The sequence below is a fragment of the Choloepus didactylus genome, chromosome 22, assembly GCF_015220235.1.
Source record: "Choloepus didactylus isolate mChoDid1 chromosome 22, mChoDid1.pri, whole genome shotgun sequence".
Lineage (NCBI taxonomy): Eukaryota > Metazoa > Chordata > Mammalia > Pilosa > Megalonychidae > Choloepus > Choloepus didactylus.
Genome location: NC_051328.1, coordinates 5,995,879 through 6,135,263, shown reverse-complemented (window position 1 = coordinate 6,135,263; position 139,385 = coordinate 5,995,879). Strand labels below are relative to the sequence as shown.

The 139,385-nt window shown below is 52.1% G+C and overlaps 1 protein-coding gene and 1 long non-coding RNA gene across 2 annotated transcripts; one reads left to right on the top strand and one right to left on the bottom strand.

The window, feature by feature from the left end:
* Positions 1–22,537: 22,537 nt before the first annotated feature.
* Positions 22,538–112,810, bottom strand: NKD1 (NKD inhibitor of WNT signaling pathway 1). Its single transcript, XM_037816142.1, has 10 exons — positions 112,634–112,810; positions 112,476–112,508; positions 111,571–111,710; positions 56,898–56,964; positions 41,490–41,596; positions 35,054–35,149; positions 31,600–31,747; positions 31,004–31,088; positions 29,603–29,730; positions 22,538–28,858 (listed from the first exon to the last, which is right to left on the bottom strand). Exons 1-10 carry the CDS (start codon positions 112,656–112,658, stop codon positions 28,269–28,271), a joined length of 1,419 nt encoding a protein of 472 aa, XP_037672070.1. The 5' UTR covers positions 112,659–112,810; the 3' UTR covers positions 22,538–28,268.
* Positions 111,831–113,946, top strand: LOC119518784. Its single transcript, XR_005213845.1, has 3 exons — positions 111,831–111,913; positions 113,135–113,285; positions 113,581–113,946. It is a non-coding gene; the product is annotated as an uncharacterized LOC119518784 (long non-coding RNA).
* The last annotated feature ends 25,439 nt before the right edge of the window (positions 113,947–139,385 follow it).

Here is a 139,385-nt window from a genome sequence, read left to right as displayed (position 1 = left end):
TGACCCTGCCCTGGAGCAGAAAAACCAGTTCCAATTCTACCTGCTAGTGGGGATGGATGGGCACCCAACGTGTCCCCAGTGTGCTGAGTCTGGGAATCCTCCAGCTTGGTCACACACACTTCTGTTGGGGGGCCCAACGGTGCTGCCACCTAGTCTTGTCACCTCTTTGCCATTTTCCTTTAAGGGTCTCCTCTTGCTTATGAAGATTTATTTGACAGAGAAACTTCATATTACCACCCTAAATGGAAAATCTGAATCCCTTGCTCTAATTAGAAGGTGGCTGTAAAGACAAACACAAGGAAGCCTGGGCTGTTATTACACCCCTGCTAGACCTTCACCTGAGTCAGGCCGGAGTGTGAGCCTACAGATCGTTTGTTAAAAGAGAGAGAGGAAGAGGAACCAGTGTTAGAGACCTGTTAGCACCAAGCTGAGACTTCTCTTTGATTGACTTAAAAGGACTAGGCAATACTGCAAAAGGAAGTAAGTTTATGACCATGTGGTGGGGCATCCGATCATCATCCCAGACCCCTGCAGTCTCCCCCAAGCAGGCTGGAAACTTTGTTCCCTGCTACTTGTCGCCAGGACCCCCTCTCCTGGTGACCCCGAGCCCTCTACCTCAAGCCCTGCTCCCTCTCCAGCTCCTGAGCCACTGGCCTGGTGCAGCTTTAATGGACTATCATTGGCCGTCAACACCCCTTTTGGGTGACTTCACATCCTGATATCAGGCAAGAGACACAAATGGAGGGAGTGTTCTGGGTCGATCAAAACTGGAAACTGCACCATGTCCTCTGGTGGGTGCCTGGCCCTTTCATCTGTGCCCTCACAATAAGAGCAAGAAAATGCCCCTCCCCTGCAGCCGGCACCCAGAAGAGGCTTCTCACCAGCCTTATCCATCTATCTATGTGTGGACTCCTTTTCTCATTAAACAAAGATTGATGATGCTACTACTATGTCCCAGTGTGCTAGTTTGGAGCTATGTATCCCAGGAAAACATGTTCTTAAACTTAACCCATTCCTGGGGGTGTGGGCCCATTGTAAACAAGATCTCTTCAAGATGTTACTTCAGTTAAGGTGTGGCCCATATGAACCAGGTTGAGCTTTAATCCGAATTCCTGGGGTCCTTTATAAGCAGAGTGAAAGTCAGACAGAGAGAAGCCACAGGACACAGGCAGAAGCTGGAAGTCAACGGAACCTGGAAGAGCAGGGAGAAGCCAGGAGAGGCCACCAGGTGCATTGCCATGTGACAGGAAAGCGAAGGCCAAAGGATTGCTGGCAGCCAGCCCCAGAACGCCACAGTCTTTGGGAAGAAATCATCAGCTTGATGACATCTTGATTTTGGACTTCTCCTAACCTCAAGACTGTGAGCCAATAAATTCCTGTTGTTTGAGCCAATCCATTGCATGGTATTTGCTTTAGCAACAAGGAAACTAAAACACTCAGACCCTGTGAATGGCTGGGGATATATCAATGAACGGGACAGCCTTGACTCTTCCCTGGTAGAGATGATGTGCCAGATGGGAGTCACTCAGTCAAACTGGAGCTGGGACAGAAACATCTCCTCAGCCAGGTGGTCAGGGAGGGCTTCTCAGAGGAGGCACTGTTTAAAGGAGTCAAAGAGGATGCAAAGGAGCCAGCTGTGGGAGGATGAGAGGGGGAGCATTCCAAGCAGAGGGAAAGCAGGGGGCACAGTGTTGAGGCAGGAAGAAAGACTGACATTGCCTTTGACATAAAGCAGCCACCTCCTCTGTCCCTGGGACCCAGAAAGGGTCCAGGCCTAGGATGCCCCCTCCCTGATGTGCCATCCTGGCTGTGCCCTCTGAGAGGCAGGGCTCCAAGATGCTGACAGAAAGGTGCCTTGCAAACCATGTCTGTGCCATTGCCCAGTTCCAGTAGTGGGCTCATTGCAAAGTGGTTGAGCTGGTTACAAGTGACAGAAACCCAGGTTCAAGTGGCAAGGGAAAAACTCATAAACTGAAAAATTCAGCAAGAGACTAGCTTCAAGCAAAGTTGGATCCCGGGACCAAAACCTGTCACTTGGTTTCTCTTTCTCTTCCTCACTTTCACTTTCTCTATCCCTTAGTTCTCTTTTCCTCTGCTTTGCCTTCTCTCCTCATGGTGACAAGATAGCTGCAGCAGCTCCAGGCTCACACACTCTTCTCAGCCACTCTGGAGAATCCTCTCCCCGCTCCAGGGTTCTTGTGGGCAATTATGATCTGTAGAATATGTAAGAAACACACACATATCTGTTTCCTGAAGAGCCCATAGAGGGTGGCACCCCCCCCCCCACCTCGCTGAGGCAACCACAATTAATCCACCCATCAGGATAGCCTTCAACAGACATAGTTATTTAACATACTATTTTGTAATCTGCTCTGCAAATTTTAATTATATATCATGAGCATTTCCTTATGATATAAAATATTCTTCCACGACATTATTTTTAATGGTTTCATTGTATTCTGGTGTAAGTGCAATCATTTTGACAGACCCCGTAATGTTCCACCTTTCCCTATTATAGACAACAGTGCAACAAACATTTTGATCCTTGTGTCTTTTTATTTATCCACTCTAAAGGCAATTGCTAACAACGAGATTTCTGAATCAAAGGGTATGAACACTTTTAATGCTTTGATACATATTATTTACGTTTTCTCTCTCCAGCTAATAGGAGAGTTGTCCGTTTCCTCTAATCCTCCACAAAACGTATTATTTTTAAAACATTTTGCACTGTGATAGATGAAAAGTGGCGTCCATGGTTTAATGTGCATTTCCTTATAACTAGTGAGGATGAAGTTTTTTCATAGGCTTATTGACTATTTTTATTGTTCTTGAAGTTTCCCTTTCCCCCTCCGCAGGGCGGTCTCGCCTCACAGTGAAAACTGTGAGCACCGGGTGGCGCTGCCGCACTGGCGGCTCTGGAAGCTTCGCCGGCTTTGCAGAAGGAAACTGAGAATTTCTCCAATAGAAAAAAAAAACAGACTGAAAAAACGTTCGAAGGAGTTTGAAATAATTCTGGGCGGGGTTGGAGGAGAGCTTTGCTGGCAAAGCGCTGATGCTTCGCTGCTTAATTGCCCTTCCACGCCTGGGAGGGGTCGGGGGTCCCGGGGAGACCCTGACTTTGGGGTTCAGGACCTCACCCTTCCCTTCCTGCCCCCACCCCGCCGTCCTGTTCCCGCGGCCCAGAGGCCCCGCCAGGGCTGCAGGAGAGCCGCTCGCCGCAGCCGACGTCCCCTGCGCCTCCTCCGTGCACGTGCAACTGGGGGTTCTTAAAACAAAAAGACGCCCCAAAATAAACGGTGTCCCAAGCTGCAGGAACAGGAGAGGCCAGCGACTGCTCCGGTGTGGTCTGACGGTTCCTGGCGGCCTCCTGGGGGAGAAGGCTTGATTAAGCCTCCCTCAATCCGGGGGGCTGCGGGCACATGGCTTTCCGGGAGGGAGAGTTTGGGTGTCACCCTCCTCCCGCAGAACTCCCCTCCGACCTTCTGGGGGCTCAGTTGGTCCTGGGGGCTTCCCATCCACGTACCGACTGAATTGGGAGGGGCGGGGCAGAGTGGGGGGGGCGAGATTCCCGCGGACACACCCTGACTTCCTTTTGATTCACCATTGGATGCCCAGGATGAAGAAGTAAATGTACGGAAAGAAACCAGGGAGGAAGGTGGAGAAAAAAGAAAACGAAAATATCATATCCTGCTGTTAGAGTGTAAATTGGTATAACCACTTAGGAAAACTGCTAGGAACTGTCTGTGAAAGCTGAACATAATCTACCGTGGGAGGACCCAAGTCCACTCTTAGGAATAGACCCTGTGGATAGGCGAGCAGGGTCACGGAAAGACGTATTCTAGAATGCAGAGCAGGACTAGTCCTATCAGTGTGCCTTCACTGGAAACCACCCAGTGTCCATCATCAGTAAAATGGAGGGGTAACTTTGGTCAGCTCATTCGGTGGAATAGTATACAGTCATGAAAACAAACTCCACTTGGATACTAGTAGCTGATGAATCTCACAGGCAGAATGTTGAGTGGAAGAAGCTGGATGCAAAAGTGTACTTCCTCAAGGGTTCCGTGTAATGAAGCTCGAGAACAGGTGAAATGAAATGATAGTGTTTAAGGACTCTTATTTAGATGATAAAAATCTTTTTTAAAAAATAGAGACTTTTACCTTACAGAAGTCCAGGTAGTGGTTGTTACTTCTGGGGGAGTGATGAAGGGGGGCTGATTGGGAGGGGCCAGTGAGGCGTCTCCCAGGTAGGGATGACGGACGTTCCAGTTTTTAATCTGGGGTGATGGTTACAGGGGTAGTTTTTGGTAAGAATTTGTTAAGCTGTACATTTATATATTATGCACTTTTCTGCTGACGTTATATTTCAAAATAGAAATATTTTAATAAAAGAATGAGTGGATACAGCAAATATGAATTTAACATTTATTATGCACCAAGTACTACAGCACCCAGGGCCAGAATTCGAACCCGAGTCTTTTGCCTCAGGCTCTGCTGCCTTATGGTGCTGAACCAGTGGAAAGGGATTGCAGGGGTTGGGGGCAGGGTGTTAGGTGAACACCAGGGCTCAGACTAGTGACCTTATGCATTTACACTTGTGTTCTTGCGCACTGCCGTTGGCAGGAGAGGAACATGCCCGGGCTGTCCTGCTGGAGGGTGAGAGACCCCTGGAGCAGAACTAAGACTAGCTGAGATCATCTGACAGCCCATCAACCCCCAGACATGTGAGTGAGCTCAGTGGGACCAGCCAACCCTCAACTTGAGACTACTGAAGTATACACCCGTCCAGCTAGCATGGCGCTCTGACTCCAAATCCACGCTCCCCCTAACCTGCAGGAACAAACCACAGAAGGCGATTGCTCAGGAACACAATCAGCTCCTGGGGCAGGGAGATCCTTCATGAGCTCTAATAATAAATTATTGTTGTTGTAAAGCCACCGAATTCAGGGCTGTTTGTTATGCAGAAATAGCTAACTGTAACATAGTCCCCAGATAACTGTGGAGTCTGGAGGCTAGTTGGAAGGGTTCTGGAAAGGAGCTGCCTGATACCCCCACCTTCCCTGGATTCTCTTTGAGGCCCAAGTGGCATGACAGCTTAACAACCAAGGCTACCAACACCTGGTATGCAGACAGCACTCACACCAGCCCCTGGGTTCAGCACTGCACAAACCAGTCCCCCTTCATCCTTGCAAAGCCCTATGAAGTAGGCACTATTATTACCACTCCCATTTTACAGCTAAGGAGATGGAGGAGGGGAGGTGAGATGACCAGCCCATGGTCATGGCTTGGAAGAGGAAGAGCTGAATCTGACTTCAGAGCCAGTACTGTCCGCACTGTGCCATCCCACCTGCCCATCCCAGGCGTCCCCCTCGGAGCACCTTCCTTTAACCTCAGGACACCAAGTCTCTTGGGACAGTTACCCAGAGTGAAGCTCATTCTCAGTGGTAATAACATCCCAAAAGATGGGTGGTTCCTGTGGATAAACAAGACGCCAGTTTATGGAAACAATCAGAGGAAAGGATGCTTGGCGACGACTTCTAAATGGGATGAGATGTATTGGAGCAGTTTCACATTCTGATGGAGAATCCTGGAATGTTTGGTTTGGAGCAGACCACAGACTTAATCGAGTTCCAGACTTTTTTTTAAGCCATAGAGTCTTTTCTTCAAATGAAATTGGATAGAAAAACCCAACACATGAAAGAGACTAAAGCCAAGCTGTTCTGAATGGGAGGCCAGGAAACCCTACCTGAGCCCCTCCGTGGCACCTCAGAGTTCTGTAGGAACACTGTTTGAGAACCACTGTGGTGGTCCAGGCCTGTTGTGTTGCTGATGGGGAAAGAGTCTCAAGATTACAGAACACATGAGTGGAAGAGCCAAGGCTTGAACTCAAATCTTCTATGTTCTGTTCCCCCTCTCCCATCCCCTGGGCTCTTTCTTCTGTTCTAACTACTCAGGAGCAAAAACACTCACTCCAAAAGGGAGGCATAACCCATTTTGTTTTGTTTTGTTTAACATCCAATTTCTAAAATGGTGCTCTTAGCTTCTCATCTAGTTCCTTAGGATAGAATTGTCCAGTCATCAAATTTCAGGCCCCCTTTCAGGCCTTACCACTTTTAGCTTGGGGTCCACTAGGACCCTGTATCCTTTCTCCTGAGGTCATCTCCCTTGGTTCCTCCACTCTCACCTCACTGTGCAGCCTTCCCTCTCTCCCCTTGTGTAGCAAGCTCCCTGCAGAGCACCTAACCCTACAACAGCTTTTCCCCTGTCTTTTCCACCTCTTCCACCTCCTGCAGTGGTGGGCAGGCTGTGGTGTCTACAGATGTGATGAGATGCTCCATAGCTTTCCCTCCCCAGGGCAAGTAGGAACCAGAGTGGTGCCCAGGAGGAAGCACTGGACTGGGAGTTATGCTTTGAGTGTCTCTAGGTTTTGCCTGCCTGTTGCCTTCTAGAAATAGCACCCCTGCAATTCTCCTTTAGGGAATCTCACCTCCCTGCCTCTCAGTCCACGTAGTTTGGGTGAGACTGAAGCCCTGGCTGCCCTCAGGCCAGCCCCGCCACTTACTGGGCTTCGATTTCTCCCCTTGTAAGGGAAGGAGTTTTACTAGGTGATGTGCAAAGGTTCCTGCCCACCTGACATCCTGGAATTAGTGAAATAACTGCTGTTTCCCAGGACTGAACCCAGTAATAATTTATCTAGCTTCACCCACACTGGCTGAGCTCTTGCCCTATCCCAAGGGACCCCACGGCAGACTGTCTGGGCGGCTCTTACAATGCAGCTCCCTTTCTGCATCCTTTTCCACATCAGATGGCGTGATGGGTCTCCCTCCTCCTTACCTTGCCCTTGGCACATGGGTCCCCATCTGGGGGTGAGTGAGCAGACACCATGGCTAGATCCACCTGCAAATCCTTTTGGTTCTGCCCCGAGAACCACCTCTTCTTTCTGCCTCTTCAATCCCACCTGCTCCAAGCACATCAGCTTTCCCCCTGCAACTGTAACATCTCGTTCCCTTGTCTCCTGCTTCCAGCTTTTCTCCTTGAATCCCTTCACCACACAGCAGCCAGAGTGACCTTCCAAAACTATAAATGGGACCCTACCACTTCCCAGCTCAAAGTTCCCAGGGTTTTTTGTTTTTTTTTGTTTTTTTTTTTTTTTTTTTTTTGCTCACTCTTAGCATAAAACTCAAACTCCTGCCCTCTGTAGACATGGCCAGACTTGCTCAGGCCCCAGAGGATCCCCCTCCAGCAGCACGAGCTCCCTGATCCTCAGATCTCCCCAGCATCAGGGCCCGGCTCGCCTCACACTGCAACATCTGCTTGGAGCAGGCTTCCCATGGCCTGGCTCCTTCTCAACTCAAACATCTCCCCCTCGGGAGGCCCCCCTGAGCCCTCTCTATCTAGGGTGAAACCCCACTGTCTTTCTCCTCCTCCTGTTTATTTCTTAATAGCCCATATCACCATGAGAAGTGTCTTGGGGTCCGTTCCCTGCCTCTCCGCTCTCCAGGCTGAGTCCCTTTGGGGCATGGCCCATGACACACTGGTCCATAGCCTCATCCCCGGTGCCTGGAAGTGTGTCTGGCAGGGCCAGCTTCATGGCATGTTACCTGTGCAGACACACAAGACCCCGTGATCAGAAGGACACTGCTTTTGGTTTAATGCTGTGCTGTCACCATCCTGAAAGTCTTAATTTTTGAAGAAGGGGCCCCACATTTTCATTTTGCACTGGGCCTTGAAAATTATGTAGCCAGCCCCAGCACCTGGCAGATAGAAGGCACTCAGTAAATAATTATGGAGCGGTGTCAGCATTCTTTGGGGGAGGTAGACCCTCTGCCCTCCCCCCACCAAATCACCTCTGAGAGTTTGGACCAGGAACCCACTGAAGCCGAAGGAGAGAGGTTGCCAGGGTGGGGGTGAGGGAAAGGAAACCAGGCATGCCTCCGTCCCTGGGTCCCCGTAGACACCTCGGAAACAGGAGCAGAAGAATCCGGGGGCCAGGAGGGGCTGTGAGGCCCAAAGGGGGAACAGGCTGAGGTGGGAAGTTAGGCTGCAAGGAAACCTCCCTGCCAGCCTCCTCGCTCCAAACCTGCTCAGCAAGTGACGTGAGGAACCCACTCATTCTGCAGGGACACCTGGACGGCAGGTGCACTCCTGGACAGCCAGCAGCAGCAGGGCCCTGGCTCCCTTGGACACCCTCAGGCTTGCTAATCTCCATTTCCAGCAAAGAGAGAGCTGGTCTCTTCTGGCTACTTTTGGTGGGCAACAGTATCTAGTTAGTAACTGATCACATCGTGTTGCTCATCACTCTTTATTTGTACAGTTTATTTTTCTTATTATGGACCTGACCCTGTTTTTTTTTAAATTCAATTTTATTGAGATATATTCACATACCATACTAATCATCCATGGTGTACAATCAACTGTTCACAGTACCATCATATAACTGTGTATTCACCACCCCAATCTATTTTTGAACATTTTCCTTATACCAGAAAGAACTGAATAAGAATAATTTAAAAATAAAAAAGAATACCCAAATCATCCCTCCCATCCCACCCTATTTTTCATTGAGCTCTTCTCCCCATTTATCTACTCATCCATCCATACACTGGATAAAGGGAGTGTGATCCACAAGGTTTTCACAATCACACTGCCTGACCCTGTTTTTAATTTTTTTTAAACGGTGGTGACATAAATGTTCCCTTTTAAATTAAATGCATTTAAGTTAGGAAAAAGTCGTCTTTGTAAATAATAGCTGGGCCAGAAGTGGATGTGACAGATATTGTGAAGGGGATCCTGATGGAAGGAAAGGGGGGTGGGGCGGGGGGGTGGATTCTGAAATCTGGTCCAGAATTCTGAGGCTCGGAGAGGGGATGCCAGATGTCTGGGTCACACGTAGGGTCAGTGGAGAACCTCAGCTTTCTGGACTCCCAGCCCAGTGCTCTCTTCCAGCCCCCCACTCAGCCCTAAGGGCCCGATTCATGATCAATCAAAGGCTTGGCTGCTGCTTCCCTTCCCAAGTCCCTTGAGGAATCCACCTGCCCAACCTCAGGGTTCCTGGGCCTATTTAAAAGCCCAGGCTGCAGGCGAGTGTTCAGAGAACATCCTCCTAACAATTCTCAGACAGGCAAGCCGGCGACTGGAATCCTGTTTCTGCTTTGAAAGCTGCCACCGACTGCCTTTCCCACCTTCTGCTTAGCAAATCTTCACAGGCCGTGTTTTAAATACTCTTTCCCCTTTTGCTGTGATCAAAGGAATTTCTTGTTCCCCGATAGGTGACCAGAGATGTCAGAGAGACTAATGAGGATGCGGTGGCCGCCCCCTTCCATTCTCCTGCAGGAAGGAGACTCACAGGGCACCTTGGGCTGAGCGGCCCTTAGGATTTGGGGGTTGGCTGTCGAGATAAGGGCAAAGGCTGCAAGCGGGGGGCTGAGGAGGGTACCCCAGGCAAGCTGATAATTTGGCGCCTGCAACTGACACCAGTTAGGTGGGCCTCCCGGCAGGCACTTCCCTTTCTTATGGGTGGAGCGCCACGATTGTGCTTTAGGGTGTCCACCCTTCCGCCCTCCGGGGTCCACAGGGTTCAGGAGCTCTGGACTCAGTCCCTGGCCAGGGGGCGGTGGGCAAGACTCAAAGCTGGCCAATCGGAATCGTGTATGCTCCCGGCCACAGTGATTGGTTCAGAGACGGACATGTGACCCAATCAGAGCCAATGAGAAGCGATCGCCCCCCCCCCCCAGTAGACTGCGAGAAAGGAGGTGTCTTCCCGTCGGTCTTGGTGTGGCCGGGATGCAAGCCGAGAGCTGCCAGGGAGCTTGCTTAAGAGGGATTGAGGAGAAGGAGCCAAAACGTGGAGAGAGAAGTGGATGGAGGACGGCGTCCTGATGATCTTGGCTCCTGGATCAAGCCACATCTCCTCTTGGCCTCTCCCAGCCTCCTCCACCGAGGAGACCCCAGCCAGCAGCCAGCCCGGCCTGGCCTCTGGAGAGAAGGGGGTGACCTAGAGGATGGGAGTGCTGGGCAGGGGCTGACCGGGTGACCGTTAGCCTGACAAGCGAGGATTAGATGCCAGCCAGTTCCGTGACCCCAGGCCTACCCTTTCTCCCTAACCCCAGTTCCATCACTCTGCCTTGGGTTGGTCAGGATAGATTGGGTAGCATGGTGGTGACAGTCTGGCCTGAAAGCTCAGTGGCTTAACACAACCCAGACTGCTTTCTTGCTGTCACAAAGTCCAAAGCATGTTGGGTGACTCTTCAGGGCATTTGCCTTCCATGCAGCATCTCAAAAAAAACCAGGCTGCTTCTCTCTTACAGCTCTGCCACTTCAATGTGGGGCTTTGGGGGCAGAGGACTAGAAAGACATGTGCTGGCTCTTAAATCCACCTGCCAAGGTCACTTCCACTTGTAGCCTTGTGACCCGTGTAGCTGGGAGGAGCTGGGGCTTATGGGTAGCACATGGAGAGTTGGTGAGCTGTAGCAACCTCTGCTCTTACCTGTTGTTCCTTGGCTGTGGTCTCCTCTGCCACCTCCCACGGGATCACTTATTCCCTCACCAAATATCTACTGAGGGTTGACTCCGAGCCGGACACTGTCCTTGGTCTTGGGTCTACCACAATGAAGTGGACGGACCTGGTCCTGGCCTTTGAGGAGCTCATGGGATAGAGAGAATGACATAGATCAAGCAGATTCTCATCAGAGCCCCCCCAACCCCGCATTTCTGTGTCCCCCTTTTGTTTAACGGCACCATCATCCTTCCTGACTCACAGGCTAAGTTTAGTCAGCTCTCGGCCCTTAAATCAGCCTCAGTTTCCTCATCTGTACAATGGGGATAACAATAGGCTAACAGATTTTGTCTGATGTCTAATGAGAAAACTGAGTCTCCGATTGGTGAGGGGGCCAAGCCTCACAGCCAGTGCGTGGTGGAGCCAGAATTCCAGCCCTATCAGTCTGATTCATTGCTCAGGATTCTTCAGTGGCCCCACCCTCTTCCTCCCTGGGTGGAGGAATGGAGATGGCCCTGCAGAAGCCTTCTTCTAGAAGGAGGGCATCTGAGAGCCTGGCCTCCCACCTGCGGCCACGATTAGCTGGGCCTGGCCTCGAGCCAACTTGGTCTTCTGACAACTTGAGCCAGCCCCACCTGACCTCCGAGGCACCCCTGAAATTGGCTCCCAGTTCAGGTGGCTCCAGGAGGGCCCTAGCAGCTGTCCTGCTACGAGGGACTGGGACAGGGTCAGCTCCAAGCCCCTCTATCTCCCCCCAACCTTGCCCTGCCCTATCTCTCGACTTAGATGTGGTTGAAAAGCTTACCAAAGGACCAGCCGCCACCATTAGAAACCTGATCCTGAATCACTGATTAAAACCAGGAGGGGGTTTTAATCAGCTGGGGCCATATGCTATTTAACTGAAGATGAAAGAACAAATGATAAGCAACATCTCAGAAAGGAGGTCGTTAAAGGAAGAGCAGAACAGCAAGTGGCATCTTTTATCATTACAGCAGCCCCTCGCACAGCTCTCGTTAAGGGCTTTGAGGAACATCTGGGCCCCGTCTTTACTATGCAGTGCTCACGATGTCATTGTTTGACGACGGCTCCCGAGCCCATGCCATGCTAAACTTCTAAATACACAATTAATGTCTATTAATTATAGTTTTCAAACCAGCCAAATGATCCTTTCATTAACTTAACCACCTCTTCTACTTGATCAGGAAATTGTATTCTCTCCTGTCATAATCCCTGCATCTGAAGCTGCCCGTCGGCGGGTGGCGTGTGGCGCTCGTCAGGCTGTTTCTGGGAAGGGCTGCCTGTCCTCCAGCCATCTCACTCCTCCCCCCACTCCCCCTGCCCCCCGCCATCAGACAGGAAACCACTGAGGGGCTCCTGAGGCCTCAGTTGCTCCTTCCTGCGTGGGGTCGTCTGAGCAGGCGTGGCTCCAGGGATGGTGGGCAGAGAGGCTGGGGCAACTGCCCTCCACTCTACCTGGTCACACTGGACTCCACAGTGGTCCAGACTGGGTCTAGAATGTGGCCGTTGCCTCCCACGTCACCTCTCACCATGCCCAGCCCTCATCCTTGCTGTTGGCAGCCAGAGGCCTTGGAGGTCTCCCTCAGGCTCACAATAATTGATGGTATTTATTATTAACCGTGTCGCATAGATGAGGAAGCTAAGTCTTGAGAAGTGGAAATGACCCAAGGCCTTGGACTTGGCTCATCTGACTGGCCGAGAGTGGGCCTGACCCTGCATCACCCTGATAGCGGGCACTGCCGCTTAGCACATTTTCCCTTGCCATCCCCCATCCCTGCCCCCAGTCCTAGAGGATGTGTCCTGTCCTGGGGCCTTTGGGCTTGGCCAAGTGACTTGTTTCAGCTGATGGAATGGGAGCCCACCCCATCCCCTGCTTCTTGGATGTCCAGGAGATGCTCAGAGAAGGGATGGAGGGCAAGAGAGAGAAAGAGAGAGAGAATGAATGAATGAATGAATGAATGTGGCAAGGCAAGGCATGAGCTTTGGAAGCCAGTTGAGTCAAATGCCTTAGACAAGGTATTCAATTGCCTTGAGCCTTACTGTCCTCGTCTGTAAAGGGACATGCTAGAAAACCCACCTCATAAAGTTGCCATGAGGATTAAACAGGCAGTGCTTTGTCTAGAGGGTTCCTTGGCCAGTGGTGGAGTTTTGGCCCCATGGCATCTCACAGGGCCTGGAGCAAGGAAGCAGCTGCTTCCCGGGCCAGCGGCAGGGTCTACAAGCCTGCCTCGGCTCTGTTAAGGTCCTGTTACATCTCTCTATACATTGGAAGCATTTCTACAAGTTCTCTCCCTCCACTCCAACTTTGTTTCCATGGCTTATTCTAAGCCCTTTCACCCCATCACATTTACACCTTTAAGATTTTCACAGCCAAGCGGGGAAGACAGACAAGAAACTGTGATGTGGGCAAGTGCGGAGGTCCACGAGGGCACATGCCCTCACTGCAGGGGTCAGGGCAGGCTCCAGAGTGAGCCAGGTCTGGAAGGAAGAGTTGCCAGAACAGTCCCACAATCACAGACCCCCTCAGCCCTGCAGAAGCAGCAGGGCAGCATCATTCTTTAGTCCTGCAGGAGCCTGCTGAGAGCAGTGGACAGCCCAGGAGTGAGGGGACATGAGCACCCCAGCAGGCACACCTGAGACGCAGGCCAGAACCAGTGTCCTGCAGGCAGACACTCCAGGAGTGCTCTGTGCCTGTCCCAGGAGTCTGGGGGAACTGGTCCCCGCTGCCTCTGGTAGTGAATGGACTGTGGCACACCCTTGTGTTGGCCTGTGACCCTCTATCTCCCTCCCCTGTCCCGTCACTCATCTTCCTGGTATTGCTTTACCAAACAATGACCTTCCCCGAATCCTCATCTCAGGCTCTGTTCTGGGGAACCAAGGCTAAGACCAGGGGTATCTGGGGGAGGGGGTCCAAACAGGCCTTGCAGGGAGAAGGAGCAGCACATCCTGGGAAGGCAGGAAAAAGAGAGTCCTCCATTGTTCAAGGAACATCAACAATTGCTGGGCATTCTGTGTGAAACCAAAGGAAGAGATGTTTATTTGGTGCAAAATTTATGTTTTCTGTAGCACACTATTATTAATTTCTCTTGTATGGTCAGTTTATTCAAACACTATAATTACATGGAAACTTCAATAGGGAGTGAGATCATGTTGGTTTGTACAGGTTAGTGTGATGCCCCAATATATCCCAGAGTAATTTGGGCCAAGAATAAAAAAGTATTTGCATTTTTTGAGGGACTGGGGAAAAATGGGGAAATGTTAAACTTCCACACCTGGGGGATTCCTGATATTCTCACATGCATTGGGGACTACCAATTTAATAGGCCAAGCCCTCAATCTTGGGGCTTGCCCCTTTGAAACTTATTTCTGCAAAGGAGAATCTAAGCCAACTTATAATTATGCCTAAGAGTCACCCCCAGGCAACCTCTTTTGTTACTCAGATGTGGCCTCTCTCTCTAAGCCAACTCTGCAGGTAAACTCACTGCCCCCCACCCCACCCCCCCACTACGTGGGACATGACTCCCAGGGGTGTAAGTCTCCCTGGCAACATGGGACATGACTCCCGGGGATGAGCTTGGCCCTGGCATCATGGGATTGAGAAAGCCTTCTTGGACCAAAAGAGGGAAGAGAAATGAAACAAAATAGAGAGCAGTGGGGTGGGTTTTCAGCAGGGAAGTGGCCCGGTCCGATGGGTGTTTAAAAGTGCTTTCTGCCTGCAGTGTGGGAACCGAGGCAGGGGAGCAGGGCTGGAGAGGGGACACTCTCAACAAGCCAGGCAGAGCTGACCGGCTGCCTTCTAGGGGTGTAGCAGCAGGGGATGGGGGGTGGAGGGGGTGGAGGCAGCTATTTAGGATGTAGAACCAATAAGTCTTGGTAATTGACTTAGGGATGAAGGAGGAGAAGGAGTCAAGGACAGCTCCCTGGCTTCTGTCTTGGGCTCTTGGTGGACTGCCTTGCTATCTACTGAGCTGAAAACAAGTTTTGGGGTAAGCTGACCAGTTTGTTTAGGGGTGTGTGGCTGCAACTCCTTGTAGTCACTGGGGCATGGGGGTGGATGAGACCCCAGGAAGTGAGTCCGTGGAGGAGACAAGAGGTCCAGGACTGAAATCTGAGCAATGCCACCACAATTATAGAGCTACAGGAAGTTGCAAAGATAGTACAGAGAGGTCCCATGTATCCAGTTTCAGTTTCACCATTTTTAAAGGAAGATTAGACAGAGCAGACTGCTAAAAGTGGCCCAGAGATGCTGGAGAAAATCTAACAGGGTTTGATGTCAGGAATCCTAAGCATGAGTGGTTTAAGAAGAAAGACATTGATTTCTTCCTAATAGGATAGTCTAAAGGTAGGCACCCAGGCCTGGAATGGAGGCCCCATTCCTCTGAGTCTTTAGGGACACATGCTTCTTCCAGCTCTTCACCATCTCTAGTATGTTGTTCTTGTCCTCATGGCCCAAGATGGTGGCTAGAATTCCAGCCATCACATCTGCTTTCCAAGTAGCAGAATGGAAGAAGCATTGAAAAATTAACATGATGACAGGTATAAAGCTTCTGGGACTCTTCTGAATCTTTAAGGAAGATTCCCAGAAGCTGCCCCATGACACTTCCTAGGCTTAGTTTTTATTCTGAAACTCACAACCAGAGGATGTGAAAGAAAGGGAGAATGGATATAGAGGAGCAACTAGCAGCCTGTGCACTGAATCCAAGGGTGCAGGATGTTCTGGAAGGGAGGGTGGGGTCGGCAAGCAGTCAAGAAAGGTAGCTCTGAAAATGCCCACCAGATTTAGGGACAAAAAAGTCACTGGTGACTTGGTAGGGATAGTTATAATTGTTCGTCTGACCCCAGAGCCCTTGATCTTGGGCTCTCTACTTTTTCCAGAGTTGGCTTTTGTCATGTGGGTGGGACAGAAAAAGGAAATTGAGATGAGAGTGTTGAATAGAGCAGTGGAAATTCAGACCACGACTGCCCGAGAGTAAGCACATAACGGAGATGGGGAGTGAAAGGGAGGACGCCAGGGTGGGCAGAAAGCTGGCATGTCGGAAAGAACCAAGAGGGACTGCAAGAAGGACTAGAGTGAGGACAGTGCCGGTGACTTCTGGGGTGGGGGTGGGGGGCACTACTGGGTCCACAGTGGAGCCCAGCAGTAGATGTAAAGCAGACAGCAAAGGGGGGCTTGGGAAGAAGGTCATAAAATTGAGAGGCCAGGGTCCAGGCGGGTGCTGAAATCCCCCAGAATGCCAGCAGGGTGCCAGGTGGAGGCAGGCACTGAGCCTCCCGACAGTTTCCCAGGTGTATCTGCATACCTACTCCATCCCCTCCCAACACTCTGCTGCCAAAAGCACCTCTTTCAGGTTCTCATGGTCATTAAAACACCTGCTCTAAACCTTTCATGTTTCCTGGTTGCCTCCCAGCAAAACGTCCAAACCCCTGACCTTTCCCTTCAAGGCCCTCCACGATCACCTGGCAAGGATTAGGCTGCTTCCAGCTGCAAGCAATAGCCATGCCAAGTAGCACCTGCTGCCAGCCCCCTACCCTCTGTCCCCAGCGTGAATCACTTCTGCCTCTACCGGCCCAATTTCCAGCTGCCAGCGCCTGTGACTCTGCTGAAGGCTCTCTCTGGCCACCAGGGCTTATTCTGGCTATGAGCAGGAGCAGCCCTCAACAGTTGTGGCTGACACAGAGGGGAGGATAGATACCCCAGCTCTCTGCAGGGGTGTAACTCTGAGGGAGAGTTCCCCAGGAGGATTAACATCCAGCTGCCCACAGTTGCTATCCTCTGGGTCTCACTGCCCTACTCCACCAGTGTTTCCCAGGATCACCTCAAAATAAATGACTAGCATTCAAATCCTCATCTCGGGATCTTCTCCCAAGAGAAGCCAAACAACTGAAGAACAGAAACAGGGTGGTGGCCAGGTGCTGTCTGTGACATAACTCAGTGACTTCCACCAGGATCCGGTTCCCTCCAAGCCTGGGCTCTGCTTCTTGCAGTTTGGCTTCAACTTAGGCTGGTGGCAACATGGCTGCCACTGTACCAGACATCACACTAGGGTATAACAGCGCCTTGCAAGGGAACTTCTCCAAGAGGTCCCACAACAGACTTCCCTTAGGTCTCATTGGCCAGATTGGGGTCACATGCCCTTTCCTGAACCAATCACTGGTGAGGGCTTGGCTGCAATTGGCTTAGCCAATCACCTGGAGGCAGAAAGGATGCAGGGAGTCAACCATAGGTAGCCAAACACAGCCCATCTTCCCTTATGGCCTGAATCATCCACTTATATGATGTCTCCATGCCAACCAGCTGTCTTTTCACTATCTCACCTTTGTTCATTCATTCGTCCATTCAACAAGCACTGAGTGTTTACCATATCCCTGCCCTCAAAGAGCTCCTAGGCAAAGCCATATGGACCACACTCCCCTTTGTCTAGTGTGTGGATGGATGAGTAGAAAAATGGGGGCAAAAAAAAAAAAAAAAGCACCCAGTGTTGTTTTTTACTTTAATTGTTCTTTTTCACTTTAATTTTTATTCTTATTAGTTTTGTGTGTGTGGTAATGAAAATGTTCAAAAATTAATTTTGGTGATGAACGCACAACTATATAATGGTACTGTGAACAGCTGAATGTACGCTTCGTATGACTGCATGGTATGTGAATATATCTCAATAAAATTGAATTTAAAAAAAAAAAGAGCTCCCAGGCTAGCTGCTGGAGCAGGGTGGGGTGGGGTGGGAGTGGGCAGCAGGCACACAGCTCCAGAGATTCCCTAAACCAGCGGTTTCACCATCTGGAATGCTCCATCCTTCTCTCCTCAGATGACTGGGTCTCCGCTGCCCACACAGGCAGCCTCCATCGGGGAGCCTTTCCTGATTCCCCCAGGCCTGGGGGCTCCATCCTGCCTCAGAGCCTCTTGGGTAGCCCAGACCATGGCTGACACCTCTAGCTGATTCTGGAGTGCCCTTGTGTCTATTTGTCTTCTCTTCCCCATCATATGCCAGAGCTCCTTGAGGAAGGGGGCTGGGTCCTTGGGGTCCACCTGCCCAGGCCCCGGCCCCTGTCCGCCACACCACCCCACACACCTGCCTCCTCCTCCCCGGCATCTCTCCCATCAATTTCTTATTTCATAAAAATCAATTTCTGTCCCATTTTTGCCATGTACATTAAAGACTGTGGCATCAATTAGCCTGCGTTCTCTCTCTCCCCGTCTTTTTTTCCTTCCTTGTCTTTTTTGGAAACCTCTTTGTAGGGAGAATCTTGTATTTCAGCAATTTGCATTATCCACACACTCAGCTTTGAAGTTCTAAGTTATGGTAAGAAAAGGACCCACTTATCTGCCCATAAAAAATGTTCAAAGCTTATAAATTCCCTGAAACAGATGTACATTATCATTGGATTTGCCTTTCTTTTTGCTAGAGCATGCCTAATAGAGTTTCGGCCGTCCCCCCGCCTCCGTTAGCATCTTGTCTCCGCAGAAGTGCGCTCCCCACTGGGCCAGGCCGACTTCAAAGGTCCCAGGCTGTCTGCTAGAAGCAAAGCACAAAGTGGGAACAGAGGGGCCTTTTAAATCCCCCACGTTTAAGTCAATAGCGTGCCTGCCTCTCCCCTCTGCCGGCGGAGGGCGGAATCAGCCATTCCTTCTGCCTCCACGAGTGCCAATTCAGCAATTACCAGAGACAGGAAGTTGAGACCTGTTTCTCTTCTCTGTCTTTTACTTCTCCTTCTTTCCCACTTTACTCTTTGTTCCCTCCCCAGCTTCAGAAGATGTCAACAACAGCCCGGAAGGTATTGCTGATCCCAGGTGGAGACAAAATACGGGGCTTCGTGGCCCTTTTAGGGGGAAGGAAGTCATGAACAGCTTCCATCCATCAGGCCACCCTCGTGCTCCACCAGGAGAGCCCCCACTCGGGGCTGCTGTTTCCGATCCCCTTTCCACACAGATGCCAGAGGGTCAGATCCCCTCTCTCCCCTGCTCATCGTCCACCTGTCTGTTGTGTCTCTCAGGGGAAGGAGCAAACTGTCCAGCATGGACCCCAGGCCTGGCTGGTCTGTCCCTGTGTCGTCCCCCCCAACCCCACCCTTGTTATCTGTGCTCGGCCACACCAGCCTCCATCAGTTCAACCAGGGGTCTTCTCCCTCCCACCTCGGGGCCCTTGCACAAGCTGTCCCGTTTCGGTCTTCCCCTGGCTCACTGCTTCTCGTCCTTGAGGTTTCAGCTTAAGTAAGACTTCCTGCAGAGGCCCTCTCTGACTCCCAGTCTCAATTACGTCCCCCCTGTTACTCCCTCTCATGTCACCCCAGAAGTTGTCATACTTGGCAACAATGTAATTTTTGTGTGACAGCCGCCACGACGCTGAAAGCTCCATGAAGGTGGAGACTACATCTGAACACGGTTTCTGACACATGGTAGTTGATCACTAACTATTAGAAAGGATGGCTGGATAGAAGAATCCAGAGATGAAGGCGGGATGGGTGTGGTCCAGGGAAAGATCGCCGGGCCTGGGCAGAACCTCTCTGAGCCGGGAGTGCCAAGCTTGGCTCACCTTTTGCTCAGCCCAAATCTTGTCCAGAAACTCGATTTTGGGAGCCGTCTGCCACTTGGAGGTGATCAGATCCCAGAGACTGACTTCCAGTTACTAAATTGTGCAACTAGACTGAGTAAGATACGCAAATGCTGAATTCTTTCTCCCCCGGCAAGGGAAGGGAAGGGAAGGGAAGGGAGGAAAGAGACATGGACTAGGCCAAAATGTTCCGGCCAGGAATTTCTGAGCCAAATCACAGTCAGATGCTGCTTTTTGAGGACAGAGTCACAGGGAATGGAATCAAATGACTGTGGCTCTGATGGCCAGCGGAACGGAGCCACTCACAGTCACTCAGGGCCCCTGCGCCTGGAATGTGCTGGGAGCCCACAAGCCAAGTCCAGCGGCACTGTCCCTTTCCTCTGTGCCGCCTGAACATCCCCGCTGCTGCTGCCACACTTTGGAGGCAGAATCAACTTGCTAATGAACCTGAGGCCGGAGACCGTGAGAGGAGATGCTCCAGTGCCCATTCACATTTATGATCCAATCCACAAAGGTGTACTGAGTGCTGACAGCAGGCTGCCCACTAAGTTTGGCTTGGGGTGGGGTGGAGGGAGGCCAGGGATGTGCTGTCATTCAGTCATTCGACAAACATGGCAAGCACCTACCAGGTACCTTTGCTAGGCCTTTGGGAATACAAAATAATCTTTGATGAACAAAATAGTGCTTTGCCAGAAACAGATGTTAATGAAATAATCAAAGAAGCGTAACAAATATATAAGTAGAAACATGACCAGCACTATGAATGAAGGGAACCAGCAGGGCACCATGTGTGCTCGGGGCACCTGGGGCAGCCCGTCTCCCAGAGCTCAGCTTTGTTCACATGTCCCTGGATTTAGCTGGTCATGGGGTGGGGTGGGGGCAATGCCTGCAGGCTCCCAGGAAGGGAGGCGTTCCTTCCCAGCCGGCCCCATGGACAGGTGTCGCACTTGTGTCTAACCCCACCGTGTATTAGCAATGACCTTGGTAAGTCACTTAACTACTTAACTGAACTGTTCGGGGCTGTTCCAAGGACATCAGTGAGTGGAAGTCGAGCACACAGTGGGTGCTTCATAAATGGTAGATTGAGCCTCCTCAGCAATCCTGGGGCTCAGGGCTGGTCCCAGGAGCTGGGCCAGATTCCTCGAGGACAAGGACAGTCCCACATGTAGCCATAAGCTGTTCCGGAGCCCCACTTCCCATCCCCACCCCCAGGAAGGCACTGCTGGGCATGGCTTGTAAGCTGCCAGTCCCAATCCTTTTGGAGCACAGAGCTGCCACCTCAAGGCCCAACTTGTCAGAGCCAGACGTGATCTCATTATACAGAGGTGGATTTAAGACCCAGAGAGCAGTGGGGACTTACTGAGTTCACACTATGAGTCAGGTCTAGAAGGAATGGAGGCCCCATTGAACTTGGAACGAAAAAGCAGAAAGCCAGTTGGAGTGAGTGGTCCTCGAGTCAGCAGTGGCAGCTGCCCCAGGGGCATTCTGCAGCCAGAGAGGGGGCCAGGCACCCTTCATCGTTCGTGCACTTCCTTCCCCACTAGCCCTATGGGGTCAGATGCTCACAACCACAGCTGCCCTTGACCGAGGGCTACCCTGTACCCACCTCAAGGCTGAACACTTGACACCCATCAGATCACTTACTCTGATCCTATCAGCAGCCCGATGAGGTGGGTACCGGCTGGGAGCAGATTAGCCCCATGTTACAGAGAAGGAAACTGAGGCACAGAGAGATGGGGTCATTTGTCCAAGGTCACACAGCTGGGCAGTAGCAGAACCAGGACTTAACTCAGGTTGGCCTGACTCCAAAGTCCGTACCCTCAACAATGGGCCATTGTGCCCATCTCAGCTGAGCCCCCAGCCTGCAGCCTGTGGCCTGGCTGCTAGACCCTGTTGCCTTCACAAACTCCATCCAAGCCAGACGTGAAGGGCCCAGGGCATCAGGTCGAGAGACTTTGGAGCCCTGTCCTCCTTGACCTGCAGAAGGCAAAGGGCCAAGTCTCACCTAAACGGCGAGCTGCAGCTAGAGAGGTGGGAGTCACAGCCAGTGCTGGGGACAGGCAGCCCTGGGATGGCCCACGTGCCCTCCCTGTCCCTCCCAGATCAGCAGTCTTTTGTTCCCCCTCCAAGGCAGCTGGGCAGCATTCATTCAGGGAGATCGAGGGAGAAGAGCCTTCTCTGCTGTTTCTCACCTTGTTTTAATCTCCAGAGACCCTGGTGCTGAAGCAAAGCAGGTCTCCCTAAGCTCGCTTTTCAGGAAGGTAAACTGAGTCTGAGAGGGGAAGTCACTGGCTCAGTCAATGACTCCCAAGCAGCAGAGCCAAGCTAGTGTTTTGATTTGGGGGCTCTCTGCACCTTCCTTGACTCTTTAAGGAGTGTGGGGCAGGGTCTCACTCAGATGGGAACCCTTTGCCAGGGGCGTGCAACCAACCCTACATCACGTAATGGAGGAATGGGGACATGTCGTGCAGGGAGTGTCCCTAGGATGGCCCCCAAAGTCCTCCTCGTGAAAGTCTCCAATGCCTGAAATGCCCCCCATTAGCCACTCATCTATAGAAAACTCTGCCTTGAACAGGCGGTTTTGAATCAGCATGAGCTACCCCCAGAGGTTAGGTGCTTGAAGACAAACGGGCTGGAATGCCTTCAGGGACAGGATGAGAGGGGCGCTGGGAAACTGGAGAGCAGGCACCCCCTCTGAGGAGGGCACCTTACACAGCTCCAGCTGATTGCTGCCATGTGGGAAAATGGGCCTGGGGTGGTCAAATTTTCTCTCTCTCTCTAACAAGAAAAGCCCAAAATTCAGAATTTTAGGTGAAACCTTCAGATTTTAACTCAAAATTTCTGGAACCCTGAATGAGTGAAACGTAACATGTTGGCAGCCCTTGCTAGGTCTGGTCCCAGGGGTCAGAGGGTGGACCCAGCAGGGGAGGGAAGGGGAGGGGAATGGAGGGGAGGGAAGGGGAAAGACTGGAGGGGAGGGGAGGGGAGGGGATTGGGAGCTCCAGACCCACAGGAGGTGTGACTCTGAGCCAGTCACCCCCACCTCACCCCAACCTTCCCCAGCGACTGCAGAGCACACAGTCAGCAGCCTGCTGGACCCTTGTGGCAGGCCCGAGCCATCTGGCTGCAAGTGGCGCTGCCCACACAAGGAGATCACCACGGTGGCCCCGCTGCATCAATGGCTGGTAACCAAGACCGTGGAAAGTCCCCTCCCTGTAGGCCATAGGCTGCTGGCCTCGCTCTGTGCCCTTTGGCAGGTGGTCCATGCCACTGTGGCCACTGCCTGGAAAAGGGGCCCAGAAGCTGGTCTGGCCTTGGCTCCGGAAAGCAGTGCCAATCTCTGCTACGTGCCCCGCCTTGAGTGTTAGTTCTCCCATCTCTAAAATGGGCAGAGCATGTCCCGCCCTGACCTTCACAATTAGTTGTTCACAAGCACAGGAAACACTTGACCAAAATTTCAACAGAAAAGACAACACAGTGAGGGATTTTTCTTTTTAATTAAGGCTGAACTATGTCTTTCCTTTTTTTTTTTTTTTAAATACAAGACTATAGTTTTCCCTTTTGTGCTTTTAACATCCTTATTTAGTAAAAGTTGACAATGCTGTGGTGCTTTCCCAAACCTTTTTTTGAAATGACAGTTTAAAAAATTCTAAAGTCAAGGACCCACGGCAGGAGGGTATGATAAACAAACAGTAAAGGATGTGAACCACCTCCCCATCATCCCGCCACCTCCCTCCCTCCCTCCATCCCTCTCTCCCACTGAGGAGGCCCTACTGTGTGCCATGCCCTAAGGGAACGGCCATACCTAGGGGTGAAGCCCCTATTGGTAGGGAGATTCCAGTCTAGGATTCTGGTAACCTCTGCTGACTGACCCCTGCAGGGAAACCGGCCAAGGTGGCTCCAGGGGAGTGAAGCCTTGTTGGAAAAGATCAAGTAGAAAAGTTCAGCTTTGATGAACTTCTCCAGAATTTTGCAAGAATTTTGCAATCAGAAATATCTAGGAATGTTAATTTAATCAAGCAGGTGGTCGCTGAAGCAGGAGTATGGTGGGTACCCCTTTCAGGGCTTAGGGACCCTGAAGGCCTTGACCATGCTCTACTTGTCACCTCAAGATCTGGGTGAGGCCCAGGGGCCCAGGACGCACCCCTCCTCCGCTGTTCATTCTTGTTCTCGGACCCTGGACTTTGTCCTTCTTCTAAGCCTCTAACGCCCTGTCCTGCGTTAAAAAAATAATAATAAAATAAAAAAATAAAAACCTCTCTCCAGGTGATTCGGAAGTACTCAAGGAGGATGAGAATGATTGGTTTTTAGCATCTCTCTGTGTGTGCCATCTCCCCATCTCCTCACTCCCCTGCCAACAGGACAGCTGGCCTCTGCTGACCTACCTGTGGACCATCTTGCCTGTGCCAGGCTCATGGACTCCAAGGTACTTTGTGGGGAGAACGTGGAGCTGAGAGGAAACCCAGCGATCAGCCAGCTGAGATGGGGTGTCCATTCACTTCCTCCCCAGGGTTGCCCCCCCTTCCACACTAACGGACACCCTGGGTACCGAAAGCCCTTAGCAGGGAAATGCCCCCATCAGTAAAAGACTCAAGGGTGTGAGGCCCTGAGAAGACGATTCCGGGCTTGAGGGCAGCTGATATGAGAGGTGACGAGACCAAAAACCAGAGAAGAGCCCCAAAGAGTGTGATTGTGGAAAGTGACAGAGCTTTAACGGTGGAAGAAGGGTGCCCTTGGCACTGCTTTAGGAGTCAGTAAAGCGTTTGGCCGAACCATCTGTATTTGCTGAATAAAATACAGCACCGCTCACCGAGGGGAAGGGGAGTGCTGGGCTGCACCCAGCTGGCCTGAGGAAGCAGAGCAGCTGCTGGAGCTTGACCAGGTGGTGGTGAGGCTGCCTGGGGGTCTCAGTGGATGTGCAGTCACCAGGGGTTGCAGCTGTATCTCCAATGAGGAGGTGAGGCGGTGGGTGGGGGGCATATTTCAGGAGTCCCCTTTTCATTTCCATGAGCATTGACTTTCTGTCAGGCCTCCCAGAAGCTGGGTTATTAGTCCCGGCCTCTGACAGAAATGGCCCTGGAGGTGCAAGTGGCCTCAGCCTCCTGCTGAGTCTACTTCCTCCTGGCCTAGTAATGATTTGAGATCTAAATGCAAAAGAAACTTCTCCCAGCTGTTTCCTTTGCAAAAAGTGTAACTGGCATGGCTGGAAGCCCCCCCCAGGGACACACCCCACCCCACTCCATCCCCGCCACTGGTGCTTCCTGGGAGATGAGAGCAGGCCCTGGCACCTGGGAGCCCCACCACACGTGTCCCCCTTGAACACATGGGTGTCCCAGAGCCCAGTGACACATCAGCAGTTTATTCCGCCCTGATGGAAGTGAAGCATCCTCTCACAGACCAGCCGATGCATGCATGCAAGTGTGCATAAATGCGTGTATGTGTGCATGTGTAAGGCAGGCCAAGCCACACGTTCATTCTTCTCTACAACTTCCCAGGCCCCACAGGGACCTCAGAGCTCAGGGTCCTGGGGAAGCCAACAGCTACTCTGAAATGGGTGTGGAGAGATTTGCCACCAAGACAAAACTTCTTGCCCAAACCAGCCTGCAGGAAAACGTGCTCAAAGCCTCACCAAGGAAGCATGGCTGACCCTTTCTAGTTTTCTTTTCCTTATGTTCTCCCACACTCCTTCCTTCCTTCCTTCCTTCCGCCATCTCTTTCTTCCTCCCTCCATTTTTCTTTCTCTCTTCCTTCATTTTCTAATTATTTGGCACAACTTCTTTTAGAGGTCATTTACAATAGCATCAAAATTAAATCACACGCAAGCTCTAACTCAGCAGTTCCACATCCAGAACTTTCTGTAGCTAGTGCTTTTGCAAGTGGGCACCAAGACAAGCTGTGTGCAGCACAGCGTACTGTCTACAACAAACAGCACCCCCAGGATGAGAGATGACCTACACACCTGCCAGGAGGGGATGGGACAAATACAGTCCCCATGGGGACAGCACCTCCATGCAGAAGGCTGAGCAGCTGTTAGAGAGAAGGGGGCAGAGCTCTGTGACAAAGGGGAACAGATCTCCAAATACATCATATTGGAAAGAAAAAGGGCACTAGTATGTATACCAGGCCACTAAGCCTTGTGTAAAAATAAAAGGGTGGGGTGGGAAGGGGATTAAAGTGTTTTCTTTCTTAAAAGTAGACCTGAAAATAAACATTGCAAAATGTCAGCATTTTAAAACTCTGGGTAGCAAGTCCACACTTTCTGTTACACAACTTTGTTTCAAACTTTGAAATATTTAAAAAGTCAATTACAATTTAAATGGGGAAATACTTTTTAGAAATGCATTTAGGGTAAATAATGACAACTAATGTTTATAAGGGGACACGCACTGTTGTAACCCATCGAATTCTCACAACAGCCCTTTGAGGTAAGAAGGCCTATGAGCCCTCTTTATAAAAGGGAAACTGAGGCATCGAGAGATTAAAGTATTTCAACTGAAGCTCAGAGCTACTAAGAGAGGGAGTCAGAATTTGAACCTGGGCAGCCTGGCACCAAAGTTTGAGCTCACAATCACACTACACTGAAAGGGTCTGGAAAGCTGCTGTGAGGGAGGCTGAGGGATGCGGGAGGGAACCTTACTTTTTGCTATATACTTTGTTGTACCATTTGAAACTTTTATACGTGCATATGTTACTATTTTAAAAAATAATTTTTAAAAGTTAGGTAAATCCCAGCTACTAAGAAATAACAGAATCCTGACAGGCGAGGGGTTGGGAGAGACCGCAGAGACTAAGGAAAAGCTCTCAACCCGGCAGCCAGAGATGCCCCGGCGCCGACCGACTCCAGCGGTCTCCACGGTTGCTGCCGTCCTGGGAGGCGGCGCAGCTCCTCACGTCTGCTCCACTCCTCCTCCACCTTCTTCCGGTACAGACCCCGCCCCCGGCGGACATGTGACCCTAGGGGCCGCGACGATTGGTTCAAGGATGGGTACCTGATCTAAGCCCAGCCAATCAGAATCCTTTCCTGGGTTTCCCCTGACTGGACCTACTGGGAAAGCCTTGCTTTTCTGGTCCTGCCGCTGTTGGGATGTGAGCACCGAGTACTAGCGGCTTGGTCAGTGGCCAGTGACAAACAGTGGGCCGGGGGAGGCGGGAGAAGTACAAATGCAGTGAGAGGGAGGGACCATCTCAAAGCCAGCGCCATCCCAGCCGTGCCCTGTTTGGTTTGGTTGCATGAGCCAACAGACTCCCCAGTGAGGCCCCATCCTCTCTCCGTGGTGAGGGGTCTTGCAGAGGACTCAGACGAGAACCGCAGCTCTGCCACCTACTGTGTGGTCTCAAGCAAGTTACTTCACCTCTCTGAGCCTGGGATGCACGCCCTGAGCTTCCGGTGTCTGCTTCCCGGGGCTATGGTGAGGATGAACTGGCATAATCCAGTGACTAATAAATGTAATAATACGGTGACAACTCTTCCACTGTCTTCCAATGTAACTCCTGGCTGACCCCAGAAAACCCAGACTCGAGGCTCCGCGAGAGAGGACCCCAGCCGGGACGCAAAGGCAGCCGAAAGGAAGGCAGCTGGAGTTACTTTTTCTTTTCAAGTCCGTCCAGATTAAGTCTCCACTCTCCTCTCTGCCCTGAGAGGCTGCCCTCACAATCCCGTAAAACCTTGCCCTCTGGCTCCCAGTGGCTTAGCCAATGTGCCTCAGCAGGAGAGCGAAGCCAGGATATAAATTTGCCTGCCTGCCACCCTTGTAGAGGGTGAATCTCTCCCTCAGCTCCTTGGGCCAGGGTGGGGGTGATGCCCTGAGGTGCTAACCCCAGAATTCTGCCCTCTCCTGGAGGTTTTACCCACACTTTAAAAATATTCCTTTTATCAAGTACTCCTCAAATTAACCAACTTTTGTGCCCTCTTTTCTTTGCTGGGACCCTGACTGGTTGACAATGGTCCTTTTCTGGTCTTCCCAGGCCCTCGCCAGACAAAATCTGACTCTGCAGAAGACACTACTTCAGGGTCCAAATCTGACTATTGTCCTCTCCTCTCCCCCAAGCTTCTGTACCTCAGTCAGGTCTCTCCAAAACCTTCAGATTCCAACCCCTAGAAAAGACCTCGATAAGATGCAAATAATTATTTGCAGCTGATGGACAGCCAGCCCCCAACAGGAGGCAGCCAGCATCACATTTGGACTTAGGAAGTCTCCAGAGACACAAGCCAGTGATTTCTGCACACCAGAAAAGGTACCTGAGAGCGTATATTTATAGAAAGATACATAAAAACAGACAAGTGGCATCTATGTATAGATGCAGAAAGCTCTGTTCAGGAACCATGTAGGTACATATATATTTGCCAATTAAAACATAAGGTTTCCGCAGCCTTGGTCACAACCAACAATACACAACTGCCTGATCTTGGAAAACCACACTTGTGTATGTGGTTGGTTTCCTCTCCAGCAGTTTCCAAAAGGAGAAGGCTGGTTTCTGAGATAGTCTTTAAATGTGTGTATATGTATCTTTCCGAAGAAGACAAGTGAAGGAGGAAAAGGGGAAGGAGGAGAAGTGTATTTTCATGTTGTGCAGGGCAGAAAAGATGGGACTGGTTTTGGGTCAGGGCGTGTTTCCGTTGGAAAGACATGAAAGAGAACTGCCCAAAAGGACGGCGTAGGTTTCTGGGAACATAAACTGGTGGCTGCAGGAGGGTTGCACGTCTGCAGTCCGCTGAAATCCCTTGTAGCAAGTTACAATCAGTTAATGGCAAAATAAAATCAGAATAATACTAAGAGGTAGCAGCTGTTTATCTTCTCAGAGATCTCAAGGGTTTCTGGAAGCCAGGCCAGGTAAGGGTGTTCTCCTGGAAGAGAATGCATGGGGGCTGAGTTCTGGCCGAGGGCTCAGGTGGGGTCGGGAAGGGTTTGGGGCGATCCACATGAAAACCACAGCTCCCAAGCCTCAGAGCCTCTGCCATCTACAGGCCGCTTCCGAACCCCGAGTCTTGTCTGGAGTGAGTTACGCAGTCCCCACGACACATAAATAAGTTTAGTTCTTTGTTTCCTTACGTCTTCTACATGGAAGCTAGCTGAATATTAGTGGAGTAACAATAATTACTAATAACAATAACCATCATCATAACAATAATTAATAGATATTATGCTCAAGGCGTTGGGGGAGGGGCTCCTTCATCCATCGGGCTGGGGGGGGGGGCTCTGGGCTGGGCTCTATGTCTGGTAGAAGTGGTGGTAGTGGTGGTGGTGTTCGTGGTGGTGATGGTGCTCGTGTCTCTGCACGGCCTGGCTGGCGGGGCTCTCGTACACCACCACTGCAGGCAGCTCCCGCCCGTGCTCCCGCCCCACCCCGGGGCCGCCCGCGACCAGCGGAGGCTGCAGGCCCCGGCACCCCTGCTGGCTCTCCTTGGCTCGGTGCTTGTGCTTCTTGTGCCCGAGGGGTGCCAGGGCGGGGAGGAGGGCCGGGCCAGCGGCCAGGTGGGCGGACGGGGACACTGCAGGGCCAGTGGGCCCCAGGAGGGGTTTGCTCCTTGCCCCTCTGGTTGGGGGGCCCACACCCACACTCTTGCCCTGGGCCTTGGGGGACCTCACAAAGTGCTTGCTGCCGTCCTGGGTGCCCCGGAGCCGCTGCTGGAGCTCCGAGACCTTGGCGAGTGGGGTGTCGAGGAAGTGGCAGGAGCCCGGGTCCGCGCCTTGGGGTCTGCGGTGTGGGACGTGGATGACTTCCGGCTCGTGGGAGCGAGATCGGGTGGGGTTGGAAGTGTGGGGGGGCAGTTCTGACTTCTGGGCCACCGGAGGGGAGCCTAGGAACCAATTCAACAGGCATTTAGTGAGCACATACTATGTGCCGGCGCTGCACTGTTTCCCAGGAATCACCTCCCACACCAGTTCTCCAAGCCTTGGAAGAACCTCTCTGAAATGGGATTTTGGTTTGTCCATTTGCTAAGTGGGAAGAATTATTTCTTTGTTGGGTCTTCAAGAATACTAAATTCTCCTGAGAGAAAGACGAGTGAGAAAGAATGAGATAGAGACACAGATGACCATTTAAGATCATCGAAAAAAGAAAGAAACAAGAAATAAATTATATTACTTAGAATTTACAGAGGTCACCCACAGAGGAATCAAGCATAGTAGGAAGAAGGGGAGAAGGGAGTTGGGGGGGAGTGAAATTAAGTCAGCTACATCTTTCTCGACAGCTGAGAAAGACAGAGCAGCGTATTGCTTAGTGATACGGAGGTGAGCCCTCGCTGGAACAAACAGCAAAGAGGTCCAAGGGGTTCCCTTGGGGAACGGGGCTGAGGTGGGTTGGGATGGAGCAGGGAACTGTTGTTTTTCCTTATATTATAAGCCCTTGGATGCTGTTTGATTTTCTTCAAGATTGTGCAGGTATTACTTGAATTTTAAAAATGTTTTAGCATCACCTCCTCCAAGAAGACTCTGGCCTATTCATCAAAAGCTATGACCTCCCCTACCACAGTCCCGTCCCGCCTTGCCAGCCCAGCACGCCCTCCCCTAGCCCCGCTTTGTGGGGTGCCGGAACCCCTTACCAGGCCCAAACTGAGATGTGTAGTTTTCTATCCCAGCAAGATCAAGGTAGTGGTTTCTCCTCTCGATGTTCTCCTCTACGCAGTGGTGGTGGCAGCCAGCCTGCTCCACACCTTCCCCTCCCTGGAACCTGCGCAGGGGTAGCCAAGTGAGCAGGGAGGCCCTGGCTGCCTGGTGAGCTACTGGGAAGCCACCGGGACAAATCCTTCTGGACCCTTCTTAATTTCCTCCTGGGTCTTGGGAAGGGGGCGGGGGAAGGAGGAGTCGCCCTGGCTCTCCGTGCAGTGTCCTCCCCTGCCAGTGGATATAAAGGCCCCTGCCTGGCCTCCTTGGGGCTTCTGGGAGGAATGGGGAGGGACTTGGCATTGAACAGGCTCAAAGCAAATGTGAGGGGTGATTGGTCAAAACTTAAGAATGCCCCAAAGCCAGGCTTCACCCTGTGTGTGCCCACCCTGCTCCAGGCAGACAGCCTAAGCCCTGGCCAGGCCCTCCTGGGGGTATGGGGACAGGGGTGCTGCCTGGGGTCCCCTTTCTCCACTGCAGGACACTGGGCTCCCTGCCCTTCCCATTCAAGGTCCTCCTGACCACTCCCCACCCACCCCCTCCCCTGCACGTTCTCCCACGCACCCTCCCCATCACGCACCCCATCACGCACCCCAGCCAGCCTGGATGCCTCCGATCCTTGTCCCTTCCCCACAGCCCAAGCCTCCTGTATTCCGCCGTGGCCCCTGCTTGAACTGCCTTCTCTCTCCTCTATGCCGGTGCTCCTCCAACTCCTGTCATTTTCCTCACGATATGCTCAACTAATCCTCACCCTCCTGCATTACTGCCATTTATTCAACGTTTTTCCTTAAACAGTCTCTCTCTCTTTTCTTCCCCTCCTGCTCACCTCTACTCCTTCCTTCCTTCCAGTTCAAGAAATATCAACATGTGAAAGGTAATTGCAGCGTCACAATCCCTTATACACAATCCTGAAATCCAAAAAGCCTTGAAAACTAACTCATCTGAAAGCAAAGCCCACCCGAAATTGAGGTGAAGGCTCTTACAGTCTTTACCTCCCTGGTGGGAGTATTCACACACCTCCCTGCAGAAGTTTCCGGGTGTCCCGTCCTGAGGTCCTGCTCTGACCCCACATGGGAAACAGGCTGCAGCACCTTTCTAAAATCTAAATAATAATGAATTCCAAAACATTTCCAGCTCAAGGCATTTGGAGTAACGGCATGTGGACCTATATTTAGGTATTATTTTTTTTTAATATGAGTTGGATTTGTGAGTCTGTGACTCTGAAATTGTTGGCAGAGACTGGAGCCTCCTGCTCCAGCATCCCTCAGATACAGCACACACCTGGTGCTCCAAACTCGCTCACGTGCACTGGGCTGCCACGTCTGCCCGTGCTGCCATACCTGAGAGGGGCTCGTGGCTTCTTCTCCCAGCTTCGCAGCTCCTCGGCGGGCCTGGTCTCTGCTCTGGGCCTCGTGCTCTGCAGGTCTGAGCCCCACCCGAGAAGCAGAGTGAACCCCTGTGAGCAGGTGGCCCCCGTGCCCCCCTCGGCCAGCCTCCTGGCCTCTGCCTGGCAGGCAGCTCTTGAAAACCGGCCCACAGCAGCTTCACAATGGCTGTATGGGGAGGGTTCTCCAAGCCAGGACTAAATAGCGGGGCTCACAGCTACCAGTCCTGCTTACGTCCTCCCCCAAAGTCCTTCGCTGGCCTCAAGGCCTTGCCCACCCTTGCTCATCACCACCCAGACTATTGGGTGCTTACTGCACCCATTCCCTCCGCTGAGGCTTGGCCAGTGCAGGTTTTTCCATCGGGAACCCTTCCCTTCTCTTCCCTCTCCAAATCCTACTCCTTCAAGCACCGGCTCCAATCTCACCTCGCCCACACAGCAGCTCTCAGCTCCCAGGGGACTCCCTTCCACTCGCAGGTGGGGGTGGAGCCTCCCCGAGAGGTGGGAGCGGACTGTTTGCAGGCCTCGCCCCTGCAGCCCCCGGCCCCTCACCGGCATGATTGAGGAGGATGTGCTTCTGGCCCTGGCTCCCGTCGGGGGCCACAGTGAGCTTCACGCGCAGCGTCTTGCTCGCTGCCGGGGAGTGGTTGACAGAGGAGTCGACCACCTCGTAGATGGTGTGCAGCAGGCTGGTGATGTCCTGCATGGCAAGGGGAACAAAGACCCCCACGCAGCTTCAGTGTGATGCCTTTAAAACATGAGCCAGGGGGCCTGAAGTTTTGCCCAGAAGCCCAGGGGAGTGATCCTGGGAAGCAGGAGTGAGGGAGCAGGGAGAGGGGGATGGCCAAGGAGTTCAAGTCCAGGAAGAAGAATTGAGTGAGGGGTTAGTGCTGTGGGCAGCCGGGGCAGGGTTTGCATATCGCCAGTTAAGGGTTGCCCCAGGGGCATGTCACTCCCTGCACTTCCAGGCTGCTCTGCAAAGGCTGAGCGAGCTCATAGGCTCCAGAGAAAGCCTTTACAGAGGGCACTGCCCACCTCAACGACAGGCGGACCTGGAGGAGTTCACTAGAGTGTGGCGGGGGTGGGGGGGCATCAGGAGCATCTCCTTTGGGTCTGATGAGCACATTTTGCGTGAAAACTGAAAAAGTACAGATGTGTCCTTAAAAGAGAAACTCTTCTGTGAGAACTTGACCAAATCATACCTTCTCTTTGGGCCTCAGTTACCCCATCAGCTGGAACAGGGGTCTCCAAGCCATGCCCCGTGGAGGCTGGAGCTGCTCTGAGATGCCTCAAAGGCACCTGACTTGGGGAGGAGGTGTGGCTGGGGCTCCCCTCACCTGGCCACCCTTTGTCCTGGGCATCTGATAAAGTTGCCTGTAAGGACAGGCCTCCTGCTCTAGAGATGTTGGAAACCTCTGGAGATGATATTTTCCAAGTCTGCAGATCAGGCTCACAGATGTTCAAGCAGCTGCCCAGTGATTCTTTGTGAGCCCAGACAGACTCCCCTTTACCCACTGCCCTTCCAGGCAGGTAAATGTTTGGTGACCAGCAGGGGAGGACACTGGCCCCACCCCCAGGAGGCAGCCTCTGCTCGGCCCAGCTGACCTGCCCTGTGGCAATGTCGGCAAAGTCTTCCCAGAGATGACAGAAATCCAGAATCTTCTGTTAAATTTCAGAATCTAATATAATTTTTTTTTAACAAAACTCTCTGAGGGGTCAGATCAGAACATTCAGGGGCCAGATTGGGATTGTGGGGACCACCAGTTTGAGAGCATGGCCCTGGCTGCCCACCGGCTTCCTCGGAGATCCCAGCTCTCCGTGTAGACCTGCTGAGAACTCTGCTCCCTTCTTCTTCCCTTGAGCTTCTCGGGCAGCCACGCTTGCCACTCCCTCTCACGGCCTTGAGAAGCCCTTCAAGGAGGCGTCCCAATGTCCATTTTACAATGGATGGCACAATCCACCAAGACTCGTTCACCTTGGAAGGCCTGGGGTGCAATCCCAGCGGGCCCCGGCTGATCCCGGATCTAGGAAAGGCAGCTTGGGAAATCCCAGCTTGAACATCAACCCCACTGAGGCACGGGCCTGGCACACAGAGTAGGGAGGTGCCCATGCGATATGAGCTGCGTGGATGGATGCAGAGGAATGGAAAGGAGGCCCAGGCGCTGGCTTGGGGCTGCGGACACAGGGAGAGGTGCAGATCCCAGCGCACAGGGTTTGCCAGCAAAGCCAGAGAGCAGGGAGGGGAAAGTATTTATAGTCACATCTGGGGAGTGGCTCTGGAGCTAAAATTAGCCCAGGGGAAAATACCAGGCCGGGTCCTCCCTTGACTGGAAGCCAACCCCCTCCCTCCTCGGGAGCCCTGTCTCCTGGGCCAGGCTGGGCACCTCCTTGGAAACTCTTGCTTCCACGCGATTCCTCTCACTACTGAGGGGACCTCGGAGAACACGGACATGGACTCAGAAAGCAGAGTCAGCCCCAAGTTTCTGCAAGGTCCCCAGGTGGGGGGGCACAACTCTTTAATTATCAGTCTCTTCTAAACCAGAAAGTTATCTTCACGCCTACAAGAGGAAGAGAGGACCACTGCGCCCCCAGAAGCCCAGCCAGCCACCCCACTTCAGCTCAGTGACCCAGGCTTGAAGATAGTTATGACACAGATGCCATTTCCCAACCAGGCACGGGAGGAGCAGCAGCTCCTCACTCCCAGAATAACGAGCACCCTCTGGGCTTCAAGCACTCAAGGGGTGCAAGCCTCCATTAACAGATGTGAGCCTGAAGGGAGCTCCAGGAGGCCTGCTAGGGCCCAGCTTCTATGGCCCCATTTTACAGAGGGGGAAACTGAGGCCCGAGGGGGGAAGCACAGAGCCTGGCACCCAGGTGGGTGCTTGTTCAAAGCTGATCATGAATGTCTCAGACTTGCTGTCTGCCACTCACTGTCCATCTGCCACTCACTGTCCGCACCTGTCTGACCTGACCCCCTTAATCCCCGGCAGTGCTGGTGTTTTCTCAGTTCTGCAGCTGGAGGGAAGGTGGCAGTGTCACCTCAACCAACTGCGTGAGGTCCCAAATCAGGAAGGGTCTCCACAGCTTCCAAAGCGGCCCACTCTGCCTGCCCAGAATCCACTCCCCCTTCTTTGGATAACAGTTCCCCAATTTTATTTAGTAAGCTGCCCCCTGACTTTCAGTCTGTGTGATTCATGTGTCAAATAACTTTTTCTTTTCAGGTTCAGCCAACTCACGTATCACAAAGCCATAGTGATAAGGCCTGGGTCAGGGCCAGGCACCTGACTCAATCAGGGCCAATGAGGGCGGGTTCTGGAACTTTTGTTGACTCTCATTTGGGGGCATTGCTGAGACGGATATGGGTTAAAACTGTCAGCAGTCACCTTGCTACTGCTCAGGTGTTTTATCAGGCGTCTGATAACAAAGGTCAGGAGGACACAGAGCCTTGAAGACCTGGTCCCAAAACCACAGAGCCTCTGGATCCAGCCGTGCCTGAAGTCAGTGCCCCAGACCAAATTTCAGTTACATGAGCCAAAAGATGCTTTTTCTTTTTTCTTACAGAGGTTTGAGCTGAGATTCCATCCCTTATATCCTAGAGTCCTGAATGAGTAAAAGCCAGTCCACTTCCTCCCTCAACCAAACCTCAGGCTGAGGAGGAGGTGGCCTTTTGACCCAGGTCTCTCCTCTGGCAGCTTAAAGGCCAACTTGCTCCTGCACCATCCACAGAGAAGAAGATGCTCAGCCCTGATGGCATGAGGAGCCAAGGCAGTGCAGCCTCCGTGCCCATCCGAGAACACCCTGCTGTCCTCACACCCAGACAGGAGGTGGGTGGAGGGCCCAGGTCTCCCTGAAATCCCAGCAGCCTTGCTCCCCAATCTCCCCCTCATCCCCTACCCAGCAGCCACCCATCCTTCAGGGCAAGTGGCGGGGGCAGCAGTAGCGGGGGCACCAAGGCGTGTGAGGCGGGTCCCTGGTGAGGGGCAGGAGGCCGGGCAGGTGCACTCACCTCACGCGTGACCTTGCCATTGTTATCAAAGTCGTACAGGGTGAAGGTCCATTCCTGCCGGCTGTCCTCCTCCATGGACACGTCGCACTGCAGCTCCTGGGACAGAGAGACGGACAGGTGTGGCACTTGCTCCCAGCTGCAGACAGGTGACAGGCAGCCCCTCCCCTCTGCCCTCCCCAGACCCCGAGAAGGAGGAGCTCAGCAGGAAGGCTTGGCTTGAGGGATGCCCGCAGGGTGCCAGACAGCCTCTGGGGCTTTGTGGCCTCACCAAGGGCTAGAAGGTGCTGGAATCTTGGGCGGGGCTCCCAGGATGGGCCACAGGAGCTGGAGGGCATTAAGAGCTAAAGCTCTAAGTCAGCCCCAGGTGTCAGCCCCTGCTGGGCTCTCTACAGCCATGTGACACTGAGCATGTCACTGACCTTCTCTGTGCCTCAGTTTCCCTGATATAAATTATGGAAAATGACAGTGTCTCCCCGACAAGGTGGTCAGGAGGATTAAACGCTGTGCCCCGTGTCCCCTCGGCTCACTCCGGACTCTCCCTGCAGCTGTGCTGTTCGGTCCCCTACCCCCCACCTCCAGCTCCCTGCTTCTCTGTCCCAGGGTAGCCCCGAAGAGCTGGGGATATGGTGCCCCCAGAGGCAACTCAGAACAAATGAAAGACAGGAGTTGGTGGATCAATGCCTCAGCATCCTCATCCCTCCTGGGACAGTTCTGGAACGTTCTGTCTGGTTCCTTGGAGGGTTCCCAGGAGGACTGAGCTCCAGCTGCCCATGCAGTGACCCCCCAGCCCACCCTTTCCAGCTTTCCTCCTGTCCTGCTCCCTTGCTCCTGCTTCCTGGGATCACCTCCCCAATTCGCTCCTCCCACTCCCCCAGTCCTTGCCCCAGGTCTGCTGTGGGGGAACTGGAAACAAGAAGTATGAAAACAGCTTGGCAGGCTGTTAATAATAATAGCCCTTCTTGTCGTGGCTGTAATGAAGATTAATATAACCATAATTTTATTATCATTATCCATAGTAAACAGAGATGTTTAACCATCGAGAAGCTGGAAGTGATGACCTCCCCATCACTGGAGACTGGTTAAGTGTCAAACAGAAAGCTCTAGAAAGAATGGATGACTGTTTGGGGAAAGAGTTTCCACAAATGGCCTTTAAAATCCTAAAATTTTATAAAAACTAGAACAGGTGATCCCAGACCATTCTGTTGCACATCTTGCCCCTGTCTGCCTCCCCTTCTTCTAGCACCCGGCCGACCCAGCACGGGACAGGCACCCAGCCTCCGGCGCTGGCAGGAGCGAGCCTGGCCACGGTGTCCCTGCCCCTGGCGGCCACAGCTCCAAACCGATTCCCTCCAGCAGTTCTGAGGCCGACCCATATGGAGCTCAAAGCCGGCCTTCCCTCGGCTGTAACGTGCCTGTCTGATGCCTCCTGAATGCCCACTTTGCTCACTGAGGCAAGTTTCATGTGATGCAACACACACTATGCACACATGTGCCCACACACTCACACAATGACACACACCCACATAAACAGACACACTGTCACGTACACACTTATGCACTCACACCCACTGTCCCTCACACAGGTGTGCTTACCTGTTTCCCTCGCCCTGGCCCCTCCGCTTGGCTCCATGAGACAGCTCTGGCTTGAAGTTCAGAAATACTGAACTTCAACTTCAGCTGGGTAACTGCTCCCCACTTCTCCCCATCTCTGTCAGGCATGCGTCTTCCTGACCCCCACCTCACCTGGACTTCTCATGTGAATGCCCGGGGCGGGGCCTTGCCCTTCTGCAGCTGGGCTTGGCCTGCAGCTTTCCAAGCTCCCCAGCAGACCTGCAGGGACCTGGGTCTGCTCAGGCCGAGGGCGGGCAGCAGCAGGGGAGGGAAGGGGAGACTCCTGGAAGAAGCTGACAACCCTGGCTCCTGATCAGACGCTGCCTGTCCTGGGTCAGCATCTGCATTCAGGGCCCCCTGCTGACCTGCCTTGACCCTGCCATGGCGTCAGCTCCCCATGCCCCACTGTCCCCCTTGACCCCCATGTCACCTCCCCCACACCCCACCATCTCTCATGTGCCCCCTTCTGTGCCAGCCTCATAATGCAGCCATACAACACGTGCGCTGTCATGCCTCTGGACCTCTGCCCCTGCTGTCCCTTCTGCCTGAAGTACCCTCCTTACTCCTAAAGTTCCCCTGGGCACCCTCCTCTCCCGACTCCCACCCTCCAATGCTCAGCTCAGGTCCCCCCGCCCCACATCACTGGCAGCGGTGCTGCCTCCCCGGGTACTGCACAGAGTATCTGGGATGGCCACAGTGCCCATGCCCCCAGCCTGTCTCCGAGGGCACAGTTACTGCATCCATGCCCCTCACCTCACTGCATGCCCAGGTCCCTGCTGGATGCCCTGGCAGCCAGCAGGTGCCCAGCCAACCTGGCCAGGAAGAAGACTGAACGTGCTTCCTCCACTGGGCACCCTGCCAAGAACGGTAGGTGCACCACCCCGTAATTCTCCCAGCACCCTTATGGGTTAGACACGACCACTCTCCCCTCTGCACGGGGGAGTGGGGAAACTGACAAAATAGGGAACTTGTCCTGGACCCCCATGGCTACCAGGATTTGAACCTGGTCTGCTGGCTCGGGAGCTGTGCCCCATTGTCTCAGGAAGGAAAGCTGGGAGGGAGAGCAGGAGGGGACAGTGGAAGCTGGTGTGCTCCACACAGGCAGGCCTGGGGCTCTGTCTTGCGTCTCTCAGCGCCCAGCACTGGGCTTGGTGTTTAGAAGGAGCATGATTCACTGCTGGGGCTTGGGGAGGTGGGGGGGCAGGAGGGACAGACTGCCAGCTCTAGAAGGGCATGTCCTGGAGCAGACACACCCGGTACTCCAGGCCATCCCGTTCACAGACCATATGGGGAACCTGAGGCCCAGACAGGGTGGGGGAACTGCCCAGGCCTCATGATCATGCAGCCAGCCCCAGAGCCCCACGGGAGATGCAAGGGCAGATGTCACCTAAGAGGACCCTGAGGCCAGAGAGGAAGGCGATCACAGCACAGGGACAGTGGTGCCCGAGCCACAGTGGTGGCTCCCCTGGTCCACTCACATGCCCTTCCCAGCACCCTGGGCCACCACCTGCCGTGGAGAGGACAGGGGCCAGGCTGGGCCAGAGGCAGCAGTGCATCCTCGGAAGCCTGGGCCGAGCCGGCGGCGGCCCCAGATTTGGCAGGAGGAGCCTCCCGCAGAGGGCAGCTTTCGTGCAGGAGACGAGAGGCCCTCACCTCCGGACAGGTCACCTTCTGTCTTCTCAAAACACCCCTGAGAAGTGTGCTGGCTTGAATCTATTACGTACTCCCACAAAAGCCATGTTTTAATCCAGTCTTGTAGGTGCAGAATTATTGTGGGTAGGACATTTTGATTAGATTATTTCCATGGAGATGTGCCCCTTCCATTCAAGGTGGGTCTTAATTAGTTGACTGGCATCCTCTATGAGAGGATAAAAGGCAGAGACATTTTGAAGACAGTTCAGAGCTGACACAGACCCAGATACCTGGGGATGCTAAGCTAAGAGATGAAGCCCAGAGTTTGCCCCAGAGAAGCTAAGTGAGAACCCACAGATGCTTAAGGAGAAAGCCACTGGAATCAGAAGGTGAAAGCAATGCAACCTGGGAGCAAAGGACCAGCAGATGCCAGCCACGTGCCTTCCCAGCTGACAGGGGTGTTCTGGATGCCACTGGCCTTTTCTCAGACAAGGTATCTACCTTAATTTGGATATTTTCATAGCCTTAGAACTGTATATTTGTAACTAATAACTCCCCATTGTAAAAGCCAATCTACTTCTGGTGTAATGCATTACTGGCAGCTTTAGCAAACTGGAACAGATTTTGGTACCAGAAGAGTGGAGTGCCGCAAGATGCAAATAACAAATGCCAGAATGGCTTTTTAAATGGATAAGGGGAAGATTCTGGAAGAACTGTGAGAAGCTTGATAGAAAACGCCTGTATTGCTTTGAAGAGACTGTTGGTAGAAATATGGACTCTAAAGATACTTCTGATGAGGCCTTAGACAGAAATGTTGAATGTGCCATTGTGAACTGGAAGAAAGGTGATACTTGTTTTAAAGTAGCAGAGAATTTTGCAAAATTGAGTCCTGGTGTCACATGGAAGGCAGAATTTGAAAGCAACAAGCTGGAATACTTAGCTGAAGAGATCTCCAAACTAAATGTGGAAAATGCAGCCTGGCTTCTCCTTGCAGCATATAGTAAAATGTGAGAGGAAAGGGATAAGCTGAGAACTGAACTCTTTGGTACACAGAAAGCAGAAATTAATGGTCTGGAAAATTCTGGGCTTCCAGAATGTGAGACCCCAGAGGATACTGCCCTACATGAGGATTTAACAAAACCTGGAACCAGCCAGCCATTTCAGTACAAGCCAGGATTGGAGATGGAGTTATCCAGGAAGGATCTGTGGAAAGTCCTATTTTCTGACAGTGTACAGGCCAAACCAACAAATTTTTTTTGTGAGATCTGTATAAATGGAAACACTACCAGTCTGGACTTAAAGGAACAGAAAAGGGATAGATTGTAGGAAAAAATTCATCAAAGAGGCAGAACCAAGGTCTGGAGCTAATACCCTCAGCCAGGAGAGCAGACCCACCCATGCATGTGAGTTTGCCCTGGATTTCAAAGAGGGTGGAACACATTCTCTGGGGATTGGAGAGTGCTTGGCCACCACCCCACTGTCTGGAGAGGGGAGAGCCCGGGCCCCGGAGATGGCAGAGAGTCTGGTTGGCACCCTTGAGGAGGGTGGGACCAAGAACAAGGTGGTCTTCCCAATACTTGGAGATGTTGGAGCAATCACTCCCCATTTGGAGAGAGCAAGGTGGCTGAGCAAGCCTTTGGTAAGGGTGGGGCTGCTGTTCTCACAAGACCTGAGGATAAAACGTCATTCTATGAATGACTCAGACTTTGAAATTTCCAAAAAATTGGAGTTTGCCCTGCGGGTTTTAGGAACTGTTTTGGTCCCGTGACCCCTATTTTCCTTTCCATTTCTCTCTATGGCAATGGGAATGTTTATACTATGACTGTCCCTCCTTTGTATATTGGAAGCAGATAACTTGTTCCAAGTTTCAAAGATCCACAGCCAGAGGGGAATTTTGCCTTAGGACAGACCATGTCTGTAGCTGATTTTGATGAGATTTTGTACTATTTTTGACTTGGTATTATATTTGTATTGTTACTGAAATAATTTAAGGCTTTTGTGATATTGTGATGAAATGAATGTATTTTGCATATAGAAAGAACATGTCTTTTTGGGGTCTAGAGGGTGAAATGTTCCAGTTTGACTCTATTATGTACTCCCACAAAAGCCGTGTTTTAATCCGGTCTTGTGGGTGCAGAATTATTGTGGGTGGGACATTTTGATTAGATTATTTCCATGGAGATGTGGCCCTACCCATTAGAAGTGAGTCTTAATTAGTTCACTGGCATCCTCTATGAGAGGATAAAAGGCAGAGACATTTTGAAGACAGTTCAGAGCTAAAACAGACCCATACATTGGAAATGCTAAGCTAAGAGATAAAGCCCAGAGTTTGCCCTGGAGAAGCTAAGTGAGAACCCACAGACACTTAAGGAGAAAGTCACTGGAATCAGAAGCTGTAACAACGCAACCTGGGAGCAAAGGACCAGCAGATGCCAGCCACGTGCCTTCCCAGCTGACAGAGGTGTTCCGGATGCCATTGGCCTTTTCCTCAGAGAAGGTGTGCTGGTTTGAATGTATTGTGTCCCCCAAATGCCATTGTCTTTGTAGTCATGTGGGGCAGACGTTTGGTGCTGGTTAGATTTGCTTGGAATGTGCCCCACCCAGCTGTGGGTGATGATTCTGATGAGATGTTCCCATGGAGGCGTGGCCCCGCCCATTCGGGGTGGGCCTTGATCAGTGGAGCCATATAAATGAGCTGGCTCAAAGAGAGGAAAAGGAGTGCAGCTGGGAGTGATGTTTTGAAGAGGAGCAAGCTTGCTAGAGGGGAACGTCCTGGGAGAAAGCCGTTTTGAGGCCGGAGCTTTGGAGCAGACGCCGGCTACCTTCCTAGCTAGCAGAGGTTTTCTGGACGCCATTGGCCATCCTCCGGTGAAGGTACCCAATTGCTGAGGTGTTATCTTGGACGCTTTGTGGCCTTAAGACTGTAACTGTGTAGCGAAATAAACCCCCGTTTTATAAAAGCCTATCCATCTCTGGTGTTTTGCATTCTGCAGCATTAGCAAACTAGAACAGAAGGTATCTACCTCTTAATGCCTTAATTTGGACATTTTCATGGCCACAGAACTGTAAATTTGTGAACTAATAAACCCCCATTGTAAAGGCCAATCCGTTTCTGGTATATTGCATTTCCAGCTGCTTTAGCTAACAGGAACAGCCCGTCTCCCCGCGCCCAGCACCAGGAAAGCAAACTTACTTCGAATTTGAGCTGCTTCTTGGAGCCTGGGCAAGGCTCGCTGGCCTTCTCCATCTTCTTCTCATCACCACTGCCCAGCCCGTCAGTCTTCTCAGGTGGCAGGGCCACTGTGGAGAGGCAAGGGAGAGACTGTGAGGGGCAGGGTCCCCGCGCCTCACCCGTCCAGGCCTGGGCCGCTGGGCTGCTCCGCATGGTGGTAGCTTTGTCCCAGGGCCAGGGTGCTGAGGGTCTCTTGCCCCAGGGGAGACCACCCCCAGGGGCGTCCACACCAGCCACTAAGCGTCACACCCAGCGTGGTCCCCGGGCCTCTGCTCTCCACGCCCACTTGGCAGCCAAGGTGAGCAGACTCTGACGTGGCCCCACGCAAGGACACGCAGCCACCCAGGGCAGTGCTGGCCAAAGGGCAGGTGGATGAGGGTAGGGGGCTGGGGGCTACCAGAGCCGTGAGGGAAAGCTCCAGAACCATGGCCTGTGTTCTGCACAAGCTCGCTGCCCTCTGTGCTGACATTTTGGCCCATGGGTGGGTGGGGAGGAGGAGTCAGAGAAACAGAGTCCAATGTGAAGGGCACGTGCGTGTGTGCCCACAGGCAAACGTGTACCCACACATGTATATACACACCACACCCACATATACACATGCAGGCACATGTACCACATATACACACATTTGCATGCATGCACACATGTCCACATGGACCAAACACACAACATGCCTACACATACCAAAACACACACACTTACACACATGCACATACCACACATACTTATATGCATCACGCCACACATACACACCCATGCACTCAAAGCACATGTGTGCGCACACAACACATGCACACTGGTGTGCACACACAGAGACACACGTGCACACACACACAAGTGTCTTCGGGAAGCCACACGCCTTGTGCCAAAATAGGCCTTTCATTTGACCTCTGCTCACCCAGGGGGTCCTCTCCTCTGCCAAAGGTCATGGTCCTTTGTGTGACCTCCCAGGGGCAGTGGGAGAGTAAACCTGAGAGTCCATGACACCATTTTTCCCATGAACACCCAGAAAGGTCCCAGGAGGGTAGCTCAGGGTCATGCCCACCTGCCTGACCTAGGACCCCAGCCCACAGGGGTCCATTGAATCTGGAAATGCCCCACGAGACTCCTGTGGTCCCTTCTGCCAGCCTGTCTCTGCCTGATAGAGAGGACTCAGGTTTGCCAGGGACTTGCTTCTCCAGAACACATTCAGAGCTACTCTCTCATCAGTGGGTTTTGCTGCCCTGTTTCTCAGGTGAGCAAACTGATCCTGAATCCTCAAGGGACCACCCCACTCCGCCCGTGGGCAGGGAGGCTGCCAGGGGGTCACGTCGTATGCCGAGCAGCCTGGGCAGTCACCTGGGCCACAGACAGGACACACTGGGCCTTCTTGGGAAGCCAGGAGCTTGGAGAGCTGAGGCAACCAGGCCAAGAAACTAGGAGGGAGCTTTGCCCCTGCTGATCCCCACCCCTACCATGCTCACATCTGAGGGTGGCGCTGGGGCAGGCATGGCTGGGTTCTCCCGAGGGACTGGGCCCCTGCTGAGGCAGGCCCTGGGGCTCTCTCCCCAGCAGTCACCTGAAGCCCTCCAGTCACTCCCTTTGCTCCTTGGCGGCTCATGTGGTTAAAAATCAGGCGGTGGACTCACAGTGCCAGGCCCACTCGGCGCTGATGTGACACCCACTGGTCACCAACTCGCTTAGTCCTCACAGCCTGCAAGGCACTTACTATTGCTAACTCCATTTTCAAGAAGGGGAAACTGAGGCAGGGGGTGGCTGCGTGCTCTGCTCTAGGCGATGGGGCTGGGACATGAGCCTGAGAGGCCTGGCTCCAGAGGCCACACTCGCCACCACTCGGCAGGCTGCTGACCCCAGCTGCTGAGGCTAGTCGCCGCCTTGGTTCTAACCCTCCCTGCACTGTGACCCTGGGTGGGTCGTGTGACTTCTCTACGGGGCTCAGTCTCTCCAAGTGCAAGATGGGACGAAAACAGTCCCCTGCTCAGAAGACTCCTGTCACATGCAACCAGCTCAGACCCAGAAAGGCCGAGAACCCAGGCCCTGGCACACAGGGGACCCGGCACACGGGGACCCAGCACACAGGGGACCCGGCACGCAGGGGTACTGGCTAAGAGCAGGCCCTGGGGGAATGATGCCCCTTTCCTACTAGCTCTCTGTGAATCCAGGCAGTCGGTGGCTGCGTCTCCCCAAAGCTGAGTCTTTGGGAATACAGCCGGACACAGAAGCTTGTAGCAGATGCACACAGGCCAGGGTGGGAGTGCTCTGGGTCCCCAGTGCAGGCAGCTCAGGGGCAGGAAGACCCAGCGGCCAATGAGTGACCCAGCATGGCAGCTCTACCCACAGCTCCCACTCCCCAGCTGGGTTGGTGGTCTGGGGCACTGTATCTGGGTGCCCCCATCCTTGTCTTCACCATGAGAACACCCAGCAGGAAGTACGGTGTCTTGCCCTGCAACGGCTCCACAACAAGGTAATGACTCCCCAACACCGTCAGGAGATCAGATGGGGAGTTGGGAGAGATGGTTTGGCAGGAGAAGTTCAATGAGGAAAAACCCAAAACATTATCTGGCCTCTGAAAGACCTCAGGGGTGAGGGCAGCTGGGGTAGTTTTCTGGGGGATGGTCACTGACTGACTGCTTCTGGTATAATCGATGAAAACAAAGTCCCACCCTCCCTCAATGGCTAGGTATGTGTGTGGGGGGCGAGAGGTGGTTCCCACTCCAGTCCCTGAATCCCCCAAGCTAGTGGAGACAGGGGGACTTCACTAACCAGTGACCCCAGGACAGCCAAGCACACAGTCTGGGCCACCCTGCCTCCTCTATCCCAAATCTTCCAGGGCCCCGGTGGCCCAGGACTGCCACCATCATGGGGTGTCAGGGGGGTACAAGGCACGGTCACTTCTACCAAGGCTGGGTGCAGTGGGAACTAATGTCACCCCCATTTTAAAGATGATAAAAATAAGGCGAGAAGTTGGAAGGCTTGTCTGGGTGAATCGGGGAGCTAGGTGAAGTCCACGGCTCTGGAAGCTTCCAGAATGTTCTTCTCTTCTCTAGTGGGTGCAGCTGAACTTGGCAGGAGACGTGATGGATGAGAGGGCACATTTAGGTGCAAATGGCTGGGTCCGTGGCCTGCCTCTCCCCACCTGGGCTGCCCTGGGCAGGAGCTCGACCTCCCTGCATTCAGGTTCCTCGTCTGTAAAGTGGGGATGAAACGGTCTCCCCCTCACCAGAGGGTGCAGTGAGAAAAGTGGCCAGCATGCAGTGGGTGCTCAATAAATGCTGGCATTGCAAAGGATGTACATGAGCCAGGGTCCCCAGCTGACTGCTCAGACCCAAACAATCCCCCTCACCTCAAAATTGGCTCCACTCGAGAAGCCACAGTGATATCACGGATTGCAATATCCTCCATTCACTACCCCCACCCCCACCACCACCCCAAAAAATAAAAGAAAAAGAAGAAAGAAGAAACACAAAGTCCAGTTCCATCTTCAAAGCTGCTGCCTGCCCCAGCAGAGGTCCTGGCTGGAGATGCAAGCCGGCCAGGCTTATCGAAACCAAACTTCAAGTTCAAAGAGAAGTTATCAGAAAGCCACCTTCAGGTTCAATGTTGCCTTTCAAGTTCCACTTGATAAAACCCAAAGAAAGGAAACCTCTGTGGCTGCTTCTCCTTCTCTGAGCCTCTCTCTCCGTCCCCGGACACACAGAGTCTGTCCTCTCTCAGGTCCTCCCCTGCGTCCTTTCCTTTCTCACCCCCCTCGGCCCCTCGGCCTCCTCATAGGTTTCCTCCAAAGCCCTGTGTGGCCTGGATAGAGTCCCTCATCCCATCCTCTCTCTGCGGGTCCCCCAGAGGCCCCAACATGGGGCTGGGCCTGGGTGAGCTGTAGGATCAGATGCACGAGCACCCTCTCGGGGCCCACCAAAGGAGGCCCTTCGCCCTCCCACTGCCCCCAGCCCAATGGCCAGAGAAGGCGGCAGAGACCAGTCAGGAAGCCACACAGACCCGTGTCTACATCACACCTGAACACTCTGAAACCAAATGCAGGCCCTGCCACCTGCCCCAGCCACCCCTGGGCAGGACCAATCACCCCCCACCCATCCATCTTCCAGAAGAAAAACTCCCTGACAGGCGGGAGAAGGCTGAGTGGAGCCCGCTGCAGGCCACCCGGAGCAGCCCACCCAGGGGAGAGCGTTATTTGCGTCTTTGGCACCGGAGTTCCAGCCCATTCTCTGTCTCTCACTCCTGCTCAGCTGGGCAATGATTTTTCCAGTGATTAACTGAGGGGGCACAATTTCAGGAAGACTCTGGTCATTCTTGGACTGCAAAGGAAAAATCAGAGCTGCTGCTAACTTGAATGAAGAAAGGAAAGCAGGGGGAAAGCTGGGAGAAAAAGGAAGGGAAGTAACGGAGTAAGGAGGAAAGCAAAGCCTTTCACTCGCCCATGAGCACCTTTGGGTTGACTCAGCACACGAATTGACAAACAGTGGCACGAGGGTCAAATCCAGGCCCTAGCCTGTCTGTAAACAGGTTTTACTGGGACATAGCCACGTTCATTTGCTTACGTCTGGTCTCACTGCTTTTGCTCTGCAAGGGTAGAGTTGAAGAGTGGTGACGGAAACTAGATGGCCAACAAGGCCCTAAAATATACTCTATTGGCCCTTTGCAGAAAAATTGGCGGGTCACTGCTTTAGGTGATGCGGCCCCACCCCCACCAGGGTGCTGCTTGATGAGCAGGGCGCTGGCTGGAGTTCACCTGCCACTCCCCTGCTCAACTGGGAACCCTTGTGCAGTGCACAACCTGCCCAACCGTATGTGGTAGTGCTGAAGCAAGAAAACATCAACTCGGCTTTCAGCCCCCACAATTCTGGGGCAGTATGTGGAGCTCCTTCCCTTTGGAAGCTACTCCCGTCCAGTCCATCCCTCCTCCCGCTGCTGCTGCCACGAAGAGCCCGGGCGGGCTGTGTTTACCAGATGATGGCTCTCCCCCTCATTAGCCCCCAGCTGGGCATCTCTCCACCCCCAGCAACTGCCAGATTAAATGCATTACTTGACCATCTTCACCCGGCTCCCTTTGATGTTCCCTTCTCAAGCTTCAAAATACCTTTTGGAGGAAGATCAGACAGCATTAAACAGAATTACTAATTAATTAAGCAAAGTTAAATTTTAAACACTGTTTGTTGTGTTAGCCAAAAGCCTGAACAGAACAGACTTTTTTTCCTCCACTGAGATCAAAGACAGCCTCTTCCCTCTCCCCTCCCCCAGTTTAAAAAAAAAGGAGGGGAAGTGGGAAGAAATAGAGAAAGAAGAGTATGCCGGAGCCTCCACTGGGAGGAGTCAGGGCCTATGCACATGGGGGGCGACACTGATTATGCGTATGGCATCCCATCCCCGCGGTGGGCCCAATGGGGGGCATCGGTGGCTCATTTCGGACGTTGGGGCCACAGTCACTGTCTTGGGACTGTTTACCCTGGCAAATAGCAGTGACCCAGGGAGCAGGGTGGCAGAGCCCACCCAGCCCAAGCTGCTGACAGCTGCTGCCACCCAAAGTGCACAAGAAGGGCTGTGAAAGAAAGCAGATCCATCCCCTGCAGCCCCACCCTCCCAGCAGCCCACAGGGCAAGCACCTCGGGGCCCTTACCCCCTAGGCTCAGCATCTTGTGGGAGTCAGGGCCAGCTCAGAGAAGCAGGCCGTGTACTGCTCAACTCCAGGAAGATAGCAGATTTCATTATGGCTTCTGGCATTTTCCAGGCAGGTATCTTGAGGAAGGGCACCTTTCTGTAATTCACACAAATGCACTTTGGAGCTGACAGGGTGCTGTCTACCCCCACTCAGTCTAGCACTTCCCTCTGTCCAGTCTGGCCCGGGATCTTCGGTTGCTTCACACGAGCCTACCACATCTGCCCAGCCGGACTGCAAGCTTCTTGAGAGCTGGGGAGTGGCTGGCCTCTGCTTCTGGTTGCCCACCATGCCTGGCACGTGCCATACACACACAGAGCAGGCGCTGCCAAATGGTTTGCCAAACTGCACCAAATTCCACAGGGAGGCATAAGGCCGGCTGCATACCAAACTCCCCGTCAATTCTGGCTTGATTGAGACTGAGAGCCGGCATGGGAAAAGAGGGTGGTTGGAAAGGGGGAGGGAGGTCTACTCCTGAACCCCATCCTTATGCTAAATCCAAACTCTAAACCCTGGATGATATCAGTAAGTGCCAGCTTATCGTAGACACAGTCCAGAAAGGCCTGGTTGATATTAAACTTTGGAAGAAGAGATTGAAATGTGAAACACAAGTATGACTAAATCAGCCCCACTGAAGACCAGAAATCACTACTACTTCTGGTAACCCAGTTACCTACCAAAGTCTTCTCAGTAGATGCAATGTAAGACTTAACGCAAGCCAGGGCTTCCTTGCTGGGAGTCTGGATGCTCACCCTAACGTATCCACACTCATTTCTCAATTGTCCATGTACAGATTATCTGCAGCAAATACTTTAGTCTCAGCATAGCTAGCAGGATGTTGCTGAGCCCTTGGCCCACCAGCAGCAGCTGTCAGAGGGAATGCAGATGAATTTTAATATTAGCCCATGCCAAATATAATTAGGCGGGTAGATCTGCTGCCAATAAAAAGAGAAGGATATCATATGTGCATTCCAGGCCAACGGCTTCTTGCGTTTCTGAACTAGGCTCTCCATAGGGAGGGAGGATATCTGGAGAAGTGAGCAAACACACCAATCTGTGTGTGAATGCAGCCATCACACATCGTGGATGCTGGTGGAGTTAGCAATTGTTGTGGACATTTAGAGGGTGCCTGTTGCATTATGTCATTAAATCCATGCAGGGTGTGGGATTAGTCACATTTCACAAGAAAGGAATCTAAACTCCAAAAGTAAAATGGTTTGAGCCATTTCCTTGCTTAAAACCCTCCAGTGGCTTCCTTTCCCCGAGGATGAAAGCATTCCCAATGATCTCTTTATGGAACTTCATCCCATTTTTTGACCCTGCTGTGCTCTCATGTTGCTATCCTTGCCAAGAACACTCTTCCTTTCTCTCTCCAACTCCTGCTCCTCCTCCAGGTCTTCACGTTCTCCGAGAAGCACGCTGTTTGTGGTTTCCCCATGAAGCGTGCCCATGTTACACTGTGATGGATTGGATTGTGTACCCCAGTTTGGACATGTTCTTGGTCTTGGGCTGCATTCCTGTGGGTGTAGACCCATTATAAGTAGGATCTCTTCAAGATGTTACTTCGGTTAAGTGTGGCCCCACTGAATCGAGCTGGGCTTTAATCCAGATGATTGGAGTCCTTTAAAACCGAGTGAAAGTCAGATGGAGAGAAGCCATGGGGAGCAGCCAGACGCTGGAAGTAAACAGAACCCAGAAGAGAGAAGAGACGACACTGCCATGTGCCTTGCCACGTGACAGAAAAGCCAAGGACCAAGGATCGCTGGCAGCCAGCACCAGAATGCCACAGTCTTCAGGGATAAAAGATCGCCTTGCTGATGCCTAGATTTTTGGACTTCTCCTAGCCTCAAACACATAAGCCAATAGATTCCCGTTGGGTAAGCCAACCCACCGTACGGTATTTGTTTTAGCAGCTGGGGAAACTAAAACATGCACCATTATTATCATTACTCACTTAATCGTCTGAATCTTCCCCCCATGGCATCAATAAATAGCACAGTGCCTGCCATGCAATAGGTGCATAGCAATAAATTTTTTAAACGAAATATTCCTAAGTACCACAACCAGGATCTGAACTCGGGGGTGGAAACAGAAAAGACAAAAATCCCGGTTTCCTGACTCCCCAGCCCCACCCTCCCCACGCTGTCATACCACAGTAGTTGACAGCTGTTCCTGCCTGTCCAGCGGCCACAGCCCTCCTAATAACAGCCTCCCAGCTTTCCTCCGGCCAGCCGCCTGCCCCCCTCACACCGCATGGTTCCTGGAGGGCTGACTGAGCCTCAGGCAGAGCCAGTACCATCCCTGACCCAGCTAATCCCCTCCCCAGGGCCACTGTGGCTGGGCTTCTAGGTCAGAACTGGAGGAGAATCTGTCATGAAGCTAAGCTGCTCAGTCCCCTCGCTTCCAAGTGGGAAGGGGCCCTAGAAATGTGTTCACATGGTCATATGTTTTTATAAAATTTTCAAAGTTAGACATTTTGTCCTCAATCGGTTAAGACTGCTGTCTCTTTCCATTCTGACTTCCCCTTCCTTCTAATGGGTGGGGTTGGTGTAAACACAGACCTTTCAGGGACTGGGCTAAGCGGAAGTTGAGTTGCAAATATATTTATTTAGGTTAAGCAGGCAATATATATATATATATTTATATATGGTATTTGTTTAGCAGCCGGGAAAACTAAACATACACCATTATTATCATTACTCGTTTAATTGTCTGACTCTTCCCACTAGAGCCCCAATAAACAGTGCAATGCCTATTATGCAACAGGTGCACAGCAATAAATTTTTTTAACGAAACATTTCTAAGTACCTGAGATATATATATGGCTCACGGTCATAAAAGAATCTTTTCCCTAAAGAGCCCCCCACCCCAAATTGCATACACTTCAGGCCTCACAAAACCTGGATCCAATCTGGTCAGTAAAGTGAGAGTCAAACTTTTAGAAGAAATACACCAGACTTGGGAGCTCTCTTTCTCCTGAGATTGGTGAGCTCACAGGGTGAGAGAGCCTGGAGATGGGGGCAGCCATTTTTGCCACCATAGAGGGAGGCTAGCAGGGGGCCAAGAGAGAGATGATGATGGAGAGGGAAAGAGCAGGGAGGGAAGGAGAGAGTGAGTGTGTGTGTGTGCGCGTGTGTGGCAGTGTGTGTATGTGAATGTGAGAGTGTCTGCATGGGAGTGTGTGAATGTGAGAGTGCATGTGTGAGACAGACAGGGGTGTGTGTGTGCGTGTGTGTGTGTGTGTGTGTTGATGACATGGTTGAGCTCCTGGATCCAGTCGGGCCTTTTTAGGCAAAATCTGCCCCTAGGATTTTTCAGTTCCATGAGCTTACGTGAATTTGAGTAGAGTTTCCAAAAGAACCCAAAGAATCCTGATTTAACTAAACCATCACATTAAGCTCCTGCTTTTCAGCAACAGCAACAGCAAAAACAAAAAACAAACAGTAAAGACCCAGGGCAGGAGCCTCTAGGGGGTTCTGGCTGGTTCCACCAGCGGGTGCCCAGCCCTTCCTGGGACAGAAACGGGGCTGCCCGGGGTCTTTTCCTCCATGATCCCACTTCCCCAGGCCACACTCACTCTGCTAGATTTTACATCAGGACCAGTCGGGACTGAGGGGAAAGAGGAAGGACTGGTCCTGATGTAAAAGAGGAAGGGGTGGGGTAGAAAACATCTTCCCAACAAGTAGCATTCTGGCCTTTTTTTCTCATCAGAGCATGAGGTTGACGGCCACTCTGCTTTGAGGCTTGAATAGGACTGAGACGAAACATCTGTTCAGGGAGGGAGGGGAAAAAGCCAGGAGAGGGAGGGAAAAAAGCCTTCTTTGGGCTAAAAATATCATGTCCCTTCCACTCTCCCCCCTATCCCCACCCAAGTTAAAACATGTGGTGAAATTCAACTTTTAAAATCTAACCCTGAACTACTTGAAACTATTAAAGCCTCCTCAGTATCTGACACAAGTCAGTGTTTCCACTGTTCCAGCTGAGCTTTTATGAAGAACAGAACTTGAGAAGGACTGCCTAGGTAACAAAGCCTGCTTGTTCTCTGTCACCACACTGACACTCGGGCTTCCAGGGACTGCAGCGGAGTGGAGTCGGGGCCGACAGGCTCCTGGCAGGACAGGCTCTGAACCCACAGGAGAGCGGCCGGCGCGGTGCGGCCTGCTGCCCCTCTGCTGGGGGTCCCTGCTGCTCTCCAGCGAACTGCCCCCACTCTCAGACTGCCCGGCCTTGCCCAGGGGTCACGTCCCTGCAGCTACGGCGACCTCCTGAGGAGAATCTTCCTCTCTCCAGCCCGACGGACCCCTCATCTCCTGACTACATACCCAACTGCCTCCTCGGTGTCTCTACCTGGACAGCCAACAGGCATTTCGAACCTTACACGTCTCCCCAATAGAAGCCTTATTTGTCACCCTCCAAAATCTCCACCAGCAGGTTCCCGTGCATGTAGCAGGTGCTTGGTAAAAACTTACTGAATGAGTTGTTAGAGGCCTGGCTTTTGTTCCCAATTTACTGTGTGACCTCACACAGGTCCCTTTCCCTCTCTGGGCCTGTTTTCCGACTAACAGCCTCCCAAGGACTCCTCAGCTCTGTAAATGTGTTATGACATCTCAAACCAGGGGGTCTGGATGGCTGGTCTGGGACCCCGAGGGGCCAGAGGGAGGGGCCGCCTGACCCCAGTGGCCTCACGGTGCTGGCTCTCCTTCTCCCAGTGAGTATTTATTGAGCACTTACAGTGTGCCAGACCCTATGGCAGGCACTGGGAGTACGAGGGGACACTCGGGGGTTCCGATAGGATTGAAGAAGCTTTGAATACAGACCTACTTTGATTTGGACGAGGGGAAAGATTATACACATGGGTCACCCCTCTTCAAGGAAACGGGGCCTCTGAAACAAGAGTCAAGACAACCAGCAGGATCTGGGCATTTCCTCCGTCACTTACATAAACTGCCTCTCTGTCTGCACAATAACCCCAATGAGCAGGTGCGATGACTGCCCCCCCTTTACAGGCAAGGAAGCACAGAGAAGTCGAGTGAGTCACCCCAGGTCACACAGTGAGTCATACCATAGCCAGGTTGGACTTGGGTTCTGACTTTAAAAGCCCATGAAATTCTTTCCTCTAAGCCAATTCCCGTTAAGTCAGAACAAAGGGAGCAGGGTGCTTCTTGTGGACTGATGGAAGAGGCAAAGTTTGAAGGCAGATTTGGTGGGCCCGGAAGCTCACAGCGGGGCATCTCAGCACCCCAGGTCTCGGTCCCCACACAGCTGCCCTGTTTGGCACAGCCTGCTACCCTGGCACACCTACACTCCAGCTGGGGAGCAGAGAGATCCCACGGGCCCGGCCTGGCCACACCCAGGCAAGACCTGTCCAGCACAGCCCAGGCAGACTGGGCCCTAAAGGGAGTAGGACCAGCCTCAGCGGCCAGGGGAGGGTCACCTGATGTCCAAGGCTTTGAGACCCTCCTTTAGAAGCCTGGACGGGGTTCTGTGTAGTCTGCTTTCTACATGACACACCCAAGCAGGCTGTACTCTGACAGCTTCCACCCAAGCCAAGAGGTCAGAAGATGAGAAGGAAATACACACTTGGGGATGCCGAGATAGTGGGCAGAGGCCTAGGAGAGCCGCAGAGGTGAGGCGAGGGGCCAGTCAGGGGCAGGAGGCCAGCGAGAGGGGGCCCTACAACCATTCGCAGGCCCTCCGAAGGGCGAGTTGGGGAAGGGGCACAAGGAGTAGCTGCAGCCTGGACGAGCGCCGAGGACACCCTCAGACACAGCTTTACCTGGAGGTCATGCAGGGTGATGTGGGGGTGCCCAACTGGCCTGTCACCAATTTCCACCTGAAGGCACAAGCCACAGGCTGCCACCCCCTGGAGTCCTGCCCACCTGGGATGGCAGTGAGGGGGAAGCCAGGTGGGTGCTGGAGGTGAGTGTGGAGCCCCCACCTGTCCTTGGACCTCTGCTGGATCAGCAGAGGGAAGGTCCCTGATCCTTTCTCCCCCTACATGCCTCAGCTCCCCTGCCACACCCAGCAAGCGCTCAGAGCTGGGGACTTTTGATGTTCACATCACTCTTTCCACAGTTCAAAAGGAACTCTAGGGCCCCAGCCCTCTCACCGAGCCCAGCCTTAATCTCCCATCCCTCTGGCTCCCAGCTGGCCAGTTAAGGCGGTTAAGGCGGCTGGATTAGGGCCGGCTTTACATAACAACGCGGGAGCTAAAGCCATCCTCTCCTGGGATGGCTAAAAGACTTCTTTTTATCTTCACGCCTCAGATGGCCTTTTTTTCTCCCTTAAACAGCCCTCCAGCCCGCCAAGAGGCAATGAACTTGGCCAACAGGAAGACAAAGAGGAGATTCAGGATCCGGCTTGCTCTCCCTTGGCCCGTGTGCAGAGGGACGCCACCCACAGCCCCAGGCCCGGGGCAGGCAGGGGCTCGCCGTGGCCAGGACTCGGCTGCCATCTGCCCTCGCCAGGCCCTGCCTTGTGGGGACCTGAGAACCACAGCCACACCTCCAATCCCGGGGTGGCCAGCCTCCGACCACCGCTCTGAAGGCAGCCAGAGAACCACGGATGGGGCCACTGGGCCCAGGGTCCCTCCAGGGGATTTCAGGCAAGTCCAGGTCCCACATGGGTGCAAACCAGAGCAGCCCACCCTTGCCTGCTTTATTTGTTGTGTTTACCTTTTAATTCTGCCATTAATTTTACTCTCACAAGGAATATATGAATATACTATTCTTATAAAAATTAAAACATTAATTATAGATAATACTAAGTTCTCTTTGACCACCCTCTCCAATTTGGGTCTCCTTCTCCCACATCGGGAAGGAATCACTGCTGTTATCCATTTAGACCTCTATCTATACAGTAATTACGTACATATATGGTACTCCCCAAATATGGAGTATTGTCTGGTGCCTGTTTTTTACACTAAAAATACTATATTGTATGCATCTTTCTGCAAACTGGTTTTTTTTTTAAGCTACTTTACATCTTATGCTTCTGAGTAAGCTTTTGCGTGGAAAAAGGGACTGAAACGCTTGATCGCCAACAACCGTATCCAACTCCTCACTGGAAAACTGAGGCAGGCTAGTGGCTCCCAACCAGCTCACCCCATCAATGGTGGCACCGATACGCCTGGACACCATCAGCCACTGGCAGGGCTGCTAGGCTGGCTTCGGGGGGCCGTGGTGTCAGACCCAGAGCTCGCCAAACCCCCTTTTCCTGATGGGCACAAGGACCCTCAGGACATCTCATATTTATCCCCAACCCATCATCCAGTGTTTGGAAATGTCACCCTACACACTGGTTCTCCTTCCCTATCAGGTGCCCAGGGTCTCAGTTCCATGTCATTGCTCAGCATGGTGCAGAGAGCCAGGGGGAGGCCCAGAGAGGGAGGGCCTTGCCCAAGATCACACAGCAAGTCACTGCTAGGTCAGGCATGGGGCCAGGGTGACGGGCTCCCAGCCAATGTTCCTTCTTCACCAGAGCAGGGCGCGTGTGCTGAAGGCAGACATTAAGCAAAGTGACCCTCCTTTCTGAGGGATGTGGATTCCGTGGGCAGTCCATTTCACATCTATTTTCAGGTAAAGACATCTCATTTGCAAAAAATTACATGACTTCAGGCTTAGCATCAACAGAACAGAAATGTCCCTAGTTTTTGGCTCTAAATAGGGACCCAATAAATGAGAGATACGTGGAAAGACAGTTGTAGTGATAGACGATGAATGGAAGATGGCTAAATGGATTAAGGGATCAGTGCATGGATGATGAATAGAGGATGAGGGATGGAAGGTGGTAGTGGATTACAAGTGGGTGGGGAATAGGTGAGGGGTTGCTGGCTGATGGATGGTGACAGAAGAGAAGATAGATGAGTGAACAGGCAATGGATGGGAGGGTGGGTAGGTGATGGGTGGATGGAGAAGGTGTTAGACGTGGATGGGTCATGGATTAGTGGGTGGGTAGGTAGATAGTGGATAATGGGAGGTGACGGGTGGATGAGAGTGTTGGATGGATGGGACATGGATTAGTGGGTGGGTGGATGCATGGGTGAAGGATGGGTAGATGGATGGATGGATGGATGGATGGATGGATAGGTAGAAGAGTGGATGGGCAGGTGCTTGGATAGATAGTGAATGAGTGATGAGTGATGTAAGGAGTAGATGGAAAGATGGATGGAGAAGAGAATGAACTTGCCAATAAATTACCATGTGAATGGGCAAGTGAACAGATGCTTGAAATGAGTGCAGAAGCCCAGGTAATCAGTGTGTGAAGTCCCCTCGACTCCTAGGGTGCATCCTGCAGCCCTTAACCTGACTCCCCAGATCTTCCCTGGGCACCAAATCCTGGCGTCTCTCCATGGAGCCAAGGATGACAGTGTGGCCTGAGGAGCCCAGGAAGTGATGAGAATCAAAGCTACTGAGCAACCACCAGTTCAACAGGCAACCATGCTCTAGGAAACACCCCACATTGGACCAAGCTCTCTGCCCATGGGACTCCATCTCCTTGATTGGGTTGCCCATATCCAAGCAAAAATCAGTCTGCCTTGATAGCACGTTTGATGGATACCTGGATCAACAGCCTGTCTCCAACTTCTGGGCAACTGAGTGAATCTCTCAAAACATTACTTCTCAAACTGCAATGTGCACACAGATTGCCCGGGATGCTTATTAAAATGTAGGCTCTGATTCAGCAGGCCTGGGGTAGAGCTGGAGGGAATACATTTCTGACATCTCACTGGCCAGAGGTGGCCACAAGCCTCAGGCCTGGCCAGGCTCCTCTCCAGAACCTCTGGGCACATCAGCTCTTCTCTGGAGGCCCTACAGGACCCCAGGCTTAGATTCTCCACAGCAAGCCTTGGGCCTCGGCCTCCTGCTGCCTGCCCTCGCCTCAGCAGAGGTCCTTCCTGTCCCAGAGTTGCCCTGGTTTGGTGATTCTCTTCGATACTGAACAAAAACTGGAAATGCTATCCCATCCAGCAAACTCTTTCAACTTCATGATGTCATCTGCAACCTGCACCGACTTGGGAGTTAGGCAGAGAAAAGGCTCTCATTTCCATTCTACAAGATGCAGAAACTAAGGCTCAGAAGAGGTGATGTGGCTTGCCCAAATCAAATCAGCCAGCCAGTGGCCAGCCAGCCCTCTACTCTAGTGTCCTAATTCTTTCCATGATATGGTGCTTCTTCCTGAAGAAAGGAAGGCATAAAAGCTATAGAGGAGAAGTGAGGGGTGGCTGAGGTGACTGTGTGTGCATGCATGTGTGTGTGTGTATGCATGTGTGTGCATCACATGCTTATGCATCAGGTACGCGACATGATTGGAGAAATGGAGACAAAATATAGCCATCTTCTGTAGTGCTTGCTACCTGCCCAACACCATTTGAGGAGTTTCCCACACAGCCCTAGGAGCAGCTACTGCTATTATCGCTGGAGCGGGGAGCAGGGGTCGGACACCTTGTCCATGGTCCCACAGCGAATACAGAGCAGGGCCAGGATGTTCTGGCTCCACCTGGGCTTGGAACTACAATGAGCTCCCCTTCCTCTTTCTCCTCGCCCCATCTCACCCCAGCCCACCCCATTAAGAATCGCAGAGCTCTTGTCCTCGGTGTCATCTGCAGCCTTTCTGGAGAGTACGTGGGGCACTGGGCAGACCTGACACCCTCTGCCCCCACCCTGCTGCTGCCCCTGGGAGAGAACCACAGAGCCCAGTACCTTCTAGCCGGAAGTCCTCCTCCTCTTCCTCGCTGAGCGTTTCTCTGAAAACATCACCCACGAGCTCCTAGAGGAAGACAAAGCAGGGACATTAAGGAACTGCGGGGGTCAGGGAGGAACCCAGTTTTGGAATTTTCGACGCAGCATCACCGATATGTACCCGGCTGGTCGCAAGGAAGCAAGGACCCCGTTCTGATTCTTCTGGTGGCAACTTAGGTCAACCGACGTGCATATCCTACTGCACAGGAAAAGTTCATTATCACAACGCTTTTTAGGAAGTTAACTCATTCTCAGCCAACAGCCTCGTAAGGAACACTATACATATCCCTCAGATGGGAAGTTCTACCTTCCATGCAGAAACTGCAAAGACAAGCTCAGAAAATGTCCTTCCTCTATCACCTTGAGCCAACTTGTTTGACACAGGCCCAGGCCTAGAGCCCCCTCCGACGGACCCAAGAAGAGACCTCTGATGGATCCTGCCTTGAACAGTCACAGGTGTGTGATCGCGGAGGGGTTGCAAAAAAGCCAGGAGAGCCCCATGTGCCCAGTGATGGGGCCCCACTGCCCTTAATCTAAAACCCTAACTCCTTGGCACAGCATTCAGGAACCCATGGGTTCTGGCTCCTGCCTGTCACCTACATGCCCACCTTCCACCTGGTCCTTGCCCACCCCTCACCCAGCCCATGTGTGAGTCAGAGGCGTCTGAGTCCTCACCCCACATTTCAGGCCTCCATCCACGGCCTGCTCAAGCAGACGTTCGGGTGCCAGGGGGTTGGCTGGGGAAGACTGGTTGGTCCCCAGACCGGGAGATTCCTGGGAAGCTGACAGCCAAGGGTCCCGTCTCTCTGACCCTGCCCCAGCAGGACGACTCAAGGTACAGAAGAGGCTACACCAGGGCTTGGCAAACTCTGTTCCACATCTCCCAGCATCCTGCCGAAAAGAGCTCTGTGCTCAAAGATGACTGTTACACACAAAGCCAAGCAAGCTCCTTACTGCAGGACCTATCAGGGCTTTGTCTATGTTAACGAGCGCTCTGAATCTCCAAGGGCTCGTCTCCAAACCGATTTAGACTGGTGAGCTCTGATTTTCAAAAGCATCACAAGGGATTCGCTTGGGGAAACAGTGTTTTGGGAAGAGATGAGATTTGGTGGGGCGGGGGACGGGGTGGGGGTGGTGGCTGTACCACCCTGTCTCTCTGGAGAGCAGCAGGACTCTACAGCAGCACTTCCCAAGCTACACAACTACAAGCATGAGATGAACCCAAACAGCAGCCAGGACAAACATCTCTTCCTGAAAAGAAAATGAAAAGAAAAAAGAAAAAGCACCCTCTGCTTGGGAAAAAAATAAATCTTACGCCTCATATCCTTGAAGTATCAGTACTCATCTTGATTTAAAAATAAAAACGAGGCTTTGTATAGCTTATGTTATCAACCACACACCGATGAGGCAAGTCTCTTTTGTTTTGGGTTTGTTTTTTTTGTTTTTTAAAGAAAAATAGCTTCCATTTTACAAACCAGGGTTGCCCTTCTCTGTTGTCTTTCTTCTTTTAAATCGTTCTGGGGCATGACACACTATTTCTTGAAGGTCATTAAAATGTGGCCATCCAGACTCCTGCTGTCCCATTTACTTCAAAACCAGGAGTCGGGATGGTCCCTCTCTCCTCCTCCACCAATTATCATAATCACCAAACACTTCCTGGGCTTGTAAACTGGCTGTTTGTGTTCACAGAGCCGGAGCTGACAGGGGAGCAGGAGACGGTGACAGGCAAAGGACGCGCTTGGCTGGCATCGTTCGATGGCGGGGACGCCCCGGCAGCCAATTAAAGCCGCGCTTTCAAGCTGGAGGAAGACAGATGCCGCCTCCCCCCGACAGGCAGGCAGGCCGCGCCTCCCGCCAGGTGCAGGCGTTGAAGAGAATAAGCAACCGTCCTCACGCTGGGTCTTCCACAGGGGGACAGCGCAGTGCCACCCTCATCCGGCTGCCCTGGACGTGCCACAGTGCGGCCACGGGATCCATGAGGCGGGCACTTCCGAGCACTCACGGCTTTTCGCGGGCACACTTGGAGGGATTTAAAGACTCGAAACGTCACCCACAAGTCTGGGCCCCAGACCGATGTCTCTTGGTGTCTTCAACGCCTGCTTCGCTGTGCTCCGTGAAGAGCTGTCTGCTGAGGGGACCAAGCTCAGGCATGATTGCCAAACTGGACCCCGCTTCTGTGTAACGCCGTGGAAGTGGCATGGTCCGACGAGCTCTGGGCAGTGCCAGCGCTTGGCTACAGCAAAAATTCATCGCATCTAGAGAGCTCGTGGTCTCCGAGCTTGGACTTACGGGGCCAGAGCCAACATGGGAGGTCAAGCCAGACACAGGTCCAAGTCCTGGCTCCACTGCCCCCTCACCTGTGCCCCTGGGGCCGGCTGCTGCCTGCTCGGAGCCTCTGTCTACTCAGCCGTCAAATGGGCACAGTCGTAAATCACAGCAGGAATCCCGAAACAGCTGACACGTGTCGTGCATTTCCTATGTGCCAGGCCTGTCCTGGGCACTTTATATATATTAACTTATAACCATCACGGCAGCCTTCCTTTGGGAGATGCACCTTCCATCTCCCAAAGAATAAATGCTTGTAAAAAGGGATCTGCAAATTTTTGTAAAGAGAAAGGTATAATCATTTTCCTTTTTTTTTCTTTTCTATAAAGTGCTGCCAACCTCTGGACCACAGGACAGGAAAAGAATGCTACTGACAGTCACCCACATCCTTTACCGAGTGCTCACGGTGTGAAGCAGGGACCGATGGAATCCTCATAGGGCCCCTGGAGTTTTAAATGAGGAGGCTCCCGGGGTACAGGATCCGAGGCAGCTCTTCACAGGCCCAGACCCAAGCAGGGGTGGTCACTTCCATGCCAGGAACTGTGCTTGGGGACTCACAAGAAACACCCAGCAGCTCCGGTGGGCTCAGTGGCCAAGAACTCCTGCCTGTTCAGTGGCCCCGAAGGCCCCACGGCTCTTCCCCACCAGGTGGGGGATGTGGCCCTGCCCTCAAGCTGAGTCTGGGCTGGGCAGCCCCCGGTGCCAGGTCCAGGGGCTGAGCCCTCGGCGCCTTCCTACAGGAAGGTAAGTGCTGCCGAGAGCCGGGAACTCAGCCCCCGACAGCCACGAGCCCCTCTGGGAGCCCACGGGGCGGAGGAGCCCAGGGCACGGATCTGGAGTTGGTCAGACTTGGTTCCAGTCCCAGCTCAGCCTCTCGCGAGCTGTGACATCTGAGTGAAGGGACTTTTTCTCCAGAGCTCCTCCATCTCCCAATATGTCCCAGGGACGACAGCACCAATGACCTCACGGGTCTTTGTGAGGATGAAATGAGCTAAGGCATCAGAGGTGCTGAACGATACCACAACCGGGGTGCAATGTGTCAGCAGTTATTGTTTATTGCTTCTCCTCTTATTATTATTAAATGACTATCTGAACCCAAGTAGCTCTCACAGACACCTATAAAGACCCCTTCCCTCCTCCTGTCAGGGGCACTGTTTTTAGTATTTTCCATTTAATCCTCTTGGCAATCCCTTGAGGTAGTACCATTATTATCCCCATTTTACAGAGGAGAAAACGGAGGCACAGAGAGGTTAAGTGACTTTCCCATGGTCACACAGCTCATAAGTGCCAGAGTCAGGATTAAACGCCGGCTGTCCGGCTCGGCAGTCCTTGCGGAAGCCTGAGTGAGAGGCGTTCTCCTCACGTCCTTTGTTCTCTCAGCCTCGCTGTAGCCCTCAGGGCCCAGGCCCCCTCCCCTCTGGCCACCAGGACCGTTGGTCTCGCCCTCTGCTCCAAGTTCCGACTGAAGACCTTCCTGGATTCCCCAACCGCCCTGCCAGCCTTGGTGGCCCCTCAGGCCCCAGGCCCCAGACCTGCCCCCCTCCTGAGCCCCAGCGCTGCCCCCTCACAGGGTCCCGGGAGGAGAGGCCGGCTCCTAGGGGCGCAGAGGCTGCAGCCAACGCCAACCCAGGGCCCAGAAATGCAGGCACAAAGCCTTATAAGGCCTCGGGGTCAGGAAAACCACATCAAAGCCGGGCCTTGGGGGAGCGGCTGGAGTTTGGTTGGGGTTTTTCCCTTTTGTCTTTGAGACTCCTACTCCTGAATTTAATATCCTCCCCCACCCGCCTGCCCCGGCAGCTCTGTCAATCTTTCTGTTCTCTAAGAGCTAACAGATGTTGGTGCCACGGAGTTTCAAAGGAAACTCCCGGTGCCCACAGAACACGGCACAACTTACAGATTCCAAGAATGCACAGAGCTTGGACACGCCGGGGGAGAAGGGTGGGGGGCAGGACCCAGGCCCACCCCCGTCACCCTCAGATCCAAGCAGCCTGCCCCGGAGCCGCCCCAGGAAATTCCTAGCGCTCTCTCTCCCCAGCATGCTGTGCCCTGGCGCCACGGTGGGCTGGCCTGGCCTCGCCACCCCACTCGCGCCCTCCTCAGGGTGCCCCAAAGGCGGAGGCAGGGCGGGGAGACCCTTCTGTAAAACGGGGATTTCAACGTCAAAGGGCATCCACGAGAACGTGCAGACAAGGCACCCCGGATGGTGTCTGGTGCAAAGTAGGGGGACACTAAATACGAGTTTCTCTCCCCACTTCTGGAGCACCCTACCTCCAACCTGTGCTTGGGAATTCTTACATTTTATCCTCACAATAACCGAATTCCAGCAATTCTGCATGTCAGTGTCCACGCTCAGCCGACACCCACTCGGGGGCGCCAGGGGGCACGTTCAAGGTCAGTGATGTGGCGGGCAGCACCGCGTCCACTGGTCACAGTCAGGAGCGCCTTAGTGCCCAGGAAAGGAGCCTGGGCTGGGTCCGTACAGTGGGACACCGGGCCGGGGGCTAAAGAACCTGGTAGATCTGTAAACACGGGGGCACCAGCCTACAGGAGGGTGGACAGGCAGGTGCAGGAAGAGGACGATGCCACTGGCACACTTAAGAAAACACTCAACTTACACACGGACCATGGGCCGTCCACATGTCGGAAAACAAGTGAAGACAACCAGGGCTGCCCAGGAGGGCAGGGGATGGGGAATGTGCCATCAGCATTGCTCTGCTTCTTAAGAGAAGAGTTTCTCCAGGTATTACTTGGGTAATTAAAACCTAATTTAGCAAAGCCTCACACAACAACTCACTTTACAAAAGAGGAAACTGAGGCTCAGCAGGAAATCCTGACTTGCCTAAGGTCTCACCAAAGTAAGCAGCAGAGCTGCCTCTAGAAAGGGGCCCTTGGCTGAGATGACGCCGTTGGCCAAGGTGATCCCCCCAAGCCGGATGTTCTGGGGTCCCAGGCTCCCTCCCAGGCAGTGAGGCAGGTCTCTCTAGGGCTCCACCCAGGAAACAAGGCCAACTCTCAGGGCCTCAGTTTCCACAACCCTCACCACAGAGCTGTCACTTCTGCCCACACAGCTTCCATTCCTGAGGCTTTCTCAGGCCTTCAGAGCCCCTTCCGCCCCAAAGTGCTGGAATTACCTATCCCCCCCCAACCAAATGTGTCACATACACCAGCTATGTAAAGGTAATCGTTGCCAAGGGGCTGGGGGGACAGGGAGATGGGGAGACAGGGAGATGGGGGGCTGGGGAGACAGGGGACAAGGAGATGGGGGGATAGAGAGATGGTGGATGGAGGAATGGGGGGCGGGAAGATGGAGATATGGGGAGTCATGGCCAGGGAGATGGGCGGTAGGGAATTTGGGGGTCCAAGGGGCTGGAGGGTCAAGGAGGAAGCTGGGAGACAGGGACATGGGGCAGCTGTCAAGGGCACAAAGGAGATGGGGGCTGGAAATTTGGGGTGGGGGGAGAAGACAGGGGCTAGAGATCTGGGAGATGGGAGATAGAGATTTGGGATGATAAGGGGCTAGGAGACGGGGAGCTGGTGGCTAGGGAGATGCATGCGGTGGTGGTCGGGGAGGGCGTAAGAGGCTGCAGCCCCAGCACCAAGCAGGAAGGGCTGGGGGATCCCCTCCTCCCCAGGTATGCAAAAAAAACAGACTCCTGCCCGTGAATGTCATGGAAACGGAGAAATGATGTCCTCCCACCAACGAGCAGCACCCTCGGCCACTCCCCTGTGGTGACCGGCCAGCCTCCCGGGAACTCGGTGCGCCCAGGGACAGCTACTGGTTCCATCACCAGCACACATCCCCGACAGCCGCATCCTAAGGGCTGCTGCCAAGCCGATTGGAGCCCTTTCCGGGATACTTCTCCTGGCGGCTGGCGGGAAAGAACTTTTCTCTGGGGCCAAGGCTGTGCCTGATCTCAGCCCGGCTTCTCGGAGACAGGCCCCTTGAGGAGGCAGCTCACGCAGGGGCTGAGGCCGAGGCCAGCCCAGAGACGCTTAAGGGCTTAGGAAGTAAGCTCCTGGGGACAGGGATTTGGGTCTGTTTTGCTCTTGCTGCGTCCCCCAAGCCTAGAAGAGAGCATGACACCCAGTGGGCTCTCGGCACATAGCTGTTGGATGAACCCCGAGGCCTTCTGGGCTGGCGGGAAGGTGGGCAGCCAGCAGCGAGTGGGCAGCCGAACCCAGCAGGAAGGGCTTGAGGCCCCGGGGCTGGATTCTAAAGCCAGGTTTGCTGCCCCCAGGTCTCAGGCCCTACAAATAATCCCCAAAGACAAGTTTTTTCTGACCTGGAAAGTCCATCTCCTGCCTGTCACCCCCACAACCTTCTTTCTCCCAAGAGTCCATCACCCACACGCCATCATCTCACAGCCTGTCATAACCCAGTCTACCTAGGCTACCATCACTTGCTGGAAATTGACGCTCTTTTTTGTTTTAACCTAATCTTATCAAAAGCAATTAGATAAGTGAAGTTATGGGTGTAATATCCTAGCTATAGTTTGTTTAAAAAGTTTATATAATTCATATCAAACAAAGACAAAACCATGTTTTTGGAAAGCAATTTCTGGACATGGAGAAGAATGGCTGATGAAAGAAAAAAAAAACAAAAGACCAAAACCAAGAGAAAACGCAGAATGCTCCCTAATTTCAAATGGATGGCATTTCAGAGCTTTTGGGGAGATGGCCCAACACCGGGCAGATTGTTCAGCACTGGGTGGGCAGGGGGCTTCCTGCTGGCTTGGCTGGAATTTTCCTACTAGACAGACATCAATGGAATTTCTGCAGTGGGAACCAGGATCGGACGGGACCATCTACAGGACAGGGGCACAGGGGAAACCGAGGCCGGGGATGATGAAAACCAGCTTGCGGTGAGTGCACAACGCGTACCAAGGCCCCGCTCAGCCCCTGGGGCGCCACCCCCAGCAACCCTGCTGATCGGCTGTCCCTCCACAGCCATGAGAAACTGACTGGCCCAAGTGGCCAGTTGGGTCTGGGTTTGAGCCCTTCCTCCTCCACTTGATTGCGGGGACTGAGCTTGTACCTCGGCTTGCCAGGCCTGGGCCAGGGGACCTGATCACCCCCTGGGGAGGGTAGTAGGTACGGGCGTGAGTGCCCTCTGCAGCCCCCCCGAGCCTGAGGAGCGAGGTCAAGGCAGCTCCCTTTTCCTCACCCAAAATGCCACTGGCAGGGGAGGCTTGCCGGAGGAAACCGCCTTTCTCCCAACTGCCCTTTCCCCACTTCCTTATCTTACCCACTCACTCCCTGGTGCCAAGGCCACTCCTGCCACCGCCAGTGCGCATGCACCGTGGCCAGAACAACCCCCGCCCGCTGCAACGGCTCCTGCGTCCTCTCAGAACCAATCCTAGCCCCTATCCCTTCAATATTGCCATTTTAGGCTACTTCACCTCCTTTCCAGCCCTGCCCCTCTTACCAGCCTATATAACCTGTAATCACCCCTGAATAAATCTCTTTGGCGCATACTCCTACTGGATGAAGAGTGTTTTTGTCCTTATCGCCGCCCTCCTTGCACGCCTCTCGCCGAGGACTCTGGCCACGTCCTCCGCCTCGCCCTCGCCTCCGGGAAAGAGCCCCCGCCGCCGGTACCCTTTAAGCAGCCCCGAGAGCTGAGGGCTCGGCTACCGGCCGCCACTCCCCCTAGAAGCAGTAACCCCGACCGCAACTGGTGCCCCGTGTGAGGAGCGTCTCCACACAACAGTTTGGCAGGTCACCCGCTCGCCCGGACGCCTCTCCAGCTTCCCGTTTCCTCGCCTGCAAGGTAGGGCCGCCTCTCCCTCGCCGCTTCCGGAGCCGTGTGAGGTTCCTTGCTCCGAAGCCGCTCCTCCCTTCCCCCACGCTCTCTTCATCCAGTAGGAACTCCTCCCTTCCCCCACGCTCTCTTCGTCCTCTTGTATGCGCACTTCTATGACCCCCGTTCCTCCTAACACTCTCCCTCTTCCCCTCCATTACTTTGCTGCAGTTCTTTGTATCTTTATTTCCTCATTTGGTGCCGTGTGCCTCTTTGCAACTGCCCCCCCTGACTGCTCTCGTTGCCAAAGGGCACTGCTTTCTGCTCTCGCCGTCTCCTTCGGCCTTGCAGCCACAGTTTATCTCATTCTCTCTGCTCGATAAACAACTCCTCCTTCTCCTCCCCGCCAGCCGGCCGGCCCGGCTCGGGAGCAACTCCCCCTCCTCTCCCCTCAGCTATGGGTAATCGTATATCTACATGTCAGGCACCTCAAGTTCGTGCTCTAGCGAGTCTCCTAGACACGCATCGCTGTAAAGTGTCTGTCCGGCAGCTGCAAATATACTGGGACCTCCTGCTGCCCTTTAACCCATGGCTCACCACTTACCATCTTTGGGACCCTGTTACTTATGATCGCCTTATTGATCGAGTCACTAATGCCATGGAACATGAGAGCAAGCGCTTCCCTCCCGGCTTGCTCCCCACCTTGATAACCATCCGCTCCTGCCTTCAAGGCTCCCTCCCCCCTGATAGAGGCCCCGTTAAATCCAAAGAGGCCCTATCAACCCAGCCAACAGATTCAGATAGCGATACTAATTCAAATCATGACTCAGACACGGAGTCCTTAGTCGAGCAGATTAACAACGCGCTCGAGGTGACTCCCAAAAAGCAATAACACTGCGCCACGCCAAGATGGCGAACTTCCTCCTTCTTCTTCCATCGAGGGGAGGAAATGTTCCGGCGATGACATCAGCCCTAAGCTGGGCCGGAAACCGCATACGCTTTACCCCGCCCTTTCACAGGGCGGAGTTAGTCCACCATCTTATGCCTTGGGCCCCACCCTTTCACAGGGCGGGGCTGATCCACCATCTTGTGTCTTAGCCACGCCTACCGCGCCGCCATCTTGCGACGCTTGGGGCCTCCCACTCCCGCCTCTCCCTCCGGCGAGCTCCCCTTCGGAGCCGCTACCGGCAGCTGCCGCCACTCCTTCCACCCTGCCGACTAACAACCCCTGGCTGCCTTCTGCACCTCAAGGCAATCCTTGGGGCAACGCTCCCCCTACCCCCACTCCCGCGCCAAGTCCTCTGCAAGCGTGTCCTCCTTTCTCTCGTGCTTTTCGCTGTTTTCCTCTTAACCTTGCCCCCACCCCACAGAGGCCGCATGACTGGTATCCCATTGACTTAGATACTATCAAGCAGCTTCGCAAGGCCGTCAAGGAGGACGGGTTAGGTAGCCCATATGCTTCCCAAATACTACAGGATCTCGCCATGAACTATTGCATCCCCCAAGACTGGGCCTCGCTTGCCCGTTCAATTTTTAACCCCGGTCAGTTTGTTGACTGGCGTGCTCACTTCCAGGCAGAAGCAGCTAAGCAAAGTGAGCAAAATGCAGCCCTGGAGTCTATCATCCCCCCGAAGCCTATTTGGGCACTGGAGCGTTTCTAAATGCGTCTGCTTATATTAATGCACCTGCCACCTTTTGGCCTATCCTTTGGGGAATTGCCTTGCGAGCTTTTGCCAGCTGTTCTGCCTGTCGGCCTAATAAATTCACCAAGCTCTTCCAGGAGCCGAGTAAGCCTTTCGCCACCTTTGTCTCCAGAGTCGAAGAAACCTGCGCCAGAAAGGTAAGTGACCCCCAGGCCCAATATTACATGTGCCCATCCTCAAATCCTGAAAAATCGTACTGCAATTCCCCCAACAAGTACTACTGTGCATACTGGGGGTGTGAAACATTAGCCACTAATTGGAAGCCTCCTGTTCCTAATCATTACCTTACCCTAAAGTGGGCCCCTACAGGGTGCAAACTCCCTACAATTAACTGGCTCGGCCAAGAAAGTGAGAGATCCTGCACACATCTTAATCTTACAGTGCAGCTCCCCACTAATCCCTCCTGGTTACTCGGTCAAACTTGAGGCTTCAGAATCTATAAAAAAGGAGGCGACCAAGAATCACTTATTCTAATAAAAAAGGAGGCTATAAGCCAACCATACCAAAATACTGCTTTAAAAACACCCTCTGGCATAGGTCCCAATAAAGTCATTAACCCCTTTTTTCCACAGCTCTCCAGCCTCACCTCAACTCCAACCAGCCGCACCTCAGCTGCAAACAACGCATCGCCAACCCCACCACCCCAACCTTTTCTGCCCCCCTCTCGTTATTCCTCTCCCCTCCTCAGCCTCATCCAAGCCGCCTTTGCCTCAGTGAACTCCTCCAACCCCAATTTTACCTCCTCCTGCTGGCTCTGCCTCTCCACCTCTTCCTCACTGTACGAGCCCGTTGCCTCCAACCTCTCCTTTTCAGAAAGCACAGAAGACAGCCCCTCGGAATGCAATTGGAATACCTCTGCCGTCCCCCTAACCTTTCATTCAGTCTCCTATACGGGAAAGTGCGTCCGTCCTCGCTCCAGTAACTCTCCCGACCTCACTGCCTGTGCCAGCTACTCATCTCCCAGCAGCTCGGCAAAATTTCTCATTCCTCATAACTCCTCCCAATGGCTCTGCTCCTCTACAGGACTTACCCCCTGTCTCAGCACGAATATCATCAGTGAATATAAAGAAACTTGCCTCCTAATTGTCCTTATCCCTAGGGTCTTATACCACAGCGAAGAAGACTTCTTCCTCCGTCTGGAAAGAACTGCAGCTCCTGCCCTTCTGCAAAAGCGAGAGCCCATCACCGTCCTTACAATTGCCTCCCTCCTAGGTCTTGCCGGCGCTGGCACCGGAATCGCTGCACTAGCCAGTCAAGGCTCCGCCCTAACTCACCTCAGGGCGGCTGTTGACGAGGACATTCGCCACCTACAAAACGCTATTTACCATCTAAAAAATTCTGTCAATTCCCTCTCTGAAGTCGTGCTCCAAAACCGCCGAGGTCTTGACCTTCTCCTCCTCAAAGAAGGAGGCCTCTGCGCCGCCCTAGGAGAAGAGTGCTGTGTTTATGCCAATTCCACAGGTCTCGTCGAGGACAGCCTGAAAAGGGTCCGAGAGGGACTGGAAAAGCGTAAAAGAGATCGTGAAGCCACCAATTATTGGTCCAGTTTTTTCACTCCCATCCTCCCATACATCCTTCCTTTTCTCGGCCCCCTATTAATAATTATTCTAGCTCTCATCTTAGGACCCTGCCTCATCCGCAAAATTGTCCAGCTTGTAAGAAAACAAACAGATGCCCTTTTTTCCTCGTTCGTGCAAATCCAGTATCAGCGACTCGCCACCTCTGACGCCCCCCACTCCAAGATGACAACCAACCCTCCGCGACCTCAACGCCACCGGTCAACCCGCCGACTGCGAGGCCCTTCCCAATCACCTGAACATCGCTCTCGCCTCGAGTTCCAGCTTCTCTGAACCCCTGAACTTTAAACCCCTGAACTTTAAACCCCTCACCTTCGCCCAGCCTGCTGCAGCGAAGCCCTTGTCGAGCGCCCGGGCACCACACCAACACTGAGCTCCAGCCTCGCTGAGCCACCGTCAACCCCTTTTTCCCTTCCCTAACCTCCCCCTTCCCTCACCCTTAGCGGACCTCTCCGGTAAAGCCTCTTCCTCTAATTAGAAAAGAAAGGGGAATTGCGGGGACTGAGCTTGTACCTCGGCTTGCCAGGCCTGGGCCAGGGGACCTGATCACCCCCTGGGGAGGGTAGTAGGTACGGGCGTGAGTGCCCTCTGCAGCCCCCCCGAGCCTGAGGAGCGAGGTCAAGGCAGCTCCCTTTTCCTCACCCAAAATGCCACTGGCAGGGGAGGCTTGCCGGAGGAAACCGCCTTTCTCCCAACTGCCCTTTCCCCACTTCCTTATCTTACCCACTCACTCCCTGGTGCCAAGGCCACTCCTGCCACCGCCAGTGCGCATGCACCGTGGCCAGAACAACCCCCGCCCGCTGCAACGGCTCCTGCGTCCTCTCAGAACCAATCCTAGCCCCTATCCCTTCAATATTGCCATTTTAGGCTACTTCACCTCCTTTCCAGCCCTGCCCCTCTTACCAGCCTATATAACCTGTAATCACCCCTGAATAAATCTCTTTGGCGCATACCCCTACTGGATGAAGAGTGTTTTTGTCCTTATCGCCGCCCTCCTTGCACGCCTCTCGCCGAGGACTCTGGCCACGTCCTCCGCCTCGCCCTCGCCTCCGGGAAAGAGCCCCCGCCGCCGGTACCCTTTAAGCAGCCCCGAGAGCTGAGGGCTCGGCTACCGGCCGCCACTCCCCCTAGAAGCAGTAATCCCGACCGCACTTGATAACGTGTGACCTTGTAGAAGTGATTTTACCTGTCTGCACCCCGTTTCCTGCCTGGAAGGGCTGTTGTGAAGGTGAAAGGAGAACAGCTGTAGAGTGTTTAGCCCCTTGCCTGGCACAGCCAGCACACCACCATCAAGGGTAGCGATTGCTTTCTCCTCCCTCTGGGCAGCGGCTGGCATTCTGCCCCTTCCCGGCCTCCCTTCTACACCCCTGTCTTCTACCCCTTCCTTCCTCACAGCAGGACTGGCTCCCTTGGGCCCACGAAAGCCACACCCTACGCAGACTTAACTGCCCCCTCAGGCCTTGAACAGCCCCATCCCAAAGGGCCGCCTGCGCCCAGCGCTTCTCCAAGTCCCTGCTCGCCGGCCTGCCATGCTGCACAGCCAAGTGCCGATAACAGGAGAGGCAGAAAGAAATGGCCATGGAGGAGCCCTGACCACCGAGCAGCCGGGGCCAGCCCTGCCAGTGGCTCCTGGCCCCGGGCCAGGCCCTGGGTCTGCTGCAGGACCCAGCATGTGTGTCCAGTCAGGGGCTGGGAGCCAGGCCACGTGGGACAGACAGCACTGTCCTCGCTGGACCAGGGAATGATGCCCCCTGGCCCAGGGCTCCTTGATGTGGGGATGGTGTGGGGGGAGGCCTGGATGCCAGGCAAGTGTGGCACTTCTCACTCCCAGCCCCAGAGCAAGGAGATTGGGCATCTTGCTTCTCCTAACTTAAATAAATGGGGGGACTAAGACCTCATTTCATCCATCCCACGAGTCCTCATCTTCTGGAGAGGACAAGAGGCAAGGAGAACAACAATTTGGGCCAGACTCTTGGATTCTGTACACACATGCAGAGACACACACATACATATATATGCATGCACACACAAACAGCACGCACTCACACACACACACACACACACACACATGCACTGTTGACCCCATCTGGCTCTCATGCTCTGGGGCAAACATCTTCTGCCCACTCTGCTCCATTCTGCCCCCAGCCTCCCTTCCCCTCTCCCGACCCCCTGTGCTGCCCCCTCCCCATCCCCCATCCCCCTCCAAGGCTGGGCCACCTGCTTTGGAGCCTCCCAGCCCTGTGCTGTTTCCTCCGCCTGGAGAGCCCCGACCCTTTCACCAGGTGAAGTCTGTCCCCTCCCCCACAAACCAGTGTCAAGATCACCTCCTCGTCAATGCCATCCCCAATATCTCACTCCACCAATTTGGGGCAGGATGCAGGGTCACATCTTTGGGCTCTCAGAGGAGCTCAGGTCACTCTGAAACTTGGCTGCCTCCATGTCACCAGATCTGTGCTTATACGTAGTCTCAGTGTCCACATCTGTAAAATGGGCACCGACGCGACCCTGTCTGTGACACACATGTGGCCTGAGGGTCACAGAGGAGGGCACCGTGAAAGAATCCAGAAAAGGTGAAGGTGCCATTCAGGACAGAGGGCTTCCGGGCCGGCACAGTCACGCCTGCAGGCTGGTCCTGTGTGAATAAACAGGAGCCGCCCAGAGAGCGCGGGATGCACAGCGCATGGCGCTGCAGCAACGGCTGCCACCCCTGGGGAGCAGGAGTCAGGAACTGGGGCTGCACCTCTCAGCTCTCCACCTTTCTGGACTGTTCGAAGTTTGTGGCATGGTCCTTTCCCCTCCCATTTCACCTCCCTTCCCCTCCCCTCCTCTCTTCTCTCTCTTTTCAAACCAAAAACATGCATTGCTTTTATACTAAAAATAAATTAAAATTTTAAAGTGACTGCTCCATGTTTGTGATCTCTACCAAGAAGCTTAACAGGCCCCTCGAAGGTCACCTGTCCAAAACTGACTCCTGACCTCCCCCCAACCTGTGCCTCCCCGAAGTCTTCCCTCTAGTCAAAAACGGCGTCTTTTCCATCTTTCCAGTTCTTCGGACCCAAACCTTTGGTGTCATCCCGACCCTTCTCTTTCCAACCTTCCAGCCAATCCATCAGCGCATCGCATTGCCCCTGCCTGCAAAACACACCCAGCGTCCAGCAAGGGAGACAGAATCCACCGTGCGTCCCGGGCCACCATCCCGGCTTGCCAGGATACGGCAATATTTTCTATTCTCTGCTTCTGCCCTTCACCCCTATTCCCCTTTCTCCAAAGTGCTACCAAGGCCCTGTAGAGAAAGCCCCACACAGCCTGTCGGACCCATTACCTCTCTGACCTCATCTGTCACTCGCCTCTCACTTACTCTGCTCCAGCCACACTGGCCTGTTTGCTGTTCTCCCAATACGCTGGACCTGTTCCCACCCCAGGGCCTTGGCACGTGCTCTCTACTCTGCCCGGAGTGCTCTTTCTCTAGATACCCACGTGGCTCCCCCTCTCCCACCTTCAGGCTTTGGCTCAACTATCACTTCGGTGAGGACTTCCCAAACCACCCTATTTAACACTGTGGGCTCCTCTCCCGCCTCTCCCCACCCCCACCCTTCATTTTCCCCTGCAGCGCTTGCCACCATCTGACACACCATGAATCAATGCCTGACAGAGGAGGCGTTCAACAAATACGTGTCAGACAACCAAATGCAGCTCTATATTTACTGACTCAGAAGAACATTCCTGCATTTTCTTGAAAGAGAAAAGCAGTTGTCAAACAGCAGAGAGAATGTGATTCCATCCACTAAAATCATCTGCCAGTGTTCCCATGCAACATGGTCCAATTCATGTCTGCAGAGACACTGGGACCAAAGTGCTCCCAGAAGTTGTTCCTGAGCACTCAAATTTTTTGTGTGTCACGAAAATGCATTATTGCTCCTCCAATCAGAAAGAAGAGCAAAGCATTTCAAAGAAAACACATTAAAGCAAACGGAAACGGGCAGCCGGGTTGGTTCCAGCAGGACTCACAGTGTCTGCTGGAAGGGTCCTGGCCTGGGCAGGTGGCAAATCTTGCAACGGAAATGGGTGGTTTTCTGATCTTGGCCAGGAGGGAAGGTGAGAGTCTCCGGTTTCTGTGCACCCAGGCCCCATTCTCCCTCCCATGAGCACTCAACGCCTGCAGAGAGGAGGCAAGCAAGCCCTGCCCACCCGGGCCCAGGCCCTGCCGGAAACCCGCCTGCTTCTCGTGGCTCTCGGCTGGACACGCAAAGGAAGCCGGGGGGCTGGGAAGACCCTTTTTTGTGGTCGTGTAAGGCAGACAAGGCTTTGATTCCAGAAATGGCATGAGGCCAGCTGAGCATGTCAAACCTGGCTGTCACTGGACTGGAAGCCCAGGAAGGCGGGGGGCCGGCAGCTCCCCCCTCCCCCATCCCCAATCGCAGCACACTGAATTCCACTGTTTCCGTTCTTGGGCAACCAAAGATCTTAGAGAAAGATGTGGGAGTCCGGAAGGAAGCTGCCGCCCCTGCAGGTCTGGTCAGTGACCCATGTCAGGGGCCCCTGTCACTGCAGAGTGGCCCGCAGAGAAGTCCATGGGGGTCTAGCAGAGGCTGCTGATGGGGCCACCCTGTGCAGAGAAGGTTTGAGGTTTAAGAATAGACTTGGGGGTAAGATGGCATTCACGGCAGTGACTCCACCCATCTCCCCGGCACCTTTTCCCATCACAGTCTGTGGGTCCTTGATTCACCGAACAACCCTAAAAGGTCAGCAAGGCAGCTACCACCCCCTTTTATAGATGAGGACACCGAGGCTGAAAGGGATGTGCTGGGAGGGATGAAGGCCTCCCAAGAGGAAGGCCAGGGCTCTCAAGTACCTCCCCCCACCCCTTGTTACTAGCTGCAGGGGAAGGGACCCCCTGCAGTACAAAGTCCCTGCAGCCTCCCTGGACCAGACACTGGGGCCAGGCCACAGCCCCCGTTCAGAGGTTCTAACCCGCAAGGAGTCTCCCCCAAAAATGCCACACAAATAAAATCACACATTGACCACCAGGGGTTCATGAACCTCGTCCCTGCAAATCCATTGGTGAACTTGAGGTTAAGTTCTGAGAGTACAAATGGGGAAACTAAGACGTCAAAAAGGCACAGGACTTGCCCAGTCACAAAGCCAAAGAAGGCAGAGCTGCGATCAGAGTCTGAGACACCCAAAGCAGGAGCCAAAGAGCCTCAGGGACCGCACATAACTCAGCGCCCCACAACGCCAAGGAAAGCCAGGCAGCAAACACCTCGAGTTGGCAAACCCCAATCTTTAGACCGGTGTTGCCATGAGTGGAGTTCTGTGGTCTGGCGGTTGCAGAGTGTGGCATCAAATGATGATCAGCGGAGTCCTTCACTCAACACAGGCTTCTCATGCCTTTAGAAGCAATGTGCATTAGGAAACCCCCAAGAGGTGCTGCCAGCAGGTGGGATTTCCCCAGCTCCTCCAAACCCTTTTGATTGGGGCTCACCTCCCCGGTCTCTTTGCCCTTACCTGTGCCCTCCCCCACCCCCAGGGTGTGCCAGCACCTGTGCTGCTTCTTCAGCACACTGCCCCAGGGCTGGGTCTGCAGATTCAGAGAACTGAAAGCTCCCCAGCAGGGCCCTATGCCAGTGACTCACTGGGGCAGGACACACTCAGGGCGCAGGGGGATAATTTCAGTTGGGAGCTCCCCCATAGGGTCAATCTGAAGCTAGGATGTTGCCTGAACCGGCTCACCTTTGCAAACTTTCTTCCCCTTCTTGGACCTGCTTCCTCCACCCCCTTGCTGGTTTCCCAGGGAGAATGCCCTTAAAAAATCACCCACACCCCATCCTCACCTCAGGCTCTGCCCCTGCAGTACCTGACCCAGATGGGACTCCACGGAACAACCTGGGGAGCTGTAGGAATCCCGACACCTCTGTATCACATTCGCAGGGAGCACGTGGGCCCCTGGAGAGCAAGCTGGTGGGTCGGAGACAAATGTTGCAGCAGATGGGACAGCCCAGGAAGGCAAGGACTATGCAGAGGCCAGACCAGCTAGGTGAGGGGCCACCCCCCCGACTCCCGCACTTCAAGAATGCCTCCCACCCATCTTTTAGGACCTGGAAGCCCTTTCTGAGCACTTCAACCATCCCTGATCAACCACAGCTCTTAGGGCTGACGCCATAGGTCTGCACCTTTGGGAGGAATCCAAGGCTAAAGAAAATTTTTTTGTCCCTTTCTTTGCCTCTGCAGTGGGCATCTGTGGTTTGGATGACCCCAGCCCCCAGAATCCATTCCCCTTCTTCTGGTAACACTTTGATTTTCAACTCCTCCATAGGCTTGCCAGAGTCAGCAAATAAAACATACAGGAAGCTTAAATTTGAATCTCAAACAAACCACCAATAATTTTTTAGTATAAGCATGTCCCATGCAGTCTTTGGGACATTCTTACATTTAAAAATTATTTGTTATTTATCTGAAATTCAAATTTAACTAGGCCTCCTTACTTTATCTGGAAATCCTACCACTCACCACTCTCACTCCTGTGGTGTGGGCAGGGCTGGTTTCCCTACCTGTTCCCGACGGTGGGCACATGACCCAGGCCTGGCCAATGAGAGCTCAGCACATCCTGGTTTCAGGGGTTGTCAGGGCTGAACACATGACCTAAGCCCAGTGGAAGAGATGCATTCCCAGGATACCCGCTAAACAAAAAACTCTTTCTGCTGACATTGGTGAGAGGTGGAGGTGGGAATCTGACCCTGCTGAAAACATTTTACCTCCTCACAGGGAGATCCTGTCTAAGAAAAAAGCCAACACAAAGGAAAACAAAGCCAGAAAGTGAACCAAGAGAAAATGGATCCTGACAACATCATTTGAGCCCCTGGATCAAACCATGCCTGAAGCTGGTACTTTTCAATTACATAAACCACCAAATTCCCCTTTTTGCTTAAGGCAGTTTGAACTTGTTTTCTGTCACCAGTCACAGAATGAATCCTGCTGATACAGAGCCTCCTTATGCAGAGTAACCCATGCTCAGAAAATATTTAAGTTGCACAGGTCTACAACGTTATCCTTTACCATGGAAGGAAAGTAAGATGGGATTATGGGAAAGGCTTTCAAGTCAGACAGGCTTGATTTCCACCCCTGCTCAGTCCCATCTTCATTCCAAGGACTTGAACAACTTATCAGTCTATGTGAGCCTCAGTTTTCTCATCTGTAAAATGAGGATTCCAATACCCGTGTCTGGTATGACCATTTCACATTTCTGAGAGTGAAAGGAGCACTCTTACTAACTAGGCCAAGACAAAAGGGGCGACTGGAACGGTCATGGGTAAACAGGCCATGTGGCTACCCACCTCCACCCACCTCTCTGCACACCCCGCTCCCCCTAGAGTAAATGCCTTCCTTCCGTCCTGACCACCCTCCCTGGACGCTCCCCCAACTCTCTCCTAGCTACCTCCTAATTTACCCTTCCAGCCTCAGCTTCAATGTCCCTGCTCAGAGCCAGCCTCCCAGCCCACTGCAGACGCAGTATGGTCCTCTCTCTGCTCCCCCAGCCACTTGCATCCCCCCCATCCTAGCCCTTAGTGCTCTGTGTTCCTGCTACTTGTTGGCTGCCACTCACACCACTCGGCTAACTAGACTCACCGAGGACAGGGACCACACATTTCTCCCTCCTCATTGAAGACCCGGCAGACCTGGCATAGTGCCTGGAACAGACAGAACGGCAGCCAAAAAATAAACAGCTAACCCTCCTTTCCCTTCTCTCCACAGGTTCTGTATTTTCTCCATGTGTTGACAAGACCATCCTGGGTGAGGTGTCAGGCGGGGACGGATGGGACCATGGGTGACAGGGTAGGGAGGGCGTGGGGACCTGCCCCCAGCAGGCCCAGGATATGCTGATAATATTCTCCGAGCCAGTGACTCCAGGGACAGCGGCCCCAAGAGGGCCAGCCCAGCTCAGCAACCCCCGGGCGGCAGCAGCAACGTGCTGGCCCTGCGACAGCTTTCATTGATCTGGGGCCAACATGGACTGGCCCTGGGCCCGCTTGCCTATTCCAGAATCCAGCCCTGGCTCCTGCTCAACACACAGGCACGGCGTCTCCCTGTGGCCTCAGCCAGCTCCGTGCTCAGCGGTGGCCAAGTCACTGCCCAGAATGCAAATCGGGCAGGTGCAGAAGGCCCCTCCACACGGCGACCACGGTTCTCCCACCCCCCAACCACCACCCACAGCCTGGGTTGTTCCCCTCACGGGCAGACACAGTCCGCTCAGGTCTCCTGCTCCCCACCACCACCCCCCATGCACCCTCCTCCCCACCCACAGAGTTAGGCTGGCTCACACCAGGGCAGCGTCCCCGTCTGGTTTCTTGGTCCAGCCAAGCCCGCAGCCTGAGGTCAGCTGTTCCACACCACCTCCCTCACTCACACCCAGTCCAGACGAAACACTGCTACTTTTTCATTTTCGCAGGATCCTTCCCCTGCTCTGAAGCCTACAATGGCTCCCTATTTCCAACCAGCTCAAATCCCTCTGTAGTCCCGCCCTACCTACCATCCTGCTCACTGGGAGACAAGTGGTCATAGTGGGGGAAAAAAAAAGGCCAGTTTGGGAGCTGGACATTCTGCCTTGGTTTCCCTATTTGTACAAAGAGGGTGATCTCCAAAGCCTATCAGCTAAGACAATCCATGATTCCATGGGCTCCCAGAATCATACCAGGGTGAATTAACCCAGACTCTGATCTCAGTCCTCCTCTGCTGTCTTAGGGCCACTTGCAAAGGCACCCATCCGTTTCTCAGGACTGCCTGTCTGAGCAGGCAAAAGTGCTTCAGGGAGAAGGAAAAAAGCCTGAGGGATTTGAATGCTTCCCTTAACCACTCTGGATTAGCCCAGAACCCAGGTCTCGCAGCCCAAAGCATCCTTCATGCCCAGGGAAGCCACAGAGGCTGTGGGCAGACAGAGAAGCCCCAGGAGGAGAGGAGGGCCACTGGACATGCTGCCCCCACACTCCTACCCCAGCCCAGTATATAAAGTACACAAAAACATGCTTATAATATGAAAGAAGGAGGAATGTTTTTACACAGCTTTAGTATTCAATGGCTTTAATGCAGAGGAGGGTATGACTATGTATATTTTTGTTTCTCCCATCAGGCATGTGACAATCTCATATGAGGTATTGCTATGTTCTGGTATTATCTGTAAAGCACAGAAGGTTCAGTTTAGGAAGGTTTGAGGCCCTTCCTAAAGAGCTGGACCAGCACGAGGGGTCGCCTGTGAACCCACAGAGGGTTCAGCAGAGGGTTCCACAATGATCCATTTACTGGCGGCATTTATAGGGGAGCATGAACTGCCCAGACTCAGCCTCCCAGGAAAATAACTCTCGAGGTTCCCCACTCATTATAGGACGTTGGGGCTGGGGGTGGGGGTGGGGAGCAGCAAGTGTGGGCCAGGCTGAACTGCCACAGCATGGCCTGGTGGGGGACACCCTGGACTGCAGCAAAGCAGAACACTCAAAAGCCTCCAAGGAAGGTGAGGCCTTAAAAGCTCTATTCCCCAGCAAGCAAAGTTTAATGCTGAAAAAGAAAGGCCAGAAATTTGATGGCTGTATCTGGGGCATTGGTTCACGGGGACTCATTACAATACTCTCTCTGCTTTTGTGTATGCTTAGAATTTTCTCTAATAAATAACTCAAATCAAATTTTAAAAGGTCAGCCTGATAAACAGGATCCCATGATGCTGGGGTTCTGAGAGGCACAGGGAGATTACAGCACAACCAGTCCCCACCTGACCTACTAAAATCAGAATCTGCATTTTTCCAAGGCCCCCAGGCGATTCATATGCACACTCAAGTTTGAAAAGTTCTGCTGTAGAGATGACCAGAAAGGTGACTGCATAATTAGAGCTGATATTTATCTCCTTAGCATACTCCAAGCCCCATTTTTAAGTACTCATTTAATCCTCACAGGAAACCTGAGGTAGGAAGGACAGCTATCCTCATTCTATAGATAAAGAAACTAAGACCCAGAGAGGGTAATTAATTTACTCCAGGACACACAGCTTTAGAAGGGCAGAGGTGATCGCACAATGGTGAAGGTGTGGGGGCTCAGTAAGAGAGCCTTGGCAACCTGTGGGAGAGATTTAAGAAGCCCATTCTTGCCTTCACACAGGAGAAGGACAATCCCTCAGCAGAGGGAGAAAGCCAGTTCTGGGTGCCTCTTGAAGGCGGAGCAGGACAAATGGCAGGGAAGGCCCAAATTCCCCATCCTTCTAGGAGCTGGAGCCACCCAACAAAGGAAGAAGCCACTCAGGCTCAGAGTAGTAAGCTCCCCATCACAGGAGGTATGCAAACAGAGGCTGAGTGGCCTCCTGTGCAGGATGTACTGGAGAGGATTCCTGCTTCAAGAAGGAGGCAGGCTTGATGGTTTGGATTTTCCTCTCCAATCCCAAGGCCAGAAAGATGTTCCCTTCACCCACCAGGAGGACCAGGAAGTGGGTATGCCCCCTGCCCTCACCAACGGCCGCCTGTGGCCTTGAGAGAGTCCAGAGGATGGGACCTACTTTCAACCCCACTGGCCCAAGCACCTCTCTCTTCCTGGCTGCCAGACACAGCACACATGGTGGTCCTCACGTAACAGGCAGAGCTAGCTGGCCCCTGGCTGGGGATGGGGAGACACCTCTGTGGCTCAGTGACCCAAGCACTCTCAAAGAGGGAAACCGCTTGAAGAAATCCCCCAAGCACATCCCGATGGGCCAGCACCTCGACTAACCAGACCCCATTTGCTGGCATCTTCACATAACTGCCACCTCGGCTCTGCCTGCAGAAGGGTGAGGTGAAAATGCAAAACCTTGATGGGAACCTGTCTTCTAAAATATCAGTGACCAGGGATGCTCTTCGTGGGGACAGGGGCCCCACATGCCACCAGGAGGCAGCACCACTGGGGGTTGGGGCCCGACCAGCGGGATTCAAATCCAGAGTGGACTGACCCCTGTGCCTCGGACCCCTCCCCATTCTGTACATGAAGACAATCATTGCACCCGGCTTGCTATCAAGCAATATCCAAGGGGTACCTAGAAAGGCATCTGGCACATAGTAAGCACTGCATCCGAGGAACACATTTTTAAAAGTGGACGGAAACACACTGCTCATTCAAAAGAAGGGCGGCTGTCACTGGGTAAGTTCATTAAATAACACAAAGGCTCAGTGGAAGAACGACCAGACTAGGCTTAGCGTGCCCGCAGCACATGGGCGGCTCTCGATTAATGGTGGTTGTTACCACCGCTGGTCCTGCCACTATCGGTTCAATTACTTTTATCAAATTCTAATTGGCGAGAAGAGAACCGAAACGGCACGGACTACCTTGTCCAGCCCAGGGTGGTGAGGTAGGGAGAGCTGGGGAGGTGAGATCCAAGAGGGCAGGGCCGGCGAGGGGGAAGGCCTGCCTGGGGGCTGGACCGGGGAAGCAGCGAGGCCTTGGAGAGCCGGCTCCACCGCTCAGAAGTCAGGCCAGCTTTCAGTTTCCATCGTTGCAGCCCCAAGTCCCCAGCAGGCCTGCTGCCTGGGGCTCTCAGATTCTTCCAGGGTCCAGGATGTGCTTCCAAAGCAGCCTCATCTCAGACTGGGGCCCAGAATTCCTTGGCCGGCACGGACCACGTCTGCCCGGGGCTGACACAGGCCAGCTGCTGGGGCGCCTTCTCCTCCGCTCCCGCCGAGGCCCCATCCAGCTCCTGAGCAGATGAACCTGGAACTGCTAGCGCCCCCAGCCCCTGCCTGCATATTGGGTGCAAACACCAATGAGGGATCGTGGCCACCCCTCTTGACTCCTTGGGAAAGTGGGCCTGAGTGGTGGCAGGTGCCACATGGTCAAAATCTGAATCTAATGACTAAATCAAGGACTGGCAAGAAATCCCACAAAAGGCTAAGTTTGGAGGAAAAAGAAACAAACAAAAAACCAAACCAAACAAAAAACCCACCCTGATCTTTCGAGCTGCATATCCCTAACCTGGCAGTGCATGCAGGTTCTCCAGCGCAGGGGAATGCCACTGCCTGGGCCCAGGACAGATCCATTCAACCAGGAGGCTCTGGGCAGGCAGCCCCTGGGACCCTTGGATGCCCAGATGCTACAGGATAAGGGAGGGGTCCACAGTCAGAGGGAGATGGGCTCAGTGAGGGCCACCTGGAAACCTGGAAGCCAAAGAAGAGCCAGTCTCCAGGAGTTCCCAATAATCCATGTGCCTGTGTCTTAGGGACACTTACAGCATAGTTGATGATTATAATAATCACTAACATTTACCTAGTACTTACATATATCCTCTTTTTAAATCCTTGCAACATCCCTTCTGTGATTATGCCCATTTTACAGATGTGCACACAGAGGCACAGGCTAAAAATAATGCCCAAAGTTACACATTTGGCAAGTGGCAAAAGCAAGACTCTGCCTGACACCAGGACTGGGGACAGGGAGAAGACCCCTAGCCCCAATGTGGTAAGCTGATGCATTAATAGCCCCATTTTTTCACACCTCCCTTAGTCCACACTCTTTGGTGGTGCCCTTCCACGTGGACTCTGAGCTTGGCCATGTGACTTGCTTCAGCCAGTAGGACTGAAAGGCACCTGGGATTTTCACTTCTTCTCTCGGGCTCTTCCACTGCCACGAGAAATGCCTGGGCCTGCCTGCTAGAGGAGTGTGGAAGACACGGGAAGGAGGGTCAGCTTGTCCAAACCAAGTCTAGTCTAGGCCAGGCCACCCCCAGCTATCCACCCAGTGACCTCTGAAGCATGAGCAAACAAGTCCAGCCCAGATCAGCCAAGCCTGGCCCAGGTCGATAAGACCACCCAGTCAACCCTGGAGATGTGTGAGGAAACAATGAACAGTCATTGGAAATCGCTAAGTTTTGGGGTTGTTTGTTATGCAGCAGTAGCTAACTGATACACCAACTATACTGTCCATTCTCTTTTGACATAGGAGAAACCTTCCTGAGAATTAACAGGGTAAATAGTGACACTACTTTGTATGAGAAACCCATTTAAACAAAGCAAGGAACTAGCCTTATATGAAGAATTGTCAGTGTTTTCTTGTGTTTAGATTCAGTTTTGCATCCTACAACTCTTGCTAACACCCATGAAGGGGTCAAGCCCCATCTGCGGTGATGACGCTACTCACCGTCACACCTGTGCACTGTGTCACTGAAGTGGAACTATTCACTACCTGGGCAACGCTCTACCATGTGTCACCTTGACATCTTTCTTCCCCACCAGCTACACCCTCTGTTTTGGCTCTCTACTAGTTTTGGTTATCCACTATTGCATAATACCTTGCCCCCAAACTTAGCAGTTTAAAACCAGTACTTTCTTGTCTCTTCTGGTTCTGTGGGTTGCCTGGGCTCAGTGGGGCAGCTCTGCCGGGCTCACTGAGTGTCTTGGGGAGCTGCAGTCAGATGAGGCTTGGGCTGCCGTCATCGAGAGCTCAGCTGGGCCTCAACATCCAACATGGTTCTCCCCATGTCTGGCAGGGATGGCTGCAAAGCTGGGCTCAGCTGGGACACCGGGATAACTGGGCCTCTCCTGCTCTATTCTGAGGCAGAGCCATGTTTTCTCCACTTGGCCTTTCCGGTGAGGGAGCTAGACTTCTCATAAGGCAGATCAGACTCTCAAAAGCACAAAAGCAGAAGCTGCTAGGTCTTCTTAAGTGCCGCTTCCACTGCCTTCCATCGGCTAAAGCAGTCCCAGGGCTGGCCAGATTCAGGGTAGGGAACAAACTGTACTTCCCGACAGGAGTGGTGACAAAGATGTTGCAGCCATTTATCCACCACAACTGCAGCCCACTTGGGCTAACGCTCTATCCACCCAAAACTGGAAGCAGCACATACGCGGAAGTGGAGAAATCATACATTTTATACCCTAATCCCACACATGGTAGTAGACCTGGGATGGTTGTGCAGCAGGTACACTGAACCACCAAACAGTGTGTTCCCCCAGAACCACAGACAGTCCGTGGGGGAAGCACCAAGACGCAGGCAGCAGCTTTCAGACCCCAGAATTCTTGCTGGGTCACCGGGGACCCTGAGGCCCCACGGAGGAACCTGGCAGAATGAATATGTGGGGCGAGGGTGCACGGCAACTTCCCATCCCTGTGTGTTTGCAGGGACCTAACGAAAGCGTGCTCCACCGGGTTCTCTGCAAAGACCTTGCTCTGCAAACGGACACCTGTGAGCCCCAGACTCCCTCCGGTCCTGGCAGGAGGCAGTTTTCTCTCTCAGTACAGAAAAAGAATCTCATCTTGGCTGGGCCCTGGCCGGAGGCCCGAGGGACTGTTGCGGGGAAACCAGCCCTGGGAGAGCCCTTAATCGTTTAACTAAAATCACATTCAAAGCGTAATTAGCAGGCAGCTCCAAATTCATGATCTGAGGCCCATCGGCGCTAATGGGCTAATTAGTCAAGACATCCTTGGGCGGGCAGCGTACTCTGGCCTGCTCAGAAACATCCCAGGGAGCTCGGCGGAGGAAGGCTGACATCTGGTCCGCGAGTTGCCCTACTATGGCTGGGCAAAGGAACGAGCGCATCTCACTGTGCAAGAAATACACTTGACGACATGCAGAGCTCAAGGAGATCAACAAGGCGATCTCCTCAGCATCCCTACCATCACCACCCATCCCTGCCACCCAAGGGTTCTGGACACGAAGAGCAGCACGTTCTTTGCCTCTCGAGCTGCCCAGCCCTTTCCAGGGTAAGGCTTCTAGTGCCAAAGGGCAGGCACGCCTGTCCGTCCCAGCCTACCCTCCCCAGATCACAGTCCCCAAGCCCTGTCGGCTCACTGTGACCGAGAGCTATTGCAAAAGAGCCCCAAATCATCCCGGATCAGAAAACCAAATCACCAGCTCTGTGGAAGCCCACAAAGTACCCGCAGCCACAAACCCACCACAGAGAGAGGGCCCTTGCCAGCTCTCTCAATCCAAGTTGCTTCTTGCTCAGTGGCAGGGACCCCACATGACAAGGAAGACTCAAAACCTTGGAGTTGGCAGAAGACAAAGCCTTAGCCAGGCAGTCCCCGGTGCAACTGGCCTAATAGACACACCCAGCTATTCGCCCAAGAGAGGGAGCGCACGCAAGTCCCACCACTTCCCCAAGGGTTCCCCAGCCAGAGAAGCCTGGGAAACTGGTCAAAAAAATTGAAGAATGCTGAGTTTTAGTGGAACCTCATATTCGAGATTCACAATGCACGTTAGCACAATAAAGCTCTGAGAAGTCCTGCAGTGAAGAAACTTGTTTAATTAGTTGTTGTATTCCTGGTTCTCCAAACTTATCTGCACAAGAGTCTTTTTTCCCCCAGAATCTCTGGTGGGATACTGTATTTGGGAAATACTGTCCTATGGGAAGTAATATATCAGTGTAGGACAGAGGTCACATGTGCTAATCCTATAGGAGCTAAGTGATTTACATGAATTAAGCAGGCTGTGTCTAATGTTTGCATACAAGAATGTTCTTCTCCATGAATAAATATGCTCTCTCTTGTTTTTCTTAAAACAATCATCTTGCTCCATCTTTTATCCCCATCTTTTATGGCACAACTTTTTTCCTATAAGAGAAAAAGAAATATTTATCTAAAAGGAACATATCTCCATAAGGAAAAATGTGCCAGAGGAATGATGAAGGGTAATGGGAGAGAAATGGGACTGGGGGTGCTGGGGAACTCATTCCAAAGGGAAAGCTACCTACGGCTCCAAACAAAGTTGCTGTTTAAGAAGCTGATGCCAGCATTGCAAGCTTTTTCCAATTTTTCAAACAAAGTCAGAAATTTGGATTTCTAAGTGAAATCCCCCATTTTTAAATGTTGGTTCAATTTGTAAAAACCTGGGGTAGGTCAAAGAAAACATTCCTGGGAGCTAGATTCAGGCCACCGATTTGGAACCTATGCCACAAGGGAGAGAGTTCAACACTCCTTAAGCCGGTGGTGTCACCTGGCGTTGGACCCCCTCCTCCCTCTGGGTCTCGGTTTCCCCCTCTGAAATGCTGAACTTGGGTTGGCGCTGGCATATGAAGGAAGGGGTGAGCCAGTCTGTCAAGGGGACCCATTGTGGTATCGTGACAACGGGCTCTGAGGTCCCTTTCAGAAGTAGGGTCAGTTCTCAAACCAAAAAGACCCAAAACAGAAAACCCGAAGGGGAGATCGACAGAGGAGGGATGGCCTGTGGGACAGACATGAGGCAGGTGTGCTGCAGGTTACACAGCACGAGGCACGCGCCAACCATGGCCTCCTGAGAGCCCCGCATCAGCCAGGTGGTGCACAGCCAGGGCTCTAGCTCAAGGCTTAGTTATTTATTTGTACAGACGAGGCCCATGGAGGTAAAGGGACGTCCCCAGGGGGACACAGCTGCACACACCTTCCCAGAGACGAAAGCAGCCCCTGGTAGTGGCCCTGTCAGGGAAGCCTCCCGAGCATTTTCAGAATCCTGACGGCTGGGACATGGGTCTCATACATTTTCCCGAATCTGAGGGACAGCCACGGCAGAGCTGTGGGCATCCACTCAGAACCTGGCTATGAACCTCTCAGCAAAGCACCAGTAACCCCCCCCCATGGGCAACACACGCCACATGATAGAAGATGTAGAAGCTTCCAGAACATGGAGCTAGACACAGCAAGTTGAGGAAGCAGAAGCCAGCAGAAGTGGAGCTCAGACACCCAAGACACCACATTGGGAACAAAGACTCAAGCCGGGGCTGCGACAGAGATGGCTACTGCCCCCCAAAACCCATGTGCCTCCTGCCTTGGCGTGGACTACATTTCCCAGCACCCCTTGCACTGGGGTGGGGCCATGTGATCAGTTCTCAACAATGGAATATGAGCAGATGTGCCCAGCATCATCTCAGGGCCAGTGAGTTTCAGAAGAGGGCACAGTTTTTCCACTCTCTCATTCCACTTTTGCCAGCTGGAAACAGAGGACTCAGAGGGCCTGGCAGATGAACAAGCTATGAGATGGAAGGAGCCTGAGTAGCTAAATAATCACATTGGCAAGAGCCACCTTCCAAACAAGAATGCCTGGTCCACGGGTGATAAATAAAATTCTAGTGGGTTGAGCCACCACCATGTCAAATCCACACACTGCAATGTCAAGGCTTATTTGCTACAGCAACTAGGTTTACCCATCTAACACAGGAGCAGAAAGAAAGAAAAACACCATATGTCAAGCAAACAACTCCTCACCAGGGTGAGCAGCTCAAGGCAGAAGCAGTACAGGAAAAACGCACCTTGCTCAGCCACCACCTCCAACATGCAGCCCGCCAGAATGCTCCCAGACAGAGGTTGATTCTAAAACCCCTGAGTGCCAATACTTAGTTATGCTTGCCTTGTTTGAGAATGACACATGAACACTTATTTGGGGGGAAAAAATGTTACTTGCCGACTGCATTCTGCCCACCCTCCCCTTGACAGACATCTCCAGAGACAGGTGAAGGCCACAAGGTCAAGAGAGGTTCAGAGATTTGTCCAAGGTCATGCACTTGGTAGAGGAGAAGCTGTGTTTGACCTAAGCCCCACGCTCCTTCCACCAACCCCTCCTGTCTCTAGAAAACATTAAGCCTTTGCCCACCTATTACCTCCCATTTGGCGGAGCCACCCAGGAAGGGGCAGTCTGCCCACTAGGCTGTGTAACCTCCTGAAGGTGACCTCACAGTGCCCACTCCACTGCAGGAGTCCACAGCAGTAGACTCTCGGACCAAATGCAGGAAGCTCACACCCCAAATCAAAAATGTTAGGACACACAGGCACTGCTTCACTCCTGAACAACCTCTGCTAGCTCACAGCGCTTTGGCTGTGGCTCGATAATCATTATCAGTCATGAGTTATTGCTATTTAAACCAGGAAACATGACCATCAGGGGTCTGCATCTTCTTTGGTGTCTGGGGGAGCTGAGGAGGGAGCGGCCTTCATATACCTTGGCTTGGTGGTCAGGGGAGCTGCCCCTCCCTGCTCCACCCCATCTGGGGCTGGCTCAGCAGTACGCACGTCTGCCAGCCGCGTGGCATCTGGGGCATTCATCCGGGGCTGGTTCAGGGCCTGGGCAGGGCACTGGGGGGGTAGTGAGGGCAAATTAATACCCAACTTTGAACAAAAGGCAGGAATAAGCCGATGAACGAAGGGACAATCTCATGAAGAACTTAGATCCTTCTAGAAGCCAGGTTTGGTGGGGTCTGCAGCCAACTGGACCCACCTGCCCACCTAAGGCAGGGTTTCTCAACCCCAACACCGATGACCTCCAGGGCTGGGTAACTCTTGGTTGCAGGCGGCTGTCCAGGGCTCTGTAGAATATTTAGCAGCATTCCTGGTCTCTACCCTCCAGATAACAGCAGCAAACCTACCCCCCCTCCCAGAGTCATGACCATCAAAAATGTCTCCAGTCATTGCCAAATGTTCCCCTCTCCCTCCCACCCCCGCTGAGGACCCCTGCTCTAGAAGGTGCAAGGAATGCTGTGCACGCCAGAATCCAGACTGTTTTCAGATCTTCCATCCTCGCATATCTGGATTTTTATGTGACATGTCTTAACTTACAAATTCTGGCAACTAATTAAAAAATGTTTTTATGCTGTGAGAACCAAAAACCATGCGTGCAGGCCACCAGCTGCAACCGCCACCAAGCCTTTTGCTAAGTCCAGACAGAAAACAGCAAAGGACAGAACCTATTTCCCAACGTCCAGACCCCTGACCTCCCTAGAGGCCAAACTCCGACCCCAAAGGCCTCGGATGTGAGGCTCCACAACAAAGAAGGAGCCGGAAAAGTTATTTCTGGGGGAATATTGTCACCACATCGCCTGTCAAACGGCTTTTCCAACACCCTCTCCCGGGGACCCACGCTGACAAGCCCATCCCCAGGAGCCGAGAACGGCTTACCTTTGTCGGAAAGCCAGAAGATTTTTCCCCACCAGCACCCCCACCCCCCGTCACACCCCCATCCCACAAAAGTTCTAAGAATATATTTTTGCTGGAACTAAAAGATTCACCAGAACCGGCTCTGGGCCCAAGCTCCTGTCTAGGAAGCAAATACTTGTTCAGTGCCCACCTGTACAAGCAGCTGGCCTCTGGGTGCTGGGGAGGCTTTTAGTCCCCACATTGCCGCAGAGGGTTGGTCTCTGCATCACTGAGCCCCTAGTCAAAGAACTCGTTCTGAGCAGGTTTCCTTTACTTCGAGCTAAAATCTGGGTTACTAGGGGGAGGGCAGTGGAGAATCTAATAAATCTTAGAATATACTTCTTGGCTAAAGGGGGGAAAAAAGAACCTACTTACTGGTGTCATGAAACAACTTTCCAGCTCTCTCAGAAGAGAGCTGGGTTCAGAAGTTACTATTGTATTCAAGCTGTATTAAATCAAGCTGTGAGAAGCGCGGGGTTATGCTTTTAAAGAATGCCCTGAGCCAATTCTGATGTTTAAAGGGAAAAAAGAAAAAGTTTCCAAGGCTACCATAAATTCCAAGGAGAGGAAGTCTCAAACTTGGGTGTTCACAGTCCGTGGCCCCCACGTGAAAACAGCTTGGTTTCATGTATTTGGTTTTACTGTTCAAACTTTAGGGTCTTTTAACTTTTTATTTTTACAGGGCTCAGAAGAAAGGGGAGAGGGAGCCATTTGCTCACCAAGCGCCAAAGAAAACCCCAGAGCCTTCCTCAGAGGACCTCTGCCTGAGGCTGCAGCAAAGCAGGGACATGGGGAGGGGACCCCCTGGTTCCTGGCACCCCCCTAAACACAGCTCCTCCCACCCACCAGAGGCCAGGCCTGCAGAGCCAGCTGCTAATTAACCGCGACAAGATCAACTCAGGCCAGAGCAGAAGCTGAGTCCAGGCAGGATGGTCACTCGGCGGTGGCCCGGCCTTTCGGCCAGTGGTAGGAGGAGGAACAAAGTGGAGACGTTCCAAAAACAAGTCAAGGCCAGGCCAAGACCCGAGGAATCCTAAATTTAGTCCCTGGAGGAAGACAGCTGTATCTGCTCAGCCAGGGCACCAAGGGAGGCCCAGCTTTTGGGACGCGGGGTTCTCGCCAGAGCCTGGCTGGGAGGGCAGCCCTTGGAAATGTCAACCAAACCAAACAGGCCCTCCAGGGCACCTCGGCCCCGATCCGTGACTTCAAGGAGATGGCGGCCACTCAGGGGAGGTGACTCACACACCCCAGTTTCCAATCCCCGGCTCCCACTCTCCAAGCGCTGTCTGTCGGGTGGCCCCAGGAGGTGGGGCAGGCAAGGAGCACACCCGTTTTTCAGGCCAGGAAACTGAGTCCCAAGAGAGGCAGTTCTGGGGTAGAACGAGCACAAGCAGTCCTGAGTTCGATCCCACTTTCATCGCCCAATACCCACGTGACCCGAGAAGTTACCGCAGCACTCAGAGCCTCAGGTTTACCATCTGCAAAATGGGAGCAAGAATGCCTACTTCAAAAAGTCGTGATAAGATGCAAGTAGCATTTAAACATTAATAGATGTATATACACATATATCATTCATACCCACCCAGATACATGATGTTGACAGCCACCTTTTGTGCCGGCAAAGCACCTCTCTCTATCTTGTGACAATGACATCCGATGAGCCTTTGGGCTGTCACCTCCCACCCCCAGGCCTTGTGGTTGGGCAGGTCTCACCCACTTCCATAAGGGCTCTCAGACACCTCCTGAATCAGAAGCACCAGAGGCTGAACCCAGAAGTTATTTATTTGTTTAATTTCCCAGGTCAGGCTGATGCACGAGAGGTGGTCTAGGAACTGATGCCAGAAAAACTCAGATGGCTGAGGCTGTGCTCAGAGAGGGTGTTAATCCCCCAGGAAGCTGCACAAAGGGGCTCAGATTCCAAAAGGCTCTGGGATGGGACCCTCTCCCAGCCCCGAGCAAGATGGGGAGTCCATGAGGGGCGGGTGCCCAGGGCAGAGGCTGGGCAGAAGAATGCTGATCTGACTCCAGAAAGCACCTGCTGGGCTCTTTCTCCACCAGCACTGGCTTCACACTGCTGGGCAGAAAGAGGGGATGAGGAGGGACCCCAGAACCTCCAAACTGGGCCCCTGTGCCAGGCAGAGCAGCCTTACCTGTAGCCCCCAGGCTCAGGCCAGGAAGGGCTGTCCACCCACCCACAGGGCACTTTCAGCATTTGGAGGTCTCTATAGCAACCCTCTACTGGAGTAGGAATGAGTTACCTGGCGACCAGACAGGGACAATAGGGGAGATGGGAGATGGAGATCCGGTGGTGCAGAAGGGGGGTGGGGGGTGTTCCTGCAAGGAAGGAAGACGCAAACACCTTTCAGTGGAAGGAAGAGATTTCCAGAAAGACTTTCCTTCCATCTCCTTTCCTGCTCACGAGAAGCGATCTTGGAGGGAATAATTATTCATCATCAAAAGAACAGCTTTTAGGAGCACTTAGTCTGCACCAGGCCACATGGTTCCTGTGCAACATCTTACTGGATTCATACACCAAGTCCAAGAGGGAGGGTCAACTGGAAGTCCTATTTTACAGAAAGGGAAACTGAGGCCTCAGAAAGATCTGGAAATGTGCCAAGGATGGCACAGCAGCAGGCACGGGATCCAAACTCATCAGATTCCAGAGCCCTGGGGTGTGGGGCAGACAGATCAGCACCCCTTCTAACATCCACACTGCCTGGGCTTGTGGAGATGGGCTTTTGGATCCAGCTCTGTCTGACTCGGAGAGACACCCTCAAACCCTGATGCTATGCATGTAAGCCGGTTAAGAAGAGAAACCGTCGGGGTGGGTGGGCACCCATTTTTAGACATGGGCTAGTTGGTGCATGGAGGATGTCTCTGCTTTCCAGGGTCCCACAGCAGACGCCCTGAGCCCCAACCCAGCTAGGGCACAAAGGAAGGGGTGAGGTAGAGGACCCCCCACACCCTGCCTTCCAGCCTGCCTTTAAGAAAGAATTTGGTTAATTCTCAAAAATTCCACCCTGGAAGCAACTTAGAAGTGCCTGAGTCCAACCACCCTGCCGGAAGTATACAGCAAAGCAATTTCATTCCACAAGCATAATGGACACTTCCTGTGTGCCGGGCACCGTACTAGACCAGGGGGCTCCAGGGCTTAAAAACAAAACCTGTCCCCAGCCTGTGGGAGGGGAGCGGTAACTCAGTCACCACACGAATAAATCAAAGGGCCAGCGACCAGTGGTGACAGGGAAATGGGGGGAGCACGGTGTCCTGAGAGGGAACAACGGGGAGGAAACCGCTTCTGCTTGGGGCCCCTGGGAAGGCTGCTCTGACGAAGCGATCCGGAAGCTGAGTCTTGAAGGATGAGCAGGGGGTGACCAGGAAAGAGTATCAGGAGGAGCAAGTGCAAGGGCCCTGAGGTGGGAGCTTGATGGGTGTGCTCAAGACAAGGTTAGAGCGACTGGGACAGAGTGAGAGAGGGGGGAGCACAGGGGGTGGGGGAGGGCAGAACCGGGGCAGCCTTGTAGACACAGCAAGAACTTCGGACGTTCTAGGGGCCGTGGGAAGTCACCAGAGGGATTAAGGAGGAACGTGAGGTAATTCCATGGTGTACTGTAAGATCAGCCTGGCTGAAACAAGGAAGATGAGTTCAGAGGCTATTGGAATCCTGTGGATGTGGCACAATGGGGCTTCGAGTGGAAACGGGGCAGGACGAGCAGGGGACAAATGTGGGACTCATTTAGCAGAGAACTGACAAAAACTGAGGGAGGGGGAAGAGCTGGGAATGACATCCAGGTTGCTGACCTGGGCCACAGGGGAACGGCGGGGTCTGGGAGGACTGGAGGGTGGGCGGGTTTTGCAGAAAGGTGAGGAGGGCAGCTTTGACAGGCTGTTTGGGTGTGTGAGAGACATCGAGAGGGGGTATCGAGTAGTAGGGTGCCCAGGTCCCCAGAGTCTGAAAACCTCAAGGCCCCCACCCTGCCCCAGAAGCCAAGGGGCCTAAGCCCTGGGTCACCAGGCTGCGTTGCTGACCCACCTCTCTGCCAGTCACCCTCTTCTCACGGAAGGTGGAACCTCAGCTCCATGTCTCTGGAACTGTGATCTTGCAAGAGGGGATTTGGTTGTGTTATTACTGCCTGCCGGGCCCAGGCCAGGGCCCTGGTCAATGACAGTTTCCAAGGCCTTGAAAGGGACCTTTAATCCAATTGCCTGTGTTGGCAATCAATGGGCAGCTCTCTCCGGCCCCCTGCATCCCTCCCCTCCCCCTGCCCCCTGGCCCCCACCGCATCTCTCCCTTTGAAGGCAGCCCAAGGAGGAGCTGCCAGTGCAGCCCTGCCCGGCCCTGCCAGCGGGACACAGCCAGCAGGCCTGCCATCAGCCCACTGAAGGCCACTGCCAGCCATAAACTGCCCAGTAGCTCCTAGAACGGTGCTGGTGTGAGGGAAGGGAGACCCCTGCATCGCTCGGTGGGGACGGGGTTGGGGACAACCCTCACATGCCAGCCCATCGTGATCCACAGTCAGTACAAACGTGCCGCACAGATCTTATAGCTGTCCTGGCTGCACATCGTCCCCAATTCGAAAACCAAGGCTTACAGACATGATGATCACTCTGTAAATTCTGGAAGTAAAAGTTCTCCCGGTTCTGTCTCCAGAGGCCTCGTTTGTTACGTATAATACTCATGACAATAATAACCGTTATAGTTACTGCCCTGCTAAGCGTTTCACATGCCTTCTCATTTAATCTTCGCCACAGCCCTGGAGAGTAAAACCTGTTTTTATTCCCATTTTACAGATGAGGAAACAGGGGAACAGACAAGTGAAGAAAACTGCCCAAGGTCACGGAGCCAACGAGTGGCTGAGGCAGCATTGGAATTGGGCCCTTCGGTCTCTGCTGAGTCCCTGCTCTCCTGTTTGCAAACTTATTCCATTATTGTCTCTCCAAGGAGCGTCTTCAGACATTTTTTTTCCTAATCGTGCCCCCCACCATGAAACTTTAATACTACAGATACACTATGTATCTTTCATGTACTATACTTATACCTGTGCTTTATACTTACAAAGAAAGAATTTTTGCCCTACCCCCACTGCCCTAGAACCTTCTGTCACCTCCTTGGGAGCCAAGTCACCCTCCTTGGGGATGCATGCTCCATCTAGACCAGGGCTGGGCAATGGGAACAGAACACGAGCCTCATAGGTAATTTTAGAGCTTCCAGCAGCTGCATTAAAAAAAAAAAAAAAAAAAAAAGAGGAAGGTGATTTTAATAACATGCTCTTTAACCCAACAGGTCTAAAATATTGCCATTTTAAGACATTATCATTATATGTAATCAATATAAAACACAATTTAATGAGAAACTTCATTCTTTTTTGCACAGTAAGCCTTTGGGATCTGATGTGTACTGACACCCAGACCGGCCGAATTTCAATGCTCAATAACCACGTGTGGGTCGTGGCTACCATCCAGCCAGTGTCCACTGCACGCAAACTGCTCTGCTAAAGGGGATGCTTTGGCGATATGGTTTATCTTTCCCCAAAACTCTAGAAAATCAAGCCATGCCTTCTACACCCCTTCTACACTTTCTCCATCCAAGAAAGCTTCCGGAGAGTTCTCCCCACACCTAAGGGCTCCCCTTCATGATGCGTTCTGCGACCTACTGTGACAAGATGCTGTGCCAGGGAGCTCTCGAGGGGATACAGAGATGAGTGAGAGCTGGGCTCTGGCCTCGAGGGCTTATAATCTAAGAAGAGGGTGGGGAAACAAAATATTTATCGAGCCTTCTGCACACCAGGACCTACTATGTGGCCCTGAGGCTCCCCACCCACGACCTCCTTTAATCCTCACACTCGCCCTCAGAGGGGTGGTTCTCTTTCTACCATCCCCATTTTACTGATGAAGAAACTGAGGCTTGAGACACCCAGGGCCCATCTGCCTGACCCGGGGGCCTGGGCCAGCACAGGCTTTACAAACGAGGTGGGAGCAACACGGTGGGCAGCCTGGGGAAGGCGTCCAGGGCAGGGGTCAGGGACTCCGGAGGTAGCACGAGAAGGAAGAAAGAAGCAGGGCTCCTAGGGTAAAGCAAGGCTGTGTGTCTCCACAGGGAGTGAGGAGGCAATGGGTGGGTTCCAGGAAAAGAGGCAGGAATTCCGTGTGCAAAGTGCCTTCGTGCGAAGCCCACGTGCAGGGCCGTGTCTAAGCGGAGTCTGGGAAAAGCGTCCATCGCCCAGCCCAGGGGCCTTAATGCCAGAGGAATCTAACTTCCCAAAATATTTACCAGAAGGCTCTGGGCACCAGGCTCCACTCTGTAAACTTGGATGCCATTCCAGAGGCAAAACGATAGATCTCCCAAAGAACAAGATAAACTCTCCCTCACATTCTAAATAACGAAAAGGAGGTGGGGAAGAGAGCGAAATAAATCAGCCCTCTCCAACCACCCAACTTAAAAGGGATTATGGGCAGGAGCAGGAAAGGAGCACTGGTGCCATATCCTTATCAGGCACACGGCCGCTCCAGACACAAACAAAACCCTTGGCAGGCATCCGTCCACGTCGAGAGAGAAAGGGGAAGAAAGAACAAAGTCTTAATCTGCAAAGGTCAAAGCCATCTCCCCGAGTACAATCGAGCCAATATTTTTTCCCCTGATCCCCAGGAGGGAACAGTCCCTTCCATGAACCGAGGGACCGACTGGAGCTCAAAGAATGAGGCCCATAAATCTCCAACTTGCTAGGGCGGCCCAGATTTCAAATGTCCAACTGTGTTATCAGACCAGAGTCTTCATCTGGGGCTCAGGAAGAACATCCGCTGCAGCCCGGAGGCACAAGCAAAGGAAGCTGCCGGACGACATGGTCCAGGAGTGAGGATGGAGACAGGCCAGTCCCCTCATCTCCCTGCCTCCAACCATCACCACCGAGAGTGCGGATGGAGTGAACCAGCAAGCACGCCACACAGACGGCCTCGTTCCATTCTCACCACTCTGCAAACGGAAAACTGGGGCTCAGAGAGACGAGGCCCCAGGAAATGGCAGGACCAGCTCTGAAACCGAGCTGGCTGCAGGCCTCCAGCTGGGGGCCTTGCACTCCGGCGCAGCACCCCCAGTTTCTTCCTCTCTCTGCCAGGCGTTCCCAGGTTTGAAGCCCAGCTCTGACCACCCCCCCTTCCCTGGGCTTCCCTCTGCCTGCACAGCAAGCCCAAATGCCTGAGGGGGGCTTGCGAGAAGGTTTCCCCATCTCTCTGGATGGTGGGCACACGCTCGGGGGACCCCATTCCTCCCCGCACCATCTCATGTCACCCACTCAATTCCAGAAACACAGGCCCCGTCTCCAGCTAGAGACGGCCCATTCTAGAAGCGAGCTTTGTAGCATATTTTCCTCCCACAGAACGTGAGAATAAAGGGCTCTTTGCTCGTCTCCTGAAGTAACTGGCTCTCGCCATAAAGCAATCTTCTGCCCAGTGAAAATATTTCTGTAGAGCTTGGTAACTCTATCTGCAGTTCCTTTTCTGAAAGTCAAAAATCTTGGAGGGTGAAATATGGCAGGGGCAGACTCTATGACAAGCTCATGAAGTCATGTCTCCCTGAGACAGTCCCTCCTTAGTGCCATGATTAATTCACTGTTAACCACAGGGACTTTGTGTCTTACCAGACTCAAAGCAGAGCGCCACTTTGCATTTCTACCAGAACAATGCCCATCACCCCGACCTGCGTCCAGCCAGGCAGGCAGCAGAGCCACCAACGGCGACTCGGGGCCCAGAAGGACTCCCGGAAGCAGCCAGCAAGCGTGGGCAAGCTGTCCCCCGTGGCCTGTCCTGGAAGGAGGTGCTGCATATAAAGTAAGTGAGGGTGTCCTGCGATAAGAGTGTAGAGGGACTCACGGCTGACCCAAACGAACCCCACGATGCCTGGGTAAGCCACAGAAACCACCCCAGGCCTCAGCTTTCCCACCTGTAAATGGAGACTCCCCATCCCAAGGGAACTCTTGAGCAGACGTACTCTCTCTGACCCTCTTCACCCATCGAACAGCAACTGAGCCCCTTCCAGGTGTTGTTCTAGGCCCTGGAGAGACGGAGGAGGGTTTACCAGAATCTATCAGAACATATCGGCAGCTCCGGAGGCCTTCCTTTCAGACATAGTGTTTACCCAGTGTTAACAGCATGCTGAGCTCAAAGTGCTTATGTGCATTGTTAGTTCATTTCATCTGTGAAGGGACTCCCACAGGTGGTGCTCTTTCCCCCATTTCACAGGTGAGGAAGCTAAGGCTCAATGTGCACATGGTTCAGTAAGCCTAGGTCTGGAGCTCTGTGCCCTCTGGAATTTGGAGATGACCCACTGGGGAAAAAAAAGTTAAATAATGAGATTTAAAAAAAAATAGTCAAACAAACTAAGGCAGAGTTCTTAACCTGGGGACAATGGATGCCCAGAATTGGGAGTTAAAGGTGTAAGAGCAGTTATCTAAGGAGAGACCCCATCTGATTCAGCAGAGTCCCAAAGGGATCTTGTTACCCCATAAGGGTTAAGAATCACTGGTCTATAATCACAATTAAAGGAAGGACAAGTGACCCATGTGGGCTGCATGGAGGAGGTGGCAAGGTTTTCCAAGATCCAAGAGCAGGAGTTTCTCCAGGATGGTCAGCCTTCTCCCTGCCACCCTCACCAGCTGCCGGCCCGGGCGGTCATAGCTGTTGGTTCCACCCACCCAGTTTGCATTCTGCAGCTTCTCCTCCTCCTTTCAAGATGGTCTGTCTTCAGGGAACCACCTGGTCCTCTCTCCCAACCCCTGATGTTAGGGTGGGGATTGATCCCAGCTCCAATCCCACAAAGGGTACATGACTCACAACTGTTGGAGGGACAGAGATTGTTTCAGGAATGGCCATGTGACCCAAGTCAAAACGGTGGGAGCCCAGCCTGCAGTTTTGCTGAAACTCTCTCTTCCACCCGAAGTTGCATCTTCTGAATGAAGATGGAAGCCCAGACTTCCAAGAGTCAAACTGCCACTACGAGGGGAGAGCCTGCCTGAGAATGAAGCCAAACCAAAAGGAACCAAAGTCGGTGCTGAAGACACAGCTCACTGTCCTGGGACACAGTCTGAGCGCTAGGATCCAGCCACACCTGAAGTCAATTCACCCATTGGCACTTCCCAGCTACATGAGCCAACAATTTGCCTTTGTATAAAACAGCTGAGATGGGCTTGAACCCAGAGTCCTGATTAATTCACACAGAGAAAGGCCACACTTATTTCACCACCAACTCCCCCTGAAGCTGTTTCCCTCCTGGGTTCTGAAGTCACTGGACCCAGGGGGGTGGGGGTGGGATGGAGGTGAAGGGCGGATTCTGGCTTCACCAGAAAAGTACTAGAGACAGCTGGAGATCACAACAGTGTGTGCGTGTGTGTGTGCGCGTGTGCGTGTGTCCATGCATAGGAAGTGATACCAACTGGAAATCACAGTATGTGCATGGCAGAAGGTGTAGAAGCACGGCTACAGAAATGCACATAAATCCATGTATTTCAAGCCAACTGCAGCTGAAAGTCCCAACACAACCAAATGCCCAACAACAGGGTATCAGTCCTTCCTCATCATGGAAGAACCAACAGCCATTAAAAAAAATAAGATTCCATGAGAAAATATGGAATGATTTCCAAGATACACAGCTAAGTTAAAAGAACAAAAAAAAAAGCAAGGTGCAAAACAAGATATATAATATGCATCTTCAATTAAAAGAAAATGTTTAAGGTCTATACCACTTTTTTATTATTTCCCACCTAACACAAATTTTTCAACTATCTTACAAATCCCAATGCTTCCCGGACTCGTTGGCCAAGAAGGCTGCTCCTGTCTGTGTAGGCAGAAGCTGGTAAAAACTCAGAGCAGGGCTAAGAGGACCTCACGGAACCCACATGAGGAGTCGCCTCTGAAGAGGGGAGCAGGAGGCAGGTGGTGGAGGAGGGTTTCCTTTTCACTGCAAACCCTTCAGTAAAGTTTTTTTAAATGTTCTTTTTTTTAAATTTTATTTTATTTTTTAACACGTGCATGACCTAATGTACCAAAAGGAAAAGAAGTGGGGACCCTTTCAGAAGGGCAGGAGAGAAGCCAGCAGAGGCTGTCTTAAAAGGCACAGAGCAGCATGGCTGGGAAAAGAGACGTGGATTTGGAGGCACAGAACCTGGATTCCTGAATTCTGGCCAAGCTGCGAGGGCCCTCCTGAGCTTCATTCTCCCCAAATGTTCCCTGAGCACCTTCCATGTGCCAAGCAGTGCACACAGCCCTGGGGTGCAGCACTGAGCCACACGGGACCTGCCCGTGGCATCTGCAGTCTGGCCTCGGTTTCCCCACAGTCATAATACTGACCTTGGCCAGGAATCTGTGACTATTAAATGCCAGACCAATCATTGTGAGGAAAGCTTTGTAAACCATAAAATTTGCATGCAGTTACTACGGGAGAAAAAAACAGCCCATTTCATGCTGCTGCATCCTGCCTTCCAGAGTCCCAGACTGGAGCCAAGGGAATAAGTCCTCACCCGAGGACCCCAGAAGCAGTTGCCCAGGAGGGCCTCTGGGGTTGAGAAGGCTAAGAATGCCCCAATCTGTGACGCCAGGAGAAGGTTCTCCAACACACCAACTAGAAGGAACTCCATGCTCCTTCTCATCACTGACCTTGGCAGTGGCCAGTGGGGCTGCCCTCCGCCCTCCAAGCTTGAGCAAAGCTGTGCTTCTAAGAAGTGGGCTCTGGAGAGGCTCCAGGGAGTGCTGGACCAGCTTCCTGGGAGAAGAGCTTTCTTCCCACCACCACCTGCTGCAAAGAATTCCTTCTACCGCCCCTGAGGATGGGGTTTGACCTGATGCGGTGCCTGCTGGTCCAGAGCTGCGCTGTCCAATGCGGTAGCCACCAGCCTCCAGAGGCCACTGTCACTTACATTTACGTTAATTAAAATAAACTTTAAAATCAGTTTCTCAGTTGCACTTGTCACAGCATGCTCAGTAGGCATGGGGGCCAACGGTACTATATTGGACAGTACAGACAGAACATTCTCATCATCACGGAAAGTTCTATTGGTCAGCACTGGACTAGAGGTCCTTTAACATCTCCTTCTTCCTTCCGGTTCTAAAACGAGGGGCCTGAAATCCTTTAACCAGAGGTCAGAGGTCAATTATTATCTGGGAAGTTCTAAATCCACTTGTAGGTTTAAGTAGCCACAGCTGTGAGGAAATGGGAAACGGCAGACAAAGATTCACGGAGATCTTCTCCTGAGATGGGACCTGTGCTGGCTTCTCCAAGGGCCACTTCTCTGGTCCCCAGGATTCTATAAATGGGGCGCACCATTCCCATCACAGCCCTTCCCATCTGCCTTTCCTACAATATCCAGCTGGCATTTGTCACCCAGGACAGATTCGGATTCTGAAGGCCAAGGTGGGACCTGGGGACCCACATTTTAACAAGCACCCTGGAGGTTTGGCTCGAGCCACAACCTAAGCCCTTCCCAAGCCCACACCCCCTCCCTCCAGCCTCGGTCTTCTCCCCACCCCCTCCAGAAAGGTCTCCAAAGAGTTGCCTACATGTGCTGACTCTATTTCCGCATCTCTCACTCTCCTTTCAAATGGATTGACTTTCTGAAAAATATCAAAGTAGTACATGCTCACTAAAAAAAAAAAAAAAAGTCAAACAATATAGAAATGAATAAAAGTAAAAACTGAAACATCCTCCCTCCTCACCACCTCCTGCTACTCCACTCCTCGGGGAAACAGCCTTTGACAGTGTACCCTTCGCTAGGCACCAGCAAACATATTGAGACACAGCCTCAAACAGACTTTCATATACTGCAAAAAACAAACAAACAAAACAAAATCACACTGCATTATGTTTTGCCCTTGCTTTGGTCATCCAACAGTATTTCAGGCCTCCTCTCTGTGAACACCCACAGTCCTCACTCACCCTGGGTTTACGGATTGCAAGGCGACCCACAAATTGCCTATGTCATTGTTTATCAACCTGCCCCTTAGGGATCGATATCTGAGTTGTCAAAAATTTTGCATTCAAATAAAGCAGCCATGCACGTTCTTGTCAGTCTGTGCTTCTGCTCATAAGCCAGTGTTTCCTGCAACCTTCAAGACCCACTCCAGGCTCACCCCTCCATCAGCACTCCACCAGGATCCTAAATCCAATGGACACCTTTCCATTCTTTTCCACTGAACTTCTCAAGCAGCATTCTCTCCAGGAGACCACCTCCTCTCCAGGAGGTGGCGTTAATGGCCCTCAGTGAATCCCACCTCCCAGTACTGAAGCCCTTATATTGTCCCTTCCCCTAAATCTGGGCTGGCCCTGTGATTTGTTTTAACCAAGAGAATGTGGCACTTAAGAAGGCCCAGCAGTTTCCACTTTGGTACTCTCAGGGACCAGCCACCAGGTACGAAATCTGATGGCTCTGAGACTCCCAGGCTAAAAAGAAGCCCAAGCTAACTATGTGGAGAGGCCATGGGGGCAAGAACTGAGGCCCCAGACATGTGATCCAAGTGGAGCTGTTGCAGTCAGATCCCAGCTGTTTGAGCCACCCCAACTAATTCCACATGCAGCACAAACAAGCTGGACCCTGCCAAGCCCTCCCCAAATTGCAGAATCTCAAGGAAATAATAAAATGGTTGTCACTAGATTTTGGAGTAATTTGTTACACAGCAAGAGATAACCAACATACCCTCCTGTTTAGCACTGCATTTCTGAGAGGAAGAAGAAAAGGCAAGGAGGGTTCTCAACAGCTACCTAATAGCCAGGGATCAGGGTTCAAACACAGTGCCAGTCCCCAAAGACTCAGCCATGTTCTCCCGGGATGCAGCTGCTGCTGTCCATTGGCAGATGTTGGCTTCTCAGGCAAGAGGACATTCTCTCTTCATCCCCTAAGCAAAGGGAGTCGGTGAGCAAAAAAGCACCCATGGCAGTCCTGGGAGCATCTGCCCTGGCCAAAAAGTCAACAAACCAATGCTCTGAAGCCAAGAAAGAAAACTGAGACACAGAGAGATTAGGGAACTTTCCCAGGGTCACACAGCTAGCAGGAGAGCTAGGACCAGGCGCTAAGGCTCAGCTCCAACAACATCAGCCAAATGCCAGTTTTTCCATCATTTTGCTCATAACCCACAGGAAGGATTATCTTTTATAACAGCCTCTGCACATGGGCTTGGCTATAGATGTGTGTATGTGTGTATATACTTGTAATTTAAAAAGTTATACCAAAAAATAATTACCCTTATTAAATATGACATTCTCTTATTTTTTGTTTTTTTCTTTCCTATTTCATTTTTGTTCTTTAATGTCCCTTCATGTTCTTTCATGTTGTTTGTTCTTTAATGTTGTAACACCGTTTTTGGCTCTAAAGTCAAACTTGACCTCAATTTGAATCCTGCCACCATTTCCAAGTCAAGTGACTTTACAGCCTCAGTTTCCCCATCAGTCAAATGGGGATGACAATAGAGCTCACCTCATAATGTGAGAACTGAGTAGACTCATACCTGGACAGCACTTGTCCCAGGCCCAGCACAGAGCAGAGATACAAAAGCAGCAGCTCGTTAGCATGACCTCCTCCAGCTGCTGGACCCACCCTTCAGCATGGGGCTCAGCCCACGCAGCCACTTGACAGACACACTGAGACTACAACCACAGCCACCGAGAAAGGAGGCGCAACCCGGGACAGCCTGTGGGCTTTCCAGGGCAGGGGAGAGAGAAGGGAAAGCACTGAGTGCCCACTGTTCCTGGTTGGTAGTTTTCTTAGAGCATCTTTTTGCTTTGGAGGTTGAGCCACATCATCTGGGGAAAAGAAGGGTAAAATGCCTGAGGTAAGGTGAAAAAGTGCCCCTATTAAGGCTCCCTTTGGAAGTCAGGCTTGCAGTGGGTGTGCCCACCCCCGGCCCTCTCCGTAGAGCTGCCACAAACCCAGGTCTCCCTGCGAGGTGCCCACCAGCCCATAAGACCTTCAGAAGGTAGAAAACACCCTTGACCTGAGCCCACTTTGGAGGCCGTGGCCCTCCCAGCCCTCATCTGTGGCCTGACGGTGGACAGGTCTGTCCCACTAACGGGGGGCCCTTTATACTCTGCCCCAGCCTTCCCAGAGCCCCAGCTCTATGCTCAAGGCAGGTCCAGGGGGCTTGGGCAGTACACAGCAGGCCGGCCATTACTCCAGGACGCCACTGCTTCTGTGACCAACAGGTTCTCCCCCTGCCCCCCACCCACCAGGAAGCAGAGAAGCTGAAGTCAACAGACACCCAAAAAGCTTCACGGAAGAAGATCTGCAGTGGGTAGGCAAGCACTCAGCATGGGGTGTAACCTACAGCACCCACCCACAGGCACCCCCGCTTTCTGCTGGGCTGCAGATCAACATCTCAGAAACAAAGTCTGGTCCTAAGTCAGATACTCAGAAGTGGCTGGAGACTTTCTCTAGGCACCAGCTCTACCTCCTGCCGTTTGCACTTCCCAGATGCATTGCCTGGGATGCTTTTACCAGACCTGGCTACCTCCTATTTATTTTATCCTTTGGGTCTCAACAACTTAAATTCTATCCACCCCCCCATTCAAAGAAGAACTTCCTCTTCTTTCCCCCTCATGACATCCCCTGCTTTCCCTTCCTCACACTTACCACATGGGTAGCATTTTTGGGGAAATCTAGCAAACTACACCAGGAAGCTTCAGTCTCCCTGACAGCCACGGTAAACTCATTTCATCCTTGGAACAACTCCAGGGGGCAGGAACTATTACTGTACCCATTTCACAGGTGTGGAAACTGAGGCTCAGAGATGAGCCATCACTTGGCCCAAGCCACTCAGCTGGGGAGATGTGGAGCTGGGACGGAGACCCAAGAAGCCTGATTCTGAGGACAAACTCCAACCACACCACACCTCTGCCTCCCATGCTGAGCAGATGCTGGTGCTCAGTAGAAAGTGGCCCAAACCTCATCTTTACCACACTGGCCCCACCACCCCCAATCCCCTGGATTTAATAGGGAAGGCTGTTGCAGGGATGCAACAAAGAGAACGTATGTGAAACATTAGGCCCAATGCCCTGTCCAGATAATACTCTTTTGTACATCCTACTATCACTAACATACTGATTCACCACCACCAAAAAAAAAAAAAAAATTCTTCTTTGTATAACCCAGAAATCACAAGTCAAGGGACTATGGGCCCAATCCAGCCCGCTCAGATGTTTTCTTTGGTCCACCCAAAGACCAAAGAATGTTTCCTAAAAATTTTAATTGGTTGACAATAATTTTTTTACACTGGAAAGTTTTCACGTAAAAATCCAGATTGCCGCATTCTTTTAATGACCAGAAGAGAATGTGGCAACACCTGGGCCACATTCCCACGTGGTGATGGTCAGCTGGGGGTGAGTGGCGCTGCCCCCTTGGAAGGGAACAAGAGCCCCACTCCCCAGGGAGCCACAGTCCCCTCCCCTCCCATGTGTCTCCCCCCAGCCCGCTGCGTTCATTTTGTCTGAGCCCTTTGGCCCCTGGAAGTCCTTGAGTTTCTAGCCCCTGGTCTCAGTCTTACCACCCTTCAAAGCCCTGCTCACGAGCCCCCTTCTTCAAAAAGTTCCCCCCAAATCTCCATAGACCTGCGCCTCTCTTAAGGCCTCACAACTTCAATAGCTAACTCGTATCGAGCACTTACTATGTGCCACACAGTTATAATCATTTTACAATTTGAGTCCTCAAAACCGCCTTGCAAAGCAGGTACGATTATTATCCCTGTTTTGCAGAAAAGGAAACTGAGGCACAGAGTTGATTATTCTATTGCCACCACCTGCCCTGACCATTCGCCACCCTTTTCCGTGCTGCGCTGTGCCCCAGGAAGCCGGCAATGATGGACCAATTCCCGGGGGTTCCCTTGCCCTCTGGCTTCTGGATTTAGTCAATGGGAGGAGAGGTTGGGGTAATTCCCACCACCCCACTGCATCTCAGCTGTGTCTGCCTGGGGTCAAGCTCTCCGTGAAGCTGGCTGCACCGGCCTCCCCTCCTCCCGGCTGCAGCTCTTAGAGGGATCCCGTAGCCTTTCCCACCCAGGCCCTCTCTGACCTAGGGGCCGTCACCGCTTCCCCCACTGATGCCTCAGTGCCCTGTGAGGTGCCCTTAGCCTGCCCACAGCTTGGGGAGCTGTCTCTTCCTTTAAAGGCTTTGGAGCGTACCTGTTTCCTGCCAGAGCCGGGGCTGTCACAGAGGCTCTGCTCGGGGCCCCAGGTCCCACCATTAGAAAATGGTGGCACCAGATGCGAAGCCAGGAAGTCTGGCCCAGAGCCCCGGCTCCCAGTCACCCCCTGTACTGCCTTGCCTCCTATTTTACTTCTCCCTTGCCTGTCTGTGGCCTCCTCAAGGGTCCCCTGGACAGCCCCCAGAGAATCCAAGTCCTGTGCCCGGCCCAAAGCAGACATTCCAGAATCTCCATGAGCCCACAGGTAACACTCACCTGAGTCCTTTTTCTTTCATAGTAATCTTACAAATGAGAGCCCCACCCTCCTCATTCCACACACAGGAGCTGCCCTCTGTCCTGCTGTCTCCTCTGGACCAAGACCAAGCTCTGTGAAGGACTGAGAAGGCCCCAGGCCCTGGCCCTGGCCCTGCCTCTCCTCCAGCCGGCTGAACCTCAGTCAGCATCTGCAGCCACCCCCTTCTCCACACAGGGCTCTCACACACGCTGCCAGTCCACCTCCTCAAAACACTCACGCAGCCCCCGGGCACCATCTACCCGCTTGTCTCGCTCGCCAGCCCCCTCCCTCACCCTTTGGGCCTCAACCTAAACCACACTTCCTCCAAGACCACCTCTGCCCCTCGCCCACCTGGAACCCCTGCTCTCAGAGCCCCCAGACATCCTCTAACATTTCCTTGGCATTATCTTCATTGCTCAGTGGCAATCTTCCCAAACCAGGCACCAGTCTAACTTATCAATACCGATGCAAAGACAAAATATTAGCATATCAAATACAGCAACATTCAAAAGAGTAATCTATCATGACAAAGAAGGATTTAGTTCAGAAGTACGAAGAAGGTTGAGTACAAGAAATCTAGCCATGTAAATTATACAAGCAAGTCATAAATTATATTAGCAGAGAATGATGGGCTCAATTGGCACCCCAATAGCATTTGAAAAAAATCCAATAACTATTCCTGATTTTAAAACTCTTAGCAAGCTAGGTGTTGAAGAAAGCTGCCTTAACCAGGTAAACAGAGCCATACTTAATGGTTATTAAACAGAGTATGGGAGATTCTAACCAATGCAATAAGAAAAGAAAACACAGATAAGAGGTAACACATTTTCCTCCCACTAAACTCTAAGTTCTGTGAGGCAGGGACTCTGTCCTATTTCTCAGAGTTTCCAGAACACCCGAAGTACAGTGCTTTGCATAGAAAAGGCACTGAAATATTCGTGGAATGAATAACCACCCAGCCGAGGTCTGATTTCCATTATATGTTCTCAAAGCACCCAGCACTTCTCCTTCGAGGCACATATCACCATTTAAACCGTACCATTTGTTTTCAGAGAGATTGACCTTTTCCTGCTAAATTGCAAGTTCCATGAGAACAAGTTCTATGGGCTGCTTGCAGAGCAAATGTACGTCTGTCCTAACTTGAGCGCTCAATATCTGCAGCGCAGACACGTAAAGGACCAGAAAAGAACGCATCCCATAGAAAGTTGCTCAGTTATAATGAATGATTCTATCCTGCCTCTCAGCTGGAAGGTCCGAGGCGTGGAGGAGGGAGGGCCCCTGACGATGCCCCACCACCGTGAAGTCCATCCTGGAAGGCGGCAGCCACACGCCCCACACGTGGCTCACCACTAGGAAAGCGCAGGCCGGGCCGATTCCTGGGAGCTCTCCAAGCAAACACACACCCAGGCACGCACCCCGGCGGGCAGAGCCGCCTTTCTGAGGCCGTGGGTGACTTCAGAGACGGCGACCGAAGGCTTTCCTCACGGAGCCCTGAGACTGGTGCCCACATGGATAAACAGCCCCCTCGGCTTTCCCGGGAAGTTATCAAAGAATTACTTATGTCTCTGGAAGTGCTTGTTTGGAAAAGGCTCCCCACCCCACCTGAGCTTGGCAGGAGCGCGGCGTCGCCGGGCCTGCCCTTCGGGGAGCGCTGGGCCTCTCCTCCGGCCCCTGAAGGAGCTGGCCGTCCTCCACGTGGAGGGCCTGGAGCCAGCCGTGAAGCAGCAGGCAGCTGCCCAGGACAAACGCAGCGGGGTGACATCAAAGACTCCCTCCGCATCCAACAGCCCAGGCCTTCAGCTCTCTCTGCAGCTCCTTCCAGGATATTCTGGGCTCCTGCCTCAGTTCTCCCTCAGACGGAATGGCAGATATTTTGTTTGTGAGAGTCTGAGTTTTTTTTCTTCCTCGGGGAGGAGGGGAAGAGGGGGAGAGAAAGAATGTCTGTGAGAGACAAGAGCCACAAAAAGAACACGTGTGAGTGAGGAGGAGAGTGGGAAGTCGGGGAGGCAGCAGGAAGTGCCTGCTTTGGAATCCGACGAGCAACCTAAAAATTCCAGAAGTTTCTAAACCAAAGCATGTTGTAAATCCACCGCAGCCAGTGAGTGAGGCTGCAACAAGAGCCCTGAGCAGGGAGGATTCGGAGGTTCCTGACTGCCCAGTGCTGGCTGATCTGCTCCAAGGACCACAGCACTAACCTTTAACCTGAGGGTCACTTCTACTCCCCTATGTCAGGCAGATCTAGTAAACCAAGGCAAGGATCCATGCCCCTTCGGCAGAGGCTCACAGCAGTTCTGGGGCAGGAGGGCTCCTCTCTGGGCTTGGCCTATCACTGCCTCATGCCCCCAGCCCCTGAGGTGCCTCCCTCAGCCCCCCACACCCCACCATGGCTGGGTGCCTGGTCCTGCAGCTGACCCGCCATCCCCGCCTCAGCAGCAGGGGCCACCAGGCCATACAAACTGCTGGGGCAAGGCCCCCGAGTGTCTGACCATGACATTCCAAGGGGCACACAGACTGCCCACCCACCCCACACACCTGTCCAGAGGCACAGGTAGCTCAAATGTGCCAAGAGCCGCCGACCCTTCAGAAACACTGGGCACATGGAAAGATGGCCACACTCCAAGGCCTCACCTCAACTTGGCCTACAGGCTGCGAAGCCACTTGGAGGCCAGAATCCCTTGTCGATCTCCTGGCAAACCTCAATCGCCACCCATGCTCGGGGACAGTGGTGAGCCTAGGGCCTCTGTCGGCTCTTCCCTACACGAACGCAATGCCCACTTCCCACCCTCTTCCTCACTGTCCCTCAGGTCCTGCCTCAAACACGGCTTCCAGCTTAAATTTTCTAGTGCGTCTTGCCGGCTGCCTGCATGGAGCTTCTCACAGATGCAACTGTCTCTTAATTAAGGTGCCTGCTCACTCGCTAGTTCTCTGGAAGCTGCAGGAAGACGGGGTCCACATCTCTTTTATTTGCTACTGTGTCCCCGGAGCCTGGCACAGTGAGGGAATTAATAATGAATAGGAGTGACTGAAAGAAAAGGCCTAATTCCACTTGGGATGTTGGGAAAGCCGGAACTTACAAGTGGGCATCCGAGGAGAGAAGCCGACTGGAGAAGAGGGCCTCGGGGAGGGGAGCCAAGGCTGGTGGCCATTCAACCTATCTATTCATTTTTTCGTTCTTTCAGCACTAGTGAGTCCTAATGTGCTCCTGGGAGACACGGTGAGGGAGTTTCGCTCAGACAGGGACTCTTACGTTGCTCCACAGTCTGGCTCCGAGGTTTTAAACCCTCAAGGAGACAGGTGGGTCCCTCACAGTGGCACCAGGGCTTACTGGTACAAAGAGCTTGTTTTAAAAGAGGAACGCTCCGTCCGTCCACCATCTCTCCCCGTTCCTAACATCCTCACTGGGCAGCGGGATGGAAACTCCCAGACTCCGATGGCCTCCGGGGACACACGGGGGCCATCTCCTGGTCCAGCTTCTTCCTGGGTTGACTAAACATGACAGGAGAGACCGGCTGTCACTGAATTCTAGAATGTGCACATGGGCCTGGCTCGAAGGGGCAACCAGCTTCCTTCTCAAGGAAGAAAAGTTTGAAAGGGAAGACAAGACCTCCTAGAAGCCTGTACCAGAGACCACATCCCAAAGATGTGCTAAGCCCTCAGGATACGACAGCCTTGCCCACCACCCACCCACCCTGGGGAACGCAGACCTATTCAAAACCAAGAGCCCAAGCTGGCTCTCTGCCCCCTCAGGCTCCTCCCACCTCTCCCTCCCACTCCCCAGGGGCCAGGAGAGCTACAGGACAGCCTTGGGTGCCCATGAGCAGAAGAGAAAGATGCTCCACGGAGAACGCAGAGCCGCCAGCGAGCGGAGGCCTCAGTGCCTCCACCCAAGTCCTCCCCCAACCTCAAAGCAAATCATCTTTTAATTCTGAAACACCAAATATTTAATTTATGCTTTACCTCAAATGTCAAGTCCACCTCCCGGCACATAGCTTTGAAACCACGTAAGGAGGCCTAACACTTTCCATATGGTGAAGACATGGGGCCTTTTAATCGTGCCAACTGGTATCATTCAAGGGTAATTCCCGTGGAATCCTGCACTCGGGCAGCAGCTGGGCCGGCTTCCAGTCTCATCACCCAGCCGGAGACGTCCACGCGGGCAACAACTGGGCCTGCATCCTCCCACTCTTCCCAAATATCAAAATGTGTGAGGTGCCCCCTAATCAAATTACCAAACCGCCTTTGATCCAGAGGCAGGCCTGCCTGTGCCGCGGCTTTCAGCCTATTTCTTTATGTATCTCTGCCATAAGAAAGCAAAAGGGACAACCTGGGCGTTGGGGGGGGGGGGGGCGGGCAGGGGCAATCTTTACATAGGGTTGTATATGTTCATATATGTACATGCATGGACATACCACATGTGTGTGCATGTACACAGGTGAGCAGGTTCTGCTTCTCCAAATGTGTTCCTGCCCAACCCCTCTGTGTCCACCATGCTGTCCAGTCCGTCTATCCAGCTTTATTTAATTTCACCCATCCGATTTTCCATACCCAATATGTCCAATGGGTTTTCTTTGGTAACTGCCTATTGCTGATTCATGTTTCCAATATCCTCCTACGTTTATCTCTTTGAGATCATTAGGTTTATTTTAATTTCTAATTCTGCTTGCCACATTCATTGTTTTCTGGCATATAAATTTAGTTATTGTCCTTTCAAACTATTTGCACACTTTACATTTCTCATTCTTTTTCTCCTCTGAGCTCGTGTTTCCTCAGAGCTCATCACGGATCCAAGGACAGAGCAAAAGCCCAGGCCTTAGCCTGTGTGCCTCCAAGTGAGCCTACAGTGTTTGGTGGAGAGGGGAGCCAAAGAGCCACAGATTTCGGATCTTGGCCCCACAGCCCCTACCAGCCCCTCAGTAAAATGGCTGTTCGGCTGACACAGCTATTGCGGCAGGGCCTGACCTCACTTAGGTTTGTATTCAGGAGAGCAGGCCTCGTTGACTGCCAGCATGGCCATCCTCTCACATCCCAACACCTTGCCTGCAATTTGCACCCACCCTGTACACTCACCAAGCTACTCAGACGCTGCCAGGGTGGAAGGGGGCAGGCAGGGGCCCCTCTGGCTTCTGTCTGCCCCACAACCAGCTCCCCCGGTCACTGGGCAACTGGTGCACATGCCACTGCCTTTCTGGGCTGCAAGTCTGCGGTGTGAGGCTTCGCCACACATGGCTTCCCTTCTCCTGGAAAATTCTCCAGAGGGGGGAGAACCTAGTCCACACCAGCTGGCTGGCAACTTTAGAGAGCTACGGAGAGGATTAAAATAATGTATGCAAAGTGCTTGACACACACAGACACTTAATAAATAGTAGTTATTGCAATAATAATAATGCTAGATGGAACTGCTACTGCTGGGTCACCAGTCACTTTGGTGAAAGGCTTGGAGCCCCAAGATGGGCCTGGGGCAAGTCAGAGACCTCAGCCAGCAGGCTGGAGCCCACGCCCTCCTACATCCTGATGATATAAGGGAAGAACCTGCCAGCCACTCTTTCCGTGCAGGTGGGAATCATGGAAATTAAACCCGACTGAGGTTGAGCACTGCTGTCCTAGTCGGGATCTCGGTGTTTCCCAAACTTGGGGCACTCTGTTCCCACTGTCACAATTGTGACCACTTGCATGACTGCTTACCTAACATTTTTCTCTGAATTGACTTTATATTGACTATCTCTTTCAACTTAGCAATAGGATCCATGAATCCTGGGTTGGATGTCCTAGTTATTTTTTTCTGACAAGAGAAATACAAAACTATTAAGTTGAAAAACATTTCTCCAGGTGCCCCCTGAAAGCACCTTGCCGGCCCCCAGGAGCACTGCCCCCTGCTCACCCTGACCATCTGTCAGGGCGGAAGGGCGTGCCGGACTCACCATCCCTGCAGGACCAGTAACGGGGCCCGCTGGGGCCAGAGCTGGTGAGAACCCAGGTGCCCGGGTCCCTATCACCAAGCACTGCCCTCAAAGAGGCAGACGCTCCTTCCCCTTAACATCTCTGATGGCTGAGCCCACCCTCCAGCCACCCAGCACATGTCACGTCAATGGCTCTGTGCCTCACATCTTCAAAAGTGCTTTGAACAAACATTAATGACCCCTCGGCATTGGGAGAGGAGGTGAGGGTGGGAGGGAGGGGGCCAGCGCCAGCCCATGCTGTCCTCAGCTGGGGGAAACCAGGCAACAAAATTCCGTGACTTCACCAAAGCCACAGACTTAAGCTGGGGCCCCCTGCCCACCCTCCCTCCCTCATTTTCCCCCAATGGCAACTTTTACTGGCTCACATTCCTCTTGCTGGGAACACTACTATTTAATTAAAAACGACGGACTTTTGTTTTCCTCTCCTTCCTTCCTCCTCCCTCCCATCCTCCCAGACTGGATGCCAAGGAGACCCACCAAAAACATGCGGGTAACATTTGTTATGGCTTTGAAGATAAAAGTCAATTGAAGTAAGCCCTCGCTGTATTTCAAGTTTCCCCTCTAGCGTGGAGCAAGCTGCCTGGCAGTTTAGAAAAGGGGAAAAAAAAAAAAAGGACTGCAAATAAAATAAAATGTCATTCTGCAGGAACACTTTATAAAAATAAACAGGCTGAAAAAACCCCAAACTTGATTAATGGAAATCCACTCCGTTGGCCTCTGTCTTGAGCTGCAAATGCATTTGTTCATATGGCTAAAATCGGATCCTTTTCATTGGGCTTTAAATAAATCGGTAGCTCAAAAACTAGAAACGGGTGAGGGAGGAAGGGAGGTTTGTAGTTCTGTTTTTAAAGGACTCCAGCTGCAGTGCCCCCCACCCACCAAGGTTTGACCTTTCCTAGGGGACCTCAGCTCCAATTCCAACCCAGACAACAGATGACGAGAAATGGAGAAGAGGAAGCGCCCAGATAAGCTGAGGTAGTGGAGGAAGCAATGGGAGATTCTCCCAGACCCGGAGCTTATTTCATCCACGCACAAGAAGTGACTTTATCCACAGGCCCACCTCCCGACACTGGCCTCTGCAGCCGAGCTGCACCCAGTCCAGATCCCACTGCCCCAGACACACACATCTGAAGGCTCCACCCAGCCCCTCCCCAGCCAGTGGACAAGACCAAAGAACTAACCAGACCTGAGACTCAGTCTGCTTCCTCTCTAAGTTTAAAAAAAAAAAAAATTAAATGTCACATCAAAAAGTTGATTCATCTTTTGATCCTCATCCTGTGTGAGTTCTACGCAGACAGTCTGATAGCCCCGTGCAGAGTTCTGGAGCTCACAGGACATCTGTGAACACGAGTCCCAGGCCAGGAGTTGGGGCCACACTCACTCACCCCTGCTGTCACACTTACTAGTCCCCCAGCAACAGCTCCATCCTCAGGGGCCCTTGGGCGAAGGCACAGGGAGACGCCCCAGCTGCAGCAGGATGAGTTCCTCTGTCCTTGTGAGCTAAGCTAAGGGGACTGTCTAACAGGTCCCCAGTGCTCCCCACCCAGTCTGCAGCCTGTCCACTGGGGCTCCTGAGCAGATGGCTCTCGTGAATCTAAGATCTGCTGGGAGGCAGCCCCAAGGTCCAGAAGGCAGTGCAGCCCTGCTCTCCACCCAGACACCCCTTGATGCCTCCCAAGGCAGAAGTCAGAGCAGGAGCTCACTCACACCATCCCCCAATCCCCCCAGCACAGATGCTCTTGCCTCATCAGGGGGACCTGCACCCTTTCCTCACCTAGGACCTCTCCTTCCAGACAGTTCTCTGCCCACAGCTAGGCAAGACACTGGCACCTGCCTGCCACCACTTTTAAGATTCTTCAAAGCCTGGGGTGACAGGGTCATGTTGGTGGAATAGGGGCAGCTGGGAAGGGATTTTTGGTCCCAGAAGCGGTGCCAGGGAGGGTGCTTAAAAGTTGGGGTGGGTGGGTATGGAGCTGAAGCTCAAAGGGGGTGAGCCATTGGAGTGGGGATCGTACCCGGGTGCCTCTGTCAACGGTGGCTGCAGCCCGCAGCTGTCGGGGTCCAGGGCCACCGCCGCCGCCGGGGCAGCGCTGCCTGCCAATCCACTCCTCGATGCCCTTCCGAGCCCAGGCGGCGCTCACGGCAAAGCTGTCACCTGGGGCGGGGACGACAGGCAGCCCCTGAGTCTGACCCACCGGAGAAAGTTACCCAACAGGGGAGGGAAGGAGTCTGGCCCCGGGGGCGAAAGTTACCCGGGGGGGGGGGGAGTGGGCGCGGCAGAGGGCGGAGAGCAAAGGCACCGGGAGCCCGAAGGGGGTTCGAGAGCCTGGAGAGAATCAGAAAGAGGGATGCACGCAGGTAATTAGGAAAAGGGGGTTCAGCGGAACCGCAGGAGCAGGAACCCAGAAGGGGGCGCGAAGAGGAGCAGAGCCCCCGGAGTCCAGGACTGCGAAGAGGGTTGAGGGTCAGAGCGGGGGGGGGGGGGGGGCGCAGGGACCAAGGGGGACGAGACTGCGGGGTGAGGGGGAAGATGGGGACTGAGAGTCAGGAGAGGGAGTGCAGTGGGCGCAGGAGCCAGGCTCTCGGAAAAGGGAATTGGGGATCAGCGACGGGAGCCGGTATCTTGCGGGGAGGGGTTTGGGGTGTCAGAAGAGGGAAGACAGGGAGCGCGGAAGGCGGAGACCGCGAGAGCGGGGAGGAGTTGGGGTCAGAAAAGGGAATGCAGGACCGCGGGGAGAGGGTAGGAGGGACAGGGTAGGGGGCCCAAAGGCTGCTCCAGGAGCGGGTTTCTGGGACCGGTGGCTGGAGTTTGGGGGGCGGGGGAGGTCTGGTAATAAGACCCGGGGGGCTGGGCCCTCACGCGGCCGTCCGCGGTCCTTCCCCGGTCCATCCCCCAGGTCCGTGCCCCGCGCGCCCCTACCTTCCGGGCTCTCCCTGCGCTTGCACACGGCGGCTGCAGGCACAAGGCGCGCGGCGGCGGCGGCGGGAGCCGGAAAGAAAGGAGAGGGAGAGAGTTAGCGATCGCGGCGGCGAGGGCGGCGGGGGCCGGGGGCTGGCGCGCGGGGCGGGGGCACTGACCCGGCTTGGAGTGAAGTTTCCCCATGCTGGGGGCGCGGCGGGCGGGGGCGGCCCTAAGCCATGCGCCCCGCCCGGGGCCCTGCGGCTCGCCCGGTTTCGCCTCGCTCTCCTCCTCCGGGAGCGGCCCCCGAGCCGAGCGGAGCCCGAGGCGGCGCCGGGACGCGTTCCTGCCGCCGTCGCCGCGGCCCGACTGACGCCGGGGCACACCGAGCCCGCCCGCCGCCGCCGCCCGCGCCTCCCCGCGCGCCCATTGGCGGGGCGCGGCGCATCAAAGGCAAGGCGGGTAGCCGAGGGGGCGGGCCGGGGCGGGGCCAGGGGGCCGGGGGCGGGGCCCTACTCCGCGCCCCCTGCAGTCCGCCTCTTCGGGGAGGGCGGCGGGGCTAGGCTTTGGCCGGGATGCGGGTTGGGACAGGCACCCCTTGGGGTCCTGGGCTCTCCAGAACGACGGTTCTTCCCCTCGCCGGCAGTACTGAGCCTTCCCTCCGCTCTGTTTCCTCCAAGAGGGCCCTGCAGGACTCAGCGGCTCCGGTTTACAGGTGGAGAAACTGAGGCCAGGAGAGGAGACGCGAGTGGCACCGGCGCCGAGCGTCTGCTGCACGCCCGCTGCGTAGCCCCTTCCCAGTCTTCCCACGACCTGGCTTCCGCAGCAAGTGTACGCGTACGCCCCCCCCAGCACCCCCTGCCCTCTAGTTTTTTCTTTGGGAGTCGGGAGAAGCCGCTTAGACCAACCCAACCACCACCACCACCACACCCGTCTCCCCACCACGCCTCGGGCCATTTGCGGGCAAAGCCCACTGCTAGCGGGTTCAAGTGTCCCAGATCCCCTAGCTGTCAGCCAAGCACTCGGATCCGCTCGTCCCGGAGCCGTGGGTGCCCGCCTGGGGCCGGGGCGCGCTGCCAGCTGGGCGGCCCGGAAGGGGTAACCGCTGGGTCTTTGATCTTCCTAGGTTTCCGCTCCGCGCTGCAGTTCGCCAAACCCATGGGCTCATTTGTTGTGTCTGGGGAGGTCTCCGCGGAGGGGAGGGCGACATCAAGAGGTTCCACCCTATCTTTGTGGTTCTCGGAGAGAATGCCTGCGCTGCTGGGGACCCGCAGGCCTGTCGGTAAGCTCCGGCCTGGTACCAGGCAGTCCCATACCTGGGGAAAGGAGACCCTGAGCACGGAGTAAGGGGACCAGCTCTGTCGCTTCGAGTCAGAGCTCTGTGGGCCTCAGTTTTACGATCTATAAAATGGAGGCTCAATTCTGCCCCTTTTATCTACTCCCTAGAGCGCACTGTCTGATAGCATTATAGTGGCAGCCACATTTGTAAATTTAAATTTTCTAGTAGCTGCATTTTAAAAAGTAAAAAGAAACAGGTGAAATTGATTTAAGTAACAATTTTTATTTAATCCAATATATCCAAAGCGTATCATGTCAACATATAATGAGATATTTAACACTCTTTGTTCCATACCAAGTCTTTGAAATCCGGTGTGTATTTCACACCCAGAGGTTGCGAGTCTCAACCCAAGCTGGCCACAGTGCACAGCTGTGCTCTGGAGCATCGACGGTCTCTAAAAGACATTGGGAACTGCATTGGCCTCCAGAGACTTCAGTGTCTTCACACAACAGAGCCTCACTGCCATCCTCTAAATTTGCTTCTTTACACACCCTTTTTGGTGGAAAGCAAGGCTGATCTTAAGAGCAGGTACATCCACACTGTTAGCAGGGTGGTTTCCTTTGAGGAGGGCTGAGACCACAAACAATATTATTTTCTCAGGTCTAAATTGCAACTCTCTGTCCAGCACCTACTAAGTGCCAGTCACCAAAGAACCTTGTACGGGTCCTGTAGAGCCCTCACAGCCAAGGTCTGATCAGGCTTGTTGGACTTGTTCTACAAAGGAGGGATACTAGGCACAGAGAGGTGAAGTCGCTCACCCAAGTCACACAGCTAGCCAGTGACCTCTTAGGGACAAACCCAAGTCGGCTGATTCCATGCCCGTGCTTGTTTCTACTACACCAGGCTGTCCCAACATAGCCCAGCCTGACCTTTCGCCATTAGAGCAGGAGCCCTCCCCATCTGTAAACAAATATTTACTAGGCACCAGCTAAATAACATGCACGGTTTTAGGCACTCAAAATACGTCAGTGAACAAAACAAAGATTCCCCCTCTCATAGCATTCACCCTTTACTGGGGGAAGACAGACAAGAAAGAATCAACATGAGGAACTGGTAGACAGCGCTGCGAGTTAGAAGGCAATGCCAGCTACAGTGATGGTTCTCTGTGAGGGTGATTTTGCCCCTCCCAGCTTACCCCTACCAGGGCCATTTGGCCATGTCTGAAGGCATCTAGTGGGTAGAGGCCAGGGATGCTGCTAAACATTCTACAATGCACAGGACAGCCCCCCACCTCTGAAAGGGTTATTGGTCCCCTAAAGTCAGTGGTGCTGAGGTTGAGGATCCCTAAGCCGTAGAAAAAATGAAAATGTAGAGCAGGATAATGGGGGTCAGAAGTGGGAGGGAGGTGTGGGTTTTGAGTCCGTGAATCAGAGCAGGAGCCTCCCTGCAGACCCCCCTCCAAAGGCGATGGAATTCGGTTGGGGGCTGCTGCGGGTCTCTCTTGCCACCCCCCCCCCCACCCCCACCGGTGCCAGGGTACAGCTATATCAAAGCAAAACCCTGAGCATTCTTTCTCACAGTGCTCAGAAAGTTGGTTACTTCCTTAAACCGGCCATTACTTTCTTCTTTCATGAGAAAAAAGTATCCCCTTTTCCCCTTGGGGACTACTTTTTACAGTTCAAAAAAGAGATAAAAGCAAGAACTAAAACTCAGCCATTACCAGTTTGAGTCGGAGGAAGTAAATCCCAAATGTCCAGCCCAGACGCAAAGGCCCCCTCCACTTTCGGCCGGGCCCTTCCCAGCCCAGCAGGCGCCGGGGACCTCACTGCCATTGGAACCATAACCCCCCACCTGGCTCTGGCAGGAGCCGCCAGAGGGGTGGGCTGCAGGCTGAAACCTTGGCCCACCCCAGGGCTCGGCAGCAGTCACCAGCGCCCTGTCCCCCCGGGATAGCTATCGGCCTCTGCGGGCCGCCCACCCCACGTCTTTTTATGTGTTTTAATAATTTATCTGGCCCATTTCTTGGGCTGTATACTTACAGTGACACATCTTTTCCTTTGAAGATTTCCCATCCTTTGGGGGAGGAGAATGGAAAAGGAAGGCAAGGAAGAGATAAGAGAGAGAGATTATAACAGAAACAGGTTTCATGGGGCTTGAGATTCAGCAAGGCTGGTCTAGGTGAAATCTGTCAGAAGTGGAGCTGGGAGATTAAAAAAAATAAATCACTCTGGTTGGCCTCCCCCGCACTTGCCCCCAGGTTGAGCCGTCTGATCTGGCCCCTTTAAGTGCCACTTCCTAGAGGAAACCTTCCGTGACCTTGCAAACCGGCGACCCTCTGAATGGCCAAAGTCTCTCTTTCTCCCTCATTTCACTTAGCACTTCCTTATTTTTTAATGACAGAGCTAAATAACCCCCTCTAGTCCCTGGGCTCCTGAGGCCAGGGGTCTTGTCTGGCACAAGGGGGTGCAGTGGCCAAACCATCCCTGCCCACAGCAGGTGCACGATGTAGGATGAGAAGAGCCATCTGCCCCACCCAGCTCCAGTGTGTGATGCTCAGTGAGAGACTTCCAAGAATATGATCCGGCACATGGCAAAGGAAATCTCAGAGTCTCTGCTGGATCCCACTGGGTCCCTGAGATTGCTTCATTTCACAGCTCCCTGGTGATTTTGGGGATTGCTAAGTGGCCTGGGATCCTGATTTGGGTGCAGAGGGGAGAGTTAAACTGCTCTGCAGGAGAAAATAACAGGAATTTTGGAGACAGCAACCAGTGGAGGAAAGAAAAGGGAAAGGAAGTTTATAAGAAGAGGGTGAAAATGAGGGACCTAAGAAAGGACGCATTCGGTGAGGTGGGGACAGCCAATTAATTTTCACAACAGTGAGGTCTAATATGCAATTGACAGTTGTCACCTGTTCAGCTCTATGCTGGCATCTGCCTCTGTTATTCCAAATCCTCAGTAAAAGCGTAACCTCATTCCTGGATTAGTGGCACAGGACGGAATGAAGGAATCAGAAAGCCAGCCCAGCATGTGTCATCAGTGGGGCAAGAGCCACAGGACTTCTTCAGAGCAGAGATCTTCAACAGAACGGGGATGCCAGCTGGGAGGAACACCAGCCCTGAGCATCAGTCCTCGGAGGCAAGACAGGGGGTGCTGGGCTTCCCGTGGAACAGGGGATGGGGTCCCCAAGCCATTCAATTTAGTAATACCTGTAATACAAGGAAAGAACCCCCAGAAGACAGTTGCTAGAGTCATCTCTAAATGTTGGTTGGATTGAATTGTGCCGACAAACTCCTCCTGGGTTTAGGATGTTTAAGCAAGTTTAGAACCCAGGCTTCCCTGGTGAGGAAGGAGGAGGGGGAAAGCCAGCACAGCCTTATGGTGCTCCCCAGGCCCATGCCAGCTCCTCCTCAGCAAGCCCCACCGTCCTCCCCAATCCCTGCCTCCCTGCCTCTTCTCTGGCTCTTCTGAAGCCCTTCCCAGTCCTTGTCTACTTCTGGACCTTCTATTACAAGAGGGAGAGAGAAACTCCTAGCCTTTTAAGCCTCTGTTTTCTGGTTACAACCTAGATCTAACCACCACACTCAGTCTCCCCATCTATGAAATAGAAGGAAGGGTTGGATCAGATCAGCTTTTCCCAAAATGGGTTCTACTGGACACTGGTTTTGTGAGATCCTACTGTCATGTGAAAGAAAGTGCTCTGCAGGAAACTTTGGGCAGTCCTGGGTTAACCAAAGGCGAACAATGTCCTTTTCTGCTGGACTTGTCAGAACCTTCAGTGAGCTAAGCTTTGTGATTTTCAAAGAGGGTGCCAGCACAAGCAGCACTTCTCAAACTCACTGGACCAGGGTACCCTTTTTAGGAAGTACAAAAGAAAACAAGTGTCCATGGAACAAACTTTGGAAAATGCTAGACCAGGTGACTTTTAAGGTTCCTCCTCCTTCTGAGATTGTAAGTACTAAATTCAGGGGCCTAGAGCAAGAGTGTGGTAGGAAGGAGAGCTCGGTGAGGGCAGGGCCCATATGGGAAGGCTCCCTGAAGGAGTACAGGTAGCAGAGCTGGTGGCCGATTTGCCTGCCTCACCCACCTTTCCTTCCGGCGTGGCCTCCTCCAACCATCCCAGGGAGGCTCCTGTTGCCGTGTTGGTACTCCTTGATCCCCTGGCTCCCTGCCCGGGTGATTGGATGTCTGCCCCATGAGCTGGACCCATCAGGATCTCTTGGTATAAATTGAACAAGTTGGCCCAGAGAATGGGGATCACTTGGGGGTGCTACCTGAATATGAAGAGTCCTTAGCCCCAGGGACTGGAGCAGCTGTTTGGGGTCTATGCACTGATGACAAGCAAAAAGAAGTGTGAGTGGTTACTCAGAGAGAAGCAGAGATAGTAAACCATGTGGACAGAGGGACACACAGACAGACAACCTGTTTTGGTCCCTGTCACTGCCTGTTCCCCAGTTCCTATTCTTGCTAGTTCTGTCTATATGTTCTGACCTTGGGTCCTTAAGAAACCCATGTTCCCCCTTTCTTGGACTGGGGTCAAATACCTTTCTAACAAGCTCCCAGGAAGCTGCTGCTGCTGATGATCCTACCCTTTGAGGAGCCCGGCTCTAGAAAATCAAGCCTTTTCAGTGGCTACTAGCGTTAACCTGCCTCTACCTCCAGTAAGTAGCAGCACTGGGGAGGAGAAGGAGGAAAAGAAGTCGGGGAAGAAGGAAAGGAGAAATGAAGGCATTTCTCTTTTATTAATGAAGTCATTCAACAGATTTCTTGAGGGCCTAATTTGTGCCAGCCTCATGTGTCAGCAACACAGACAAAATTCCCTGCCCTCATGGAGCTTACATTCTAGCGGGGGAGACAGACAATAAATAAATACACTGGTGAAATATATGGTATGTCTATGGGGGAAAAAATCATGTGGGAAAGAGAAGGAGGGAAAACCAGGGCTGGGGGGTGCAGTTTTAGATAGAATGGTTAGAGAGGGCCACATCTGAGCAAAGATTTGAAAATGAGGAAGGGAACCTTAAGGATGTCACAGGGAAGCGGATCGAGACAGAGGGAATGGCAGGTGCAAGGGCCCTGTGGTACGTGTGTGAATGTTTTCGGACCAGCCGGGAGGCCAGTGGCTCGAAGCAGAGAGCAGCATGAGGGTTATGGTGTGGAGGAGATGAGGTTAGAGGGTGACAGGGTCAGATCACAATGGCCTGTAGGCATCGGCTAGGGCTTTTACTTTACTTAGGGAGACAGGAGCTGCTAGAGAAATGGCTGACCCGGAGCGTGGGGCTGCTGTGTTGAGAATACGGTTTGAGTCGCTGGGCAGGTGGTGGGAGGCTGGAGCAGGGAGTCAATGAAGGAATGATTGCAGAAACCAGACATGAGACGACGGTAGCTTGGACTGGGGTGATAGCAGTGGATAGGGGAGGTGAGACGCTGGATGCTGAATGTAGTGTGGAGATAGGATTGGCTAATTTATTGGACAGGGGGGTGGGGTGGGAGGGGTGGGAGAGAAAGAGAGGAGATAAGGAAGACACCCCGGCTTTTGGCCTGAGCAACTGGAAGGCTGGACCTGAGGCTGGAGCTGTCCTAACTGAGCTGGGGAAGCCTGCGGGTAGAACTGGTTTGGGGAGCAGGGAAGATCAGGAGCTCGATTTGGGACACATTGTTTTGAGGGGCCTGCTGGCCATCCAAGCAACGAGATCAAGTAGGCAGTTGGAGCTGTGAGCCTGGAGTGCAGATGCAAGCTTGAAGCTGGAAATAAACACCGCTGTCATGAGCATACAAATGGAAGGTAAAGCCCCGATATTCGATGAGGCGCCCTGAGAGTGAACTTCCATAGAGAACAGACGAGGGCGGAGGACAGAGCCCTGGGGCCCTGCAAAATCCGGGGGTCAGGGAGTCTTGCCCAGGCCATCCCCTTCGCTGCCCACATCCACCTGTCCTGCCGAAGTCCACATCTCAGGGCTCCAGCTGCCCTCTCCACCTCCATTCAGTCCTCACGGTTTCCCCTCCCAGAGAACCCCCTTCTCAATAAATCCTTGATACCTGCTTAGCAACCCCCTGCCCGCCCGACGTGGTAGGCAGGATTCCTGGCTCTGCATCTCAACTCTCAAAGCGCTTCTTTGTTCGGACGAGCCCCAGAGATAAATCAGACAATGCATGTGGAAGGCGGAGCGCCTGCTGCCCTGGGTGCTCAGGACGCCAGCCCACTCTGGGGAGACGGGAAGAGCAGGGCCCCACACCCTCTGTTCGTGTGTCTCTGTGCCCACCGTGCCTGGCACACAGCAGAGCTTCAGAAATGTTTGTTGTACACACAAACGGATGGATAAATGATACTGTCTCTCCAGAGAGGGTGACCCTGTCCCCCACAGCGTCCCCCACCTCTCAGCCTTCCCCAAACCCCTTTCCCACATTATTTTTTGCTTCTTCTGACTCTGCCACCCTGTCGCTTGAGCAGCATTTGCCCGTGTGGCACCCACCCCCTGGAGGGCAGGAATCCCTCCTCTCTGAGACCACGAGTCGAGTGTTTTCTTCTCCACTTGCGTGCTCCCACAGTGAGCGGAGGTGCATCCTCCACCTGGCGCCTCCTTTAACCTCACCTTCTGCCGGCCTCTCCCCTCTGCGGGTGACAAGTATCTTTGTCCTGAGCCCCTCTCCGCCCCCCCCCCTCTCCCGGGGCTCCAGCTCCCCGGCAGGCTCCTGTCTGCACAAAGGGCCATTGAGAGGCAGGCCGTGGGGCGCCGCCTTTGATCTGGGGTTCTAATAACGTGTGTATGTTTGTGTCCCAAGACAATGCGGCAGCCTCTCTGACGCGGGGGAGGCAGCGGAGGAAAGAAAGTCGCGGGAGCGTGACAATGGGGGCTTGGCGGTGAACATCCGCACGTTTGCCGTCACATGCGCCCCCCCTCCTGCCCCTTGTGGATCCTCTGGTGAGACACACACACACACACACACACACACACACACACACACACACACACACTGCACAGAGAAGCCCCTGAGGTGCTCAGCCACAGTTTGGCAATCCCAGGCCTGAGAGAACAGCAGGGCTGCCCAGGAGCTCCACAGAGCCCAGGCACGGTGCACCAGGGGACTTGGCCCAGGGAGGTGTGGGGGCAAACCAGGCAGCCTATATACAGCCTAAAGGGACAATGCGGGGCCTGGAGTTGCTAGATCTTTCAATTGTTTAGGAGTAGCTGGAAATCCAGGCTTCTAGGTGAAATCTCCAAATTTTAAAATATCAGTAACTAATTTAAAAAAAAAAAAAAAAGATGAAGTCATGGTACAGGCCAAATGAAACATGCATCCCTGCTGGAATCTGGCTCATATCACCAGTTTTGCCCTCTGCTTGGATAAACTCATCCCAGAGAAAAATGTCCTTTGGAGGCAAGGAAAGGGTAGGAAGGCAACAACTCTGGCCAGGCACCAGGCTGTCTCAAAAGGGAGAGAGCGGGGTGGTGAGGCCATACTGGTGCCTGCTGTCCACAGTGTCCCCAAATACTGCATGGCCCCCATGCTGTTCCTCCCGTCCCTGGGTAAATGGGTAGCAAATGCCTCCCATGTGCCAGGACTAGGGGATGCAGAAACGAATCAGAGGGTGCCCCTGCCTGCCTGCAAGGGGCTTGCCATCCAGGCAGGGAAGTAGAAGTGCTGGAAGCTAAACGGTGCCGTGCTGAGGGCCTGCTAATGGCAGATTCCTTGTGCAGGGCTCCATGCTGTTTATTATCTCACATAATCCTTACAGTCTTTATCACCCCCACTTTGTTGATGAGGAAATGGGCTCGAGGAGAAGAGCAGTGTTTCTAGGCAAGTAGCAGAGACTCATTCAAACCACCACCCTCCGCTAACTGCCCTCCGAGCCTTTGTGAAGGCCACCACACTACAGTGTCTCAGGGGTTGCAAGACAGGTCACCCACATTTATGCCACGTAACTCCTGGAGTTGTGCAGTGCGTAATCTGCACATCTGTGTGTGACAACCCTGCAATGGAAGAGACAAACTGCAACAGACTAAGAAAGTATTCATCGAGATACATCTACAGGCCTGGGGCTCAACCCAGGAATGTCGGTGCTGGGGCCTCCCCTGACATCCCCCTTCCCAACCCAAGACTTGTTTCTGTTGAAGAAACAAGTTCCTCCTTTGCTCAGGCCTCCTGTCTTCCATGGATAGCTGAGAGAAGCAAAGACCACAAAGAACAATTAGCACTCCCTAGCTCTACCCTTTTACCTTCAATATTCTCAGCTATCAATGGGGATTAAAGCACCAGCCTCATGGGGTTACTGCTAAGAAATGCATTTAGCATACCTGAAACCATCAGAGTGGAATCCTAGGCCCTGACTTCCTCACCTGCCCACTGTGGGACCTTGGCCAGCTACTAACACTGAGTTCCTAGGTGTTAACTACCACTGATGTTGCATAGTTGTCACTTTCATTATCTCATGACCTGCCCCCAGTGGAATCATGCAGCTCTCCTGCATAAAACCATCCATGGCTCCCACTTTCTTCAGGCATCAGGCCAACTCCTTGCAAGAAGTCACAGGGCAGCACAGTCACTGAGGACATTTTCCACAGTGGTCCTACTGCCCTGCATCCTTGGATGCTAGTCCCCTGAGCAGGGTGGCCAGGGGCCACAGCTCCTCCGTCCATTACCTTGGGTCTCTTCTGCCAACATTATCTGAGGCTGACAGGTCAGGCCCTAGGAGACCGGAGCTGGACTCAGAAAGAAAAGAAGAGGAAAGGAAAGGAGAGGGTTGAGAATTGGGTCTGGGAGACCCCTTCCTTTCTCCCTGCTCCTACCCTAAACCCTTAAAGTTCCCCCTTTGTGCCATGGGGGCCTTCTGGAAGTACAAGGGCCCAACTAGCTCTGGGGGACACACGGAGGATGAGTGAACCTTTGAAGAAAACTCAGCCTCACTACAAACCTGGGAAATGGGAACTAACAGCAATGAGATATATTGAAATTGTTGTAAAGAGGGGAATGCTGTAGTGCCCCTTCATTTAATTCAGGGTTTCAATGACCACATGATACTCTGGATATCTCTATCTCCAGATGAAAATAATTCAGATTCCATTTAAAAAAAAATGTCAGTTATTCTGATCCTAAAGATCACAGGATGTGCTGGACCCTGGGCAGCCAGTGTTGTGATGGCCACTCTCCCCTCCTCTCCCACCCCCGACCTCCCCGGGCATCACCGTCTGGCCAGTGCCCCAGACGCCCAAGCAGCCCCCTGAGCCTGGGTCCTCTCTCTGCTGTTGTCTTCGGCGCTGTCCCTACTCCTGGCTCCTGCTCATCCTTTGGTCCCGTCACAGATGTCACTTCTTCCTACACAAGCCAGGCTGGCAGAGGAAGCAACTGTCCTTCCTCCATTTTAACCCATCTGTGGCATTGGGGAGATCTCACCGTTGCCCCCTGTGATGAACACAAAGGGATCATTCCTCACCACCCCATCCTCACAGCCCACAGAAGGAATTCTGGAGCCGGCTGTTAAAATAGTCACAGGGAAGGCTGCCCAAGAAAGGGGGTGCTGAGTCTGGAGTTTGCAGGATGGGCAGGAGTGGGGACCCTTTCCCCTTTTACACAACTGCCCCCTGCCAACCTCTGGCCAGAGGACCAATTCCATGTAGCCTACAGACCCCACGTCTGCACCAACCGCCCCACTCACCCTGCACAGGATGCCAAGTCCAATCTGAGCCATTGTGGGAACACTCTGGGCAATATTGAGGTAAACCCAACCTGAAGGAGATTGTGGTGCAGTGGGGGAGTGCCCCCACACCCACAAATGGCCACACATCGAGGTAAACCATGAGCTTGTATATGGAAGGGTCTACCAAGAGAAGGCATGCGATAAAGTGGCTCTCATTATTATTATTATAAAAGCACCAAAAAATGTTTCCTTTAGGACTTTTTGGTTATAAGTGACAGAACCCAACTGAAACCAGCCCAAGCAAAAGAAAGATTTACAGGCTTAAGTAACCCAGGTGTTGGGTAGACAGCTTCAGACGTAGCACACCTAACAACCTTGTATTGAGAGTGGAAAGAGACTTACTCTTCCCCAGCTCTGGTGAGAACAATTCTGGGGAAGGACCCTGATTCGTCTAGTGTGGATCGTGTGCATGTTCCTGGACCAACAGTACAGGAATTCGATTGGTACAGCGGGGATACATCCCCAGCCCTGTGGCCAGATGGAATTGATTGGCAGCCCCACTCCAACCACAGTGTTGGATAGAAAGGAGCAAGTCCCCCAAAGGAAGGGGTGGGAAAGCTTCTCTTGCCTGGGGAAGGCAGAATGTTCTCGAAGCTCATCTCTCTCCAATGCACAGAACTCAGGGCATCAGAGAGGTATGTACTTAGCCCCACTGTATGGAGGGGGAACGTCAGTCTCAGACCAATGAAATAACTTGCCCAAGGTCACATGACTTATAAGTGGTGGCCCTGGGACTCAGTCCAGGAGTGCCTGCTTCCATAGTTTTCCAAACATCTAATCCCTGTGAGCCTGGCATTTGGTTGGAAGACAACACTTGACTCCCTGCAGGCACCAGCATTTCCCACGGATAAGTCAGCCCCATCCAGAGCTGAGCCTGGTCTTTGGAGATGTCTTCAAATGGATGAACTTGACCTCTTGAAATTGGCCCCTGGGACTGTAGAAAGGGAAGGCAGCAATGACTCGGGAATGAGAGACTGAACAATTTGAGGAGCAAATTAGCAACTATCCTTGACCCTGAAACACAGGAGCTGTCAAAACCAGAAGCCCCAGACCTGAGAGAGAGTTTGGCATGGTGACAGAGCTGGAGAAAAAAATATATATTTTAGTGAAAAAAGAAAAGCAAAATAAATATCCTACAGTGACCTAGGATTGCCTTCCAAGTCCTGATCTCGCTGATGCTTAGGAAGATTTTTGAATTCTCTCCCTTTGGGTAGAACCACAAGCCCTCCCTCTCCAGCTGGCCCTAGGGCTCCAAGGCCAAAAAAACCATGAAGGGCCTGGTGTTGCCATCCAGACAGACAGCCTGGATCCACTGTCATCCAGAACCAATCAGTGCCCCCAGACCCCACGGGGAGGAAGCACTGATGACATCTGCGAGAACTTCACTCTTTAGTATAATTCCAAGTACTGTCTCTGTCCATCTCCTTGATCTGACCATACCACATCAAACTCTGGCTCCTGCAACTCCCCTCTCCCAGGAGCACCTTCTCTACCTCCTCTGCTTACCTGTCCTGTGTTCTCATCCCTTTGTGCTCTGTGAGAAGCCCAGGTAATCTGACTTATGCCTCTAGGAGTGATTGCAAGTGTCCTGGGCAAAGGTACCAACCACCTTTCTCTCCCAGGGAATAAAAGTGATGCACGGTAGGGGGGCTGTTCAGGATGAGAGCCCCAGAGCTGACTCGAGGTTTTGAAGTGCTGCCCTGACAAATCCTCAATGCAAGGCTTTCTCAGCATCTCCAGTTCTTCCTTAATTTTCCAATAAGGTGCCAAGTCCTGTCCATTCTTCTTCCTAAATCTCTCTTGAATCTGCATCCCCTCCTTCCCCACTGCCACCGCTCAAGCGTGCCTGATTAAAGATGGTCACAAATTATTCACCACTCTGCCAATCAAGTCAAGGTGTTTGGCTTCTCTCCTTTTGAATCTGAGCTGGCTAAACCAGCAGAGTGGTTATCGAGTGTGTTGGGAGTGGATGCTGTGTGAGTGCCAGGCCAAGCCTTAAAGAGGACTAGCTTTTGTGTCCTCCCTCTTGAAATGCTCAGTCCCAGAACGCTTACTCTCAGGAGCCAGGTGCCATGCTGTGGGAAGCCCAAGCCCCATGAAGAGGTCACGTGCATTGCACCCCAGATGGCAGCCCCAGCCCTGTGCCTGAGGCATCTCAGATGTCCAGCCCAAATTGTCCCACATGACTGTGGTTCCAGTTGACATCAGAGCACAAGTACCTGGATGAGCCCCGTCAACTCATGGACTCAAGAGAGATAATATCATGATGGTGGTGTGGAGCCACCAAGTTTCGTGGTGGTGGTTACCCAGCGGTGGTACCTGCAGTGCCAGCTTCAGGCTCTCATCATCTCTTCTGGGTCAGTTGCAACACTTTGCTGACCAATCTCCCAGCCTTCACATCCATCTATTTTCCAAAGTTATTTTCCAAGTGGAGCACTGATCATGTCATTCTTTTGCTCAAAACCTTCAATGGCTTCTCACTATCCATAGCAGTGGTTCTCATCCCCTGGGAGTGTGCACCAGAGTCACCAGGGAAGTTTTCTCAAAGTACAGGGCTCTAACCCAGATATTCCACTCAAAGGCTTGGAATCAGGGTACCAGATCATGGAAAAAAAACAGCCCTGGTGTAACAGATTGAATTCTTTGTCCACAATTCTTCCCTGCCTATCTATACCATGAGCCACCGTGAGCCCCAGTGATGTTGGGCTTGGTTGTGTGATTTGTTTTGCCCGATTGAATAGGGGTAGAAGAGACACTGTGTTAGTTCCAAGCCAAGGCCTGAAGAGGTTTTGCATATTTCCACTCTCCCATCTTGCCCTCCTGCTACTCACCATGAGCTTGCCAACAGCCACTACCCTTCCAGCCTGAATCCCAGAATAAGAGACATACAGAACAACTCTGGGCCCAACTCCCAGCTTAAACCCAAGCACAGCCCATTCTAGTCAAGTTCATCAGTGTGTCTCCAGCTGACTTGAGACTTCTAGTGAGAAAAATAAATCTTTGTTGTTATATGCCTCTATGGGTCCTTTGTTATGCAGCATTACTGCAGTAATAGCTAACTGATACACAAAGCGATTGGCAAGCACATCCCTAATTAAGACCCACTGCTCCAAAGGATACAGACCCACACCCTTAGCCTGGCATCCTGGACCTTCCTTGGTCTGGCTCTCACTTATCTGTCTGGCGTCATCTCTCAGCCTTCTCTTCTGAACCAGTTGGGGTTCTTGAAAAAAAAAAATAGAATCCAACCCAGGTTAAGCCTAGCAGAACAGGGAAGCAGAGGCAGCTGGGGTATCAGACTCAGAAAATGGGCAGAAAGTAGAAGACTTCAGGGAGCTGCGGCCAGGGCCAGACGAGGCCACAGGTATAGTCGCAAAAGAGACCAGCACAGGCTCCCTGGACACAGGCACGGAATCCTCAGGCCACTTCCTGCGGGAGGTTATCTTCAGCTCTGCCTGCTTCTTTGGAAATGGAGGCATCTCATTGTCCCATATGCCTTAGCTATTTTAGAAGTATAAGACTCCTAAAGAGAAACAGGGGGTCAGATGTGGGGTAGCCAAAGTCTCCCCAAAATCCCCTACCTTCACACTCCCTGCAAGTATTAACTGAGCTCATATTTGAAAGCTCTTGAACATTTTATAGCACTTAGTAAGGGCTATATGAACATTTCTCATATAAATGTTAAAATATATAGCTCCTTGGCCATGGGCTAAATGAAGCCCCTTTGATTATTCTTTCCCAGTTAGTAAGTTCCAGTCCTTTCAAGGCCACCTCAAAAGCCACCCCTTCCTGAGACCTTCCCTGATTCCCAGGTGGGAAGTGACATCTCTTTCTCCAGCACTCCCAACACACTTTGTCTACCTATCTTTTTTGAGGCTAAGTCATGACCAGAGTCATTTTTGGACCTGTGAGTCAAGAGGTCTCCCCTGTGCCTAGGCCAGGGCTGGTGCCTTGTGGCTGCTCAGAAAGTCCTGGAAGAATATCTGAGCAAGTGGTCCCTTCACAGTCCCAGCCTGTCTCTAAACCCTGAAAATGTGGGCAGTGGGAACGGCCACCCATTGTTTTCTACTCCTTCGTGACCTTGGCCTAGGATGGGCAGCTTGGCCCATTCCAGAGCCTGCTGGTGAAATGCCACAGTGGAAAAGGCCTCCAAGCAGGAATCCCTAATTCCCCAGGCTGGGATTTTAAACCAACACTCCCAGCTTTTAAGTCGAGCACACCAAGCCTCCGAGTCTGCTGAGCCCCGCCTTTGGCAGTCCCAGGGAGAGAGCTCAGGGAGAGAGCTCTGTAAGCCTCCCCCTCACTCTTCCCTGGCACTGTCATTAATACCATTTCCGGCTCCTGGTTACTCCCATTGCAGCAGAAACTGTTACCTGTCCCCAGCGTCCATTCTCCTCTTATTCTTCTTAGTAATAGAACAGCCACTCAGTTAGGCACTATTTCCCAGCCTCCCTTGCAGCTAAGTGTAGCCATGAAACCATGCTCTGGCCAGTGGGATGAGAGCTCGAGTGATGTGTGCCTGCACTTCATGCCCACCTGCCCTCCCTCGGGCAGAGACCGAGCATGGACAGGACAAGGTGGAAGTCACCAGGGCCCCTCACCCACCTTATGGGGTCGAATTCCCTTCCTCTCCCCACCACCTCCTAACTTGGGGCTGTACATGAGAGAAACAACCCATCTTGTTTAAGTCGCTGTGTTTGGAGAACTGTTTTTACAGCAGCTTACCCTGTGCCCTAACACCTCCCATCTCATGCGAAGGGCTCGGAGACCCTGCCAGCCAGTGCCCAGGGGCCAAACTCCTCCAAGGAGGGCGGGAGGAAAGGAGAGCGATGGAGGGGGTGGGGTGACAACATTCATCGGACACCCACTGGGTTCCAGGCATTTATCTCCATTATCTCAAAAGCTTGAATTTTATCACTGGCAACAAATACTGTCCACTGTTTTCCTTGAAGTGGCAGACACACTACATTCATTTTCGAGAAAATGTCTGCCAGTACCCAAGTCTGAATAACCATAATTTCTGCTCGTCATTTCTTTTCAAGTAAAAATGGTGTTCGCCTAGGTCAAGCTCATGACTCAATTGCACAAGTACTTTTCCTTAAGACAACTATCGTATTTCTGAACGCAGTAGAAATGCTTGCCTACTTCCATTTGGTCATGCAGAATACAAAAGTGCTTATACTTAAGGATCAAGAAAGTAATGTTAAATTACACTGATTCAAGGACATTTTTAAGATAATTCCGTCTCTTTTTTCTGTTTTTTGTTCTCCTGCAAGTACATAACAGCTTTAATTTGTGCTCCAGCACTAGCACTTTTCCCCCATGCTTTTGCACCACTGGTGCAAATGTCAACACAGTGAAAGGGCCAATAATATCTTACTATTGTTATAAAAATAGTTTTGACCTTGTAAACCCCCTGAAAGGGTCTTGGGGACCTCCAGGCATTTTCAAACCACAATTTGATAACCAGTGCCTTTCACTTTTTTCTGCCTTTTTTCCATAAGCATGCAAACATGCACACACACACACACATACACACACAGCTCTACCATTTTATTTTTAAAAAGGCATTTGAATATTAAAAAGAGAAAGGACATCATCTCAGAAGAAAGGATAGTCCATTAAACTGAATACATTCAGTTTTCTGAACAACTGACAGCATTGTCCCTATTTTTGTGGTTTTGCCGAGGCCAGGGGGCAGATGTTGGCATGGGAGGCTGGGGTTTGGAAGCCGCCTCCAGCCCACCCCACTCCTTCCTGTACAGATGAAAGAAACGATGTTCCAAAGGTCCGAGCACTCGCAAGGGCACACGGCTAAAAGATGGTTCCGCTGAGCAGGGCCCGGGGTTCACCTGCAGACCAGGCACCAGATGGTGTGTGTGTGACGACCCTGGATGGGCTTTAACTCCTCCCACCCCTCCTGGGAGAGGAGGGAGCAGAAGCCCCCGGTGAGGTGCGAGTGGATAGGGGCTGTTCTGCAGGGGGTGGACGTCACCCCTAACTGGCATCCTGGAGAATCGGTTTCATTCCTTAACTAGCTGAGATGGCTTCATCCCTGCCCAACTCCCTTTCACCACCTACCCCAGATTCCATTGCCTGGGGTTGTTTTGTGGGGTGCCACACATACTCGTACAAACTCATGTGCACGGCACTTGTATTTGTCACTTATCCACCACTCACACCTGCATACGTTGCACGCCCTCCCCACAGTCACACTGCTTACAGCCTCCCCTAACCTTCAGACTCACAGCTCCCTCCTCACCACTCCACCCACTCCCACAGCCCCTCGGCAATACACTCGAAGACCAGGGCCAGAGCAGCTACCCTAGGCACGGCCCTTCCCCTTGCTGGGCCTCAGTTTCCCTGGCTCTAAGAAGAGAGAGGCAGACTGGAGAGGATGCTCTGTCTTCAAGGTCCCTGCCTGTTCCAACAGTCCACGTGTCCATGAAAGGAGCACATTCTGAAGGACACTCGAGCTCAGGAGGTAAGAGGGTCCCACCAAAAGGGGCAGGCGGCTGGCACCACACAGGACTCAGGCCCTGGGGTCTTGAGTGAGGGTGAGGTGATGGACCTGAGGTGGGGGTGCGGAGAGCACAATAGCACGGGCCGTGGGGTTGCAGTTTAGGGGGGGCTAAGGGCTAGTCAGCAAGGATAGTGAAAAGGGGTATGGTCGGGTTTCCCCTAGAAAACCCCTACAGTGGCAGGTGCAGGTTCCATGCGCACAACCCCTTCACTCAGCAATGCCACCCAGCAGGCATAGGGACAGATCTCCTTTTCTTCTTGAAGGGGGTGGCTTTTGTGAGAGCCTGTGTTCCATCACATACTAGATCCACTCTCAGCAAGGAGACAGTGTCACACTCGGAGAGGCACATGGGTCTGACATTATTCTCTGCTCCCACTGGAGCTCACACTTGTTTCCAGTCCAATCCATTTAAGTTGTGCTCTCTCTCCCCTTCATCTCTCTCTGTTACTGTCGGTCTCGTCTGATTCCTTGGGTCAGCAGGGTCTTCTGAGACGCAGATGCTGAGATGGAGTTAGGAATGAAACAGTTGATGGGGTGCAGGGGGGCAGGGGGACTACTGCCTGTGGGAGATAAAATGGAGGGGGGAGGCAAGATTGTGAGGGAGCCGCAGCCCGGGATGGTGATCCAACACTTGGGAAAGGGAAGTGGGAAAGAGGCAGGATTGGGCGGGGAAAGTCTGACCATGATGCAAAATGAACAGTCTTCTCCAGCTCCACAGGGAGCTCCAAACCAAGACTGCCCATCACAGGAGCCTTGCCTTGGACCAAAGTGGCCATCCAGACCCTCAAACCCAACATGCTCAGCCATTGGCCAGGAGCATCTGGGGAAAGGCATGGCGTCCACTTGAAAGCTGAGACAGAACCTGAAGGTGGCAAAGCTACAGGCTCTCTGCTAACTGCACTTCTTGCAGCTGAACAGCAAAGTGGTTTTTGTTCTTTTTTTCTTATTTTCTGGGAAACTTCTGATCCAGGTCTAGGAAGGTTTCAAGACTAGTGCTGTTGCCATAAAGATGCCAGTTTTGAGACAAAGACTAGAGCAATTTAGTCATTCAATAACCTTACAAATATTTCTTTAAATTTTTTTTTATTTTTGCAAACACTCCCCCTTCACCCCTTCAACCATTTCTTCTTTGCCAGTAACCTCTAATCTGCTTTCTATCTCCACAAGTTTGTTAATTCTAGTCATCTCTTAGAAGTGATACAAAATATTTGTCCTTATGGGCCGTGCATATTTCACTGAGCATAATGTTTTCAAGGTTCTCTCATGTTGCAGCATCTCATAACTTCATTATTCCTTATGGCTAGATAATAGTTATCATGTGTATGTACCACATTTTGTTTACCCATTCATTTGTTGATGAACATTGGGCTTGTTTCAAGCTTTTGGCTATTGTGAAGAATGTTGCTATAAACACTGATGTACAAGTATCTGTTTGCAACCCTGCTTTAACTCTCTTTGGGTATATATCTAAAAGTGGGATTGCTGGGTCAAATGGTAATTGTATCTTTAACTTTTTGAGCAACTGCCATATTGCTTTCCACAGTGCCTGCACCATTTTACATTCCCACAAAAACGCACTAGAGTTTCAATTTCTCTGCATCTTCATCAACACTTGTTATTTACTGGGTTGCTTTAAAAAAAAAAAAAAATAGCCAGCCTTTTGAGTATGAAGTGGTATCTCATGTAGTCTTAATTGCGTTTCCCTAATGGATAATGATGTTGAACATCTTTTCATGTGTTTATCAGCAATTTGTATTTCTTCTTTGGAGAAATGTCTATTCCAGTCTTTTGCCCATTTTTAAATTGGTTTGTCCTTTTGTTGTTGAGTTGCAGGATTTCTTTACATATTCTGGATATTAAGCCCTTATCTGATATATGATTTGAAACTATTCCCTTCCATTCTGTAGGTCGTCTTTTCATTTTCTCAATAGTTTCAAAGCACAAAAGTTTTTAATTTTGAAGAAATCAAATTGTTCTATTGTCTTCTGTTGCTTGGGCTTTTGGTATCATATCTAAGAATCCATTGCCAAATGCCAGGTCATGAAGATTTGCCTTTATGTTATCTTCTATAAGTTTAATATTCTTAGCTTTTATATTTAGGTCTTTGATCCATTTTGAGTTGATTTGTGTATATGGTGTGAAGTAGGAATCTAACTTCATCCTTCAGCATGTGGATATCCAATATTCCCAACATCTTTGTTGAAAAGACTGCTCTTTTCCCACTGCATATCGCACCCTTGTCAAAAGTCAATTGGCCGTAGATGTACAGGTCTATTCCTGGACTTTCAATTCTCTTCCACTGATCTATTGCTCTATCTTTGTGCCAGTATCATGCTGTTTTGATAGCTGTCACTTAATAATACAATTTGAAATTGGGAAGTGTGAGTTCTCCAACCTGTTGTTTTTCAAGGTTGTTTTGGCTATTTGGGTTCATTGCAGTTGCACATAAATTTGAGGATCAGTTTTTCCATTTCTGCAAAAAACGCTTCTTGAATTTTAATAGGGATTGCATTGAATTTACATATCACTTTGGATAATATTGACAAATTAACAATGTTAACTCTTCCAATCCATGAACATGAGATGCCTTCCCATTTATTTGGGTCTTCTTTAATTTTTTTCAGCAGTGTTTTGTGGTCATCTTTTGTATCTTAGACAAATTTTTTCCTATTTTATTTTTTTAGATTCTACAAGAAATGGAATTATTTTCTTAATTTCCTCTTCATTTTGTTCATGGTTAATGTATAGGAACACAATTTTGTGTGTGTGTTGATCTTGTACCCTGACACTCTGCTGAAATCATTTATTAGCGCTAACAGTTAGTTGTGGATTCCTCTGCATTTTCTATATATAAGCTCATGTCAGTTTCCTTTCCAAGTTGGATACCTTATATTTCTTTTTCTTGCCTGTTTGCTCTGGCAAAAGCTTCTAGCACAATATTGAATAGCAGTAATGAAAGGGGGCATCCTTGTCTCATTCCTGATCTTAGGGTGAAAGTTTTAAATCTTTCACCATTGAGAATGGTGTTAAATGTGGGGTTCTCATAAATGGACTTTATCAAGTTGACAATATTCCCTTCTATTCCTACTTTTCTGAATGTTTTTTATCAAGAAAAGCACTAGATTTTGTTGAATGTCTTTTAGCATCTGTTGAGATAATCATGTGGTTTTTTTACTTCATTCTCTTTATGTAGTGTGTTACATTGATTGATTTTCCTATGTTAAACCACCCTTACATTCCTGGGATGAATCCCACTTCATCATGGTGTATAATCTTTTTAATATACTGTTGGATTCAGTTTGCTAGTATTTTATTAAGGATTTTTACATCTATATTCATAAGGGAAATTGGTCTGTAATTTTCTTTTCTTGCGATGTCTTTACCAGGCATTAGTATCAGAGTAGTGTTAGCCTCACAGAATGATTCAAAAAGTGTTCTCTCCTCTTGAATACTTTGGAAGAGTTTGAGAAGGATTGGCATTGATTCATCTTTAAATTAAATATATCGTAGATTTCACCAGTTTGAAGCCATCCAGTCCTGGACTTTTCTTTGGTGGAAAGTTTTGATTATTGATTCAATCTCTCTACTTGTTATAGGTTTGTGAATGTTTTCTATTTCTTCTTGAGTCAATTTGGGTAACTGATATATTTCTAGGGATTTTCCCATTTCTTCTAGATTATCTAGTTTGTTGGCATACGATTGGTCATAATATTCTCTTATAATCCTTTTCATTTCTGTAAGTTTGGTAGTGATATCGCCAATTTCTGATTTTAGTTATTTGCATATTTTCTTTTTTTTTTCTTTGTCACTCTAGCTAAAGTCCTGTCAATTTTATTGATTTTTTTCAAGGAATCAACTTTTTGTTTTGTTTATTCCCTGAACTGTTTTTCTATTCTCTAATTCATTTATCTCCTCTCATCTTAATTATTTCCCTTCTTCTGCTAACTTTGGGTTTACTTGCTCTTATTTTTCTAGCTCCTCAAAATGTAAAGTCAGGTTATTAATTTCAGATCTTTCTTCTTTTTTAACAGAGGCATTTATAGCTGTAAATTTCCCCCTAAGAACTGCCTTCACTGCATCCCATAAGTTTTGTTATGTTGTGTCTTTGTTTTGGCACTCTTGTTATTAGGTGCATATGTGTTTGTAATTGTTAAATCATCTTATTGAATTGACCCTTTTATCAATATATAATGTCCTTTTTTGTCTCTTGTAATAATTTTTTACTTAAAATCTATTTTGTCTGGTATTAATATAGTGACTCCCACCCTCTTGATTGTGTTTGCATGAAATATTTTCTCTCTTCCTTTCACTTTCAACCTATTTGTATCTATGTAAACAGCATATAGTTGGGTGGTGCTTCTTTAGCAATTCTTCAAATCTCTACCTTTTGTTTGGAGAGCTTAATCCATTTATTTTAAGGAATTACTGATCAGGTACGATTTACTTCTTCCATTTTGATAGGTTTTTTTTTCTTATACCCTTTTTGTCCCTCCTTTCCTCCATTAATGTTTTCTTTTTTTAATGATCTTTTATAATAAGCCATTTTGAATCACTTATCCTTTCCTTTTGTGTAAATTTTTTAGATATTGTCTTTATGGTTACTGTGGGGATCACAGTTAGCATAATAAATCTATTACAATTTAGTTGTGTTGATTCCAACTTGACTTCAATAGCCTACACCTACACAGTATGTATATCTCTCCTTCCCTCTCTTTTATATTGTTCTTGCCCCAAATTACATCTTTATGCATTGTGTGCCCAGGAAAAATATTTATGCTTGATTTTTATGCATTTGAATTTTAAGCCTTTTAAGAAGTAAAAGATAGCATAACAAATGAAAAATTAAATAATTCTGGCTTTTATATCTACCCATGTTGTTACTTACACCAGAGATCTTTATTTCTTAATCCAGCATTGAGATATTGTCTAGTGCCCTTTCCTTTCAACATGGAAGATTTCTTTTAGCATTTCCTATAAGGCAGGACTAGTAATGAACACTCTCAGTTTCTGTTTGTCCAGAGGTGTCTAAATTTCTCCCTCATTTTTGAAGGACAACTTCTCTAGGCATATTATTCTCCAGAAACAATTTTTTTTCAGCACTTTAAATATGTGGTCCCACTGCTTTCTGGCTTCCATGGTTTCTATGGAGAAATAAGATGTTAAAGTTATTAAGGATCACTTTTATGTGACATATTGCTTCTTTCCTGATGTTTTGAAGACTCGATCTTTGTCCTTGGCATTGGAGAGTTAAATCATAATGTGTCTCAGTGTAGATCTGTTTGGGTTCATCCTGCTTGTTGAGCTTCTTGGATTTGTTTATATATATCTTTCATCAGATTTGAGAAATTTTCTGCCAATTATTTCTTCAAGTATTTTTTCTGGCCCTTTATCTCTCTCTTCTCCTTCTGGGATTCCTTGATGCAGATAGTGGTATGCTTGATAGTGTCCCACAGGTTCCTCAGGCTCTGTTCATTTCTTTTTTTATTTATTTTTTTTTCTTTCTGCTCCTCAACCTGCACACATTCAATTGTTTTGTCCTTAACTTTGCTGATCCTTTCTTCTGCAGCTCGAACTGGATCTTGAACCCCTCTATTGAATTTTTTTCTTTAGTTATTGTACTTCTGAGTTCCAGAATTTTCATTTGGTTCTTCTTTATAATTTCTATGTCATTTGAAATATTGAAATTGAAATTCTCATTTTGTTCATATTTTGCTTTCCTTATTTCCTCTAGTTATTTGTCTGTTTTCCATTAGTTCATTGATCCTATTTATGATTGTGAATGGCTCTAAGATCTTTGATTAATAATTCCAGAGACTGTGCTTCCTACAGGATATTTTCCATCAAATTCTTTCTTCCTGTGAATGGGCCATACTTTCCTGTATCTTTGCATGTTCTGTAATTTTTTTGTCAAGAACTGGATATTCTGAGTATTATATTGTGACAACTCTGGAAATGTAGTTCTCCAACTCTTCAGTCTACCAGACTAAGAACAAGAAGAAAAATAGGAAATAAAAGGACTGGGGAGGTGGGGAATATTACTAACAAACAAAATACACACAGGAAATTAATAAATTAATAAATTGAAAAGAAAGAAAGAAATAAAGAGAGAGAGAGAAAGAAAGAAAGAAAGAAAGAAAGAAAGAAAGAAAGAAAGAAAGAAAGAAAGAAAGAAAGGGCACTGTCTCTAAAAGTCTCTTGTTAAGTGCTGGTGGGAAACCAGATACCTAGGCCACCACCCCTGCTTGTGCCTCAGGGATCTGCCAATCCCAAAAATATAAAACAGAGAAAGAAAAAAGTAACCAACCAAGAAACAAGAAAAAGAAAAAGCAGTACATTGGTTCTTTATGTCCCAATAGAAGTTTCTCTGAGAGAAACTGAGGCTAGCATCTGACCTTCAGGGATCTGCCAGACTAAATAGGACAAGTACGAGAAAGAAGAAACCCAACCAATGAAGAAGTGCACTGGGTCTTTAAGTCCTGGTAGATGCTGGTGTGAAGCCAGAAGCCACTGCTGCAGGAAAGGCAAAACCAAAGCCAAAATCTACGTTGTGTCCTCGGGAATCTATGTTGTGCCAGACCAGGAAATGCCCACACATAGAAGGGAAAAAAACAAAGCAAAAAACAAAAAACAAAGAAGGTGCAGTAGTTCTTTACACCTGGATGGATGCTGGTGGGAGGCTGGAAGCATTGCTATCTAAAGGGCCAATTCTGAGGCCAGCTTCTGTGCTGGTTTCTCAGGAATCCCCTAGACCACCATCACCCCTCAACCCCAACTTTAAGAGGGGAAGATATCCTCTGCCAGCCCCAGCCTCAGCTGGCCACTCCCAGACGCCTTGCCATATTGCAGCAGCAGCAGACATTTCTGTAGCCACTACCACTGGGCTGAGCAATGGGTGCTGGTCTCTGGTTTGCAATTTCACTTACAAAAACTGATCTCTCAGCAGCCCCTTGCTTCCTCTGACCCTCTTGTAATTGTTCCAAATATCCCTTCTAGTTCCAGTGTTATCCACTAGTTAATCTCAGTCACTTTTCCCAGTTCTTTCATTTTACTAGTTGAGGAAGCAATTTGCAAAACTTCCTATTCCACCATTTTGTGCCTGTGCTCTCCCTGCAAGGTTTTCCTTGAAGGGGTTTATGAGGTGTGCACCTCCATGGCTGCCACACTGTGTGTGTGTGTGGGGGGGGGGTGTATCTCTTTTTCACTCTTTTTATTTTTGATCAGGCATGTACAGTTAAGTCTGCATATGTTAAATGCATCTAAGCTGCCTCATTTGTCATCCTGATAATGTGGATGCTAACAGATGGCATGCATTGTGTGCTCACAGGGTGTCAGATTGCTAAGCTCTTCACCTACATTCTCATGTTGACTTGTGACATCAGCCCTGTGCAGGTAGGTGGCCCACCCCCACCCACCCCCCTTTTGTAGATAAGGGAACTGAGGCTCAAAGAGATCACATGAGCCTCCCAGGATCTGGCAGGGCCTTTGGACTGGGACCAAGATGTCAACCCCTGTCCACCGAGCTCTTTGAAACACTACATGAAAAAAATAGACCTATTATTCCTCTTGTAGAAGCTCCTGTCCCAAGTGCTCCAGAGAAGGGCAGCAAGCCCTGGGAGGCAAGTGCCAGCTGAAATTTGCTGGAAAAGGGCCTTAACCATCCCCAGAATGCTGGAGGGACCGGAGACTCCCACAATGTGCTCCAGGTCCTACTTGGATTTATACTTGGTAACATGGTTGGTGTCTTACTGGGTCAGAGGCGTGACCTCTCCAGCCTGACTCAAAAGCTTGATGAATTTTAAAAGCCTGTGACTGGTGAGGAAAAGCACATGTGCATCCCTAAAGCTGCCTTTGGGGTGACCTCCTGAATTTTCTTGTCCTTGCTCTTAAGGGAACTGGCTCTACCTCCCAGGCTAAGTGAGCTCCTCTGTTTGGAGAGGTAAATCAGAGTCCCAGCTCCAGAGCTACCCTTACTTAGACCTATCTCCCTCTTGCAGCTACTAGGAGGGCGGAAGATGACTGCACCTCTTTAGCCACTCTCCTCTTGCCTCCTTGTCAACCTTTTAAGAAAGTAGGAATCTCCCTACATTCTGAAATAGTTGCCTCTTGTGTCACTGAGTAGATAGCAATGTGGCTAGTGTCCCTGTTACATCTACTCACTGGTACTTTAGAAGCAAGGGATGTTAAGTCATACCAAATTTGGTTGAAGCTAAGAATTAGAAATAGAAAAAAATAAAGTAAAAACCAGAGGCACCCCATGTTAAGGAAAAGATTGCCCTCTATTCTATATCTTACAGATAAATCCAGACTGACCTTGGGCTGCTGGCCTGGAAGCAAGACCCCCTTTCAGGGAGGCAGGGAGTGTGGGCACGGTCCCTGGTGCCGCCCGGTGGGTCCTGGAGGAGCAAGGCATGCTGGGTGCCCTGGGCACCAAGGAGGAGGAAGACCCCATTGCCCCAGTAAGTTCCTGCTGAGGTTTCCCTGCTTTCTTGGAATGGACAAACATGGTCTGGGACAGGATAAATATTCTCTCCCCTGGCCTTCTCAGATGAACGGAACCACCAACTACAAAGGGGGAGAAACCTATCAGACCATGTAGCCAGGAATGAGGTGCTGTAATGATGGTAAGATAGTGTAGTAGTTAGCAGCACAGGCTTTGGAGGCCCAACTTCTTTGGTTCAAAACCCCACAATTCAACTTACTAAGTGTCCTTGGGCAGGTTACTTCAAGCCCTCTCTCTACCTCAGAATCCTCATCTGTAAAATGAAGATGATAATAACGTGGACACCTCATGAGGATGTGTGAGGAGTCAACCGGTTAATACACAGAAAGCCCCAGGATAGCATTTGCTAAATCCACATTCCTGGCTGTCATCTTCAGTGTCGCACCCTGAAGTGCTGACATACAGACTTCCAGGTCCAGGACACTCCAGCTCAGTCATCTGTTTGTTTGGGGGGGATATCATTCAACCCCTCTGAACCTCAGGGTCCTCATTTGTTAGCCAAAATGGCTGCCCTGAGGCATTACAGTGAAGAAAAATGAAATTTTTGACAGAGTCCCTGCATAGGCTGTAAGTGGCATCCCCTAGGGTTGTACAGTGCACAACCTGAGCAACTGTGTGCAGCGGCCCTGATTATGAGCATAAAGCAGTTGGCCTGCTGGAGATACCACCCCTGTACCTCCTCCTGTGTACGCCTGAGTATTAGATCACTGAACTTTAACCCAGTCTCTCCTGTGCCCCTTGAGAACTGAGGGTGTAAAGGTTGAGGAAGGACTGTGTCATCCCCAATCTGCAAGTGTTCCTGCCCTCAAAGAACAAACGCCCCTAGCAGGGAATAGCTCAAGCCCTTCTATAATGCAGGACCAAACTCCAGGCCCTGCCGGGCTCCAAAGAGAGAAACAACCCCCCAGAAGGTCTAGAGAATGAAGACCAGGACG

Excerpts from the sequence above, each read along its gene's own strand:
- NKD1 (XM_037816142.1), bottom strand. The coding sequence starts at position 112,658 with ATGGGGAAACTTCACTCCAAGCCGG. Across the intron at positions 31,089-31,599 it reads CATCCTCCTCAATCATGCCG|ACCTGCAGAGCACGAGGCCC; the intron begins GTGAGGGGCCGG and ends GGTGGGGCTCAG. Across the intron at positions 29,731-31,003 it reads AAGCCACGAGCCCCTCTCAG|GTTCCAGGGAGGGGAAGGTG; the intron begins GTATGGCAGCAC and ends ACCCCTGCGCAG.